This window comes from Pelobates fuscus, chromosome 2, assembly GCF_036172605.1.
Source record: "Pelobates fuscus isolate aPelFus1 chromosome 2, aPelFus1.pri, whole genome shotgun sequence".
Taxonomy (NCBI): domain Eukaryota; kingdom Metazoa; phylum Chordata; class Amphibia; order Anura; family Pelobatidae; genus Pelobates; species Pelobates fuscus.
Genome location: NC_086318.1, coordinates 406,572,451 through 406,716,629, shown reverse-complemented (window position 1 = coordinate 406,716,629; position 144,179 = coordinate 406,572,451). Strand labels below are relative to the sequence as shown.

At 41.1% G+C, this 144,179-nt stretch overlaps 1 protein-coding gene across 1 annotated transcript; it reads right to left on the bottom strand.

Annotated features, from left to right (window-relative positions):
* Positions 1-79,463: 79,463 nt before the first annotated feature.
* Positions 79,464-131,465, bottom strand: SOCS5 (suppressor of cytokine signaling 5). The gene is made up of 3 exons (XM_063443921.1): positions 131,273-131,465; positions 113,885-114,085; positions 79,464-82,592 (listed from the first exon to the last, which is right to left on the bottom strand). The coding sequence occupies exon 3, from the start codon at positions 82,578-82,580 to the stop codon at positions 80,967-80,969; it is 1,614 nt and encodes a 537-aa protein (XP_063299991.1). The 5' UTR covers positions 82,581-82,592; positions 113,885-114,085; positions 131,273-131,465; the 3' UTR covers positions 79,464-80,966.
* Between the last annotated feature and the right edge of the window lie 12,714 nt (positions 131,466-144,179).

Genomic DNA, 144,179 nt, shown 5'->3' with positions numbered 1-144,179 from the left:
GCTAAAAGCACACCACTTCACTAAAGGCTTACATGTCACTAGACTTGTGCATGGCGAGGAAGATTAAGCTCGCTCGAACCATTTCTTTAAAAAAACAGAAACCCTCTCCCGAGATGAACGAATGAGAGAATGACAGTTCGGGAGGCCCCCGGGCTGGGCGGACCGGGGCAGCGACGGGAGACAAGATAACTGACCACCAACCCTCAACCCCCTCACCCACCCCTCTCAGGACCCTTCCACACACTCTAACACACTCAAACAAACGACTACAGACACAAGAGAAGGCCACACTACCGGACAAAGAGAAGAAGACACATAACACAACCGCAATCACCCGCTAAGACGATACCCGCATGACATAACCAACCCCACACAACACAGACAACAGGGAACAATCCGAGAGACTAAAGCAGACAAGTTCAGACCGAACAAGACACGACAGCGCAACACAAACACCCTCCAAACATACTACACAACCATATGAGGTACGAGCCACTACAACGCCCCCCACCCAAACAATAAAAAAAAAAACACACACACACTAACACAACTGTCAAATACTTAGAACAAATGCAAGACCGAAGTAATGGAAACACCCCAACCCGAGGAACTACACAGCGACAACTCAAGGATGCAAAACCACTTGACACATCAGACATTAGTGCCACCCACTAGATCCCAGCAGACCCCGCAAAAACCACGACAACAAGTAATACAATAAGACAAGATGGCAGGGGCCACAGCGGGGGTGGGCGGGAAAGATGCCAAAGAAGAGACAGCAACCCAGACGCTCAAAACGCTACAAGTACTCACACCACACATCCACACAAGGATCAACCACACACAGCCTTAAGAACAATGCAAACGCAATCAACATGGGCAGACCCCCCATAGATGCATCAAGAAGCGCTACAACACACAACGAGACCCAAAACATGCACCAGAATACGCACCACAACCACCAAACAACACACACACACAGGCAAAACCACACACAACACGCTATATATGTCAGATGATAAAGCCGCAAATTATATGATCAAACCGCCTCTGCGCAGGCAACTAAATGTTACGATTGATGCAATGAGAAACACGCCTCTGTGAAGGCGACTAAACGTTATGGTAAAGTACAATTGTAAACCAAGCCTCTGACATGACACCAATAAAGATATTTAAAACGAAAAACAGAAACCTGTTGGGATGTCTGAACAGTTCCAGAGAATCAGGGCTTGCGGTCGGTCTAGTTCGGTAATTTAAAAACGAACAAACTACCGAACATAGTCAATAGTCTTACCTGGAGCTTGTTCCCCTTGTTTGTGGGAACGTTTCCACCAAACAGTGTCTTCCTAGGTGTTATAAAACCGAACACAGACGATCATAGAAGTCCAGCGGTGTTTGGGAGTTTCAGTGTCCGTAAATAGTTCCATGAACTTGACCACCAAAGGTTTCATGCGAACAAGACGACCGCCACCTCGTGGTCATCCATAGGAATTGCGTCCACCTAGACAAACACTTAGAACACAGCGGTGGGAATTGCTACAAAGTAGCAATTAGGCTTAACAAGTTACAGGGTGGTCTCCGGTTCATGCGGCTGTCCGGTTCCCGAACCAAATATAAAATCCCACGAACCAAGTCTGTTCCCACAGTTTTTAAAGGGCTCATAGACTTTTGGTATGATGCTGGCAAGCAGGCCCCTCCAAGAACACGTGACGAGCCTCAGTTCATCACAATGTAATTATCTTTTTTTATGAGATGCTGAATTATCTTTTCAATTTATATGAAAGATTCAGCAAATTACATCATAAACCCATGCAGACAAGGTAAAACTAAGGCACAGATAGAAACATTGTTTAATTTCTCCTCTTCCTCGTATACCTTCCCCATGCTGACTGCCAGATTCAAAGAAGAGAATTAATTGAGCCAAGATGGCGGCATCCGATGCAGAATAAAGAGGTGTAAATTTCTACATTTAATTTTTCACACTTCACAAATACATATTTATTTACTATAGTGATAAGTAAACACAATATTTACCACCTTTGGAAACAAAACTTCCCTTTTCCGCACTTATGTTGTAAATAATTACAGGTTTGCTCGTTATTTCATGTTCCGTTATGAGATTTTCCAAAGAAAATTGGTTTGTTGTCATTCTCTTCTGTAAATTTCTATCACGCTTGCTGTAGTATTATCTCAGAATTCTGCATCTGTTCAGCTGCATCTGCTGACTACAGAAATACTCCACACGCATGGAGCTGATGTGTAGTTTGGAAATTGTAAGTTACATAGTAGTGAGTGTGTCTGATACAACTGGATACTGCTCAATTGGAAACATGCCTTGGTATTTAATACCAGACCACAATCCCACAAATGAGCTATTTTTATGAAGTAAACAGTGTAAAGTATTTCCCTGAGAGATTTGACGGATTTGAATTTGGTATTTTTGGAAGATATATTTTTTTTAAAGTAGCGCATGTACCCTTTTGCACAGTTTTTACTTTTTGCTCTCCTTGAGTTACTTGTACGCAACATGCGAAAATATAACCTAAAAGAAAATATATGTCAGAAAACAAATTGTTTCTAGTTTATATAGAATTTCCAGGATGGCTCAAGCTTCTGAGGAATGCAGTGCTTACTTGTGATCTACCATTTAAGTTGTAAGGCAGTACTCTAGTGTCAGTATTCCTGAATTATCATATAACTATAATGGCCTGTTTGTGCTGTACACTTGAGTTGTGCATTCAGTTTTATTTGGAATTCGGTTGGACAATTGGCATTCAGTTGGACGATCGGCGAGTCGCCCGAATTTCCGTAACTCCAAAACCACATGTAGATGAATCACAAAGCAAATGAAAAGTTCCATCCATGACACCCGAAAAAAGATGATTTATTGAAAAAAGATGATTGATGGTTAGGAGACAATAATTGTTGTCAATAAACAAAGTAAAAACAACAGAAGGGGTAGCACCACAGAGTAATAATCCTTAAGGTACAGTGGAAAACAGCTTAAATAAGAAAAATATGGTAATAAATACAGAAATGTCCACATTTTTAGTCCAGAGGTAGAGAAAGTCCAAAATCAGTATACCAATATGAGTGTAAATATACAGTAGGTGTAGGTAATATACAGAGGTGGTATCCGGAGGTATGGGAAGGAGTTTTCTATGGGGATGTCATAGATGATCAGCGGTGGATCCGTATATGGGAAAAGAAAGGATATGATGGTGCAGTATATACTGGCAGGAGGAGTATAAAATATAAAATAGATATAGTCCTACTCACGTTTTAAGGAGCTAGAAGTAGCTCCAGTGCAGATAGCGTTCAGTGGTAAAATAAAGCTTCTCGGTTGGGTGAGGACCACAAAATATAAAAAGAAACGACAAATAGTGCTCACAGTATAAAAAAAACAGGAATATAAATAGCAAATATATTACTCACTTGTTCCAGAGCAGGCAAACTGCTCTATGGATAGGGCGTGGGTAAAGTCCTAATACGAGCACGGTGCCTGAGGAGCGGATGTGGGGGTGGATGTCTCTCAGCGTTGGAATCAGGTATGTGACAGGTTTTTTTTAACCCCTTCTGCACCACAGGGTGATCGGGAGGAGGCTGCAAGGGAGGTGGGCACTAAAGGGTGCCAGGACACTGACATTTCTAACATTTAATGTGGATAAGTGCAAAATAATGCGTCTTGGCTGTAAAAAAACAAGGGCAGAGTATAGAATATTTGATAGCGTCCTAACCTAATCTGAGGAAAGGGATCTAGGGGTAATTATTTCAAATGACTTAAAGGTAGGCAGACAATGTAATAGAGCAGCAGGAAATGCTAGCAGAATGCTTGGATGTATAGGGAGAGGTATTAGCAGTAGAAAGAGGGAAGTGCTCATGCCATTGTACAGAACACTGGTAAGACCTCACTTGGAGTACTGTACACAGTACTGGAGACCATATCTTCAGAAGGATATTGATACCTTAGAGAGAGTTCAAAGAAGGGCTACTAAACTGGTTCATGGATTGCAGGATAAAACTTACCAGGAAAGGTTAAAGGATCTTAACATGTATAGCTTGGAGGAAAGACGAGACAGGGGGGATATGATAGAAACATTTTAAATACATAAAGGGAATCAACACAGTAAAGTAAGACTATATTTAAAAGAAGAAAAACTACCACAACAAGAGGACATAGTCTTAAATTAGAGGGACAAAGGTTTAAAAATAATATCAGGAAGTATTACTTTACTGAGAGGGTAGTGGATGCATGGAATAGCCTTCCAGCTGAAGTGGTAGAGGTTAACACAGTAAAGGAGTTTAAGCATGCGTGGGATAGGCATAAGGCTATCCTAACTATAAGATAAGGCCAGGGACTAATGAAAGTATTTAGAAAATTGGGCAGACTAGATGGGCCGAATGGTTCTTATCTGCCGTCACATTCTATGTTTCTGTGTTTGTTTTCCTGGCATTATAGTTTCCCTTTAAATCTGTAGGTATATCTTCTTTATAATAGCAGCTACAGAGAAACTGAGCATTCGGTGCTGAGAGATTCCCATTTTTGGCAAACCCCTGAAAACGTTTTAATAAGACAAAAGACTCCTTGCACCATAAGCACTGCAATGTCTGATACATGTAAAATAACCAGTTAAAAATTAAATATTCTCCCAAATAATGCTTTGTTTTTAGATATGGCTAAAAGTCAGCTTTAACTCGATAGTTTTATTGCCACTTTTTGACGTCCTCCCTTTTCACCCAGCCTTACGGTTAATAGCATAAAATCAATGGAACGTTTATAACGGTTACTTAACTTCCATAAAAAAGGCTTTGCATTATCTCAGTAAAATGCCCAAGTAAATTAAACAGGCAATTTATTATCTCCCATGAAACTGTGCATTAATATGAGAACACAGTCGGTACTGATCATATTAGCTCAGGTGGTACTGTGCAATAAGATCATGCTGCAATGACCAATTGAGGATCAAATGTATCAGGGTATTTTAATGTACCAAGACTCACGATGAATTTCATTTTTAATTAATTTTAGGAAGATATATATACACATGGTTTGTTTGATTCAGATGGTCCTGTATCTATTCACAGCACATACATTCGTTCTCATAAATAATGAACATTAACGCAAGATCACAAAATCAACTTCTGAAATTATGGGAAAAAAAATTTCAACTAATAAACACAATTTACTGTGAATTCAGAATGTGCGAGAACCCATCCTCTCTCTCGCTGAGCTAATTCAGAGTTTTCAGGTTTTCCATTCATATTTAGTTTTATTATTTTAAAAACTTGCCCAGTCTGGCTACACTTGGTAGTGTGACTGGCAATAAGTCCCATTAGACTAATCTAATCATCGCTGATCTAATAATTAAGCAATAAAAGCGTGTTTGCAGTGAGAAATCATAAAGCAAATGATGTCGCGGTATCACAGTACCTCTGATTTTTTTCTTTATTGGTTTTAGTTGAGCCGGTTACTATTTTTTGTTACCAATTACCAATAGTGAACCTAGTAAATATCAAAGCACAAAACACAGTGAATAAAATGAGTATAGAAAATATCACTTGGAAGATGTTCAGGTCGATATTATTTTCCTTGTGTATTTAATCTCTAGGGACTTTCTAACAAGGATACATATCTACCCAATAAACTTAAAGTCATGAAGGAGACAGTTGTTGAATCAAATCCAGGTATTTTAACCAACATAGTTGGTGAGCGATGGGGAGTTGGGGGTATTGGCGTGTGGTTGGGGTAGTGGAAGGGGGTAGTTTTTGTCAGGAAAGGAAAAAGGGGATAGAGGACTTTTAGTCATTGGTTATTTATTTTTGTAGGGAAATATCTAAAGGGCAAAGCCCATAGAGTACTAGGGATTTTGAAATTGGGCTGGTCATGGTCCATCTCAAAGCAACTGGAGGATTGAGGAACATCAATGACTCAAAGAGTGACAGAGCCCATTAGTGGATATGCACTTACATTTCCTAGCATTTGAAGAACACTCCAGGCACCATATCCATTACAGCTCACTCACTGTAGTGGTTATGGTGCCAAGAGAGCTCCAGGGGCCCCCCTCCCCTCCATTGCAAGTAGTCAAACTGTTTTTGAATAGTTTGACGTCCTACTTGGGGGTCTGCAGGAATTACGAGACAGAATTTCCTAGGAAGAAATTTCCATTAGCTCTCATGAGCTAAGCCCTACTGATTGGCTGAGAGTGATCAGCTGATATTATCAGACAATGAGCTAAGCCCATTACTGCAGGGCTAAGCTCAGGATAGCTAATGGATGTTCCTGATTAGGAACTTCTGGCTCTCAGATGTAAGTAGCAGTCACAGGAAATGTCTCCTGGCAGACCCTAGATAAGAAATCAAACCATCCTAAAACCATTTCACTACTTACATTGGGGTCACCTGGACACTCCTGGCAGTATAACAACTATAGATCACTGTAGTGGTTATGGTTCCCCCCTTGAAAAGCCGTTTTACCGGCGAAACGCGCGTCGGGGTTTCTGGGAGATTTTCATCTCGATCTTTGACCACCTCAGCCTTAGCCTTAATTTAGAACCACTACATTATCTGTTGTCACTTATACAACAGTTTTGTGATTTTCTTCGATATTAGGTTAAGGTAGTTTGAGTATCCTTTATCTATTTATGCCTATAATTCTCGGCATTTGCGCATAGCGCATTAGGACTAGAGAACTATCACCCGCCTACCAGAGCTTCACTCTAGATCTCCTATTCTTATCTTATCAGGGCTTTTTCTTACTTTACAGTCAGCTAGTTCAGTCTTTTTCATTAGAGGCAGGTGCCCTCGAAGGCACAGTTAGATTTTTGATACATATCTCCTACCTCTTTCTTTCTCTGCTAAGTCTGCACTGATACTAGAGTTATTTTGTTTTGTTTTATTTTAGAGGTGCCCTTGTAGGCACATCTATTTATATCCATCTATTCCCACTGATTTATTTAATTACTCTAGGGCAGATTTTTGCTAACTACATTAGGCAAAAGATATTTGACTTGAACAGCTGTAAACTGACAGACTTCATATTTCTTTAACTTATATTCATTTATAAGAGAAAGACTAACTTAGGTCTAGTACATTTATTCATTTGTGTTTAAAGAAATGCCTATATCTACAGGCATATCACAGAATATAATGTCATAGCCTTTGTATCTATATTGACACCTCTCTGTACAGTGTTACAATCCAGAAAAGTGTCTAATTTGCAACCATTGATATATACATTGCAACATCAGTTTGTATCTTTTTTGTTGCAATATGATTGATGGTTCTAACTCAGCTTTATATTATACCTTATCTAGAGTTGGACAATCCACTACTATTCATTAGATCTGTCTATCTTATACTACCTCTCTGGTTTTAGCTCTCTATATATTCCCTATTTGTATATTGAGGTCTATTGAGAGTAATTAGATCTGTTTTTATATACCCAATCACTTGCTTTGATTCACTATTAAAAGTTATGTTTTAAAAAAAATTCTACCATTATTATTTTCCTTGGCAGTGTTTCTCTCTTTTTTCATCATATTGGTTCCCGGAGTGTTCATTTAAGCAGGCAGAAAGTGGTGTCTTTTATATGGCATTGTTTTTATGTTAAAATGTTGTTTACCAGTTTTTATGGCAACGGTTTCAAGGTAATCAGCCTGAATACATTATTTTATGGAACTCTTGCAAGTGACATTTTTAATTTTTTTTTTTTTATCCTGTTTAGTGCTTTTATATGCACTGTTTTGGTTTTATTTGTGGCAGTTCACGTGGAAATAAAATTGGGATAGTTACTATTGTGATTTTTGGCTGCTATCGTTCTTATTTCAGTTGGTTCACCATGGAGTTACTTTGTGAATAATTTACTTAGGAAATCTTTGCAATTATAAACAATTCTATTAAAAAGCAAATTAATTTATAGATCCATAAATCTGAACACTCAATATAACTCCATAGAACGCTGTATAATGTCTTCCAAATGACTCCAAATCTGGATTAAAGTATTAAAGACTGTGCATTGCAGCCGAGAGTCGTTAAAATGATGTTTTTGGCCTGCAGCGCGAGACATATTAATACAATTTTATGATAAATTATATCCTGTCTAAATGGAAAATTAAAAATGCTGAGGGCTCTGGGCCAATCTCTTCTTGCAGATATCGAGAAACATGAAAGTGCATTTTGTAGGATTTAACCAGCTCTTTTTGCTGAAGAATCACATTCAAGCGACACAAGCGGCTTCTTCAAGTTTGGGGCTCACTCTAGTTATGTTAACCCTTTGAATGTCAGAGCAATGAGTACACACACACTGCTCATATCCCTCAGATAAAGGAATAGGTGAGTAGTAAAACAAGCGTTTGATGGTTTGGACTTTTTCTTAATAAACGAAATATGATGAAAAGATCTCACATAAATAAAAGATGCATTTTACAGGTGGTTTTGCCTTTGATCTTCAGACCTCTTACCACCCACTTATAGATCATGAAGTCCTTGCAAAGGTTAAATAGGTTACCGGAGAGACTAATAGAGGTTAAATGTAATTAATTCCACCCTAGTGTGTGAGCCATGGACCATCCAGGCTTGCAGTAGTGGGTAACTTTTAAGGCCTGGCTACTTGGGATGGGCTTGACATTTTGTTTTTTAATACATCATATTTATTTTGCTTTTTCTGCAGTACAAACAGAATTATTAATAGCCACTGCAGTCATAAAACAATTCCCCATATATAGACAATATATGAATAAATCAACTATATAGTCAGTGTGGGAACGTAGGTTTTGAGTTAAACTGGATTTGGTGGTGAAGAAGGGAAATAGAAAAATGAGGGTCAAGAGGTACCCATGATGGTTAAAGGGGTACCCACGGAAGGGGCGGGTGGGGGGAAGGGTGGCATGCCCGGTATTGGTCTCATGTTTTCCATACTTTGTGTATGAAATTTGTGCAAGAAGCCTAAAATCCTGTGGGACATATCTTCTTAATCACAAATGGTTTGTAGAGAGTCTTGAATTGGTCGTGTTAGAGGAGTTTCTGGGGACTTCCAATGCTTGTCTAAATTGGATTTTTTTTGCAACTTAACTATGTAAGTTTATCATAGTAGGTGTTTATCCCATGTGTTTAAATCATTGTGGAACATATCTAGTAAACTTGAGGGAGGTGCGGAACTGTATGACCTGTGATTTCGGCAATGAGCCTTTGGACTGTCTTCCAATATATGGAGATTTTATTACAGCTCCAGGAGATATGCGGCAGTGTTTTGGTGGACGAGTTACATCTCCAGCAGGTTGGTGAGGTCTCTGAGTAGATATGAGGTAAGCAAGTGGGCACCATGTACTCCCGAAAAACACGTTTCTGTTTGAAGCACTTGGAGACTCTGCAATGTTAATCTCCAGATATAGGCTATGGTTATGTACATTAGAAACTCGAGATTTGAACTGACCCATTATTTTTTAATACATACTATGAATAATGCTTTGAAAAATATGCTACACATCTAATGAAAAAAAAAATATACTTTTAAAGTTCCTTTTTCTGTGTGCAAATCCTTACACCTTACATCTTCAGCCTTTCGCTATGTCCACTCCAGGATGTGGCTTAGCCATTTAGAATCCTCTCATTCCAGTCTCTGGAGTTTGAATTGTTTATAAATATGTAACCCAGTACTGCAAGTTTATGGTGGGGATGGTCAAAAGATTTCAAAGCTCCCTGTGGATATTTTTTATCTCTGGTTCTGTAAATTGAACTGTAACTGTAGACTATTAACAGAGCAGGAGATAAGGAATTTGGTAGACCCTTTACAGGAAGTGTTTATGAAAGCTGTGCAAGTCACATGCAGGGAGGTGTGACTAGATCTGCATAAACAAAGTGATTTAACTCCTAAATGGCAGCGAATTGAGCAGTGAGACTGTGGGGGCATGATCTACACACCAAAACTGCTTCATTACGCTAAAGTTGTTTTGGTGCCTATAGTGCCCCTTTAAGTAAAATCACAAGGCAATAGTGGATAAGGTATCTTGGGTGTTTAGCATGGAAATCTGCCAGAAACACTGCATCCTATGTGCATGCATCTCTGCGGGAGAGTGATACAGTGTATCTAGGATATTATCAGATACATATGTATCAGATCTGCTTGGTGCCAACTTGATTTGGCTGTGGACATAATGCCCAAAGCTAACAGAATTTTGTAGCACATCTCAGTCAGAAGCCAGTATTCCCAAACACTATTCAATACACCCAAGTTTAATTCATTATGATAATTCATAGCACTGTCAGTACATTTTAATTATTCCAGTTTCCCCGGGGAGTATAGAACTTTGTAAATAAATCAATTATAATTATTTCTCTGAAAAATCAATAGGATTGCAAAAAAAAAAAAAGGACTTCTTGAAAAGCAGGTCAATGGAATCATTGTGTATGTTCTCCGTAGACAAATGTGATGCTTCGAATGTTGGAATTGCTGACATTCCAGTGAAACACAATGTATCATATGCTCCTAACAAAACAAACAGTGCTAATGCTTAAACTGTCTAACTGTTGACTCCTGGTTTTAAATATGTTATCACAACCATGCCAAACTCAATCTGTTTAAATACATTTGGCCCAATGTCAGAAAAGAGGCAAAGTACAGCATACACAGCACAATTTTCAGGAAAGAAAAACAATATTGTGTTTGTTAAACTAGTGGTGACTCTTAGCTAGATATATTATTTGACAGTCCTCTGACATGTACCAAGAATTCAGAATGTATACAGTAAATTCCTTTCTAATATATATATGTCCAGTTTTATGTATATGTGTGTGCTCATATAGGTATGTGTGTTTGTGGATATATTCTGTACAGTTTATATATTGCATATATTGCAGATTTAAAAACAAATTACAAAAATTACCACTTCCAATTCAGATAATACCTTAAAGGGACTCTCCAGTGCCAGGAAAACAAATCCGTTTGCAGTGCCCCTCTCCCACCCCCATCCCATGTTGCTGAAGGGGTTAAAATCCTTTCAGTGACTTACCTGACTCCAGCGCCGATGTCCCTCGGCGCTGGGTCAGGCTCCGCCCATGCTCCTCCCCCACCGATGTCAGCTGGCGGGGGAGACCTAATGCACATGCACAGCAATGGCCGCTCGTATTAGACCTCCCCATAGGAAAGCATTAATCAATGCTTTCCTATGGGGATTCTGCCGACGCTGGAGGTCCTCATTATTAGTGTGAGGACATCCAGCGTTGTTTAAAACACTTTTTGTGTTCTAAGAAAAACTGCAATAATTACACTTGCAGGGTTAAGGGTGGTGGGAGTTGGCACCCAGACCACTCCAATGGGCAGAAGTGGTCTGGGTGCCTGGAGTATCCCTTTAAGGCTCTCACTCCAGTGGTAAGTGGGATTCAAAGAAGGTTCCCTAGATTCACAGTATTTTCATTAGAAGCTCTTGGCCCAAAAAGGATAGTTATATCCCTTTTTTTTTTTTTTTTTTTTTTTAAAGCACACACATAAAATATAAAGTTTCAAAAGTTACATCTATTTTTTTTGCATACATTTTAGTCTTTACAGCAGCACCACTACTAAGTTGGTTCTGATTGAGGTGTTTATATATTTACCATCTTGCTACTTTTGAAACTGCAGAGGTCAGAAGTCCAGAAAAGGACTTTAAATTGGGACTTTCAAACCTACCGGTAATTCTGATCAGTTGGGAAGAGGCAGGTGAAATAGTTCAGTGGGCTAATGCATCAGCAGAATCTGTTCTAACCCTTGGGTCACATGTTCAAATCCCGGCAGGGTTGACTCAGCCCTTCATCCTTCTGAGGTAGATAAAATGAGTACCATTATATTGGGTGATAGTAACAACCCCTGGATGTTGGGCTAAGGTAACATCTCCAGGACATACTTGGAAACCAGAATAATCTGGTTAAATACTTTGTTATTATTATTAAGTATAAAACTTGTGCAAAGTCCCTAACGCCAGCGAGTATTAATAAATTAATCCAGAACGTCGGCAGTAATATATTTTGAGAAAGAGCACTTGACTCTGAAAAGCTTTGCACCATGCAGGTTATTCTTTAAATCAGGAATTGTGGAATGTTGACAGGGATATAATATATACAGCTAAATTATAAATCCTAATTCCCTTTAATTCTTTATAATTTACAGTTTAGTGAATAAACCCACATATTTAATTTCTCATACTTTATTCGTATCCCCCTTCCAGGAAGACTTTCTGATAATGAGTACCCTTATTCATCCAATACAAAATAAACTAAGGTAAGACAATGTGCATGCGTCATTAATGTAATATGAAACATGATATTTGCAGCATTTTATTTATATTTCTTACTCCCAAACAACTGCTTGCTTTTCACATTTTTTACAATATACTACGATATACTAGTCTTGTGCATTCAGTTTCAAACAAATTGCAAACTGTTCGCAATCCCAAGCACATATACCCTGATCAGCCACAACATTAAAACCACTGATAGGTGAAGTGAATAACATTGATTATATCGTTAAAATGGCACCTGTCCAAGTGTGGGATATGTTAGGCAGCAAGTGAACAGTCGGTTCTTGAATCCATGTGTTGGAAGCACGACAGATGGGCAAGTGAAACGATCTGAGTGACTTTAACAGGGGCCTAATAGTGATGGTTAGATGGCTGGGTCAAAGCATGGCCAGAACAGCAAGTCTTTTGGGGTGTTCCGGGTATGTAGTGGTTAGTATCTACCAAAAGTGGTGCAAGAAAGGTGTGTTGTTTACATTGAGAAGAGATGACAGCCAGATGCACTATGGGAAAAAGTCCGGCTGACTGAGGCAGTGTTATGCTCTGCACAATGTTCTGCTGGGAAACCTTTGGATGTTAGTTTGACATGTGCCAACCTACCTATTATTATTATTATTATTATTATTATTATCACTGGTATTTATATAGCGCCTGCATATTCCGTAGCGCTTTACAATATTACCTAGAGATTGTTGCAGACCACATACACCCCTTCATTGCAATGGTGTTCCTTGATGTCAGTAGCCTCTTTCAGTAGGATAATTCACCCTGCCACACTACAAACATTGTTCAGGAATGGTTTGAGGAACATGACAAAGAGTTCAAGGTGTTGAATTGGCCTCCAAATGCCCCATGGATCCATGGAGACTCCACCTCCTAACTTGCAGGACTTAAAGGATCTGCTGCAGGACTTAAAGGATCTTGGTGCCAAATACCACAGGACACATTTAGAGGCCATGTGGAGTCTAGGCCTCAAAGTATCAGAGCTGTTTTGGCAGCACTAGGGAGACCTACATCATATTAGGCAGGTTGTTTTAATGTAGTGACTGATCAGTGTATCTCTCTCTCTCTCTCTCTCTCTCTCTCTCTGTGTATATATATATACATACAGAATTGTTTACTGTTCCTCCTTTTTTCCCCTCTGCTGATGACTTTTTTTCACTTTATCTGTAAAATGATTGGCAGGAATATGTACCAATCAGTGTACTGCAAAATATACATAGAAAATCCTTTATATGGCTCTTTATTGCTTGAAAGAATTGTACCTCCTTTAAAAAAAAAAAAAAAAAAAAAAACCATTATATAGATAGATAAAGAATTACAAATGCATAAAATAATGTCCTCCCCCCTGGCCCCCACCCCTGAGCGGTGGGTGGTGGCCCTAAACAAAAATAAGGGGGGGACCTAATGTCCTCCCCCCTGGCCCCCACCCCTGAGCGGTGGGTGGGGGCCCTAAATATAAATTGGGGGGGGGACCTAATGTCTTCCCCCCTGGCCCCCACCGCTGAGCGGTGGGTGGGGGCCCTAAACAAAAATAAGGGGGGACCTAATGTCCTCCTCCTGGCCCCCACCCCTGAGTGGTGGGTGGGGGGCCCTAAACACAAATTGGGGGGGGACCTAATGTCCTTCCCCCTGGCCCCCACCCCTGAGCAGTGGGTGGGGGCCCTAAATACAAATTGGGGGGGACCTAATGTCCTCCCCCCTGGCCCCCACCCCTGAGCGTCAGGAGGGGGCCCTAAATACATAATTAACCCCCCCTCCCCCCAGGTGACTAGGGGTCCAAAAAACCCTAGTCACCCCCTCCCCCAAAAAATAAACTCCTATCTACCCCCCTCACCCTAAAAATAATGAGGGGGGACCTTTAACTAAATACCTGTAAAAATAAATAAAAATAAACTTACCATTCGATGTTTTCTTTCTTCTAAAATCTTCTTTTTTCAGCCCCAAAAAAGGGCAAATAAAATTCCATAATAACCAACGCGATAAAAAAAAATGTAAAAAAATAATCTATCTTCACCCGTGGAGGACTCCGCGCAGACTGAGCTCTGCAGGGTGGGGGAAGGCTTATAAAGCCTTGCCCCGCCCTGCAATTAGGCCCAGAGCACTCTGATTGGTGGGTTTAAGCCATCCAATCAGAATGCTCTCACAGGTAAATGAAGAGACTGACAGGTAAGTCTCTACATTTACCTGTCACAGCACTCTGATTGGTTGGTTTGAAATCCACCAATCAGAGTGCTCTGTGTCATTTTACACAGCGTGGGAAAGTTCTTTGGAATTTTCCCACGCTGTGTAATTTGACTCATTACACTCTGATTGGTTACCGTTTAATAGACATGCCCCTACTCGCGGTATTGCGAGTAGGGGCACAATTTACTAATACTAAGTCATTTTTACTTAGTATTAGTAAATTTGGCTGAAAGCCCAATTTAGGTCTTTCAGCCTTTTGGTAGATAACTCCCTAATACCGTGGGAATTAGGGCGTTATCTACCAAGCGGCTGCAACAAAAGTCCCGAAATGCCGGAGTTCCGAAGTTGCCGAAGTTGCCGAAGTTCCGAAGTGTCTAAGATCCGAAGTGCCGAAGTTGCAGAAGTTCCAAAGTGGTGAAGTTCCGAAGTGTTCAAGTGTCGAAGTGCCGAATTGCCGAAGTCCTGAATTTCGGAATGCCGAACCGAGCCGAATATTTTCCCCATGCACATGCCTAATAGCTAGGTGCACAAAGAATGAGTGGAATGTCTGAATAGTCTGATAGCAGCCATATTGTTATGTGTGTAAATATATTGTGTCACAGCCCTTGCACGCGTGAAGCCACGTCTCAGAGCTACAATGAAGAGGAGATAGAAGTTTCAAAGGTTTCCATCGTTAGCTCTCCAGCGGTTTTATTGCATTTATTTAGAATTGTCTGCCAACAAATGGCAAATACAAAAATCACTCTTATTCATCACTGGCATATCTCACGTTGGGCTATGGCATACTTTTAGGGCATAGAAACCCAAGAAATGAGGTTTCCACAACTATCCCAGAGTTCCCTGCTTGACATGCAAATGAGCACAGACAGGCATTGTGTTTAGGGAATTCATATTTCTGCAAATACCCTTCACAACGAGACACTGTTTTAAATACAGTTTTTCTTTTTTTTTAAACCAAAGCATGGATTGTGATCCAAGGGGACCAGTGACCAGAAACTAGACGTGAACTACAAATTCCAAACACCACCGCCAAAACAAGAGCCAGAGATGCAGTGCTGCATACAGCCGCTGTAAAGGTATAATATGCCACACGGAGGGGTAGGCAACCTTCGGCACTCCATATGTTCTTACAACCATTATGCAAGTAAAGCATGGGGGGGGGGGGAGGGGAGAAGGTGAAAGTTCCAAACCTTGTCTACCCCAAGCTATAGTGTGCACAGGCAACTCAGAGCAGGAACCAAGATTCAAACTTTAGCTAAGTTTACCTCTGGCAATTTCGGTAGCACAAAGTATAAATTGACCAAAAGCAAGAAAAAAAAAAGCTCCCTTCTAGACTTTTAATAGAGAGCCTGGTTTGTCTATTCTCCTTATTGCATTTCAATCTCCCCAGTGACTAATGTGCAGCAATGAACACTTAGCAACATCCCTCTCCTTCCTTCCTAACAGCACTCCTACACTCTGCTCTGGAATCTGATTTAATCCGCTCCACTGAGTCTTTATCTAGAGAAAAAATAATATAACGGAAGCAAACACATAGAAATCATTTACATAGTTATTAAGTTACGGCTTTCTCTGACTATTCCCCTTTCAATATAATTTACTACATATTTTCTATTGTGAAAAAGGTCACATAGTTCATGATATAAATGCAAAATGATTGAACGTTTCTTTTGCATTTGAAAGATTGTCGTGGTCTTGCACTAAAGAGCTGATTGCGATTTACAAGTAAGTCATTGTTTTATAAATAATATATTTAACCATTTTGTGATTGACAATCTGGCTTATTGTGATAATTAGGAGTGTAATTACTAATTAGTAGACTTGTGCACAAATGCTTTACAGCGGGTGCAAACTAATAAAATTCCTTTTAATCTATGCCCGAACAAATCGGTCTCTCTGCCTGCGGAGTTCGATGGATCAGTTCATTTGGGCGTAAATAAAAAGGAATTTGATTCGTCTGCACCAACTGAAATGCATTTGTGCAACAAGTCTTCTAATTAATAATGAAATTCCTAACTATCACAAGGAGCCAGATGTCAGTTCCAAATTAATCTACTAATTAGCGAACTGTGAATTTCGAAATTTAGGCCAAATTAGTCAATTTGGAAAAAATTTCAAGCGCAAAGACTCAACACAGCCTATGTGGGCTCCTGTCTTACCATCCAAGGTTTACTTGCTGGTGCCATGCATTTCATGGCACCTAGGAAATAATCTGAAAAAAAAAATCATAGTAAAAATCTGTTCAATATTCAACTAAAAAACATAAAAAAAAACTATTTGCACATTAAATGAGAATTCCTATTGCTATTCCTCAGTGGGTGCAATATACGTACTCTCATGGAGTCTTCGTCTCAGATGTATGGCTGTGACAATGTGTACCCATAAAGATTATTTACTTTCCTATAGGTGTTCCGGTTTTATTTCACCTCCTCTCTTAGACAATTTACTGTGTTAGCTACTGGAGTAATTGGCAGGCGTTAAATTGACACTGGTTCCTGGCATGGGTCATACTGTAATTTAAAGCCGTGGATGAAATTCGGTGCCTGATAAAGCTCTATCCCATGTTGAATTTTCTTTCAGTTGAGAACTGACCGGAGAAGAAATCGACATGAACTTTCCATAGTTGGATTTCTCTGCATGGACTTTAGTTCATTAAGTAGGCCTCCTGGTAGGTGGACGGTGTCCGCCGCACCCACTACCCCAGATGCTCTGACCCGTTTTTCTTACTATAAACATATCATCATTGTTTTCTTGGGACCAGACAATGGGTCATACTCCGTTCCTGACATGGTGTAACCAGAGAAGGCTTAAGATCCCGTAGAGCCTTAGGTTACTGGTTTAAGGCCTCCATTAGTCTTCACATAGGGATGGTGAATCTGGCCAAGTAAATTTATATTTTCAGGCCTCTGTCCAACCACTGAGCTGTAGGCGGCTGCCTGAGGTCCTCGTATGGTTAATCATAAGGTGACTCTATATTCGGGCCAAAGGGCCATAGGGATGATCTGTCAAAGACAAAGAATGTCTTCATTTGCAGACAGATTCCACATGCATGGCAACCTTTGCTGAAACAGCAGTGAAAGAGCAGTGAAAGAGCATTTCATATATTTTATTTGGCTGAGAAATATTACAGCTATCCTTGTTTTTGTAGGTTAAAGGGACACTTTAGGCAACAGAACCATTAGTACCGTTTAATCTAGTGGTTCTGGGTCATGTAGCCTGTTCCAGAAGACTGAGCTATGTAAATGCTGTCTTTTTTTTAAAAAGAGTCAGTGTTTACACTACTCCCTAAGGCAGGGGTTGGCAACCTATGGTACTAGTGCCATGCACGCCACTCAAGGGGCCTTTACACAGCACTCAAGGCTGCTACAGCCAAACAGGCTCTGGCCTATCAGGAGTCCCAGTGAAACTGCAGATATCTGCTAATACGAAAAAGTGGTGAAGGACAATCCTCAATTTATGCATTGCAGCACGTAGAGTAAGTGATCTCAGATCACTTCCTCCCAGCACTTGTGAATGGGAATCCACACTGTAGTAGAGCAGCCTGCAGCTGCTGATGCAGCTCCTGTCCTTGACCTGTACCTGCCCAGCCTGGTTCCCACTGGAACCCAGGGAAGCCACCCACACTGCTAGATTTACTCATTCAAATAATACGAACAGCCAACAAACAAACATACATACAATCCACACAAACGTAACCCGCTAACAATCCACGTACATGCACACAACCCCACAGGCAGCCTCTCACATGCAATACCCCAAACAGCCCCCGAACATACACACACTACCAAATACACAATGGGACATATCCATCCACACACAATTCCACAAGCAGCCCCCATACACAGCCCACATTCATATGTATCATACACGATACCACAAACTACTCCTGAACATATACAATATAATAGATCATATACGCACAAATACAACGATACAAAGAAATTACAGTATAAATAACACAAGCAGAATACAGCAGCATACACACCTCAATTTAAAAAAATAAGACCGGCACGCCACAGGACATCACAATCCTATTTTGGCACAGTGCTGCTAAAAGGTTGCCTACCTCTGCCCTAAGGTCACCTCTAGTGTTTTTTACTTTGACAGCCACTAGAAGGGCTTCCTGGGTTCTGTCCTGCAAAGATTGCAGGACTGACGTTTAGTGTCTCCACGGTCTGCATGAAGACAATGAATGCGTTTGGCCAGGCATTGGATTGGCTGAGATCATCACACTGATGATCTCCGCAGGGGAGGCAGGGAAGCGCAATAATCTAAATAGTTACTAGAACACTAAAGTGTTATAAATACAGGTTTGTAATTCTAATGCTATAGTGTTGCAATAAATTGAATATTAGGAAATAATCAGTATTGTAATTATAGCCTGGGTTTTTATTGGAACCATTCGTCAATTTTAATCTGTCATCTCGTTATCAGAATATGGCTCTACTTCTACATAATTGCATTTCCCTAATATGTTTTGTGATGAAAATATATATCAAATTATAACTGAGTAATTATAGCAATTATTTCAATGCAATAACACAACTAACGTATTGTAGAATATCTTTCTATATAGGCTTTCATTGCTGTTTAATTTCCTGCCAAAATATAATTCTTTGAGGCATATCTGGTGTGACTTGCTGCTAGCTTGTGATCAATAATTTAAAGTAGCACGAGATATTTATATTAATATAATACACATCGGTATAAAAATATAAACAAATCCCAAAGTATAGGACAGAAAAGCTGAGTCAAAAAAATCAGCAGTTTCGCTACTTTGAAAATTGTTTGTCGTTTAACTACCCACTCTATGTTCAGTGAATAAATCTTGTAATAAATTATAGATCAATATTGTACGGGCAATTATAAATGGTACTTCTGGGCCCCATGGGAGTGGGACATAAAGTGTATGATGTAGTTCTCTACAATATTTTACATCTGTGATATTTGACTGACGTGTATATATTTTTGGCTTTTAGACTTTAGCTCTGAAGTAAAAAAGTATGAGGATGGCAGTTACGCGAAGAGAAACAAGATGAGAGAAAGAAGATGTAAATTGATAGATTGAGGTTAGAAGGCGTGCAGTAGAAATGAACTGGTGCTCTGCGTGCTAGTTTGTCTTCAAAGGGAAAACTTTATAGGGAGATACGAGGACACGGATGACAAATATGACCTAAAATAATCTGATCTCTACTTTTATCTTTTATTTTTAAGACGCTGGCATTATATGTAAAAAAAAAAAAAAAAATAAGTCTTAAAAAGTGTTGTTGAACATTTTATAGGATTTATGCACCAAAAGTCCACAAGTTAAATTCCTGCAAATTAGTAGTTTACAGTCAGTGTTCCGTGGCACACTGTGTCCTTCAAGCCTCCTCAGTGTGCCACGAAATGTATTAACTTCAGGGCTGCTTGCAGCTTTTAAATCTTATTTCTTTGTTGTGTCAGCATTAAAATTGGTGTTCACATTTGGCAATTGGCAGTTAAAGGGACACTGTCACCAGAACCACTACAACCTAATGTAGTGTTTCTGATGTCTGTAGCCAGTTTCTGCACTCTATTCAATGTAAACGCTGCCTTTTCAGAGAAATTGCATTGTTTATATTGTTTCCTAGTAACAACTCAGACAGACACTAGAGGCCCTTCCGCATTTCAATGCTGGAATCTTTGCAGGACCAGGGCCGGCCTTAGGTGATCAGATGCCCTGTGCAGGACCTATATTATAAGGAGACGAACATTCAGAGATGCACTGAATCAGCCGAGGAGGCAGGGCAGCAGCGTGGAGAGCAGTGCGGAGAGCAAGAAAAGGTAACAAAAAAATATCTTTTTAAAGCTTATAGGGTGAAGGGGGAGCGGGGGGTGGGGGTGAGGAGGGGCAGTAACCTAAGCTGTGACCCGGGCACTATATTAAGTTTACTTAAAGGAACACTATAATGTTATTCCTAACAGAAGAAGTCAGTTTGGCTATAAGTATGCATATCTCTGTAGTAAGGATTCAAGAAAATGTGACGTTAATAATGTGATGGATGAGGTAAAAATAAAAAAATAAAGTGCATTGTATATTTTTATCTTGCTTAATTGTGCCACGTTCCTAATAAGGGAGGGAACCCCACACACATTAAGCTTTTTTGATTCAAGCTTTTTTGATTGTCAGCTTTTTTGATTCTAGCACCATCCTTATAAATGAGTAGCACTGACGTAGCTTTTTTGATTCTAGCACCATCCTTATAAATGAGTAGCACTGACGGAGCTTTTTTGATTCTAGCACCATCCTTATAAATGAGTAGCACTGACGTATCTTTTTTGATTCTAGCACCATCCTTATAAATGAGTAGCACTGACGTCGTTTTTTTGATTCTAGCACCATCCTTATAAATGAGTAGCACTGACGGAGCTTTTTTGATTCTAGCACCATCCTTATAAATGAGTAGCACTGACGTAGCTTTTTTGATTCTAGCACCATCCTTATAAATGAGTAGCACTGACGTAGCTTTTTTGATTCTAGCACCATCCTTATAAATGAGTAGCACTGACGTAGCGATGGCATTTTATTAAGGTATGATGTTTTGGAGAGGAGAAATAATTTCTCGACTCATATTATATTGGGACCCTTATCTTCCATGTTAATGGTTTTTCACACTGCAATACATGGATAATCCTGGAATTGTGATGTTTATGGTTTTATTTTTCCATTGGGTGACTGTGCTTTGTATCTCATTTTATATCTGTAAAAAATAACCTACCTCACAACGTTTGACAAACCAATGAAAACATACCTCTTCCAAAATACCTTCCCTGGCCTCCCATAATTCAATATTCCACCAGTACTTCTCAACTCACCCAAACATACTCCCTTTTAACATTATCCCCACTATAAACCCAACATTCCTTTCTTCCAGTTCTAACCCCACTGTCTTTATTCCAATTGATGTTAAGTACTCACATCATATACACTGCGATTGCACAATATCCTGTTTCATGTACTCAATTATACTTGCTAATGACACTGTATTGTTAAATCAACCCAGTTTGTCTCCATCTTATGCAAAATGTTCTCAGTGACTAATGTGAGCTTGTTTGGGCTGGGCCCACTTCGCCTACTGTTTTGTTAGTATTAATTGTTTCCTATTGTACAGTGCTGCAGAATACTTTGGTGCTTTATAAATCGTTGTATTTATAGTTTACATCCAGTAATGGCTTGCCAGACATTGCCCCCGATATCTAATATCTAATAATTGTGGCACAATGCACTAGGCATCAAACGCCTATAGTACATCACTAAGACCTCCAGTTACCATAGCACATATCATTCATTATAACTCCGTAGCTCATATTAATAAACATTTAGGACCAGGGATCTCTGGGAATAAATATATTTAATTTGGAAAAATCATCCTTCCACATTCAGTCTACATATAAGAGCCAAGTTGAGTGCACTCACCTCAAGGACCTGATTTGACCTTAAAGAATGATATACAATATGTTATTAAATATATGGAATAATATTATTTAGACCAGTGGGATCTCGGGCATTGTATATATGTTTCATGGCAACGAATATACCACTCTTCAAATTACAAAATGTAATAGTGATCAATAATTTGTATCATTTCCACAATGTGCACCATATGATTTAGCTTCCTCCCCTCACCTCGAATAATCAGGATTATCCCATTAACAAAATGATCTGATTTCCTTTAACATGCTACAAGTCTCTGTGTAACTCACTAGCTAGCTGAATGGGGATAGGTACATTAGATGACATTGAACGTGGACACACAAACTGATAGTAAAACATGGTCACACCATATGTAGCAACCCAACAATCTCTATCTGTGTAACACATAAACCATGTTCCATTGTGTTTACTCCAAATATAAATCTGTATCAGTCAATCAATCAATTCAGATTAGCATTGGAAACTATATTCTGAAACCAGTATACTGCGTACCAGCAGTGACCAGCATCCTTTTCACATCTTATCATATTTAGTTAAATTCAGTGCCTCGTGCTTTGTGTACCTGACAAATAACATTGTATTCCTCATGTGATGATGATATGTATGCTGGGAATTAATATTAGGAGGAGATAGCCACGTACTGGAAATAGAGAATAAATGAATGGTGATATAGAGCAGTAATACGGTTGCATTTGATAATTGCCCACAGGTACCTATTCTGTGTAAAAACATAGATTTTTGTATTGTTATGGCTCTTATTACTTTGATTATATTTATGAAAAAATATTCATTAAAGGGTTAGTCCAACCACCATTACCACTTCATTATTTTGAAGTGGTCATGGTGGTAGGACTCCGGATGTACATGGGGGCTAGTTACACCCCCAGCACGCTTGATTTTGGCAGCCAAGAACTCTGTTCCGGACTACCAGATGTTAATTCTGTTCCAAATTTAAGAGTGTCGTCAGGGCACACTGTGCATTGGTGACAGATGTAACAATCTTATCCCTTGCAGGAAGCTTGCTCTCTCCTTCTTCCTATTGTGTTTCCCCCCTTCTATTAAATAAATAGTGGGGTTTTTTTAAGTTACAAATTCCTCCCTCCCACCCTGGCACAGAGCGCATGCATGCACTCTGAGCCAGTGAAAAAGTCCAATCAAGGGCTTCTCTGTGAAAAGCTTTTGATTGGACCAAGCTAAAGCTCCGAACATTGGATTTCACTTGAGTTTTAAAAGTTTTTTTGTTTTTTTTCAGGTTTCAAGGGGGGAAGGGATATATTAGTAACGCCCAAGAGTATTGTAAATCAAAAACAATCAGTAAAAAAAAAAAAAAGTTTTGGAGTAACCCTGTAATCACCATAAGAATCATAAACGTGCATGAGAAAGGAAGAAGCTGCCTTTAATTCTGTGTTAAAATATTTGCCTCTAAAAATTTAATATGTTAGAGCATGGGTCGTCAACCTGGTCCCTACCGCCCATTAGTGGGCGTTTAAGGATTCCAGGTGGGCGGCAGGGATTTCCTCATTTTGATAGACCTGCAACTGGGTACCGCCGTCACCATTTGCGGCCCCGGCCCGCGCGGTAAACCGCTGGGGCCGCCTTCCAAGGTGTCGATCGGGTGGCCCATGCTGTCAGGGCCACCTGATGGATGTGGATTGTAACGGGGCCCGGTCAGCGCACGTCACTCCTCCCAGCTAACACTGAGAGCCGCGCGGGAGGAAGACCAGGGAGTCAGAGTGGGAACTCTGACTCCCATCCACCTGAGCCACCACTGGAAAGTCACCCTCCTGCACCTTAAAGGTAGGAAACAGGAGGGTGGCTTAAATATAATGTATGTGTTTGTGTGTGTGTGTCTTTGTATGTATGTCTTGTGTGTGTGTCTCTGTATGTCTTTTGTGTGTCTGTCTGTATGTGTGTATTTGTCTTTGTATGTATGTCTTTTGTGTGTGTGTGTGTGTCTGTCTGTATATATGTGTGTATGTATGTGTGTCTTGTCTTTGTATGTATGTGTCTTTGTGTGTATGTGTCTATGTATGTCTTATGTGTGTGTGTGCATGTCTGTGTGTGTGTGTCTGTATGTATGTGTGCCTGTCTGTTTGTATGTATGTGTCTTGTGTGACTGTATGTGTGCGTGTGTCTGTGTGCCTGTCTGTGTGCCTGTGTGTGTGTCTTGTGTGTGTGTCTTGTGTGTGTGCCTGTATGTGTGTATGTATCTGTGCCTGTCTGTTATAGTGGACTATAGTAAGTGGGCTACCTAGCTCAGCCTTCCTACTGGGCATTGCTATAAGGAAGGTTAAAAAATAGAAAAAAGGGGAAAAAAAGGTGGGGAGGGGAATTGAGGAGGGAGAGGAGATGAGCTGACGCACAAATGAGAAATTATATTATGCGCAAACAGAGAAGTCGCCTGAATATCACCGAAAGAGACCTTAGTTTGTTCCTTACGAAAATCGAACCAGATATCAAATATTTAGTCTCGCAGCATCAACCTCAAGGATCTCATTAATCACTAGTATAGGTAATTTCAATTTACTTTATTGTTTTCTCATTAAACTTTATAAAGTTAAAAACCTTATAAACCTGCATTAAGTAGAAATAAAAAGATAAATGTACGTACATTTATTTTTTTAAAAACACCCTCCTTTCTAAAAAATATCCTGCGCTTGCGCGAAAACTGGTGGGCGGTAAGGAAATTCTTTCAACCAAAAATATGCATTAGTGGGCGGTAGGTAGAAAAAGGTTGACTACCCCTGTGTTAGAGACTGTTCACCAAAGTAAGTAAAGAAGATCTTACCAGATTAAAATATCCAAATGGTGTTCAATTAGGATGGGCTGACATGGAAAACATTGTCTTATCTAAGGAGGTACAAAGCACAGTCAGTACGGATGTCGCATAGTACAGGTCTTAAACAAAATAATTCACATCCTTTTATATAAATAATTTTTTTTATTCCAAAAGACTTTGTGAAATCACATGATGGATTACCACACTAAGAGCACATACTGCAGATAATCAACAAAACAAAATAACCCAAAGAAGAATTTATTTTACTCATCATAAAACTATAAATAATACTTCTAACAGTTCTTTAAAGGACCCCTATAGGTACCCAAACCACTTCAGCTCAATGAAGTGGTCTGGGTGCCAGGTCCATCGAGTGTTAACCCTGCAGCTGTAAATATAGCAGTTTCAGAGAAACTACGTTTAACTGAGAGTTAATCCAGCTTCTAGTGGCTGTCTCACTGACAGCCGCTAGAGGCGCTTCCACGATTCTCACTGTGAAAATTACAGTGAGAAGACGCTGGACGTCCATAGGAAAGCTTTGAGTAATGCTTTCCTATGGGCTGTTTGAATGCGCACACGGCTCTTGCCATGCATGCGCATTCAGGGCTGACATGGGCAGGAGAAGGAGAGATCACCAGCGCCGAGGGAGCCCTGCGCTGGCGAAAGGTAAGTGGCAGAAGGGGTTTTAACCCCTTCAGGCCAGCGCGAGGGGGGCCCTGAGGGTGGGGGGGGGAGGGGGGGGAGGGGGGGGAGGGGAGGGGGGGGAGGGTAGGGGGGCTAAGGACTACATAGTGCCAGGAAAACAAGTTTTTTTCCTGGCACTATAGTGGTCCTTTGAGAATCACAGGCGATCATTGTTATATACTAAAGAGAACATATTGGGGTTTAGTACTTTTTAATCTAATTATTCTTACTTTTCAATTATTTACAGGTCACTATCTTTTTCTACTATAATATAACAAAAGCAGGAGAAAAAAAAATAATTTGCACTAAAGGATGCATTTATGTGATTTTCGTGGATGACACCGTACTTTTTTCTGTACTCAAAATGCAATTTTTCTTTTAGTTTAAGTTTATATGTTTTTCATAAAGATTCTATACAGTATTTCTGTACTCTAAGGAATAACAGTACCACTTTAATATTATAGGAGCGAGCAGTGGGCTGTAACTTGGTGGATGGCTTTTGGTGTTAGGGTAATTTATTATTGTTGTTGTTGTTGTGCACTTTTATTTTATTATTTTGTCCAGTGGTACTTGGGATTTAATTTTTATTTTTTTTATATTTCTAAATGGAGTTTATATTTCTCAATATACGTAGAGATCAGTTGTCGGCTCTTTTCAGGATCTAATGATTCTTCCACTTTTCAAAGAATTTTTGGCAGATTTACTATTTGACCGATGTTAGTTCACAGTGATTTGTCAAATAAGAAGGGATCTTAGCATCCTGAAACCTTGCAGTTACTACCCACCTATCTATCTATTCTGTTCTATTCTATCTATTTTTCCCAGTGCTGGCTGGCTGGTATGATATAATTAAGTGTGCAAACCTAAATTTACTAATAACTGAAATGTACCAAAGAGAATAGTATGTTCCATTGCCGTTACATATACGGTGTAGTCTGTTTCTGTAATTTGATTGAATCATTTTCTGTTCATGGCTTCTTCTATGACTTTTCTATTGTGATTTCTTTTGGCAGACTGTGGTAATGGAAGATGGAGGCAAAGAATGATCATGAGTTTACTAAAATACAGCTTCATGTTTTGCTTCTTTTGTTGTGCAGTCCACTTGTTAGATATTGATGCGTGATGCTGTGAGTTTGTAAAATTCCACCAGTTCTTCAAATTTTCTTCATGAATTATATATCTTAAAATGACTACAGAAGGGAGTTCAGGAACTTTATCATGAATTTGAAAACCTTGAGAAACTGGGTTTGATGGTCATAAAGAACACAATGCCAAAGAGTATATATCTGTAAGGAAAAAGACTAGACATGTGCAATTCGTTTAGTTCCGAATGTAAATTCGTCCGAATTTCGGTCAATTCAGACATTCGGTTAGGGGTAGGGTTGGGTTAGGGGTAGGGTTAGGGAGCCCTACAGATGTTCTGAGTTTCGAATTCCCGAATTTCCGAAGTGCCGAACCGAATCGAATTGCTGAAGTGCCGAATTTTTTTACTTACCCGAATTACCGAACTAGATTTTTTTTGCCGATGCACATCCCTACAAACGACTAGACAACTGGACATAGATCTCAGACACTTGCTAAATATCTTGGATCCGTGGAATTGGCAACTACAAATTCTTAGAGGGCAATGCCCAACACAAAATGTTCACCCGAAAGGACCACTTAAGGCACTCAGACCACATCATCTCAGTGAAGTGGTCTGGGTGCAGTTGCCTGCTAGCTTTAACCCTAAAACGGACATATTGCAGTTTCTATAAAACTGTAATCTTTTACATTGCAGGGTGGAAACTACAGACCACTTCACTGAGATGTCCTCCAGACAGCCACTAGAGACGCTTCTGCATTGAGAACAGAGATGCTTAAAGTTCACATACGTCTGTAATTGCAACCAATTTGCAATAATATTTAAGTTCACATACAGTATCACACTGTGTTCTGTTAATTGTATCTCTTTAAGTATACAGCTGCATCCTGGTTGTTGTACCAGGGTATTCTTGGAACTGTCATAGTAACTGGACTCTGGGCAGATGAACCTGATAGGATATGGTGACTTTAGGTGGCCGACCTGTTAGATCGAAACTCCGAAAGCATGAATTAGCTTGACCTATTTACCTTCGTCAAATGAAGAATTAGAGGGGGGCACAAACCAATAATCTGCCTATGGTCTTTATCCTCTTCTGAGGAAAAGAGAAAGCAAGCATGGCATGTCTGAATTGTCCAGAAATTAGATCTAGCCAGAAAGCATGCAGCTGGTGAAACCGCACTCCTCGTGGCTGCACGTATTAGCTTTTGGACAGCTATGAGGATCCTTATATGTAGTGGGGGTCCAAGGCTTACTCAAGTGTCACTAAAAATCAAACAATCTATAGAATGTTTTTATCCTAATTTCCATTTATTTTATTAATGCAATGCTTTTATATTACTATAACATTTATTGGGGAAGAAAGAAAGGCATCACGTCTGAATATCTAGCAGCTTCAGCCTTACCAAACAAGCAAAAGAGGAACATTGTTTTCTGTCGTTTATTGTGTGTGTTTGTGAATGAACAATGAGTATAACAAAGTGTCCTTGATTAATACTGCTGATAAAATAAAACAACAGTGTGTATTGAAGCAGAATACATTTTGAAACCTTGTGTAATTTCGTAAGCAAAAAGTACAATAGAATGCTTTTTTTATGAACAGATGCATACAGTTCCTAAAAGATACACCCTTCCTATGTTTTGACATCTATAGTAATTATCCACAGAGCATGTTTATTAATTTAGCAGAATTAATTATTTAGGAAATTATTTAAACTTACTAGAATACTAATGCTAGGGAGCTTATTTTTCATCAGGTTGACAACTTGATAGAGATACTCATGACTTAGGGGTAAACAATCTTATCTCTCTGTCTGTCGTTGAATGGATTGCAATCATCAGATTTCCATGGCATGTAACAAAATGGAGCCAGTTATTATATAGTATAATATATGTAACTGAGCTTAGGTACTCAAGGCACTCCGCTATCTGTCTTCCTTCTATCCGAAGAGTACAGTAGTGTGAATATAGCCCTTATCCCCATACCCCAGTCGAGACTTTGTGTGGGTAAAACAAATACGGTTATTAACACAACACGCACTTATTTTGTATAAGGTAGAATCGATATATATTACATCTGCAGGCGCTGATTAATTAAACAATAGAACGAGTTCCCTCCTCAGTGCCACCAAGTCTGAGCTTATAACAGTTAATTAGTAGAGCTCAGGCTACAGATATTATCCTCTAGCTGTGTCCTCACCAGAAAGGGGAATCAATGAATCCAAATCCCCAAAAGACATCCCTAGATAGCGGCTCGTATTATTTGATTTACACCTAGAACTTTTCCCTTTCTTCCAGTATGCAATAGGAGAGACACCAGAGCTGAATTAGTTCTTATGACCACCGACCAGTTTACTTGATCCTTCACCATCGATTAGTTTCAATGTAACAGTTCAATGTTGCGCCTTAGAAATATGTAGCAACTTGATAACAGATTATTATACTTATGCTACTTAGATACAATACAGGAGATTTAGTATGGCCAGCCGGTATAGCCAATTTGTGTTACCGCTTATCTGCAGACTTATACACAGCTCGACTTCCCTGCTTCACAGGTTCATAGCTTCACGGCTACACGACTTCACGGCTTCCACTCTCCAGACCTCACTATCGTGTCTCCCCGCCGGTAACCGGTGCAAACAGAATGCCGAGTGCATCCTCCACAAGCCCAACATACAACCACCAAGTTTTGTATGGACAAACAAAGCTCGTTCATTCGACTTTGTCACTAGCTGCTTCTTTCAATAGTTACCGCGGCTGCTTCAGTAATTACTGTGGCGTCTGCATTTACCCCTTAGGCACGGCTTCTTGGAATCACCCCCTCCCTCCCATTACCTCGTGAAGGTGAGAGCGTGCGCATTCACGTGTCACGTCATCCCCCGCGCCCACGCATCTGAAATATTTTAAAGTTACATAGTTGTCTAGGTAGAAAAAATAGAATAAAGTTCATCAAGTTCAACTTTGAAACCCATTTTTTTATGCTGTTAATCCAATTACGGCACAAAAACGGGAAAAAAAAAAAAAGTATTGACTCCATAATGACAATCAGATTTCTCCTTGGATCAACAACCAGTTTCTATACATACTAATTACAGCCTTGAATATTATCTTTCTACAAAAAAAAGCATTCTGACCTTTTGAAAAAATATCTATAGAATCTGATAAGACAACCTCTTTAGGCAGAGAATTCCACATCTTTATTGCTCTTACTGTAAAGAACTCTTTTGTCTGCTATAACCGAAAATGACTTTCTACCAGTCTCAATGCATCTTGCCTGTTGTATACTCCTGCTAATGAACAACAGGTTATATTTATGTATAAATGTAGGCATTAGTGAACAACACCCTAGGTCAAATAAGGTCTAAGCTGTCCAGTTGTAATTTTCTAATATTGTGTATGTATCTGGATGTATAACTGTCTCTTTCTTGTTGCATATCTTGGAATTCTGAGAACTGGACTCCAAGAGTCCTGACCATATGTATCTAGACGTTGAATAGGAACATGGCACAAAATCAGCTGCATAACACAAAGAGTCTAGTAAGTTAATTAATTTCCTAAATTAAACTTACTACAATAATAAAACATTATGGGAGTGCTCTGCAGATAATTACTGGAGATATCAAAACATAGGACGGGTGTGTCTTTTCGGAAGTGTACACTTCCGTTCATGAAACATCACTCTATTGTACTTATTGATTATGAAATAGCACAGGGTTTCCAGATGTACTCTGCTTAAATACACACCGTTGTAGAGAGTGTGTGTCTGTGGTAGAATGTGAATTGTCTGTGAGAGCGTTTGCATGCTGGTCAGAATACACACAGTTCACATAGCATTTTGTTTTGTTGTTTTTTTAAACAAACGCAGTGAAGTCAAGTCAGTGCTCTCCCCACTTTGAAGAATTCTTAGTTTTACTTTTTTATTACCTGTATAACTATGCACTATGCTGGCGCAATGCATTACATGAACTAAGAGGGAAGGAGGCAAAAAAAAAAAAAGAACTAAACTCAAGAGGCAGCAATTGCCCAGAGCACCGGGACACGTTCACACATAAAGCATTTCAGCAAGCATTAGGGGTCTGGAGTGTCATTTTAAGCCACAAAGCTATTTAACCCCTTAAGGACCAGACTGTTTTTGCGATGTTGTACATTTGCGACCAGGCATCTTTTTACACTTTTGTGGTGTTTGTGTTTAGCTGTAATTTTCCGCTCTCTCATTTACTGTTCCCATACAAATTATATATTGTTTTTTTTCAGGACAAAAGGGGCTTTCTTTACATACCATTATTTATATAATCTCATGTAATTTAATTTTTAAAAAATGAAAAAATATGATGAAAAATTGAAAAAAATATATGTTTTTTGACTTTTATGTGAAAAATCTTTTTACTCATCTACAAAAGCGAATGAAAAAAACTGCTAAATATATTCAAAATTTTGTCCTGAGTTTAAAAATACCCAGTGTTTACATGCTTTTTGCTATTTTTTTGCATGTTATAGGGCTATAAGTACAAGTAGGATATTGCGGTTTCAAAACATACATTTTTAAAATGTATCAATAGTGACATTGTAACACTATTATCTGTCATAAATCTCTGAATAACACCCCACATGTACATATTTGTTTTAAAGTAGACAACCCAGGGTATTCAATATGGGGTATGTCCAGACTTTTTTAGTAGCCACTTAGTCCCAAACACTGGCCAAAGTTAGCGTTCATATTTGTTTGTGTGTGAAAAAAGTAAAAAACTAAATTGAACGCTAATTTTGGCCAGTGTTTGTGACTAAGTGGTTACTAAAAAAGACTGGACATACCCCATTTGCAATACCTTGGGTTGTCTTCTTTTGCAAATGGTATGCCATCATGGGGGTAATTCTCATTCCTGGGCTACCATACGCTCTCAAAGGCAACGTAACCAACCTGGCCATTTTCATATTTGACCCTGTAACTTTCAAAAACGCTATAAAACCTGTACATGGGGGGTACTGTTATACTCAGGAGACTTTGCTGAACACAAATATTAGTGTTTCAAAACTGGAAAATGTATCACAACAATTATATCATCAGTAAAAGTGCTGTTTGTGTGTGAAAAATGCAAAAAAAAAGTCACTTTCACTGACAATATCATCGCTGTGATATGTTTTACTGTTTTGAATCACTAATATTTGTGTTCAGCAAAGTCTCCCGAGTAAAACAATACCCCCCATGTACAGGTTTTAGGGTGTCGTAGAACGTTACAGGGTAAAATACAGTGATAGCAAATTAAATTCTCTGGACTTTCGGCCTGGGTTGGCAGGCAGGTCCCTTAAATTGCAATCAATAAAATAACTTAATTATGTAAAATATTACATAAATACGCACGTAGAATTTAAATATATATGCATATTTATATATTTGAAGTCTACGTGTATATTTATATAATTATTTATGTAATTTTGTATATGGACATATGAATAGTTCATATTCTTTTTATTTATTTATATATACATAGATATATATACAATTTCATTCTAAGTGTATTTTGATATAAATATATATATATTAATATCAAAATACAGTTAGAATAACATTTCGTATAGATATATAATTTTTTTTAAAATTATTATTATTATTTTTACATGTTTAATTTAAATTACTTATTATTTGTATTTTATAATAATATATATAGTTATTATATATATTATATATATATACACGTGTGTAATTTAATTATAAGTGTATTTTTATATTAATATATGTACATATTAATATAAAAATACACTTAGCATGACATTATATATATGATATATAGACGTATATTATATAGGTATAATATATGTCTATATATCATATATATATACACATATATAATAATAATTTTTTTTTATTCACTTTAACTTTAAATTTTTTTTATGATTTGACAGCAGCAGGGAGACTGCCTGTCAGCACAGACAGTCCCCCTGCAGGCAGACACTAGGACACCTATTGTGACCATGTGGTCGCCCTGTTGGGCGATCACATTGCCACAGGGGTCCTAATCCGCCATGGGGAGACTGTCTGGGCTGCAGGCAGTCTCCCCACAACGGGAGCACCGCGATCGCCGTCGGGGGAACGACGGCGATCGGGTAAGTACATCTTAATTTAGGACGGTTCAGGACCGTCGTCGGTCGGCAATGGAAAAATGCCGATGACGGTCCTGAACCGTCCGGCGTCCTTAAGGGGTTAAAAACATACATGTGATATTCGCTTTACACAAATATTGATATATTTTGCTCTTTCCTCCAAATTACATTCTACTGAATTAAATATTTCTCCATTTGCATTTTTTGGGAGTGTTGTCTACAAATTTGTGAATGCTTAGACTGAACAATTTACAGATGGGATGATTTAAATTGTTACTGTGTTCTTCTGCCTTCCATACTATATGGCACTATTGTAATACTGAATAACTGCTCTCCTTACATAATTGTGTTTTTTTGGACTTAAAAACCCAAGGGCAGAGTACAGAATATTTGATAGAGTCCTAGCTGCAACATCTGAGGAAAGGGATTTAGGGGTGATTATTTCTGATGACTTAAACGTAGGCAGACAATGTAGTAGAGCAGCAGGAAATGCTAGCAGAATGCTTGGTTGTATAGGGAGAGGTATTGGCAGTAGAAAGAGGGAAGTGCTCATGCCATTGTACAGAACACTGGTGAGACCTCACTTGGAGTATTGTACGCAGTACTGGAGACCGTATCTTCAGAAGGATATTGATACTTTAGAGAGTTCAGAGAAGGGCTACAAAACTTGTTCATGGATTGCAGGATAAAACTTACCAGGAAAGCTTAAAGGATCTTAACATGTATAGCTTGGAGGAAAGACTAGACAGGGGGGATATGATAGAAACATTTATACACATAAAGGGAATCAACACATTAAAGGAGGAGACTATATTTAAAAGAAGAAAACTACCATAACAAGAGAACAGAGTCTTAAATTAGAGGGGCAAAGGTTTAAAAATAATATCAGGAAATATTACTTTACTGAAAGGGTAGTGGATGCATGGCATAGCCTTCCAGCTGAAGTGGTAGAGGTTAACGCAGTAAAGGAGTTTAAGCATGTGTGGACTAATGAAAGTATTTAGAAAATTGGGCAGACTTGATGGGCCGAATGGTTCTTATCTGCCGTCACATTCTATGTCTATGTTTCTATGTGTATTATTTTGGTTGTACGTTGAGTGCAGAATATTCAAGATAAGAATTCAAGTTAAATAAAACATATTGGCTGAAACCATAGTGCTGCCTGTTAACCGAGGTGGTATTGCAACAGAGTCTGTAGACAAGTTAAAAGTGATCTCAATCCAATGAATCTGGGAGACAAAACTTATCTGTGAAGACAGTTTCTGGATCCTTCAAAAGGCACAATATCTACCATGAACAAGTAGGCCGAGCAGTTAATATGAGCTGAGGCTAAAGGAAGACCTTATCCTGAAATGTCTCTAAGTTCCAGATTGTCTCTGCTGGTATTCTGGATGGATCGATAAAAGCAGCAGGACGGATCTGGATCCTAAACTAGTCACCCCTGTTACTATTCCAGTAATATGCAGAAAAAAGTTGCAGTGCAGACCATATAGATACTTCTATTTATTTTTTTAAAGCCTGTGCGATAAAGTGTGTTTATTCGCCTCGATCTACCAGCTGGTGCCAGAATCATTGTATCACAAATATTTAAAACCAGAGTCTATTCGCGAAATGATTCATAATATGTGGAACCAGAAGAACAACATAAAATGTATATAGTTTTTGTTAGTTATGCACAAACAACATTTTAGACAGGAAATTGTGGTTTTACCCAATATGCAAGGTTTACATTACTTTCATCAGGCTTAAAAAAACTTAAATGGTTTTGGGGTTAATAATGAAACTGTGGCTTCCCCCATTAAATTAAGTTAAAAACAGCAGCGGCAGAAAGGGACAATTTCACACTGCACTTTATTTGGCACTTTGCTCATCCATGGTCTCTGTACAAAATACATTAAGAGAGGAACATGCAGAATTGGTTTACCTACTGTATACAATGTAGCAATGCTACTGAGTTCTATAAGGATTGTAGATATTTAGTGTACAAACAAATCTTATTTATTAAAATGTTGCTGTGCAATTTCATCGAAGCAGCAAACCATTTGGAGAGGTCGAGCAAGTTGCTGATAGCGAGCCATATAATGAAGGAGTAATCTGTTCATCGCAGAGCACTTCAGACAAAGCATGTGATACTAGCATGAAAAGCTATTATATAATTTGATCATCTGCTCTCTTGTAGGTCTCCTCGTTTTTCTTTAGTTTCTTATCATCGAGTCACGCAGAAATGATAACATCTTCCAATATTCTATTCTGTGTTCTAGCATACAAAAAAAAGTGAACGATACATGCACACAATAAAGATAAAAATCCTTTGCATGATATTTACATTGCATATCCTTGTACCTTTACATTTGTCTCACCACCTTCGAAACAAACGAAAAAGAGCTTTGGGGACGAGATTGTGCCTAGATAAAAATGTTCAAATTGTAACAATTGGTAAGATATCTCACAAAGAAAAAGCACATACAAAGTTTAATGTAATTACCCTATGTGGTAGCGCTAGTTATCCTAGAGTGAAGCTAGTAAAACAAAGTTGTTTTTCCAGCACTCTAGATCCCTAAAATGTTCCTCTCCGCCCATGGTGATAAAGAGGTTAAAACCACTTTATCAGTGCATTAGGACTCCCCCCATAGGAAAGCATTGTATACCAAGGTTTCTGTGCTGTACCTTCGAGGGCACCTATCCTAAAGCCCCCACCTCCTGTCCCTGAGATAAACTAAGCGCTAGGATTACCACTAATAAATAATATACAATGTTAAATAAAAATATAAATATAAATTTAAAAGAAAGAACTCTGTGTGTGATCAAGTACCCTTAATACAATCACATTAAACACTATCGAAGCTTCAAATTAGTATAATTATACAAGTGAACCCCTATAATCCTAGCAGAGATCACACACAGAGCTCTCGATGTCCCGACACACGTTTCGCCGCAACCGGGCTCTTCAAGGGTAAACGAATAATGCAGAAGGGGGGTTTAAATAAATTTATGTCCAAAATAGCTGAACTGGTCTGCTCCCAGTTTGGTTACTTCAAACGTAAAATTTGAAATTCACGTTGCATTCACCATTAATTCCAGACAATTCTCGTTTAGTAAACAACCCTGATGGTGTGAGATAACCCCCTAATAACACAGGTGTAAGATGCTGTGATAAAATGTCAGGGCCAGCTAGATGTTCATAATGACAAATCATACACTTAAAAGTCCATTATCATGATAGACATGTATCGACATTGTATCACAGAAAGTGAAAAGAATAACAATGGCAGGCTGTCACCCAAACCTCCAGATTAAATGTGAGCTTTGTGGGTGTGGGGTGGATCTCGCTAACATATCAAGGACTTACTAATCAATGCTGGCAAAATGTAACCAGTCTTACAATGCTTTGCTCCAGAATTTACTATCTAAGCTGTGCGGAACTTTTGTAATTGCTATTCATGTTAACCAGGTCTATTACCTCTTCCATAGTGGGGGCTCTGTATTACATATCTAGCCAGTAGGGTTAAGGCTGCCACTAAGATGTGGAATATCAAGTATTTTGTTGGTTTAAGGATTCCTAACGAGAACATAATTGGCCTGGATGATTTGCAAGCTTAATTTGGGTCCTGCTTTTAATAAATCTAATTGCCATTTCCCAATAATGTTTTAATCGATTACAATTCCGCCGTACGTGTAGCAATGGTCCCCTATCTTTAAAATAACAAGATTTGTCAGATTTAGAAGTGCACACTGCTTATGTCTACTGGATGCGAGAGACCAAACAGTAGCGTTTGATTTCCACATTATTGGAGGAGAACGTTAACTCTTTAAAACTATCAAACACCCATGCCAAAGATTAATCTGAGAATTGCCATCCCAAATCCCATTCCCAAGCTTTAATGAAGGGAAGTTCCTTCACAAGAGAAGGGTCATGCATGGTCGTCCGCAGTGGGGGCAATTGCCCCCCTGGATTTTTCTGCTTGTTCTGCTATTTTTCTATAGCCTATAGATCAGGGAGGTGAGGCATAGGGTGGCAGCCTATAGATCAGGGAAGTGAGGCATGGGTGGCAGCCTATAGATCAGGGAAGTGAGGCATGGGGGGCAGCCTATAGATCAGGGAAGTGAGGCATGGGGGGCAGCCTATAGATCAGGGAAGTGAGGCATGGGGGGCAGCCTATAGATCAGGGAAGTGAGGCATATTAGGCAGCCTATAGATCAAGGAAGTGAGGCATAGGGGGGCAACCTGTAGATCAGGGAAGTGAGGGATGGGGGGCAGCCTATAGATCAGGGAAGTGAGGGATGGGGGCAGCCTATAGATCAGGGAAGTAAGGCATGGGGGCAGCCTATAGATCAGGGAAGTGAGGAATGGGGGGCAGCTTATAGATCAGGGAAGTGAGGGATAAGGGGCAGCCTATAGATCAGGAAAGTGAGGAATGGGGGGCAGCCTATAGATCAGGGAAGTGAGGGATGGGGGGCAGCATATAGATTAGGGAAGTGAGGGATGGGGGGGACAGCCTATAGATCAGGTGAGGGATGGGGGGAGGCCTATAGATCAGGTAAGTGAGGGATGGGGGAGGCAGCCTACAGGAAGGGTCAGCAAGGACCAAGAAGGTAAAGTAAGAGAAGGAGCAGAATGGAGAAGGAACAAATGAGCAGGAAGGGACATCAAGAAGCTGGAAAGGACAGCAAGGAGCTGGAAGGGACAGCAAGGAGCACAAAAGGTAAAGTAGGAGAAGGAGCACAAAGGAACAGAAATGAGCAGCAAGGAGGAGGAAGGGTCAGCAAGGAGCTGGAAAGGGCAGCAAGGAGGAGGAAGGGACAGAAGGAGCAAAACAGTAAAGTAGGAGAAGGAACAAAAATGAGCATGAAGGGTCTGCAATGAGCTGTAAGGAACAGAAGGAGCATAAACGTAAAGAAGGAGAAGGAGCAGAAATTAGCAGGAAGGGTCTGCAAGGAACAGGAAGGGGCAGCAAGGAGCAGGAAGGGTTTGCAAGGGGCAGCAAATAACAGGAAGGGTCTGCAAGGAGAAGGAAGGGTCTGCAAAGAGCAGAAAGGGACAGCAGGAGCACAAAGGTAAAGTAGGAGAAGGAGCAGAAAAGGGTCTGCAAGGAGCAGAAAGGGATCAGAAAGAGAAAGGAGCAGAAGGGGGAGCAAAATAAGCAGAAAGGTAAAGGAGCAGAAGGAGCCAAGGAGGAGAGAAGACAGTGTCAGAAGAAAAAGAAGACTGTGTCAAATGAAGGAGAAGAAAAGGAGATTGGAGCAGGAAGGACAAGTGAAGTGAACCCTCCATTTTATTCTGGACACCACATCATAAGGCTTTGGTACCAGGGCCTGGCAGGGAAACTTTGGACCTTTTCATATCCCCAGGTAAAAAAAAAAAAAATCAATTATATGTTAATGTGTTCACTTTTATATACAGAGTGTCAGGAAGAGTGCTGCTGGGTAGGGGTGTCGCTGAGTGGCTACAGCGGTCAGCTGGCATTCTCAGCCAATCAGTAGCTCCTCATTCATAAAAAAAGTTAAACATTTTTATGAACCGGGAACTAGCGATTGGCTTAGAGAGTCAATTGACCACTCTATCCAATCTGCAGCACCCATGCCTGACGTTAATCTGCACTTCCTGACACTCAGTTTCAGAAGTCGAATACCACTGAGCGACCTGGAAATCTGGAGATGGAGGAAGCCTTTGGGGTTAAACCATTTGAGAGTGGTTTAACCCCTTAAAGAAAAGAGAGCACCCAGGAGCTTCCTGGCATCATAGCATTTTCATTTAGATGAAGTTGTTATGGTGACCAGAATGTTCCTTTAATTTGCTTAAAGGAACACTATAGTGTCAGGAATACAAGTATGTACTCCTGACACCATAATTGTCAAAACGCTATTCACCCTGGCTTTATGTGTCATGACACTGTCAAAAAGGGACCAAGCATGGATGTCATTACAATTATGCCCCCCTGGAAAAATTCCTGCGGACGCCCATGGGGCCATGTAATAGTTGGTATACCAGTGATATTGTTTTCCAGGGTCGAAGGATTCACAGATTGCTTTTCAAAACTATGTCAATTGTTCTCTTCTAACTGGTTCTAATTTAGAGGGAGTATAGTCTACGACTCGATATTTTAATTGTAAGCATGGGGTGGTTTTAATATCTAGTTAACCGAGGACATTGTGCATAAGAGCTGTTTTACATGGATAAAGGGTGGAGCATTTAACACAGTTTCTAGTATGACACACAGGATAATTAAGACGGACATCTGAGGGCTGAAGATCAGAGAAGACCACCGCTGACATCTGTCACTTTTTCTGGACTGTAAAAGTTTATTTTCAGTTTACAACTACCCCTGGATTATGTGCATTAGATCACCTGCAATCCACAAAACATAGGAGTAATGAACTCCGTACTATATCATGCAAAGCATAGTCCTGGCATTCCTGGCACTATAGTATCCCTTTATTTTTTTATTTTTTTTACACAAATAATTAAGTGTTCTTGCATAGCAAGACCACTTAATAACAATATTATATATGTGAGATAACATTAAGTGGTCTTGCTATGCAAGAACACTTAATAACAATAATATATGAGAGATAACATTAAGTGTTCTTGCATAGCAAGACCACTTAATGTTGTTATCTCACATATATATAATTATTATAGCCAAATTTGCCACCCTAACTCCTCCCATAGTTTTTACACTACATAGACAAAAATATACCAAAACGTGCAGATTGTTCCCGATCGGATTGCTATTACTTTGTGGAACGTTTCGGCGAATGGTTCTCGGAATATCGTCGTTCTTGTGGCGAAATTTGTCCCATAGGAATGAATGGCAAAGCTAGAGTGGGAGCTGGCAAAAGCTGAAAAATCAGGACATGATTTCTAAACTGCCACCACTCCCTCATTTTCAGGCCCACCTACACAAATCTTATATCAAAACGTTCAGCTATCCCTGCTGCCACTAAAAATATCCACGGCTAAGCCATATTCCTGATAGTTTTTACAATATGACCATTTGTTTGCAACTCGCGCCACCCATTGACATTCATTGAAACTCCACTCTGCAAAGCTCACATTTGAAGGGCAATTTCTAAACTGCGACTGTGCCTTCATTGTTAATATCTCAGAGACATACTATACATCAACATGTAGGTCTGGGTCTTGTGATTCTCACAAGATAAAGCTCTTCACTGTAGGATTTATTGTTTTTAAAATACGACCGTTTGAAGATGGCAACCGCAAAAATACTCTAACCTGTGCCAGGCTGCAGCAGCAAGTGATGTCATAGACAGGGCCTTTTGCACCTGCTAATGTTTTTATAACTGTATGTTTTAATGTAACTGTAAAGCACTGTGGGCAACAACGTTGCAATTAAATGTGCTATATAAATAAATAATAACAGTTACTCCGCCCACTCAAGTTGTAGACTACTGGTGGAGGCAAGAACACTTCACACAATTTCCCCAGAAATTGTAGCTTTTCTAGTTGTGTTCTTGCATAGCAAGACCACTTAATGTTATCTCACATATATATTATTATTAAGTGTTCTTGCATAGCAAGACCACTTAATGTTATCTCACATATATATTATTATTAAGTGTTCTTGCATAGCAAGACCACTTAATGTTATCTCACATATATATTATTAAGTGTTCTTGCATAGCAAGACCACTTAACCTCCCTGGCGGTATGATTATGTCAGGAATTTTGTACCAAAAGCGGTACCATTTTTTTGCATTTGAATTACCCGCCCAGTTCCGCCCCCATGTCAGGCATGTCAATCAAATTTTAATTAATCAAATCACATAATTACATTAAAAGATTATTTAAATATACATGTAGAATTTTAATATATATGCATTTATAGGTATTTAAATTCTACGTGTATACTAATGTAATCTTTTATGTAATTATATGTATTTATCTATATATATATATTTGCGCTTATTTGTATTTTATATATATATATATATAGATATATATAGAATGTCATTCTAAGTGTATTTTGTTACCGATATATATATATATTAATAACAAAATACAGTTAGAATGAAATTACATATGCATATATAATTTATATTAAATTTTGTTTCAATATTTTATTTATTTATTTTATTATTTTATTTATTTATTATTTTAATTATACGTATTTATATATAATATATATATGTACATCTATTATATATATAATATATATACATATTATATATATATATATATATAAAAATATATTTAATTTATTTTTACACTTGTCTTTTTTTATTTTTTTTATACTTCCCACCAGCAGGGGGACTGTCTGATATTTCAAACAGTCCCCCTGCTGGCAGATCCACAGCCAGCTATAGAGGGCCATGTGATCGATCACATGGCCCCCGGGGGCCTGATTTGCCGTGGGAGGGCTGCCTGGGCTGTGAGGCAGTCCTCCCGAAGCGGATCGCGGCGGAGGTAAGTAAATCTTATCTACCCCGAGCGTGACTCGGGGTTACCGCTTCTGGCGGCGAAAATTAACCCCGAGTCACGCTCGGGAATACCGCCAGGGAGGTTAATGTTATCTCACATATATATATTATTATTATTATTCTTATTATAGCCAAATTTGCCACCCTAACTCCTCCCACAGTTTTTACACTACATAGCCGAAAATTTACCAAAACGTGCAGATTGTTCCCGATCGGATTGCTATTACTTTGTAGAACATTTCGCCGAATGGTTCACGGAATATCGTCGTTCTTGTGGCAAAATTTGTCCCATAGGAATGAATGGCAAAGCTAGAGTGGGAGCTGGCAAAAGCTGAAAAATCAGGACATGATTTCTAAACTGCCACCACTCCCTCATTTTCAGGCCCACCTACACAAATCTTACATCAAAACGTTCAGCTATCCCTGCTGCCACTAAAAATGTCCACAGCTAAGTCGTATTCCTTATAGTTGTCACAATATGACCATTTGTTTGCAACTCACGCAGTCCATTGACATTCATTGAAACTCCACTCTGCAAAGCTCACATTTGAAGGGCAATTTCTAAACTGCGACTGTGCCTTCATTGTTAATATCTCAGAGACATACTATACATCAAAATGAAGGTCTGGGTCTTGTGATTCTCACAATATAAAGCTCTTCACTGTAGGATTTATAGTTTTCAAAATACGACCGTTTGAAGATGGCAACCGCAAAAATACTCTGACCTGTGCAAGGCTGCAGCAGCAAGTGATGTCATAGACATGCACCTGCTAATGGTTTCTATAACTGTATGTTTTAATGTAACCGTGAAGCACTTTGGGCAACAACGTTGCAATTAAATGTGCTATATAAATAAATAATAACAGTTACTCCGCCCACTCCAGTTGTATACTACTGTTGGAGGCAAGAACACTTCACAATTTCCCCAGAAATTGTAGCTTTTCTAGTTATTATTATTATTCTTATTATTCTTATTATAGCCAAATTTGCCACCCTAACTCCTCCCACAGTTTTTACACTACATAGACAAAAATATACCAAAACGTGCAGATTGTTCCCGATCGGATTGCTATTACTTTGTGGAACGTTTCGCCGAATGGTTCACGGAATATCGTCGTTCTTGTGGCGAAATTTGTCCCATAGGAATGAATGGCAAAGCTAGAGTGGGAGCTGGCAAAAGCTGAAAAATCAGGACATGATTTCTAAACTGCCACCACTCCCTCATTTTCAGGCCCACCTACACAAATCTTATATCAAAACGTTCAGCTATCCCTGCTGCCACTAAAAATGTCCACGGCTAAGCCATAGTCCTGATAGTTTTCACAATATGACCATTTGTTTGCAACTCACGCCTTCCATTGACATTCATTGAAACTCCACTCTGCAAAGCTCACATTTGAAGGGCAATTTCTAAACTGCGACTGTGCCTTCATTGTTAATATCTCAGAGACATACTATACATCAAAATGAAGGTCTGGGTCTTGTGACTCTCACAATATAAAGCTCTTCACTGTAGGATTTATAGTTTTTAAAATACGACCGTTTGAAGATGGCAACCGCCAAAATACTCTGACCTGTGCAAGGCTGCAGCAGCAAGTGATGTCATAGACAAAGCCTTTTCTACACCTGCTAATATTTTTATAAATGTATGTTTTAATGTAACTGTGCAACAACATTGCAATTAAATGTGCTATATAAATGATAACAGTTACTCCGCTCATTCCAGTTGTAGACTACTGGTGGAGGCAAGAACACTTCACACAATTTCTCCAGAAATTTTAGCTTTTCTAGTTATTATTATTATTATTATAGCCAAATTTGCCACCCTAACTCCTCCCACAGTTTTTATACTACATAGACAGAAATATACCAAAACGTGCAGATTGTTCCCGATCGGATTGCTATTACTTTGTGGAATGTTTCGCCGAATGGTTCTCGGAATATCGTCGTTCTTGTGGCGAAATTTGTCCCATAGGAATGAATGGCAAAGCTAGAGTGGGAGCTGGCAAAAGCTGAAAAATCAGGACATGATTTCTAAACTGCCACCACTCCCTCATTTTCAGGCCCACCTACAAAAATCTTATATCAAAACGTTCAGCTATCCTTGCTGCCACTAAAAATGTCCACAGCTAAGCCATAGTCCTGGTAGTTTTCACAATATGACCATTTGTTTGCAACTCACGCAGTCCATTGACATTCATTGAAACTCCACTCTGCAAAGCTCACATTTGAAGGGCAATTTCTAAACTGCGACTGTGCCTTCATTGTTAATATCTCAGAGACATTCTATACATCAAAATGTAGGGCTGGGTCTTGTGATTCTCACAATATAAAGCTCTTCACTGTAGGATTTATAGTTTTTAATATACGACCGTTTGAAGATGGCAACCGCAAAAATACTCTGACATGTGCAAGGCTGCAGCAACAAGTGATGTCATAGACAGGGCCTTTTGCACCTGCTAATGTTTTTATAACTGTATGTTTTAATGTAACTGTGAAGCACTTTGGGCCACAACGTTGCAATTAAATGTGCTATATAAATGATAACAGTTACTCCGCCCACTCCAGTTGTAGACTACTGGTGGAGGCAAGAACACTTCACACAATTTCCCCAGAAATTGTAGCTTTTCTAGTTATTCTTATTATAGCCAAATTTGCCACCCTAACTCCTCCCACAGTTTTTACACTACATAGACGAAAATTTACCAAAACGTGCAGATTGTTCCCGATCGGATTGCTATTACTTTGTGGAACGTTTCGCGGAATGGTTCACGGAATATCGTCGTTCTTGTGGCGAAATTTGTCCCATAGGAATGAATGGCAAAGCTAGAGTGGGAGCTGGCAAAAGCTGAAAAAGCAGGACATGATTTCTAAACTGCCACCACTCCCTCATTTTCAGGCCCACACAAAACTACACAAATCTTATATCAAAACGTTGAGCTATCCCTGCTGCCACTAAAAATGTCCACAGCTAAGCCATAGTCCTTATAGTTTTCACAATATGACCATTTGTTTGCAACTCAAGCAGTCCATTGACATTCATTGAAACTCCACTCTGCAAAGCTCACATTTGAAGGACAATTTCTAAACTGCAACTGTGCCTTCATTGTTAATATCTCAGAGACATACTATACATCAAAATGTAGGTCTGGGTCTTGTGATTTTCACAATATAAAGCTCTTCACTGTAGGATTTAGAATACGACCGTTTGAAGATGGCAACCGCAAAAATACTGTGCCAGGCTGCAGCAGCAAGTGATGTCATAGACAGGGCCTTTTGCACCTGCTAATGTTTTTATAACTGTATGGTTTAATGTAACTGTGAAGCACTTTGGGCAACAATGTTGCAATTAAATGTGCTATATAAATAAATAATAACAGTTACTCCGCCCACTCCAGTTGTAGACTATTGGTGGAGGCAAGAACACTTCACACAATTTCCCCAGAAATTGTAGCTTTTCTAGTTGATTATGCTCTTTAAATTTCACCAGAAATTAAAGTAATCCATATTAACAGATGATCACATGTAAAGACTTAATTAGAAGACACTATTCAGATCTGTATTGGGGTGTGCCTTGGCACATACCTATGCATATTAGTGCCAATTTTACCACATGACAGGAGGCTTCAGATTTGCATATCTTTCTTTACTGAAAACTCCAGCAGCATAGAAACAGTAACAACCAATCAGATAAAAGATATGCTGCCCATAAAAGGGCCTGTCTATGACATCACTTCCCCTTTCTTTGCTGCTCCAGCCATCAACAGGTCAGAGTAATTTTACCTACTGCTTACCTTTCTGTTTTTCTTGCTCTATGATTGTGTACTGAATTATATTTGAGTTATCCTAACCCAGACTACCTGTACCTGTCCCCCTCACTGTCTCTAAATATCCCTGTGTCACTGCTTCTGATATAATTTTACAGTTTTTCCGGCGATCCGCGGGCGGTGCAGCTGTCCGTGCCACGCGGACCTGCCTCTACCTCACACACAGGGGCTGGTGGGGACGGGTGGAGGGTAGCCGGGGTTCTTGTTGTTTAGCTTTGCCGCCGTGTTTGTTGTATCTCGCTCGCGGCGAGCGGGAACCTCTTCCCCGCGCGGCCAGCGGCCATCTTGGATCCCCGCGGCGGCCGTCTCTCCTTCACACGGCTCTACAGGTCGGGATACAACTCAGATCATGGAGGATGCACAAAATAGCACAGATTTTCAAGCCATGATCAATGCCGCCGTGGCGGCTTCTGTGGAGAAGGCCCTCTTGAGAGCCCTACCCCACAGTCAAGGCAACACTAGCCCTCCAGAACGCATGGAAGTGTCGGGCTCAGAGGTGTCTAAGGCCAAAAGGCACAGAAAGGCTTCGAGCCCCCCTCCGCCAAGGCGAAGGGCAAGATGCCCGTCAAACGGATTAAGAACACGGACCGACGGCCCGCACTCTTTGCACACCAATCCTCGGACGAGACCTATGGCCCACGCCCCCTAGAAGTGGTGGACGAGTGGCACGGGGACGGCTCACCCTCGGACGATGAGGAGTGGCAGGACCTACTGCCTACCTCTTCAGCTTACATCAAGGAGACCTTCCTAGGCAAGGAAGCCGATGACGACCGCCACACCGTTTTTTTTGTTTTTGGACGACCAGGGGATGATATTATTCGACCCGCGCACCATCCGACACCCAAGTTCCTCTGAATGGACGCTGCCAGATCATCTGGCAAAATTCATCCACTACTAGCTGCGCAAGCCATTGGAAAAGGAGGTACGGGTGCGCCTCCGGGCCGAATGCCCCAGACCGCTGATCCCCGATAAAGTGGCACTAACGCCAGAATTTGATGACACGATGGTGGTTTTCATGTCACGCACGGACAGAGACCCACGCAAAGGGGTAGAGAAGGGCATGAAAGCGGCACAGGACAAAGTGCTGGATCTGCTCTGCCCCATCGCTAAGATGCTGTATTTCGCTGACCTAGCCCTCAGCCAAGACTCACAACTGGACCGTCACGTCATACGCGAATGGGCCCAATGCGCAATATGCCTACTGGGCAACGCTAACGCCGCGATTTGCGTCGAGAGACGCAGATCGGTGCTGATACGGATCGATAGCAAGCTCCTGGAACTAGGGGCCAAGGAATTTGGACCGAAGGCCAAAGGCCTACTATTTGGTGATGCCTTCATCGCAGAACTCAAAAGACATGTGAACCTTTTCACGACCTTAAACAGAGCTCAAACCTCCCTCAAGCAGGTGTTGCACACTCCACCCACAAGAGGTGTTTTTGGAAGGGCTGGTCGACAGCGGAACCGTGCTGCCAGCCGATTTTGGACCTCAGGTTCCAGATCATACCCGCAAACCTCGAATTTCTTCCCGTCATCATCACAAAGGCCCTCAACATTCCAAGGAGCCGGGAGGACCAGAGGTTTCAGAGGCCGTGGACGCGGCCGCTTCAATAATGGTGAGTCCATCTGTACAGACCAATGTCCCAAAGTTTATTGCAGGCAACCTTTTTTCTTCCAGAACTGGGAGCGGATTACCAAGGACGCCTGGGTCCTCCAGACGGTACGCGGCTTCGTAATAGACTTTGCCACGCAACCCGTCTAGACCACTCCCCCCCCCGATCCACATGTCGTCAGAACAAAACAGACTGGTGGACGAAGAGATCCACGCACTCTTCGAGAAGGGCGCGATTCAATACGCGCCAGACGGGGGAGGCTTTATAAGCAATATCTTCTTGGTCAAAAAAAAGACGGGCGAGTATCGGCCGGTTATCAATCTCCGACAGCTAAACTCTTTCGTGATCTACAGACACTTCAAGATGGAAGGAATCCATCTTCTACAAGACCTTCTCGTCAAGAACGACTGGTTTACAGGCCTGGACCTCAAGGACGCGTATCTCACGGTCCCCGTGGACAGACGCTACCATCGATTCCTCCGTTTCAGATGGAGAGGACGGGTATTCCAATTTACATGCCTGCCGTTCGGTCTCAGCTCGGCCCCGTGGTGCTTCACGAAGCTGTTGAGACCAGTGATGGCTCGCCTCCGTACAAAGGGCATACGGTGTCTCGTATACTTGGACGATTTGCTGATGTTTTGCGAATCCGCGTCCAGGCTACGATCGCAGACGAGATTTGTAGTTCACTTGCTGGAATCTCTGGGATTCGTGGTGAACAGACAGAAGTCGTCTCTCTCTCCATCCCAGTCGGTACAATTCCTGGGCTTCGACATCGATTCGAGGGAATGCGTACTGCGCCTCCCCTCGAAAAAGATTGCCTCGATAAGGAAGGAAATCAGACGAGTCTTGAGGATGGACTCGATACCGCTCAGGATGCTCGCTCGGATTGTGGGACTCCTATCCTCATCCATACAAGCGATATTCCCGGGCCCTCTACACTACAGGGCCATGCAACGGCTGAAAGCGGGATATCTGCGTACTGGACATTCCTACGACCACTGGATTCCACTCACTCAGGAGGTGAGATCGGAACTGCGATGGTGGTTGCTACACATACAAGCCTGGAACGGCAAGGCGATCTTCGGCCCCTCCCCGGACTTCATCGTGGAATCGGACGCCAGTTTGTGGGGATGGGGAGCTCACTGCTCGGAGGCCTCCATGGGGGGCCCATGGCAGGGAGAGGAGACCGACCTACACATCAACTGCCTGGAGTTGATTGCGGGTTCCTTCGCCATCCGCAGCCTGGCCAAGGACAAGTCGAATTGCTGTATCCTACTCCGTATGGACAACGTCTCGGCGGTACAATACATCAACCGCCTGGGCGGAGCGAGGTCCAAAGACCTGGCCGAAGCCACGAAGGACATGTACAGTTTCTGTCTACGGAGGAACATCACAATACAGGCGGAATACCTCCCAGGAGTCTCCAACCTGACGGCGAACTGGTTCTCCCGACACTGGAGAGACACCAGCGATTGGAAACTCAACAGGGAGATATTTCAGACACTACGACAGTGGATGGGCCCGGCTATCAATAGATTTGTTCGCCTCAAGGACCAACCACCAACTGCGAAGATACTACAGCTGGCTTCCAGACCCGATGGGCAAAGCGGCGGACGCTTTCCTTCAGGACTGGCCCTCTCACGGGGCCTACGCCTTCCCTCCGTTCTCTATGATCCCACGGTACACACGCACCCACAGGATATCGCTCCTGCTCATAACGCCTCTCTGGCAGAGTCAACCGTGGTTCCCGGATCTCCTGGAGATGTCCCACGACCATCCCATTCTGCTTCCAACCTTTCCACTCCTCCTGTCGGGACCTCGAGGGGAACCTCACCCCCTCGTCCTGGAAGGACAACTGGAACTGGTGGCCTGGACGATTTCAGGGGCTCCTAGTCAGTCCACGGCCTATCGCAATCTACTAAAGCTCTCCTGTGGGACTCATGGGCTCCGGGCACCAGGAGATGTTACATCTCCGCCTGGTCAGCCTGGAGTGATTGGTGCATGGAAAGGGATTCCGATCCCTTTACTGCCCCTGTCCCACTGATACTCAATTACCTTGCTCATCTTTTCTTGACGGGTCGATCGTATAGATCCCTTAACGTGATCAGATCGGCCATTTCAGCAGCGCATATCCCAGTACAAGGCAGGCCGGTGGGTCAAGACCCGCTGGTATGTCGTCTACTGCGGGGTGCCAGACTTACGAGACCCCCAGCACCCAAATACTCCAGCCTCTGGCAAGTGAATGGAGTGCTGGATTTCCTTCGGGGCTGGCCGGACAACCCTTTTCTATCGCTGAAGCAGCTCTCAGCCAAACTGGCCCTTTTGTTATGCCTCGTCTCTTTCCGACGAGTGTCAGACATTAGGGCTTTTGACGTGGACGGTTTCTCTCTCACTCCAGAGGGAGTCACCTTTTCCATTGCAAGACGGACTAAATCAGATTCGTCCTCTGTGTCTTATCCATATTTCGAATCAGACTCCAAACTGTGCGTCGTCAAGACACGTATGAGATATATAGAAATCACAGCCACCCTCCGGCACTCCTCGACGGGCCAGCTGCTGATTTCCTATGTAAGACCTCACGGCCCAGTGTCTGCGACGACCCTGGCCAGATGGGTTCGCTGGTTACTACAGCTGGCAGGAATCGAGTCTAGCTTTGGAGCGCATTCGGTCAGAGGGGCGGCAGCATCCCAAGCATTCTTGGCAGGCGCCTCCCTAGCCGACATTATGCGTTGTGCAGACTGGTCTCGGGAAAGTACGTTTCGGACTTTCTATTTCCACCAAATTTCGCATGCTTCCTTCACACTAGTTAGGCCCAAGCTTTAAAAATGCAAATATGAAGCCTCCTGTCATGTGGTAAAATTGAAGATTATATTAGCTTTAGTGTACTAATAATCTTAATTTTAGTAATGACAGGAGGCGAATATTTCCCGCCCTATAGAATTCCCCCCCAGGTTTATTTCGGGTTATACAGAACTGTGTATTAGTGCTCAGGTAAGCATGCAGGCTCTTGTTGTATAGGTTTTTTCTGATTGGGTACGTTGTTTATCATCATGTATGGATTGTATAGTTTATCTGTTGCCTTAATCTTGGTTGTGGTTTGTCATGCTCTCTCATGTTATGTTTGAAGTCTTATGTTTAGCTATAGATTTCGCATCTTAATATCCATTAGTGTTCAGGTTTTTAATGTTTATGATATGCGGACATATTGCCACGCCAGAAACCTTTCACCTTTTTCTTTCAGCGTGAACATCTCTTCTGCGGGACGAAGACTCGTCTTCCAAAACGTCACACCAGGGACCTACCAAAAGTTTATTTTCCTAATATGTTGTTAAAATTGTTAATTTGAATTGGTTATGTTTTGACTGTTAATTATTTTCGCCTCAAAGAAAGAGGAAGTGATGTCATACACAGGCCCTTTTATGGGCACCATATCTTTTCTCTGATTGGTTGTTACTGTTTCTATGCTGCTCGAGTTTTCAGTAAAGAAAGATATGCAAATATTTGCCTCCTGTCATTACTAAAATTAAGATAATTAGTACACTAAAGCTAATAAAATCTTCAATTACTACATACTATTTAACAAAGAAACATGGTTCATTTTTAACTTTTGCCTGCTTTGTCACCCAGAATAACCCAACTAGAGAGATTTCATCAAAATGTAGTCTCTATAAGCCTCTTAAGCATTACATTCTTAGTCTGTATTTGCATTCCTCTTAGAGAATTACCAGATGGAGGATTTTAAAACATGCTTAGTCTTTAAATGTTTCTTTAAAAGGAATTTACACTACATATATACACATGTCACATATGATGCCTGTGTCATGTATTCTGCATTCTTCTACATCAGCCATAGCAGGCTTCTATTTTTGAGGAAGCAAAACCTATTACCCATAAGAAAACATCGATGTAGGTAACTAAAATGGAAACCACTTTCCTGTCAAACGCAATGTGTCAACGAATGCAAAAAACATTAACACAATACAACTTTGCAAAAAATGGAGGCCTCACACTTAAAGGTTTAGGAAGTAGCCACCACTCTGGAAGGATCGGCAGCAATTCAGTTAGGCAATGGCATTTGCTCCCTACAAAAGTAACCGAAGATGAATGAATTTCACTGTAAACTAAAAGAAAAGGGGAGTGTCTGTAGCAGAACGGCCCCAGGAAGAATGTCTTATTTTAGTCACCACAATTCTGTAAGTCAACATGGGTCCCTGAGATGGAGCATTTGGAGTGAAGGGAGGGCCAGTGCTCCACTCCACAGTTTACACACAGCACAGCAGGTGAGGAATCCAGTCCAGGAGTTCTGGCTCACCCAGGTAGTTCATCACCTGTTCGCAAAGAACAGCACAAGACTGCTATATACTTGCTCTGTCAGGTATTCAGGGAGAAGGACAAGCAGTGAGTGAGAATGCATTTTTTCTCCAAAAACAGCCTGCTGAGAAAAAGCCAAGTTAGAGAAAAATAAATGCTTCGTTGTATATGTTTTGTTGGCAGTGGGTAAGCCGCCAACTGTAGTTAGTTGCAAATGTCAGCTATTGTTCAAAAGAGCAAGGCTTTTCTTTTTGTTTATTTTATTTAAAATAGTTTGTTTGCCAGACCTATTAATAAAAGGACTGACTTCTAAAGAAATACAAACGTGTGTGGTATTTAAAACCTTATTACAGTGTTATATGGTCCTAGGTCACTACACACACAACTATATATATGTGTAAGCATTACTGATAGAGGTCTGCAGTGAGGTCAGACAGAAGCTTTGTATATAGCAAAGGTTAAAGGACCACTATAGGTACCCAGATCACTCCAGCTCAATGAAGTGGTCTGGGTGCCAGGTCCCTCTAGTTTTAACCCTGCAGCTGTAAACATAGCAGTTTCAGAGAAACTAAATGGGTTAATGCAGTCTCTAGTGGCTGTCTCGCTGACAGCCGCTAGAGGCGTTTCCGCAATTCTCACTGTGAAAATCACAGTGAGAAGACGCTGGACGTTCATTGGAAAGCATTGAGTAATGCTTTAACCCCTTAAGGACCAAACTTCTGGAATAAAAGGGAATCATGACATGTCACACATGTCATGTGTCCTTAAGGGGTTAATGCTTTCGCGAGTTTGTTTTCCTGGCACTATGGTGCTCCTTTAACTTTCACCAATACAGAATAATGTGTAAGTAAAAAAAAAAAAATCACTCATCCAATACAAATGAACAACAGCTTCCTCTCAGGATACTCCAGACAGTATCCTATGCATCAAATGTCACCAAACAGAATACAGAGGATGCAGCTGATAACCTACAGCAAAGTAAAATATAATGATGTAATACAGTTTGAAATTGGTTACCATGCGCTAAATTCAATTGCACTTACCAAATGGAGACTTGAAAATATCCTTAGGGTGCTGTGAACGCTGTGAACACGAGTATGAGTTTAACTTTTTTTTTTCTGGTTGATCGAAATATATATAAATTTTTAGTATAGTAATAGCAAGCTCAGTAAAGTTCGTATATTCAATTACAGCTGCACCAAGTGGTTTTCAGCCAGGGATCCCCACACCTGTCTCTCCACTTTATGGGTTTTAACAAACTGTTTTACTTTTATAAAGATGTTGAGCTCTTTATACTTTATATACAGTTAGAGCCAAGGCTTGTGCTCGTGAGTTTTCTCTGGGCATTGAAACAAATAAAACAGGAGATTTTTAATAGCATTAAAGATCTTCAAAAAAACATGAAAAAAGAAAATGTTCTCATGTTCCAGATATAAAAACCTGGAACAAAAATAACATATTTGTAAAAAAAACACTTCCTCTAACAAATCAGCTTAAATTATCCAATAACCAGAGAAATACACCCTGTTCCAAATTATTATGCAAATTCTATTTAAGTGTCACAAAGATTAAATATTTTGTTTTTCAGTTTAACTCATGGATGGCATTGTGTCTCAGGGCTCTTTTGATCACTGAAAACAATCTCGGACACCTGTGATAATTAGATTGCCAGGTTAGCCCAATTTAAGGAAAAACTACTAAAGGAGGGTGTTCCACATTATTAAGCAGAGCACCATTTTCATGCAATATGGGGAAGAAAAAGGATCTCTCTCCTGCCGAAAAGAGGGAAATAGTTCAATGCTTTGGACGAGGTATGAAAACATTAGATATTTCACAAAAACTTAAGCGTGATCATCACAAGAGATTTGTGGCTGATTCAGAGCACAGACTGGTTCGTGCAGATAAAGGCACATTGAGGAAGATTTCTGCCAGATCCATGCATCGGATCAAGAGAGCAGCTGCTAAAATACCATTACATAGCAGCAAACAGATATTGGAAGCTGCTGGTGCCTCTGGAGTCCCACGGACATCAAGATGTAGAGTCCTCCAGAGTCTTGCAACTGTGCATACACGGCCACCACTAACCAATGCTCACAAGCAGAAACGGCTGCATTGGGCAGAAAAAGACACGAAGACTAATTTTCAAACAGTTCTGTTCACTGATGAGTGCCATGCAACCCTGCATGGTCCAGATGGATTGAGTAGTGGATGGTTGGTGGACGGCCACCCTGTTCCAACTAGGCTGCGACGTCAGCAAGGCGGTGGTGGAGTCATGTTTTGGGCCGGAATCATGGGAAGAGAGCTGGTCAGCCCCTTCCTGGTTCCTGAAGGTGTAAAGATGACCTCTGCAAAGTATGTGGAATTTCTGACTGACCACTTTCTTCCCTGGTACAGAAGGAAGAACTATGCTTTCCATAATAAAATCATCTTCATGCATGACAATGCACCATACCTCTGCATCAATGGCTGCTATGGGGATAAAAGGAGAGAAAGTCATGGTGTGGCCTCCATCCTCCCCTGACCTCAATCCTATTGAGAACCTTTGGCGCATCCTCAAGCAAAAGATCTATGAGGGTGGGAGGCAGCTTACATCCAAACAACAGCTCTGGGAGGCTATTCTGACATCTTGCAAACAAATTCAAGCAGAAAATGTCCAAACACTCAGAAGTTCACTGGATGCAAGACTTGTGAAGCTGCTATCAAATAATGGGTCCTATGTTAAAATGTAACGTGACCTGTTAAAATGTTTAAAAAGTTAAAATGTTGTTATAAGTTTGATTGAAATAGCTTTTGATTTCAGTAAATATGCTGCAAACACAACAATTGACAATTTTCAGTTCTTTACAGCCTATAAAGTGTTTTGAAACTTACTGTGTGTAATAATTTGGAACAGTGCATTATAAGTTTATGTTTAAAAAAAAAATACTGTTATCATTAGGAGGTTTGTTCAATAAAATTTGAATTGTACTCTTAATAGTTGATAACATGAGAATTATGCTGACTGTTATTTACATCAATAATTTGGAACAGGGTGTACTGCCAGACATAAGCTTTGGGCTCTAGTTAATTCAATGGGACTTAGCTGATGATTCAGTTACATGCTGCTGTTTTTTGCTGAAACCTTTTGAGCCGTGTAGGCTTCCTTACTATCCACTAAAGATAGAACCTTTCTGTATATTGTAATCCTGGCTACAAATCACAATTCAAGCGTGGAACGCATGATGGCTGCAGATTGCAATGCACACGTCATACAGACGCGATTACCGGAAGTGACACATCGGAAATGACGTCACACTAACAAGGAACACCCGACAAAATTTTATTATGGATGTGGCGGAACCAACCTCGCCACTGTGAACTGGAGAAGCCTGGTTGCTAGCCTCCTGCCCTGCGACTATGGCCCTGGGGTGTATTAACCCTGTAAGAAGTGTATTTGGGCATTATGGACTTCTGTTATGCTGTTTCTGGCCCTTTAACTGTTTTGTGCAAAGGATTGGTACTTCGATACGTTAATCCAGTTGAACGCGGTGACCTGTACCTTCCCCTACCCTCTGGAGGAGTCTACGGTGGTTATGGTGTCTGCTGCAGTGCTTGGAGTCCTCAGGAAGCGCTAGGAGCATCTTTCAATGGAGGTACCCAGTCGGGGTGCCAGGCGATCCGTTACAATGGACAAGCCAAAACAGCTGAATATCGCGGGAAACACTCACATGCAGGGATGTGTCTACCACGAGGCAAACAAGGCATTTGCATTGGGTGGCAATGCCCAGGCAAATACCTTGTTTGCCTCGTTTTATGGGAGCCCAAGAGCTGGCCAGCTGGCCACCTTTGGGCTCCCCCGGGACAGGCGGACAGTTGTTTCCCGGGAGGGCGGCGAGGGAGCACTTTCCCCTGAACTCTCTCTGCTAACATCATATTCCGGCTCCCAGCATCACTCAGGGGCGAGCTAAGGGGAAAGTGCTCCCTCGCCGCCCGCCCGCCTGCACGTCACTGCTTCCTGCCCAGCAGCCCCACTGGATCCCAGGTGAAAAATCCACCCAGCTATCCCAAACAAAGGGAGGCTGGGTGGATTTAAATTTTAAACAATTATAATAATAATTGTGAGTGTGGGGAAATGTGTGTGAGTGTGTGTCAGTGAATTTGAGTGATTGTGTTTCACTGAATGTGTGTGTGTCTGTCTATCATTGAGTGTGTGTATCTGAATGATTGTATGCGTCTGTCAGTGAGTGTATGCGTCTGTCAGCAAGTATGCGTCTGTCAGCATGTGTCTAAATGATTGTATGTGTGTCAAATCAGTGAGTGTATGTGTGTCAGTGTATCTGAGAGTGTGTGCTGGTCCGTGAGTGTGTGTCAGTCAAAATGTGTGTAAGTTAACAGGAAGGGGCAGGTACATTTAAAGTAAGGGGTGCCTGAGATCTGTCATGCCTAGGGCAGCACCATATTAAAATACACCACTGCCCACAGGACCTCTCAGGAGGCAGACAGGCAAGCAGACTGATTAGTCGGGCTCTCGATCCATGCCCGCCGGTCCGATACCAAGAGGCCTGTAGGCCGCCGGGCCCTCCATCAGTCTGCCTGAGAGAGTGCCCACAGTGTGCCAATTGTATGCCTCTAAAGCTGATTGCCATGGTGTGCCAGTTGTATCTTTTAAAACGGATTGCCATGGTGTGCCAATTTTATGCATCTAAGATTGTTTACTATGGTGTGCCAATTGTATGCCTCTAAAGCGGATTGCCCTGCTGTGCCAATTGTATGCATCTAAAGCTGGTTGCCATGGTGTGCCAATTTTATGCACCTACTTTTGCCATGATATGACAAGTTTATACATCTAAATCTGATTGCCATGGTGTGCTAGTTATATGCTTCTAAAACGGATTGCCATGGTGTGCCAATTGTATGCATCTAAAGCGGATTGCCATGGTGTGCCAATTTTATGCATCTAAGATTGTTTACTATGGTGTGCCAATTGTATGCCTCTAAAGCGGATTGCCCTGCTGTGCCAATTGTATGCATCTAAAGCTGGTTGCCATGGTGTGCCAATTTTATGCACCTACTTTTGCCATGATATGACAAGTTTATGCATCTAAATCTGATTGCCATAGTGTGCTAGTTATATGCTTCTAAAACGGATTGCCATGGTGTGCCAATTGTATGCATCTAAAGCTGATTGCCCTGCTGTGCCAATTGTATGCATCTAAAGCTGGTTGCCATGGTGTGCCAATTTTATGCACCTACTTTTGCCATGATATGACAAGTTTATGCATCTAAATCTGATTGCCATGGTGTGCTAGTTATATGCTTCTAAAACGGATTGCCATGGTGTGCCAATTGTATGCATTTAAAGCTGATTGCCATGGTGTGCCAATTGTATGCATTTAAAGCTGATTGCCATGGTGTGCCAATTGTATGTCTCTAAAACGGATTGCCATGGTGTTCATTTTTAAAATATGCATTAAAAGCAAGTGGTTCTCAAAAAATTACAGTTTTCAAAAGTGGGTCTCGGCCCATAAAAGTTTGGAAAGCCCTTCTCTAATAAATCTTCATCTTTCGGACCACAGTTGTAAAAACTGTTTCAGACAGACAACCTTTATAAAGGCAAGTCCTTCTACCTTTTATCAACCCATATATTTCTCTAGGTTTTACCCAATGCCTTTTTTCTTTCACATTGTATATTGTATAACCCCTAGCTATATCAATACCTTAGCCGTTTACACTAGAAACATAACGGCAGATAAGAACCATTCGGCCCACCTAGCCTGCCCAATATTTTGAAATACTTTCATTAATCCCTGGCCTTATCTTAAGTCTAGGATAGCCTTATGCCTATCACACACATGCTTAAACTCCTTTACTGTGTTAACCTCTACCACTTCAGCTGGAAGGCTATTCCATACATCCACTACCCTCCCAGTAAAGTAATACTTCCTGATATTTTTAAACCTTTGTCCCTCTAATTTAAGACTATGTCCTCTGGTTGTTGAAGTTTTTCTTCTTTTAAATATAGTTTCCTCCTTTACTGTGTTGATTCCCTTTATGTATTTAAATGTGTTTTTTTTTTTGTTTTTTTTACCATATCCCCACTGGCTCGTCTTTCCTCCAAGCTATACAAGTCAGTTCCCCCAAGGGTGATCCCTTTTGATCTGTTTATATGCTTTTCCCTATAATTACCTGTGGTAATTTTAATTCACTTGTCTTTGTCAGCTTATTTTGGGTGACGCCCACTTTACTGTTATTGCCTCTTCATTGTGGGTAACCCCCTCTTTTGTCTGCATATATACAAGTGCCAAAGAGGCACACAGATCAGTGAACTTCACATTTGTTTTAGAGTAAACTGGTTAGTATGGTCATTACATCTCTAGTATCAAAATATCTAGATAATTGTATGATCTCTGTCGTTACCTGCCAGGTAGGGGTGTGGGGGGGGCAAGAGTGTATGAATATTCATCTTTTTTGCGTATTTGCATGGGTCGCAGAATGGAGATAGCAAAATCAGATGTTATAAGGGTGTCGCCCGGTGTAATGGTAGCATTTGTAGCGTGATTTAGGTGGTCGCTGTATCATAGGGTCATAGATATGTGAATATGTAACTAGGGCCTGTATATGTGCTGATCTTGCTTGTTTTGAAGAAATTTCAACCATGGAGGGTATGTGTATTTATGTACTACAGAGGCGTTCAGTTATTCCATTACACGTATGTTTTCCACTTTTTGAATCCGGTCTCGTATTGTGGGTGCTACTTGTTTTTACCAGAACAGTGGAATTAATAGATTGGCTGCTGTGAGTAGCAGTATAGTTAACTTGTGAATTGGTTTGCATCGTGGGGTTGTGATGAGGCCAAAGAGAATCACTTTGGGCTCTAGGTGAATTAGAATGGATGTAATGGATTGTATAATTTTTGCAAGTTTGGCCCAAAAGAAATGGATAATAGGGCATATCCACCAAATATGGGCTAGTGTGCCTCGTGGTTGTAGGCATCTCCAGCATGGTTCAGATGTAGTAGGTGAAGGTGGATGGTGGTTGGTTGGAGAGCTTGTGGAATGCGCAGTATGTCTCGAATTTCGATTGTTAACGAGCTTTGACTATCAGGTCTGGTTTAGATTTGAGGAAGTTGATAAGCTGGTTGAATCTAAATGTTTGCAGAGCGGATGGTGTGTCCGTATGTATGAGATCTTTGAGAGGAGTGAATCCCGATGTTTGGTGGATGGTTCCTTGTGTAAGTTTATGGGATGGGCAGAAAAAGTGGTAAGCCTCGGGTGACATGCCTGGTTTGAAGAATGGGTTCAGAGTCAATGGGTATAGTGGAAATTGATGTGCAGAAAGGAATGTTTGCATTCCCTGCCAGCATTTTAATGTCGGTACTATGATCGGGTGTGTGCTATGTTGGGGTAGTAAGGATGCTTTCCCCGAATTATGCCATGGTATGGATAGAGATTTGGAACATGGTCGCCTTGATGTGAACCCACTGTTTCATCGAGTTTGGGTTCAACCACTCACTCATAGATCCATGACAGGCAAGTTGCTTTTTTTATATATATATTTCTAGATCTGGTAATCCCAAATCTCCCACAGCCTTGGGTCTAGCTAGGATGTCATATGGTACTCTGGGGTGCTTAGAGAGTCCCTTAGTAGAGTCGGTAGATTTAGGCCATATAGCCAGGCTAAGGAGTGTGGGAGTATTACTCCTAGATATATTTGATGGCCTCAGAGGCCCTTGTGAAGGAAAACTGCTGTGTGAGGAGGTGTTGTTCATTGGGGTGTACATTGAGCGCCAGGATCTCGCTTTTAGTAAAGTTAACTTTAAAATTGGACAGTTCACTCTAGAGCCTGATTTTATCTAGAAGGTGAGGCATAGCGCTCAGTGGATCTGTGATTGCGAAGAGCAAGTCATCCGCAAATGCAGCTAGTTTGTGTTCTTCCTGTGCTGCTTCTATCCCTCGTATTTGGGGGTTCTCTCTTATGCCCTGGAGAAAGGTGTGACGGAACGCTGGCACGCTGACCGAGTACCTCCGCCAATCGATGCTCCTAGTGCTTGCCGAGGACTCCAACCGACACCATCAGCACTGCAGACCCCAATTTCAACGATGCAGCTGCGCCGGGGTCTCTTTCACCCACCCTGGTCCCAAGGCCAGGATCCAGCTTCCAGTGGGCAGGCCTCTCTTCTTCCAGAGAGCGTAGCAGGAACAAGAACAGCTTACCCTGGGGAGTATAGTGTGAATATAGCAATCCCCAAGAGTGTAGTTATCCCATCCCCCAAGTATGAGCCAAGGCTTCAAGAAAGGGTCAAGCAGGTCTCTTTATTAAGCACCTAGGGGCTTTCTTTTATGCAGGTTTTACACACATAGTACCACTTACATGGGTTTGTAGAACAGCCAATCAAACATGTACAATACAGTAAAACACTCCCATTCATTCCCACAAAATCCTCCCCTCTGCCTGTGATATAATTACTGTACACAATGGATTAATGTAATTCTCACTGGCAGGAAAAATATACTTTTTACACATTTACTATAACTTTAAAACTATGCATCCAATCTCCATAAAAACACACATATTATTACTCAGCATACTTCAAATACGAACACTCTCAAAATTCAGGCAATTCCTTCCAGGGATTAAAAAGTTAGCTGGAAGTCCTTTGTGACCGACCGCAAGCATGCTTTCCTGCCCAAAAGAGTTCCATAGATTTGGGCTGTGCAGTCGGTCAATTTAACTCAGAAAAATGACTAAGTCCCATTTGCATGCACGAACGGGGCACCGTTCGTGCAAATAGCTTAGTTTCACTGTGGAAACGGGACTTAGACGATGCGGCTGAAAACTAAGTGGAGGAGAACGTAAGGGTCAGCGGTGTCCGTGCCGTTTTGTAGCCGATTTTAGTTCCAGAGATTTGACTGCACACACCGCTGACCGCGTTCGCCTGAATAAAGATGGCTGCTGGCACGTGCTCGTCTGTACGAACGGAGGCCACCCAGCGGTCGGCAATTAACCTACAGCAACCCCTCAGCCTGGGAGTTAAATTAGTCGCACACTTCCACTTCTGTGTGGTCCGCCTGTGTAATACTTGGTTCAGTAAGCCCCATTTACCAAACCAAGTGGGGAGAAGCCATGAATAAAGTATTTTAAGGGTCTGGGGACACCGTCTTAAAGTGGCACTGTTCACAATAATCACAATGTGCCCACAGACTGTTTAAAGGGCCATACACCCCAGGGCCATAGTCACATGGCAGGAGGCTGGCAAATAGTCCTCTCCAGGCCCAAGTGGCGAAGGGCACTTTGTCACAAAAGGGTTCCATGATTAATACGAATAGCAGTGGGGAGAGAGGGTACCCCTGTCTTGTGCCATTTCTGATACGCACTGCATCAGATAGCCATTGATTTTGAGTTTGGCTGTTGGTTTTGAGTATATTGCCCTAAGCTATTTTATCCAATTTGGTCCAAACCCCATTGCCTGTAATGTAGTGAAAAGTATTGACCAGTCCACCCTGTTAAAAGCCTTCTTGTCAGGATTACTAGTTGATCCAGCACGCACAACTGTATCACACCTAGGACTAAGGGTAAAGTCTTACCAGACCTTAGAATGGCCGGACTTAAAGTACCAGAGAATATAGTCAGAATACTTGCCAAGGTCGGGGATACAGAATGAAACACAATGATAATGGAAAGCCAAAAGTCAAGGATACCAGAATACAGGGAAGTCAAAACGAAGCCAAAGACAATAACCAGAAATAAAGGCTCAGGAACACAATCTCGGACAACCACTAAGGGAAACCACGACAGGGCAATGAGGAAAAGGCAAAAGGAGTTTAACTAAGCTTCCTTCAGATCCGATTGGCCGTACTCTGCCATTGACCCCAGAACGTGCGTGCGCGTCCTTGACGTGACATCACACGCACGCCGACATAGTCAATACCGTGGACGGAGGTGGGGCTACAAATTGGTATAGATCCGCAGCGGCCGGGGTCCACCAGCATGCTGCAGGAGTCAGATACATTGACGCATGGTCGCTGAACGGATTTGTTAGGAAGGCAATTACTGCAGATACCGCAAGGTGAGGATGAATATGTTACACTTCTCTGCATCAATTGAAAGCAATAGGCTCTGTTCAGTCGATAGTTTTGATACATAAATTAGGTTGAGCAGTTTAGTGGTATTATTTTTCGCTTCTCTTCCAGGTATGAAACCTGCTTGATCAGGGTAGACCAGTGTCTGCTTCAGTGGGCATAAGCGATTGGCTAATATTTTAGTGAATAATTTGAAGAGATAGGGCGATAGCAGGATAGAGGTAAATACTTAAAATTATTTGGTTGTGAACACATCAGGTCCAGGACTTTTACCTCTGGGCAATTGTTTGATCGCTGCTTTATATTCATCAGGGGAGATAGGGTCATCTAGGACCAGCATAATAGTTGTAGAGTGTGTATGTTTAGTTATGATCTCTAGGTATTAGACAACGTTTTGGCATTATATAACAATTATTTTTTTTAAATTCTTTATTTTTGTTTGCAAAAGACTACAGGCGAGTTTTTATTGCCACAACAGCATTAACAATCAACACATTGTTATATAGTTTGAGACAGTAATATGGCAATTGTAGGTACTGCACATTTTTAAATTATGACATGAGAGAACTATTTAATAGACATGTGGTGTGAGTAGTACTTAAATCAGAGTGTGCAAACTAACATGTCTGCAGCTAAAGATGAATTGAAACCATAATGGTAGCATACTTTGAATTGGTAACAGACTTATCTCAACAGGCTAACTAATGGCATGCTGCCCCCAGGAGACTTCAAGCACGTTACTTGGTTAGATAGGGAGTAAGTGTGGAGGTGTAAGTGGGTAAGTGCCTAGTAGGTGAGTGGGTATCAGCCAGAAAATGGGCACTGGGACTTAGGCTGTATGTATGAGAAGCAGCCAGAGTTATGGGGAATAAACCCACAGTCACCCGATGCCAGCAGTTGGTAGATCAGAGTGCATGAATATACAGGAGCACTTCAGGCTCTGGTAACCAGGTGAGAGGCAGTAGATCTGATCAGAGACCGGGAGCAGGGCTCTCCTCTCCCCAGGCACACTATTCCAGATCATGTTCGTGTTAGACGTTTATCCCATCACGTTTTTCTATTGTTTTGTTGAGTAATGGACTTGTGATATCGCAGTTTAAAGAGAAAAAAAGAGAAAGCTCTTCAGTGAGATATGCCTCTTATAAACTATGCTTGTTTGTGATTGGTTCTCAGTTCTCATTACTTTTTCTTTACTGCTAAAGAAAGATTATGCAAAATACTCGCTTCCAGTCATTATTAAAATTAAGATTATTAGTACACTAAAGCCAAATAATCTTCAATTGTTCCCTAGTGCTGCAGATATATTAGATCTCTGCAGGCCGCTATGTGAATCATCTAGGGGGAAGTCGTAATTCATCTCATGAAAGACCTCAATCAGTTCAGACTGGACAGAAATCTTTCTATTAGAGCAGCATACCTACCAGGCCCATACAATCTGGTTACAGATGGAGTTTCCAGTCACTGGAGGGATGCAAGTGATTGGCAGCTAGATCCTTAACGATGTTACAACATTCATCTCCTATGAGGGCCCCTCACACTGAATCTATTTGCATCTCGGCTGAAACGTCAAACAGGTGCCTTCTTCAGCTGGTTGCCAGACCCTCTCTCCTTGGCAACCAATGCACTCCTTCAGCAGTGGCCATCAACAGTAGAATATGCTTTCCCTCTCTTCTCCATGATCCAATTTACATAGGCTGTGAATGTGTCTGGGCCTGGACTTTTGCCTAGGGGTAAGTTTTTCCCCACCATCTCAAAATCCTCTCTCAATAGATGCATTGAATGCTTGTAATGTGTTTCGTGGAATAGTTTGTTTTATACTTGTGGAGAGAAATTGGCATATGTCCTCTTGTGAGGGGGGTTCTTTACGCAGATTGTATAGATCAGAGTAAAAATCATAGAAGGCAGCTAAAATGTCACATAGTTAAGGGGAGGTGTCAAAATTTCACGTTTTAATTTTGCTAATAAGTGTGGTGTCTAACCGCTCTTCGTGATTATGTCAGTAGGCGGCCGCATTTTCCTCCTTGAGATTAATAGTTATGTTAGTCAACATCATTTCGCGCTTTGTTTGTGCAAATAAAAATTTGTTGCAGTTTGGTTGTCTTCTGTATTAACGGTTTCTAGTGGTCCAAGGTGTGTGCACTTTTGTGCTTCATTTCTTGGTTTCTAATGTCCGTCAAATGTGAGGTGGTTAGTTTATTCCGGTCTTTTTTTTTTTTTTTTTTGAGGCTTTGAGTTGGCCTCTTATAACACATTTGTGCGCTTCTCATAGGATCATTGGGGATACTGATGGATGCGTGTTTTCCGCAAAGTAATGTCCCAAGGACTTTGGTATTTGTGAAACGGTCTCTGGCTTATTAAGTAGCCTGTCCCTTAATTTCAGTTAAAATGAGGGAAGGGATTTGAATAAAAGGGGTGCATGGTCCATCCACGTAATTGACCCATATTTGCAAGAAGCAATTAGATGGAGGGACGAATGTGGTAAGAACAGCATGTCAAGTCTGGCGTAGGTTTTGGATGCATGTTAATAAAAGGAATTCCACACTACACTGGAGTTACAAACCTCACAATTATCCACCATGCATAGAATGATGGACGATATTGGTAATAGGAGAAGATGCAATAACCTTCGCATTAAGGGGCTTTCCGAACTCTATCAGGAAGATGCGGATTGGTTATTCGCCAGGCATCAAAAAGATGTGCCGCGTCTAAGAGGGAAGTGATCCTCTTTCTAGCTGTAGATTGGTATGTAGCGGTGCCTGAGCTAGTGTCCATGTCTGCATCTATTGATATGTTTAGATCACCCCCAATGAGAAGGATGCCTTCAGTGAATTGGTCTATGGTGTTAAGCCTGTTCCTAAAGGATGTCCCTAGTTTCCGATTGGGGAGGTAAAAGGTATGCAAAAGTGTGGTAGCTCTTTGGCCTTTAACCATCAATAACCGACCATTGGCAACAGATTTGTGCGCTTCATATACAAATGGTATCTGTGCTGTAATCAGTATGGCTACCCCTCATGCCTTAGCGGCGGCATAATTGCTAAAGTAACCAATAGGGAAGCGATGATTGTAGATTATGCTAGCTTTAGTGTACCTATAATCTTAATTTTATTAATGACAGGAGGCGAGTATTTGCTTAAGTCTCTCTTTACTAGAACTCCACAGCAGCACAGAAAACAACCAATCAGAAAAAAGTTAGGTACTATAAAACTCCCCTCCCCATGCATCATTTCCTCTTTCAAGCTGCGACAAAACAGAATAAAAGGCAGAGAACATCATGGGGAAGAAACGAAGTCCTAGGTACGATGAATATAACGATGTCCACCATCCAAGTGTAACCGTCAATCTAGATAGTGTTGATGGACTGTAAACTGAAACGAGAGAAAAACAGAATCGAACAGGTTGATTATCCAATGAAATGTACTCTGAATAAACATGTAGGTACCCAAAGTAGCAACCAAATTAACCTAATATGTAAATATCCCAACCCTACTTATGGAAAAAAACAGACATAAGGAACAAGCGACAGGTAGCAGAGACAACAAACAGAGTTGTATACTTACCTGATAATCTAAACCGTAACATTAAACAAGGGAGGGACAAGAATGGGTGGGAAATACTCGCCTCCTGTCATTAATAAAATTAAGATTATAGGTACACTAAAGCTAGCATAATCTACAATTTTATAACATGACAGGAGGCTTCGTATTTGCTGTTTCAACGCTCAGTTCACCAATCCAACGCTGTTTGTGTCGCTGGTAATTATTCCAGGAAATATCAGAGTAATCCTAATCGGACATTCCAAATACGATAAATGACAGCCGACGGGTCAAAGAAGATGTCAACCGACGAAGTATCTCAAATACGGAAAAAAGCACCCTCCGCCGGTAAATCCATTGTACGTGGTGTAGCAACCTGTTTCCTAGAAGTCGGTCCATGAGCTGGTAAGCTGACCTATTAGCTACCTTCCTGTAGTAGTATAACTTCGAAATCCGATCTAGGACTTAGGGTCGCGAGAAGAAAACTGACACCAAGTCACAACTCATGATCCGTAAGGCGGTTCCTCCGATCGTGCCAGGGCCATTCGGCGATGCGGCCTTGCAGGGAGATCTCCAATCTCCAGGAACGCACCGAAGACCACCACCAAAATCGCAATAGTAACCGAGGAGGAACTTTCGTACCTTCCTGTCCTACCCGGTGGGGTGTCTCAACCAAGCATAAATTCATAATGCAGGCGAGAGTGTGGCCAAACCAGCCGTATACTAAGTGATTCCAACATTCCAAACGGACTGTGTAAACTTCGGACGTCGTAGAGAAAAGGCTCCAAAGGACGTCCATTCAGGGTTCCGAACTGAACTTGAGTGGAGGAACGGTGGTCGACTATTCTGGGGATAGGGAATCCCGGAAATCTTCAAAGGAATGGGAAGTGCAAACAGGAACGCAGATTCCCATCCAGAAATGCCCCCGTCCAAGAGTGAAAGATGTCTGTGTAGGAGTCGGGGTATACCAGGTACCACCATAAGGTCTCGTAGGTCTCCTCGACGATAGTTGAAAAGTAGGGAAGCGCGAATCCAACAAAAACGGCTCCCGTGAGGAATAACTAGAGTATAGACGGGGTTCCTCCATCTCCGAACCCTGATCACCAGGATTCTTATTCGAGAAGCCGGGGCAGTCCTGCCAACTTATCCCAAGATCTGATGACCGTGAAGGTCAAGACAAACCGGGTTATCCGGTCTTACCATGTGAACATACGTACGATTTTTACCCTCAGAGCGGGTAATGGGCCCTCCTAATCCGGTTATCCGAGTTGGGCAGAGCCCGTTTGCTCCATGAAGGTCCCCGTATCTCCTGCCACTCAATTATGGGAGAAACTGCCTGAGCAGTTGTTCACAATGGACTGGATATCCAAAAACAGAAAGCAATCCTCTTTTTTTTTTTTTTTTTTTTGGTGCAGAATATTCCCAAAACCTGCACTCACATAATACCTGAGTTCCATCCGATAGCCGTACCATCTCCAGGAATGTGTATAAATAAGAGGGAGTCACCCCTCGTTATACCTCTGTGAGAATATCCCTCCATTACAGTAGATAGACTAGAGGAATCCAGTCTAAATATGGATATCTCGCATGACCAGGCAGTCCTCTATATCGAAATCAGGAGCACGGACGTCAGATCTACTGGAATGCAGGAGGGACGCCCCTCCATGTAGTCATCGACCTCTGGCACAGGTACAAGTCTGTGTGCTGAACAAATGGATGGCACCGTAGAGCGTCGAGTGTATGAGAGAGCCGCGCTCTCTACTAATGTGATCAAATAACGTGCCAACGTCCGGCTGATAGCCTGAGCGGGCCGCACCCGTAAATAACCAAACAGTAGAGTCTGCATCAGTGACCGTTCCTCTCTATGAAAATGTTTCCTCCAAACATGACCCCTGTATCCAGCTCAGTCTCTGGCTGAGGTTGAGGGAGGGCTGCGCCCTCCAATAACAAATCAGTGTCCGGTTCCGTATCTGAGAGGGTTCGCTCTCTGCTCCAGAAGATAAAATATTCTCGGATCGAAGAGATGGAGGGCCGCACCCTCCTGTGATCCAAGCTAGAGTCCCTAGAGACTCAGGGTGACCAACTATAGGGTACACCAAATACGAGTATCAGCATAAGGCTGAGGGAAATCTAAGGGAAAAACACTGGAAAAACTATCAACTGACCGTCCAGATCCCGTGCGCGCGCGCGGGGTCCAGGCGGACCGTTGGTAGTCTGGGGAAAGCTGGAGACGTTCTCCGCAATCCACGAGTACCCAGGAGGTCGAGTCCGGCCTCTCGACGACCCGAGCGAAAGGAAAAAGAAGTCACGAAAACAAAAAAGACAACAAAAGCGTAGATACGAGAAAAAACGCAAATTCTATCTCAGCTAGAAGGCAAAAAGGCAGGCCAGAAGGCAAGACAAGTAAGCCCCACTGAACAGGGCCAGGAGCTAACCTCGCGCAGGGATAACTACCGATAGCTATCCGGATACCGGGAGGCAGATACGAAGTTAGTTGATAAAGACAAGGACAAAACACTGCGTTCTCCTGTAGGTGTCTGAGTACCGGTCCTTGCCTTTGCAAAGTTCTCCTTGGAGATGTGCCGTCGCCGGATTGGCGCAATCCGCGGATGTGTGTCCGGGGTCTTCATAGGAAAAAACTTGCCCTTCAGGTCTGAGGTTTAGGGCCTTCACCCTACCTGTCATATCCAGATGGCCGTATATTGGTGTCCTCTTGGATAGTATGGCAATGGTGCCTGTCCGGACACCTGCCTATTTCCATGTCACTGGTGGGCACTGGTTTCTCCTCAGTGGTATTCCCCCAGGCCTGCGGCCAAAAGGGGATAGAGCAGGCCCAGCGGGCCAACTAATGGACACAGAGTAGTTGGCCAAGGAAATAGGCACCGACATAGTAGGCCATAGAAATAGGCACCGACATAGGAGGCCAATAATTGGGGCACCGGCATAGCAGGCCGTACTTATGGGCACAGAGGCCGTACTTATGGGCACAGACCTAGCAGGTCGTTCTTATGGGCACAGACATAGCAGGCCGTTCTTATGGGCACAGACATAGCAGGCCATTCTTATGGGCACAGACATAGTAGGCCGTTCTTATGGGCACAGACATAGTAGGCCGTTCTTATGGGCACAGACATAGTAGGCCGTTCTTATGGGTATAGACATAGCAGGCCATTCTCATGGGCACAGACATAGCAGGCCGTTCTTGTGGGCACAGACATAGCAGGCCATTCTTGTGGGGCACAGACATAGCAGGCCATTCTTGTGGGCACAGACATGGCAGGCCATTCTTATGGGCACAGACATAGCAGGCCAATCTTATGGGCACAGACAAAGCAGGCCAATCTTATGGGCACAGACAAAGCAGGCCAATCTTATGGGCACAGACAAAGCAGGCCAATCTTATGGGCACAGACAAAGCAGGCCAATCTTATGGGCACAGACATAGCAGGCCAATCAATGGGGCACAGACATAGCAGGCCAATCAATGGGCTGAGTGATACCAATATTATTAATAACATGCATTTATATACAGCGTCTTCCAATTCCGTAGCGCTTTACGGTTGGGTATCGAATGAGTAACGAGGACCTCTGAGTTCGGGTAGAGGTCCCCAAAATTGTAGATCCTCAGGGCATCTTGTGACATAGGGCCCTTAGGCAATCAACCCTTTAGGCAGCGTAATGCTGTCTGAGTAACTTGAACCGGGACTGGCAGTCCCTAAATGCCCAGCAGGCAAACAGCGGTATCCCAGCTGTATTGGTATAAGCGGAAGTTGTCACAGTGATTACCATGTCCCTGAAAGTAAGATACATAGAGCGATACTCACCTTAAACTGTGAATTGGTATGCACAAGCTCACACAGAACTGTTTGATGACTCAATCGTAAATATAGATAACATCATCATCATCTCTGAAAATATTGAATAGAATCAGTGTAGACTGGTCTTCCAGATCCAGGTCTGTTAACACTATATGTATGCCATGGGCAGTGAGTTCATACCAGAGTAGTCTCCTCAGAGACCCCATAGCTGGACCCGAAAGGCTATATACTGCGAGGCACACTAATCCAAGCTCACAATACCTGTAACTCACAGGAAACCGCGATATACACTGTCAGCAAAACTACAGTATCCTGAGATATACACAGCAGTCAAACTCACCGCAATATGTGATATACACTGTCCGCAAAAACACGCAGCAATCTGCGATATACACTGTCAGTAAAAAACACCCAGCAATCTGAGATATACACTGTCAGAAAACACCTAGTAATCTGACATACACTGACAGAAAAACATATAATAATCTCACATACCCAGTCAGAAAAACACACAGTAGTCACATATATACTGTCAGAAAACACTTAATAATCTCATATACCCAGTCAGAAAAACACACAGAAATCTCGTATACACAGTCAGAAAAACACCTAGCAACCTCATATACACAGTGAGAAAAACACATAATAATCTGATAAACATAATCAGAAAAACACACAGCTATCATATATACACTGTCAGAAAAACACATAGTAATCTGATATATATAGTCAAAAAAACACACAGCTATCTCATATACACTGTCAGACAAACACATAGTAATCTGATATACACTGTCAGACAAACACATAGTAATCTCACATACACTGATAGAAAAACGCATAGTAATCTCATATACACTGTGAGAAAAACGCATAGCAATCTCATATACACTGTGAGACAAATACGCAGCCAGAAAATAAGAACTGTCATAGAAAATCAGAAGTCTGACCTATAAAAAGCCCTAAAGCTCACAGCAAGCTGTGAGATCTACACTAAATAACTATAGTGATATATGTGGAAATGTGGAAAACCTGCTGAGACCCGCCGGGGAATCTCAGCAGGGCAACAAACGCAGAGATCCGACCGTGGAAGGAGGAGGGGCCGTGAGCAGGCACCCCTTTCTCCAGCCGGTCGGATCCACGAGGCTGAGGGAAAACCCGGCCGCGGCGAGGCGGCCACGTGCGTGAGCAGACCCGGTCGCGGGGTGCTCGCGTCTGACCGCGAGGAACCCCGGGCGCCGGCAGTCTCACACCAGAGCTCGGGGAGTCAGAGGAGGCAGACAAACGGCTAGTCTCCTGACACCCCGAGCAGAGCGCCCGCATCCCCACAGGGGAGGGAAACTAGTAGAATGGCGCCAGGGAGTGGAGAGGAGGGGAAAACAAACAACAGGGATCCCCAGGGGCTCCCCCGATACCACAAACATCCCCAATGACACAGGGGAAACGAGCAAAAAGAACATGCAGAAATCATGAAGCAGAAATAAAAGCAAAAACGGAAAATAATATAAAAACAATATGTATAATCAATAAAATATGGATTCAAAATAATTATATGACCAAAAAATGTACATAACATAGGTATAACTAAATGCTATAACATAAAAATATATATATGAAAATACAATATATATATATAAGCAAAACAACATGACTAAAATAACAAATATACACCCTAAATAAATCATAATAAACCCAAAGCCACCAACTAATATTAGCAGGAGGCAGAGGTACTCTGACCTGTACTGGTGCGGAGCAGCAAAGAAAGAGGAAATGATGCATGGGGAGGGGAGTTTTATAGTACCTAACTTTTTTCTGATTGGTTGTTTTCTGTGCTGCTGTGGAGTTCTAGTAAAGAGAGACTTAAGCAAATACGAAGCCTCCTGTCATGTTATAAAATTACGTAGGGTGGGTGCAGAGTCTGCCCTAAAGTGGGTTTCCTGGAGGAAAGTGACGTCTGCCTTTAATTTATCAAGAATGTTTAGTGCCAATGTGCGTCTTTCTGGCTGATTAAGACATTCAGGGTGACCACACGAAGGGTACCCATATCGACACAGTGAGTAGTGGGGGGGGAAATCAGGTCGTTCCCAGACGACTTCTAGTCCATGTAGTAAAATAAAATTGAACATAAAAACATTTATTTACAGATAAATCATTACGTGTATGGAAGTTTCATCCAGTACCCGCAGTGACCAACCCCGTTTGGAGTAGCACCCTCGGGGACCAGTACAAGTACAAGTGGATTTCGTCAAGGAGTAGCAGGGGAAGCAGCACCTGGTGCGGTCAGGGATCCTTTGTGTGGTTTGATTAGTTAAATGGGCTAATTAACAGTGTAATATGTACATATCGTTCGGTATAGACTTTAAATAAGGATACCTCATGAAAGTTTGTGGGATAACATGAGTTGGAGGATGGGAGTGGGCTATACATTCTAACTAGCTGACTTTTGGGTTAGATTTAAGTGTTGAACCTGGCAGAGTGAGGACTGAGGCAGGCTGATAAGCTGCTGGGGAGGGGATACACTTAGCTACCGCTGTAAGTTGGGGTGAATCAGACCCATCCCTTAGTTATCCAAATCTATTGTACATGTAATCCATGAAAGAGGGATGGGTAATAGAAACTGTGGGGGTAAAAAAGTATAAAAGTGAAAAGGACTGTTCTTAAAGGGGATTGCATATAGGGATGTGATCATGTCGGCGTGGTAGAGGTCCAATTAATCCCCAGCACAGCAGATTCAATCATAATTTAGGAACAGACAGTCCCAGTCCAGCCGGGCATTTAGTGTCGCTTAGGTGATCTCCACCCAGTGGGCATGTCACCTTCACTTTTTTTTTCCAGGTATACTTTGCCACCACTGGCACTATGGCAGGTGGGTTGACGTTGGAGCCGGTGTAAGGCTGTACCAGTCTTGGATCTGGACCTCTGGTAACTCCAAAGCTTGGATGAAAGTGGCTACATCTCATGTTTGCCAGAGTGGGTTTTGCTTCTGTGGATTATCAGTGTGAAAGGAAATCCCCAACTGCAGCGAATATTCCTGGCCCGGAGAAAGTCAGTGATCGGTCTTAAGGCCCTTCGTGCCTGCAGCGTGGTCTAAGACAGATCAGGGTAGACTTGTACAGTAGTGGTGGTGTGGTTTGTCAGAGGGCCCTCAATATTTCTTCTTCTTCTTTAATGATGTAAAAGTGGATTCGACAGATAACGTTTCGTGGCTGGTCTGAGGAGCGCCTGTTGGGCGCAGTGCTCTATGAGCCCTGTCAATCAAGATCGGATTGTCAGCAGGTGTATTTAAATTGAAGAGTTCTGTGAGTGTGGAAAGTACATCTTCCTGATAGTGTTCGGGAAGCCCCTTAATGCGAAGGTTATTGCACCTTCTCCTATTACCAATATCGTCCATCATTCTATGCATGGTGGATAATTGTGAGGTTTGTAACTCCAGTGTAGTGTGGAGTTGTTGGACGTGAGAGATCGCTTTCATTTTTCAAGGGTACTTACCCTGTCACCAACATGGCGGATGTCTGCACCTATGGCTTACAGTTTGCGTTTGAAAGGATACTTCAAGATTGTTGAGCATGGCTGCCAAGTCACCTTTTGAAGGTAAGTTTCAGACCACTTCCCTCAGGTCAGTATCTATGTGGAAAAGAGAGCTATCCAAACCCTCTGGGCTCGATGGGGCTGATCCGTCATGGGATGACTCTGGCGCCATGTTTGGGTCTACCGCGGCGACACGGTGATCCGCATTGTCACGGAGGAACTTAGGAGAGCCCCCAATTTCCCAGCCAGGTGTTTGTTGGAGGTTTGATGTGATGCCAGGGAGCGTTTGGGGTGTCCCATTTTGATTGAATAAGCCCGATGGTTACGGATCCACTTCAGCAGCTGGAGCTCTCTCAGAATGCTGCCATTAGATCCGCCCCCTCCAATTTACGGTTTTAGGTTTTGCATTTTTACCAATACATAGTCCTATGGCTAGTCTAGTTTTTTGAACACATGTTGATTTGAAAAAGTTTATTTAAACCACTTACACTGGAGCTAGCTCAGAGTTAGAGTGTCTTAAATTCCACATCAAAATGATATTAAGTTGTGTTTCTCCTGTCCTAGAGAGACCATACTTTTACAGTTTCTTTGTTTCTAGTGGAGCTACTGGTTTACATGGTTGGCTACTGCTGATCTGCTAACTCAAAGAAATAGAATGTGGGAGGAATCTGATTGCACTACATGTTGATATAAATTGGTTGATTTTATTTTTTTATCCACATTAACGGTTTCTTTGCTGCTTGGAGGTTTCAGTAAAGGATAAGCAAAAATCACTTTGTGTCTAATAAAATTTTGATTATTCAGTCACTGAGCTAGAATAATACCTAATTTAGCGCACAGCAACCAATTTCAAACTGTATTACATTATTATATTTTTACTTTTCCGTAATATTATCAGCTCCATCCTCTGTATTCTGTTTGGCAGACAAAAGCTTTTACTGCCCACACTGAACCTGGTTGTTTAGGCAGAAATTTAAGAGATTGGACAGACTAACTGATTTCTCTACGAAGTCCATGTCTTGGAGCTGGTGAATTACAATGGGAGGTGTGAGCCTGCAGAGTCTCTGGATCATTTGCTACAGGATATCATCCAGATTTATGATGAAGCTTATTCCTAAAGGAAAAAAAAAAAGGAAGGCCATTACCAATATCAGAAGTTTTTTGAAGCACAAAAGGTACCAAAAAAGGAGTAGGCAGATGGAGTGCCAAAGGTCAGTCTCCTAGAAACTGGAGGTATTAACTGTAGCCCCTGATGAACGGAAATCGTTAGATAGGCGTTCTTTACGTCCAGACGAGAGATGCCTTCCACATTTAAGTGGCAACGAAGGCAGAATCGGATAGTAGTCTCCATTTTGTTCTGGACCAAGAAGATGCTGGTGAGGAAACAGAGGGAGTCCAAAGCCCGTTGGATTACTATTTCTCTCGGAGATTGCAAAGTTCCTGTTAGTGCCTCTTGTCGCTGGCTGACCTGAAGCGGAGGAGAAAGCCAATGTTGACAGTTGTAGAAACAAAATGTGAAAGCCCAAGACCACCTGAAGGATCCATGGACCACTGAGAAAGGATAAAGGTTATCCTACCTGCAATAGGTACATAAGAAAAGGTGTGAACACCTACCTGTACCAGATCTTCTACAAGAGGCGATGGAATGGAACAATTCCCTAGTGAACCAATGGAAGTGCTGGAACCTGGAACCAGATGCCTGGAAGGATTCAGGAGATTAGGGCCTTTGCCCTTTAAAAGGTTGAACTGCTGGTAACTGGGACTCACCCACATAAACATCCTGAACGAAGTGTGATTTGACCACTAGTGGTTTCTCCTTGACAGGAGGCAAAATCTTCAGCTAAATAGCTGGCATAATCCGGTAGCGGCAGATCTTCTGGAAGGTCCACAGAATCGTGGAATTTGGACATTTATGCAGACCCCTTGCTTTTAACTGCAGGAGTGCTGATGTTTACATAGTGCCATCCCTCTCAGAGCAATAGGAGCCCTCAGGAAGAGCAGCAGAGGACTGCATAGCAGGGAATGCAGTCAATGCCTTTGGCAGAGAGTCCAGTATGCCCTCAGCCAGCCATAATTTTCAGCCCATCAGGGATAATAAATTCCTGCTCCTCCGAACGAGGCTATGCATGGTTGAAGTAGACAGCTTACTGGGAGAACAAGGTGGTGTGGGAAGACGGGATTGAGGCACGGGCCGATGCAATACATTATATGCACCCAAACAAAAGGGCCAAGGAACGTCACATGTAGCGAGGAAGAGCTAAAATAATTAACAACTCCCTGGAGCAGCATGGTGGGTAAGGGAAGCGGAGACACCAAAAACCTCAGCAGGGGAAGGGCAAAAAAAAATATATATATATCTCCTGTGGGATAAAAACACAAGTAGCAGAACGAGACAGGTAGAGTCAGCGAACCTCAAATGACCACAAAGAAATGGAGGCAGAGGGAAAAAAAAAAAAAAGTTAAAATCACAGAAGAATAATAGACTGTATCAAGGAGAAAAGAATCAAGATATGTAATTACAAAAAATTAATTATATATATATACACATGCAAAGAAGACATGCAAGGGCCTTTAGTCGGAGTTCATTAAAGAAAGTAATGCAAACTTAGTTATGATTCAGATGTTAAAAAAAACCACACACACGTCTGTAATTCAAGCATGAAGTATGTTTTAAAAGAATGGAGAAGTAGTAACCATTGGCAATTCTGAGGTTCTCACAGCCAACATCTTTTCAACGCGAACCTGGAACTCTTTATTATAAAGTTTCATTTCTCAATTTTGAGGATTTTACAGTAGGTAGTAAGCATTTACTATGAATATAACCCAATCCTCCACATTTGTCTTCTTAAAGTCCTTTTCTTAAAAGACAAATGTCCTTAGGTACATTAATTTGGATTCAGTTAATCAGAGCCATAGGTATTGCCGTGGCAGGCTATGCGAGCTTAAAGGACCACTCTAGTGCCAGGAAAACATACTCGTTTTCCTGGCACTAGAGTACCCTGAGGGTGCCCCCACCCTCAGGGACCCCCTCCCGCCGGGCTCTGGAGAGAGGAAGGGGTTAAACTTACCTCTTTTTCCAGCGCCGGGCGGGGAGCTTTCCTCCTCCTCTCCATCTTGATCGCGACGTCATCGGCTGAATGAGCATGCGCGGCAGGCGCCGCGCTCGCATTCAGCCGGTCGCATAGGAAAGCATTTACAATGCTTTCCTATGGACGCTTGCGTGCTCTCACTGTGATTTTCACAGTGAGAATCACGCAAGCGCCTCTAGCGGCTGTCAATGAGACAGCCACTAGAGGATTTGGAGGCTGGATTAACCCTCATTATAAACATAGCAGTTTCTCTGAAACTGCTATGTTTATTAAAAAAAAGGGTTAATCCTAGAGGTACCTGGCACCCAGACCACTTCATTAAGCTGAAGTCGTCTGGGTGCCTAGAGTGGTCCTTTAAGCGTTTTATTTTGGTAGAATGGCAGAGTTGATATTAGTCTTTGTTGCTTTATAAAAAAAAAAAAAAAAAAAAAAAAGTATATATGTATATATATATATATATGAAATCAGGTGGCTTCTTGTTAATGAGGAAGGGGTGGTAGTGGGGCAGGATTGCATTGAGTTACTGTACAGCATGTGCTTTCATTGAGATTGTGGAGAGCATCAGAAGCATTACTGTTCACGGGTTTAGAAGACAGGACACAAAACATGGAGAAATGTCCTGGCATAGTTCCACTTGTCAGTGTAGGGGTCATCAAGCCTTTGGGCTCAAGCCATAGGTGTTTCAGGAACCTAGAAACACCCCCAATTGAAGACACTCATTAACTTACTTGGGTAGTTTGATTTCCTGTCTGCAGAATCTACATACAGGGAAGCACTTTTCATGCGTTGCCCAACATTTATTAAAAACAGCATTGTTTAAATTTTGCAATCCCCATGTCCCAAGCGGTGGTAATTCTTCAGAAAGCCACTAGGCAGTTCAGTTCTCAAGTAGGTTTCATGCTGACTCTGGACAAAGAAAATAAACAAATTTTGAAAAAAAATATGCTGGGGGGCGGGGCATGACCGCCATGCATTCAAGTCGCACATAGAGAGCTCCTGACAAAACCCACTAAAACCACAAAAATAACGACTCTCCACTCGAGAGACCAAACAAAGACTCTGCCGGAGTAACAGCTTTTTAAAAGGCAACTCGCTAATCTACTGGAGGTCGCACCCTGAAGTCTCTTTGGGCCTACTCGCGGGCGCAGCAGAGAAGATACGGCCGGTCTCCCGGCTGCCTATACTGCTGGGGCACATAGAGGTGAAAGGGGCCCCTGTTCTCCCCCCCCCCTCCCCCAACCTACCGCGAACCCTCTAATGGAACTCGACCGGCTCTGCGCGAGCCTCTGGGCAGTGTTGTGTGACCGCGGAATGGCTCACAGACTGGCAGTCAAGCTAGTGGCCACGTGGATTCGACCAATAACCCGTTGCCGCCACTACAGGCACCCCCGCAAGCACCCAGAAAGGCTGCCATGACACGCAAACACCAGCGAGCCCACGGACGAGAAGTGACACCCGGCTACCTGGGCAAACACATGGGCCCACACACCCACACACACACACGACAGTGAAACCACCAAACCTGGCCTCCACACAAGCCACTCACCCGATCTGGGAACAGGTGCACGGTGCAGCTTGTATCAACCCCTCCACGCCACAGCTGCAAATCGAGGAGCCGCAAAGCTGCTACTGAATGCAGAGGGAGCTGAGTCCCGGTCCAGAGGCGCCCCAGCAGCGACAAACACCGCAGGCAAGAAACAAGTCACTGCACTGGGCATAGGCTAAAGGGACTACCTCTGTGCCTCATAAGCGGGCATACCTCAATGGGGACAGTCAGCAGTCACTAGTCTATCCTGTCAGCCCCCATCCTAATGGACAGTAGGGGACTTACGTTATTTTATCAAACGCACTTATTAACAAGCATAATCGTTACCAAGCCTACTTGTTCCCAAGCATGTTCATTATCAAGAGTAGCTGTTACCAAGCATATTCAGAATCAAGCGTAGTTGTGACCAAGCATATTCTTTATCACACGTATTTGTTACCTAGCATTTTCAATTTTAAGCATAGTTGTTACCAAGCATATTCATTATCACGCGTATTTGTTACCACGCACATTCATCATCAAGCGTAGTTGTTACACGCATATTCATTATCAAGCGTAGCTGTTACCAAGCATATTCAATATCAAGCCTATTCATTATTAAGCATAGTTGTTACCAAGCATATTCCTTATCACGCGTATTTGTTACCAAGCATATTCATTAACAAGTGTATGTATCACCAAGAACGTCTATCATCCAGCATATATGTTATCAATTGTATGCATTATCAAATCCTACCATTACAAAAACAAAATGTGCTGGAAAAAAAATAAAAAATATGCTGAGGCTGAACACTGCGTGTACCATCCAATACATTTATTTGAAGCATTGGTTTAAACATTTCTTAAAGAAAAGCACTGGAATGGAGGGTTGTGGAGAAGCCCACAAATGCGCTGTATGTCTGAAGTGCACCTCTACGAGAAGCATTTCATTGGATAAATGTCATCAATCTTGACTCTAGAGTACAGCTGATAGGGACCAGACTAGAAGTGTTCCTTTAAGTTCTAAGTTCTGGAAACTGCAATTGGGAAGGGAGTGACCAACTTATGCAGAGGTCACAGGGTTGTGTTTTCAAACAAGCTTAAGTAAGGCTTTTGCACACCAACATGTAATCATGTCAGTATGTGGTTACCACAAACGAAAAGAACTAAAAGGAAAAAAATAAATAAATACAAGTATACAGATGTGGTTCGATTTCATGCTGGTGATTTTTTTTTTTTTTATTTAATTTTAAAACATATATGGTAGTTCTGCTTTATACTTTGAAATAAAAGGTTTCTATGTACTGTACAATCACAATGGCTGGACATAAAAATGAGATACTAGATCTTAACCATTGCATATAAGGGGGGATGCAGAGCAGTGTACCCCACCCCTTTGGAACACAGAGGTTAAAAACGTTACATGTTCACATACACATTTTTACAGATAGATACTGGAATCTCTAGAGACATTTAGCCTTATTCTTTCTGCTGGGGTGGACAGAAAAGTCCTGTAGCAGAGCATTCATTTGAAATACTCATATCAAAAGGTTAGTGAATGGGTTAGTAAACAAAAAGGATTACATATTTGTAAATGCATGAAAACAAAAAAAATGTTTCCCTATAAAACCTTATGATCCATGACAGCATTTCCGATTTTACAATAAAGCAATTAAAGTGCACACGTAAATATAGAATTGTTCCTGCACAATTGCATATAAACGCATTAATAAATCTGATAAGCTTTGGTATATGTATGAATGGTTGAAATACCCTCTTGGCATTGACAGGCGCTATAAATTACATAGACATTCAACCAATACAATATTAGTGATAAAATTCATGGATTTTTGTTTCTATTTAAAAAAAAAAAAAAAAAAATATTTGGTCATGGTGACTTTTTAAACCCTTTACTGCAATATAACAGGATTGTGAGGTCATCACCACAGATCCTCATTCAATTAAGGGTAAGCATGACGGGGACACTTGTAGAAATATCCACATCAGGCTAGATCAAACCAGCTCCAAATATTTAGCTCATAGCAAATTGCCAAGTGTACCATTATACTAGGGCTGGCAAATCCAGTTCAATATAAAGTAATTGGAGGGGCTTCTTTATGGACTGCTCTAAATAGATAAATCTAAAAATGCTTTTATTTGTATTTATTTTTTAAAGGTAGAAATAAGTAAAAAAAAAAAAAAATCTGCATTATAAAAGAAAAGATTTAAAAAATAAAAATAAAATTTAAAATCAAGCAAAGCCAACTTTTTTTTTTTTTTTTTTTTTTTTTTTTTTAAATTTACACTTGGAACCAATTTTCTTTCACTTCACATTAAATGTTGCCAGATATATGGGAATACAATGACACATACACTCCAGAACAAAAAGAGAAGACGAGACCATATTCAGACATTTTCCGATGATAAAAACAAAGAAAGAAAATATTGTGAGCAATTAAAGCAAATGACCACCCCGCCCCCACACAACAAAAAAGTAAATTGTTGGTTACAAAACATGTCCTGCCAAGTTTGTTTGTTTTTTTTCCCCATGCTATTTCTGCATTAGTTATGCAAGTCGTCTTATATTTCAATTAAAAGGAGGTCAACTATAACAACTGTGCATACATAATCGCAAAAAGCTTAAAAAACAAACAGTAGGTTGTAGCCATGAACAAAAACAGGGGGAAAAAAAAATTCGAGCTAATACAAAAAGGCACAGGAAGCAGGGGAACAAAAGCCTCTAGATTTGCGTATAGATGTGCCAACTCAGAAATGCAGTTCAAGGTATCTAGTTCAAGGTATCTAAAATCCATAGGTTACATAATATGTAGCAGTTTGCTTAAGGACTTGGGATATAATATAAGCTCTGAGAAACTAGCGAATAATAAGTAAAAAATAAAAATAGCATTTTAGAATGCGCTGCTAGAGAACATTGTCAATACTACACAGTGCTACTCCTGTTAGTATACCTTGTTTGTTTTACATACAGGTACGTAGCAGAGAACATTAATAGCCCCATATTTAACAAGAGGCTTAAAGTGCCGATGCAGTCTTACAAAATACTTAAGTTCGCACAAAAAAAAAAAAAAATTACAGTACCGTAAACATCTACAGAAACAAAAGCTCTAGATTTTATGGATGAGAATATTTATCAAATACAAAAAAAAGTGCGCTTTTTTTTTTAAATGGCATTTGAACGATAAGTACAAATGTGAAGTATTGCAAGACGCCTGGTATGTGAGGATATTTACAGCACATAATATGCTCTAATATAGTATATGCGGGATACTGTAGTAACTAGTAATCTGGAACATTTTTACAGGTTGCAATCACGTTTTGTTTACACAAATTAAAGATCCTTGCACGGACATCTTACAGACGATCATATGATGAAAAGTAATAAGGGGAGGGGGGGGAGAGAAAGGGGAGAGGAGGTGGGGATCCCATGGTAGCCACGCTGTCTTGCATTTTTTTTTTATTGCACCATAAAAATAAAAATCTGTTATGCAGTAACTGCTTAAACAAAGTGTTGTGGCACAAGTCATACATACAAATCATTAAATCCACAATTAAAATACTCTCCTCCAAACAGGTATTACACCTGAACTTAAGCACCACCTATGACTACCTTGATTTTTTGGGAATCTAAGGATACATATTGCTGATAACATAATTGTGTGAGCGCACATATGCCGGTAACATGACTGTACACTTATGTAGAATACATGACACTTTGATGTATAACCTAAAAACAATTTTGCTGCCAATTAAAAAAAATCATTCAAATCATAGTCCGAATACAACGGCAGCTAGGCAGATTGGCCATCTACTGCACGTTTCTTAAGGGACCTAGGGATTTCCACAATAATCTATAGACTACGCGTGTTAGAACTGGGGATGTTCTTTAAAAGAAAAGAAACTTAAAAAAGGGAATCAATCACCAGCATTTTTATATCAAATCCAATCTCAGCTTTTTCAGAGCATAAAGCAAAAGTTGGGCATACAAGTTTGTGTTTAATTAATACAAGTGCATAATATATGCATAAGTATTTCTATTCCTCTGAACCAACGTCTCTCTATGTGGCAAAGTTAAGATTTCAGATCTACAAAGCCCTAAATTATGTTAAGTGAATTTCACTTTACCTTCAGTTGCACAACCTGTTAGGTTCCACCCATAGCTTACCAGGCCAGGTAAGCAACCTTTTTAAAAACGATTTTTTATTCCAGACCATTACATTGTTAGTAGACATGTTTTCCCATGATCGATCCCATTTGCAACTACAGCACCTTTGTGTAGAATAATATTGGTGGGGAACAGAAAGAGAGAGGGGGAAAGAAAAAAATATATATATATAAAAAAACAAACAAAAACAAAAACTTTTAGGCACCTCACATCCCAAGGGTGCTACAAAGGAAGGAAATGTAAGCGGTTACTCTAAGCATTCATGAGAACATGCAGTTTAATACGCTGCTTCATAGTTCACAAGAATGCACAAGCTTTTTTTTTTGCAAGCAGGATATAGATTACTTCAAAACACTTAAAGCTCAGTGTGTGATACTGAATTAACTCTAAATACAGGTAACACGTTCTCTACCAAGTCATACACAAAGCATATGCAAAGTCTATAGGGTGAGATCTTGGCAGGGAAGAGACTGGAGAACATAAAACGCTGCTTTCATTTTGATTTAAAGGGCTCCCTTTCCAGCCATCGTACTCTGACTTTTTGCTTATAGTGATATTCTTTAAGGAAGTCTTGTAACATGGATGGCAGAGGAAGTGCATCAATTCCGTCATACGTGGTAGACCTGCAGATCACTGCCCGGCAGATATACTGCAGACTGAAAGGAAAAGTCCTGTTTAAAGGTACAGTGAGCAAGGGTTCAAAAAACATGCAGGAGCTAGGATCCTTGTAATGTTCTAAAAGCCCAGTGACTGTGGAGGAGTGAAACACACAGGGGTCGTGAGCGTCAAAGCTGAAATTATGATTCCACTGCTCAATGCGAGCATGCAAAGATCGATTGTAGCGGCGGAAGCTCACAGAGAATAGGTAGTCCTCTTGTGCAGAGTCCCTGAGCAAAAACGTGCCTTCGGGCTTGCCTTCTAACAGGGCTTCGGCCTCATAACGATCCATAACTCCCCAGTAACAAGGATTGCTTGTTATTTCAATTAAATCAGGAACAAGGCAGTGAATGTAATCAATCTGTGTATGAACTTTCCAAGCACCCTGTCTATTCACTTGAGTATGGCTGTCTCCTGAAACCTGACGCTGTTTTGGTCTACGGGATTGCAAACAGAGCGTTGTAGTATCTTCTTCAGATTCACACCCTCCTTGTGACAATGTACTACTGTCCCCAGACAAATCTGCCATGCCAGCTGCTAATTTTGGTCCAAGCTTATATACAGGATTAACTTGTGCTGTTGCTTCAAATGTATGAATCTGAGCATTCGGAGGTGGATCTACACCTTCTTCTATACTAAGTCTACGTCTTTCACGTAATCGATCTTCTTCGTCCTCAGTAGAAACCACAGACTGCTCAAATGTGTCCAAAATATTTGTGTGCGGATTGATAGGTGCTGTATGTTGCTTAATCAGATGCCATTTTTGGGCTAGGTCTGATCCAGCGGGGAAGGGACATTTTTCAAGCATTAGCTCAGACAGATGAATTTTTCTCTTGTTTGTAAAAAGGGGTTTTGATGGCCTATTGTAAGTCCTAATTGGAAAGCACAATCCTACAGTTTCATTTAGCCTCTGTCGTAAACTACGGCTTCCTATTGCCCTGATCGAAACTGCCTCCACATCGTGAACGGAATTTACGCAGTGTCTTCTCTCTCTCCTTTGTAAACTGCTTCTTGTTCTATTTATTTTTTTATCCGGATCAAAAGAACTTTGAGTTTTGGTGGAGCACGAGTGTTTTTTCTTTCCACCCCATGGAGCATGGCGGGTGTACGAGTCTCTGCGCGCTAGACGTGTTCCCACACTCAGCCCTAACTCGTTCTCTTTTTCAATGCTAATCTCAACCAGCTGAGGCATTTCAGTCACACAGTTCTGATTTCTCCTGCTGATGCTACTGAATGAACTGAAGCTCACTTCAGAAGCAGCGTTCTCCTGAAAAGGTACGATTGACTGTAGGTGACCCTGACTGGCAGGGATATCGTTTTTAGAGCTTCCACTCAAACACCTGTTTGCATTAACATCTACAATGTCGGTTTGGCTCCCATCCTCATCATGGCTAAAGAGATTCTGGCATCTATATTTAAAATTGTTCCACATCTTCCCAACTTTATCCATTGATTAACTTATCTGGAAGAAAAGGGAGAAGAAAAAACATAGTTAAACATGTGGACAGAGTGATGATTGCATTTTTTTTTAACAATAAAAGTAACTGATTGCATGCCCCATCTGGCTCATTTTTTATTAAAGTGTCAATTTTAAGAGAATTCAGCATTTTTATAAATCCCCTTAGTAACACTGCCAGACAGCCGGGAGGGTTTTCTGCTTCACTTGCTTTGAACTGTAGCGGAAGTCCTTCTCACAGTGTTTCCCTTTCCAAATCTGCCCAACTGAAAAGAAAATGCTGCAATGTATGCCACAGCAAGGGGCATTGGAGGGGTACAAAATACCACTACCCAGAATGTGCTTCTAATGACACATACAGCAAGGAGAAAATATATATTTTTGATACAATTGGGGCTCTGCTCTAACTGACAATAGTGCAAATCGTTATTGCAGATCAGGAGTTTGTTTTTAAACTATGCAGCCAGATACCATCCCACCTGCATGGAAAATAGTTTACTAAACAGAGAAACTAATATAGAAAAAAAATATAATAGCAGGGCTTGATAAATTTGCTTGAAATCTAGAAGCCCACCCCCACAAAAAAAAAAAAAATTAGGAGCAATTATTTAACCCCTTCCCGACTAGTGACTGTTCAGGACCGTCATCGGAAAAATCCTCTTGAGGGTCCTGAACAGTCATATGTACTTCCCTGATCGCCGTCGTTCCCCCGGCAGCGATCAGCATTGCTCCTAGTGTGGGGAAACTGCCTGACAGGCAGTCTACCTGCGGCCACGTGATCGCTCACAATAGGTGTCCAAGTGTCTGCCTGCGCTGATAGGCAGTCTCCCTTCATTTGTAAAATAAAAAAAAATATATACAATTATATCTTTATTCATTAACTATAAGAATATATATATATATATATATATATATATATATATATATATATATATATATATATATATATATTATACTAAGTGGATTTTTATATTAATACAAAAATACTTAAATTACACACAATAACTATATATTGTATATATATTTATAAAATACAAATAATTAAAATATATTAAAAATGTAAAAAATTACATTTTATTCTAACTGTACTTTGATATTAATATATATCAAAATACACTTAGAATGAAATTATATATACATCTATGTATATATAAATCAAAATACAAAATATATATCCATATACATAATTACAAGAATTTCATAAATATACACTTAGAATAAATATATTTAAATTCTAGATGCATAGTGTAAATATTTTTACATAATTAAGTAATTTCATTGATTGCAATTTGAGGGACCTGCCTGACAACGCAGGCGGAAAGTCCAGAGAATTGATTTTGCTAGCACTGTATTTAACCCTGTAACTTTCTATGACACCCTAAAACTTGTACAGGGGGGGTACTGTTTTACACAAATATTAGTGTTTAAAAACAGTAAAACATATCACAGCGATGATATTGTCAGTGACTTTTTTGCATTTTTCACACACAAACAGCACTTTCACTGATAATTGTTGTGATACTTTTTACTGTTTTGAAACACTAATATTTGTGTTCAGCAAAGTCTCCCAAGTACAACAGTACCCCCCATGTACAGGTTTTAAACGGTTTTTGAAAGTTACAGGGTCAAATGTTTTTACATTGAAAATTGCCAGGTTGATAATGTTGCCTTTGAGAGCGTATGGTAACCCAGGAATGAGAATTACTCCCATGATGGCATACTATTTGCAAAAGAAGACAACCCAAGGTATTAGCGTTCATAATTGTTTTTTGAATTTTTAACACACAAATATAAATGTTAACTTTGGCCAGTGTTTGCGACTAAGTGGCTACTAGAAGACTGGACATACCCCTACTTTAAAAAAAGAAATACATAAAAATATATATATATGTACATGTGCGGCGTTTTTCAGAGATTTATGACAGATAACAGTGTTACAATGTTACTAATGATACATTTTAAAAATGTATGTTTTGAAACAGCAATATCCTACTTGTACCTATAGCTCTATAACTTGCACAAAAGGAAAAAAGGGGGGGGGGGGGGAAGCATGTAAATACTGGGTGTTTTTAAACTCAGGACAAAATTTTGAATCTATTTAGCAGTTTTCTTCATTAGCTTTTGTAGATCAGTAAAAGATTTTTCAAGTAAAAAAAATAAATAAAAAATTTAGTCTTTAAAAATGTTTCACCATATAGATTAATTTTTAAATTAAATATGACATGGTAGAAATAATGGTATGTAAAGAAATCCCTTTTTGTCCTGTACAGTAAATGACAGAGGAAAATTACAGCTAACCACAAAACACAAAAAAGTGTTAAAACAGCGCTGGTCCTTAACGTACAACATGGCCAAAACAGTTGTGTCCTGAAGGGGGTTAATTTTATTTTATTTTTTTTAAATTAACAAAGCTTCATTTTCAGCAACAAAAAATAAAAAAATTCTTTAAAGGAAAATTATCGTCACCAGAACCACTGCAGCTTAGTGGTTCTGGTGTCACTCAGACGGCCACTAGAGGTGCTTCTTATTCCAGTACTGCACAGTGTGCAGCACCTATTTTCAGCGTCTCCACACTCGGCGCTTAATGTTGCCCATAGAGATGCATTGATTAAAGGGACACTCCAGGCACCCAGACCACTTCAGCTCAATGAATTGGTCTTGGTGCCAGGTCCATCTAGGATTAACCCTGCCTGCTGTAAACTTAGCAGTTTCAGAGATACTGCTATGTTTACATATGGGTTAATCCAGCCTCTAGTGGCTGTCTCATTGACAGCCACTAGAGGCGCTTCCGCGCTTCTCACTGTGATTTTCACAGTGAGAAGACGCCAGCGTCCATAGGAAAGCATTGAGAATACTTTCCTATGGCCTGGCTGAATGCGCGCGCGGCTCTAGCTGTGCATGCGCATTCAGCCGGTGATGTCAGAAGATGGAGGAGAGTCCCCAGCACCCAGGGAGCCCGGCGCTGGAGAAAGGTGAGTGTTTAAGCCCCGTCCTCCCTGCGGGAGGGGGACCCTGAGGGTGGGGGCACCTTCAGGGCACTACAGTGCCAGTTTGTTTTCCTGGCACTATAGTGGTCTTTTAAGGGATTAAAGGATGAAAACCAAAGATAGGCATCTAGTGCTATATGGCTCTGAAACCACAGACTACTTGCTTTGAATGGACTTGCATTTCCTGCAATATTTAATATAAAATGTAAAAAAAACAAAAAAAAACAGGAGTTTTGCAGCATGACTCATAAGTTATCCAACACTAAAATAAAGCAGATTTACTCACTTATGATCTTCACCAGGAGAAGGGAAAGAGGCGTGGGATAAAAACATGTAGGCCTATCGCGTATCTGCAGCAATCTGGAACTGCTCACAGAGATGCAAACATACAGTTGCAATGGGTGAGTGTTCAGTGTCATGCCAAGTGTAAGGAAGCTAAAACATGGGCCATATAAATATTGCAAGACCATAATAGGAGCACCTCTAGTGGCTGTATACGTGACAGCCATTGAGGGGTTTTGAGGGATAAGTGTAAACACTGCCTTTTCACAGACTGATTTTTACAAAAGCTGCAGTCTCCTGTTAACCCCTTCAGGACGGGTGACGGACAAGGTCCGTCATCCTGGGGATACCCTTAACGACGGGTGACGGACCTTGTCAGTCACGCGGTAAAATTAACCCCAGATCGCTGCGATCGCGGGGTTAATGGTGCTCCGGTCTGCCTCTGTATTAGAAAAAAAAAAAAAAAAAACGGAGAGGCCAAGGTGGCGTCATGACGTGTGGGCGTGAGTGCGTGCGTTCACCGTGATGACGGAGTAGGAGGGGAGCCCGCCATGCCTCGCCGAGGTAGCCGCGCCTGAAACTCTCCCGCGCTGTGCAAGAGATCGATCATACAACCTGTTTATTTTCCCCTCAAGGAGTGTCCCCATGCTGACCTTTGGTGCCGGAACGGAAGCAGAACCGAACAACAGTGCCAACGATAACCACCGAAAACTGTGTGTCAACAGCCGCAGCTCAAGACTCGGAGTGCTGTCTCTCTAAAACATACTTCGCTTTGTGTCCACTTGGTTGACGTTTTGAAGCCCTGCTGGAAGTGTACCATGCATCCCTATTGTACATACGCAGGGAATAATACGGTGAAGTAGAACTTTATATACTTGAAACCTTTAAAAAAATTTCTGCACTCCGTAGCAGCGAGTACAAACGCATACCTTAATTGCCTGATATTGAGTGTAAACCCAAAAGTGCTGACATTTATACCCTGAACTCTCTATACTCTGAGCTTAATTCAGCTCAACAAGTGAAAAAGGCAAAAGGAAAAATACGGGAAAAAAAAAAAAAAAAAACACCAAGAGAGACACGATATCGCTATAAGCACACAGGTTTGGTATTTGTTTTTTCTTTTTTTTTTTTTCTTTCTGGCCATGGCTGAGGCATCAATTACCGTGCAATAAGGGGCAAAGGCTGAAAGAACCTTGATCACAGTATAGATATCAGGCAAATTCGACAATACATTTAAAAAAAAAAAAAAAAAGAGAGGACGAGAGGAGGGGAGCAGTGCTGGAAAAGGGGGGGAAAAAAGGAAAAAAAAAAAAAAAGTTCACAGAAGGTTGTAGGTAGCAGGGAGAAAGAGAAAGTAAGAGAAAGTAAAAGACAAGCAAAAGAAAAACTAAAAGAAAACGGAAAAGACTTAAGGAAGATCTAAGCAAGTCGGACCAAAGACTGAATAAAGATTGATTGGTGGGCTTGTTCTCTCCATAAGCTGTGAATTGCTATAACATGGCTACGAAAAAAACACATGAAACCAAACTCTCTTCTAGGAAAGACAAAAAAGACCTCTCCCAAGATAAATCTCAGGATAAATCACTCACAACATATTTTTCCCCCCAGCAACATAAGAACTCCAAACATAGATTAAATGAGATGGATGTGACCTTGGAAACTTTGGATCCAGGACCAATAAGTAATCCTGATAAAGAGTTAATAACCATTTCCTTGCTCCAAACTAGTTTTAAGACCAACCTGGATGAGTTCAAAGCAGAATTGGCTTCAACTGCCGCAGAAATCAAACTGGATATTAAATCTGAAATAAAAGTTCTCGCTGCAAGAATGGAAACTTTTGAAGACCATCTCAAACAACTAGACTCCCAAGTAAAAAATTTAACAGAAGATCACGATAAAACTCAGCGGGACATTCTAAATCTTCAAAACAAATTATCTGATTTAGAAGATCGCTCTAGACGGAAAAATCTACGCTTTAGAGATATTCCAGAAAAAGGCAGTCAAAAGGATGTTAAGCAATCCGTGTCGGAGTACTTAATCATATTGGGTGTCCCCTTTAAATCTCCAGATTTGATAATAGAAAGATGCCATAGGACATTCAAACCACAAGCTATTCAAAATGATTCTCCTCGAGACATTATAGCATGTTTTTTTTCATTTGACTTCAAAGAAACCATCCTGAAACTTGCAAGAACCAACCCAGTCTCTGAAGGTCCTTTTCAGAAAGTCAAAGTATTTCAGGACTTATCCTTCGAAACTAGAACAAAACGAAAAACATTCAGCTTTGCCACTCGATCTCTGAGAAGCCACAATATAAAATACAAGTGGCTTTTCCCTCTAAAACTCAGCCTTTCCTTTGAAGGCAAGAGAGAAATATTTGAGACCAATGCATCTCTAATAGATTGGCTCAAAAACAATAAATTATTGCTGTAGATTTATAATCGTATAATATAGGGGGAAAAACGCCCTTAAGGGTGGTCAGATAGTGGAATAAGAGAAATGTGATGAGAGAGAGAGAGGGAGGGGAGGGTATTTGAAAATTATATTAAGGCAAATTTTTTTTTTTTTTTTTTTTTTTTTTTTAACAATTTAACATAGGAAAAAGCAACATTCACTTGTTTTCATTGGGTCTCTATAATTATACTAATTATCTTACTCTTTGATAATGTAGACACTGCCTGGGTGTCCCCCACTAGATGGATATCCATGTGTAAATAACTCCAATATTATTCTACATGTACTAAAGTAAATCCTATTTGATTTAATTAATATGTCAATAAGGGGGTAACAAAAAGCAAAAAAAAAAAAGACAGGTATTGCTGTTCTCAATGCCCTAGGCGGCGGTATATAATATATTACATATTTGTGAATGTATATACAAATGTAACGTATTATATAGCAATTGCAAGAACAAATTAGATATATATTATAGGCATTAAAACTAAGGTATTGATAGACAAAAGAATGCTCTGCCTTTTTTTTTTTTTCCTTGACAATTTGTCCCTATTCTATATTCGTGGGTAAAACCACCCGGAAGGGGGAAGGAAGAGAAAAGGGGAAGAAAAAGGGAAAGAAAAGGGGGAAATAACATAGGATATCACTTTTTGCGCTCACATATTGTATAATGTATTAAAAATATAAATTAGTCACCATAGGTATCCTATAGGTGTTGTATTATAAGAAGGATACCCATGTCTAAGTAAATTCACTATCACTTTATAGGTCTTAGGTAAAACTGCTGCTAATCAATTAACACTTTAAAAGCTAACATTAGGGAGTTGTCCCAAGTGAGATAATTCACCACAAATTCACCAATTTTTTCACAAGCTTAAGTCACTAGCAATTAACGTTTACACACAAAATATTTTTATTGTGTGCACTATGTATAAATAATGATAGACTAATTAAGATATTTATAAATTAAATAAAAATTTGGGGATTTTTTTTTTTTTTTTTTCTCTCTCTTTCCCTCTCATTGTCTCTCTCCCCCTGCTATATAATGGGAGAGAAGCAGCACAACAAAGGGAGGGTAATTCAGGGGCGGGTTTCTAACTCAGGCATGGTTCAGGGTTCCCCTCTTGTGTAGCTATGCTACTCGATTTTCATTGTACCTATATGGCTTTCAATGACTACAATAGCATTAGGTTTTTACCTAAATGGTTGAATGTAGATGGGGGGCTTATTCAGTGCCCTCCATCAGACGGTATACATGTTGGGTGTCGCATTCCTTTTTTTTATTTAAATGATAGCGTGCCAAGCTATCTTTGGTTTTGTTTTTTTCAGGAAGTCAAAAAATATTGTCTAAATGTATTTCTATGTTGAACTTTTTATCCCTGAATGTCCAGGGGCTTAATACAAATAAGAAAAGGCACAGACTGTATGATTCGTTGATGAAACTAAACATACAGGTAGCGTTTCTACAAGAAACGCACTGGCTTAAAGACACTAAACAAACTTGGGGTGGAGAAAATTTTGCAATGGTGATTCAGGCCTCACTAACAGAAAAAAAAAAAAAAGAGGTGTGGCAATTATATTCAGAAAAGATATTAACTTGGATATTCTCCATATTGAATTGGATTTAGAAGCGAGGTTCATTATTCTATTATGTAAGATTGAAGATAGAGTTTTTACTCTGGTTAATGTTTATCTACCTAATGTCGATCCAATGACCAAGTTCTCCCTGATAATGGATAAAGTCGATAAAATCTGCAGGGGACATTTGATCATTGCCGGGGACTTTAACTGTGTTAGTGATCCAGTTATGGATAGAACTTTTTTATCTTCCTTATCAAACAACAAAGGAGCTATCAAACAAGCAAAAAAATTGAATAATATTTGTAAACAATATAATCTATACGATATGTGGAGACTATTACACCCTTCTGAAAAAGATTTTTCCCATCTATCCGGGGTATATGGTACTTACTCCCGGATAGATTTTTGCTTAACAAATGCCAACACCATTCCGCTCTTTAACCATATTAATCTAAGGGAAAACACTTGGTCAGATCACAGTTTCGTCCTATTTGATCTTGGGGATTCTCCCCCTCTACATCGTAATACTTGGAGACTAAATGATAACATTTTAAAAGACCCTAGTAATAGGGAGGACCTTACCAAATTATTGAAATATTTTTGGGCAGAAAACGACCCGGGAGATACCTCTCCGTTAATAAATTGGTGCACTCATAAATCGGTAATGAGGGGCTATCTAATTAAAATAGACCACTTTAAGAAAAAGAACGGCACAATACTGCCTGACTTATATATCGAATTCTACTCATGTTCTAAAAAGAATAAATTAAAATCTTCTCCGGAGTTGAGAACCCAATTAAAAGTTTTACAAACTCAAATTAACTTAAAAGAAGAGGAAAAAATTAAGCAAAATATATATATAAACTAAAATTAAATCATTATGTCTCGGGTAATAGAGCGAGTAAAGGTTTAACTAGGAGATTACGCAATCAACAAGCAAAAAACAGGGTAGAAAAGCTGGTGGTTGACCATATTGTATACTCCACTCCATTTGAGATTGGACAAAAGTTTAACCAGTTTTACCAAGACCTTTACAATCTAAGGCTATCCCCAGAAACCAAAGACATCAAGGAATATTTATTAAATTCCCAATTGCCGAGAATTTCTTCCCAGGATTTGACCAATTTAAATAGAAAGATTTCAACCGAAGAAGTACAATTTCAAATTGAGAGATTAGCTACAAATAAAACCCCTGGTCCTGATGGTTTTTCAAACTTATATTACAAATATATGAAATCCTATCTTTTAAAACCTCTTATGGAAATGTTTAATCAACTCGCAGAAAATGAGGCCATACCTAAGGAATTATTACAATCAAATATCGTCCCAGTTTTAAAATCTGGAAAAGATAGTAGGGACCCAAGAAACTACAGACCGATCGCATTAATCAATGTAGATATGAAAATATATTCCGCCATTATTGCTGAGAGATTGAAAACGGTCATTACAAAACTGATCCACCCAGATCAAATAGGGTTCATCCCCGGAAGATGGGTATCAAATAATACTCGAAAGCTTATAGACATTATCGGTTCAGCAAAAGACCATAAGGAGCCCCTCCTGGCCCTGTCCCTGGACGCAGAAAAAGCGTTTGACAGGGTCGGGTGGGACTACCTTAGAGAACTCCTTAAGGCATACGGCTTTAAAGGTTGGATATATACTGCAATTATGGTACTGTACTCTTCCCCCTCGGCCAGAACTGTAGGTCCCAATATTACTTCGTCCTGGTTCGATCTTAAAAACGGAACAAGACAGGGGTGTCCCCTGTCACCGATTTTATATATTCTTTCTCTCGAACCTTTCGCGGTTAACATTAGAAACAACCATTTAATTAAGGGGGTCCCCACTAAAACTCAGGAGATAAAGATTGCACTATACGCTGACGATGCCTTGGTTATTCTCATATCTCCGGAGGAATCATTAGCCGCACTCATGAAAGAAATAGATACATTTTCTAATATTTCTAATTTCAAGTTAAATGTATCTAAATCCACAGCTTTAACCATCAATTTATCTTCGACACAGGTTGAAAGACTATCCCAAAAATACCAATTTATTTGGACTGACACAGAAATTAATTATCTGGGTCTCAGTTTTCCAGCAAATGCCTCTCATATAATGGAGAGGAATGTAATGCACTTAATGAAAGATATGAATCAAAATTTAAAAAAATGGAAAAACCTCGAGACCTTATGGACAGGTAGAATCAATATTATTAATTCCTATATTTTACCGAAATGGCTGTATCTGTTTTCAATGGTCCCTCTCAAAATCCCTAAAGGCTGGCTTTTAATGATCCAATCGGCTATCAATAAATTCATCTGGAATAATAAAAAGCCTAGAATAAGTCAAAAAAATATCTCAAGAAAACTGTCCCAGGGAGGGCTAAACTTCCCAAATATCATAAATCTTTATCATGCGAACATTATACGACATATTTACATTTTACAAGAACCACAATTTTTTACTGAACCCTGGTATAAAATGGAATCTGAAGCTATACACGCTTCTAGCCTTTATTCCTATATCTGGTCAGATACTGGTAAGCTCTCGAGAGTGCTACCGTACTCCCCCAATATCGCTGGCCCACACTTTGGAAATATGGACAGAAATTAAGAAAATCTTGGGTTTAACCAATCGAATCCTTAGAACCTGCAAATTAAATATATTAGAAGCTAATGTAGAAGATTTATCATTGAGACACTGGCCTAATAAGGACACTTTAACTATAGCGGATATTATGCAGGGTGATAATATTTTACCCTTTCAACAGTTAGTAGATAATTTGCATATTCCATCTAAAGAAATATTTACTTACTTTCGTATCAAACACTATATTCAGAAACATGTTGTTCAATCTACATTTCCATGCGCTAAAGAGCTGCAAACTCTATTCTCTTTTCAAACTGTACCCAAGATTATCTCGGTTGCCAACTCGCTACTTAAAGGCTTAGATCCCTTCCCGCATAGACTGGTTAAAACATGGGAAAAGGAACTTAATCTAGTGATCTCCCCAAACGACTGGTTTTCCTCCTTAATTTGGGTAAACAAATTTGTTCATGGATTGAACCTGACTGAGTGCCACTTTAAGCTTTTATATAGGTGGTATTATACTCCAACAAGGTTGGCTAAAATGTACACTTCTCAAGACTCAACTTGCTGGAGATGTGGCACCTATTCAGGCACATATATTCATATTTGGTGGAATTGCCCAGCACTTAAGCCATTATGGGCCTGGACCTTCAATATCTTTTCGGAAATATCAATGAATGAGGCTTCGTTTAATGATACAAACAAAAATCCAGCCTCGGCCCTCCTTCATCTGAATTGGCCTTTCAAATCAAGTAAATACAGATGTTTAGCTACTCACTGCTTTATTGCAGCCAAAGTTACCATTGCAAGACAATGGAAATCTTCCGAGCCTTTTCAGAAGGCCTCTCTAATTAAACAAGTTAAACTTCAATTAACAATGGAAAATGATATTCTTAATACCTGGTCACTGGCCTCAAAAAAAAAGAGACTGGTATTTACTTTGGTTAAACACCTGTTCCCTACTATATGGCAATTTATAAATTTTTCATGTGACGGGAGAGGGGACGGGGGTCTGACCACTCAGTAGATATACCTCTATGGACAATAGCTTTCTTAGCTTGTGGTTATCTTCTAGGGATATACTCCCTATCATATTTCCACAGACTCTGGGTATATAATATAATAACGACTTCCTCAGTTAATTTTTTTTTCTTCTTTTTTTTTTTTTCTTATTGGCATGTTTTCTCTTTGTGTTTGCGTGGGGGATGGCCTGTTGCACCTTAATTAACGCATTCTCTCTATACAGTAGGAACTATTTATATCATTTGGTGTAATATGCAATATGTATGTTTGTAATGTATGTATTTTTCGAATTGTACTGTAATATAAAATATGAAAAAAAATTTTGAATAAAGAAGTATTGGAAAAAAAACAAAACAAAAAAAAACAGGAGTTTTGCAGCATGACTCATAAGTTATCCAACACTAAAATAAAGCAGATTTACTCACTTATGATCTTCACCAGGAGAAGGGAAAGAGGCGTGGGATAAAAACATGTAGGCCTATCGCGTATCTGCAGCAATCTGGAACTGCTCACAGAGATGCAAACATACAGTTGCAATGGGTGAGTGTTCAGTGTCATGCCAAGTGTAAGGAAGCTAAAACATGGGCCATATAAATATTGCAAGACCATAATAGGAGCACCTCTAGTGGCTGTATACGTGACAGCCATTGAGGGGTTTTGAGGGATAAGTGTAAACACTGCCTTTTCACAGACTGATTTTTACAAAAGCTGCAGTCTCCTGTTAACCCCTTCAGGACGGGTGACGGACAAGGTCCGTCATCCTGGGGATACCCTTAACGACGGGTGACGGACCTTGTCAGTCACGCGGTAAAATTAACCCCAGATCGCTGCGATCGCGGGGTTAATGGTGCTCCGGTCTGCCTCTGTATTAGAGGCAGACCGGGAGCACCGGATCGGGCTGTCCCAGCACATGTGCCCGCTCTGACAGCATGTCAGAGCGGGCACATGTGCTGTGTATACTCACCTTCCGCCTCCCTGCACTTCCGGATTCAGTGTGAAGTGCAGGGAGATGGATCAGTGCTGATCCTGCCCACTGTGTAAAAAAAAAACCAAAAAAAAAAAACCACAGTTTTAATGAAATCCCACCCCCCTTTACCCATTTTAATAAAAGATTAACACATTCCCTGCCAATTGATCACTGACTACAGTGATCACATTTTACGGTCATCTGATTTTATTTTTTAACCCCTGAGGGTTATTATTTTTTTAACCCTCAGGGGTTAAATTTATTTTATTAATTAATTGAAATATTTTAAAATTATATATTTAGCTAACTGGGATGGGTGGAAGTTAGTGGGGAATTTGGGGATTTTGAGTTAGGCTAACTAGGTGTTAACGTTGAAAAAAGTTTTAAAATAAGCTTTAAAAAGTTAAAAATTACTTTAAAAAAAAGTTTTAATAACGTTTAAGTAAAAAAAAATTAAAAAAGACACCCGCCTTTACCCAGTCCAAATAAAAATTAACCCCTTCCCTGCCAGTCGATCACGGCCTACAGTGATCAAAATACAGATCACAGTATTATACTGTGATCCAATTTGTTTTAACCCCTGAGGATTAACTTGTATTTATTATTAACTCTCAGGGGTTCAATTTATTTAATTAATTAATTTAAATATTTTATAATTATATATTTTGCTAGCTGGGTTGGGTGGGAGTTATGGGCAAATGGGGAATTTACGGTTAGTGCTGCTTACTGCTAGGTAGGCGATAACTGTAAAAAAAAAAAAAAAAAAAAAAAAAAAAAAAAGCTTAGAAAAATGTTAAATCTGTAAAAAAAAAAAAAAAAGTTTTAAGAAAGTTTAGAAAGTTTTTTAAAAATAATAAGCAAAACAAAAAGTTTAAAAACTAGTTTTAAAAAGTTAAAAAAAAAAAGTTAAAAAAATACTGATTACCACTACACCTGGAACAAACTAGAGAAAAAATGATCCCACGCTAAGGTTCAAAATATGCCTTTTGAATTACCCCAAGGTGTATTCTTTAATAAATAGTATGTGTTTGGGGGGAAGTTTCAATAACCAACCATATAACCATCTAAAAGTTAGAAAAAAACTGAATGGCTGCGTCTCAAATGTGCCCCTTCAACATTCCCATATACCTGGCAAAGGTACATACGGGGGTATTGCTGTACTCAGCCAACATAGCTGAGCAACATATGAAGTATTTTACAGTCGCAGCACACATAAGGTTTGCAAAATATACTGTGCAAACTCACTTTGTGTGTCAAAAAGGCAGAAAAAACGCTTATTACCACTACACTTGGTACAAGCTAGCGGAAAAATTATCCCACGCTAAGGTTCAAAATATGCCTTTTGAAATACCGTGGGATGTGTTCTTTAAGAAATGGTATGCCTTTATGGTGTAGTTTTAATATGTAGCCTGCTCAAGTGCTCCAAAGTGGAACACTGACACATCAAAACCCTCCATGAGGGGCGGGGCCGGACCGCCGAGCTGAACGGTCGCAGGCAAAAGGAGCTCCTGCAAAACTACGACAAAAAACGGGCCTTTTGAACGAAAAGCAGACCGACAGCAACGGAGCCTAAAGCAGGGAGACTGAGGGAACCAGGGTGAGGCTGGCCCACCGGGCTTCAGTCCCCTGGAGGAGAAATCTTTGGTACCACAACTGAGACCTTCTCTGGCGGTGAGTGGGGCAGACGGCCGCTGCCCCACTATCCTGCACCACGGTACCCGGCATGGGGCACTAATCCGGACGGACCCGGCCCCGTTCCCCCCCCCCCCCCCCATAGACCGGGGGGGTGATCCCGGTCCTCACCCTGTGGCCCTGACAGAGACGCCACGGAAGCAGGGGGACCGACCGTTCCGTCCAAGATGGCGGGCGCCATGTGCGTGGGAGTCGGAGGGAGGACCTGCACCCTCTCCGTGCCCACGGCTGAAACTGCGGCAACTAACTCCTGCTATGGCAGGCAGCGTGATGACAGATACTTACCCCCGCAACCATCTGAACCAGCGACGACGACAGCGGTACAGGGGAAATACCCAGCGCACCATCTTTTCCCGGCAGAACGGACTAAACATGTTAAGTGGGGTTAATACTGTGCGGAGACAGACCTCTTACCTGCCTCCCACCCAGCCTGCAACAAACTGACCCACAAACCAACGACCACAAGCAAATGACACCGAGCTCACCCCTATGGCTGACTCAGACCCTCAGAGTACCAAGAGGAACAAATTTATTGAAACGCGCTTTCTCAAGATAGCGGCGGCCTGCAACGCAAAGTATCCCACAAACAACGCGACCTCACACACCAGGGAAGCCAACAACTAAGCGACTGGCAGGACAGGTCAGTGGCAGTAACCCCACAGTGGACGTAGAGACCCTACCCACTCCCTCAGGCACCAAACGAAGGCACGCAGATTGTAATGGAAGCCACGTGACCCGGCAACATCCAGCTCTGGTCCCTTCTTAGCCACGACCTCAGAGTAACAGAGACAACCACAATAATGTCGAAGACTCACCCTCTCAGCTCCTTAACCAGCCGTTTTTCACCTCTGCTCTGACCGCCTGAAACCACCTAGCAGCTGAACCAGACCAACGAGGTATCCTGGGCATCACCATCTGAAACCTCCAGCGCAGGCAACGGCTAACCACACAGGGACTGACTGGCTCTACCACACACAGCCTGAGCCGGGTATGCTTCATGGGGACTCTCCATATGTATTAAGCTATACAATGCATACTCACTAATCTATTTAAGCAAACGTCTAGTAACACTGCCAAGGCTCACTCCAAAGGTTTTCTCCACAACACACACCATAAAGTTATAAACGCCAAAAGTTTAGACTAACCTTGTTTTACAAAACTACTAACCTGAGCAACCACTTATCCCCTGCTTACAGTTTCTCTTGTTAATAACTAATATCATTGGCCCTGTGCAGGGCATCTATGTAACTACGCTGTAAGAACGAAACTAAAATATAAAAATGTGCAGGGCTTTTACATGTTACACGTATGACTTGCCTAACATGCACTACACACATAGACCAATACCTAAAGTGACCATCACAGACAGGAAAGCTTAAATTTTATTTTATACGTTATGTCTACCCACTATCTATACATCTTCTTAACATAATCAAAAAATTGTGCTGTCTATTCATATGCCATGTTTTGAATGTCATACCTGTTACTGCTTACGACTACTATCGTGGCTGATTAAGCCTATTGTTAAACCATGCACAACTAAAATAAGGAATTAAAAAAAAAAAAAAAAAAAAAAAAAACCTCCATGAAAATTCACACTTAAAAACGTAAAACTTGTCACGTCTCTTTTACAGCACTGTAACTTCACAAAATATTGCCAAAAACATACAATGGGGGTGTCATTTTACTCAGAAGACTTAGCTGAGCATAATTTGGGAGGTTTGTGGCACATATGAAATATACAAAAGGCCCAGCAAAAATTTAATCCGTATGTAAAAAATGCCCAAAATAATTTACCACATACTTTGGCATATATTGGTGAAAAAACGGGGGCATGTTAAGGCACAATATGCACCATATGAGATACCCTGGAGTGTCTACTTTTACAAATGGTATGCCTTTGTGTGTTTTTTTTTTTTAAACAGTCAAACTGTTATAATACCCCAAATGGAAGCATTGGCTCATTAAATCCGTCTCTCAAAAATCTACTGTGAATACTGAAAAGGACAGGTCTCATATGACACTGTAGCTTCACGAAATAGTGCCAAAGACATACAATGGGGGTACCGTTGTACTCAACAGAAGTAACTGAACACATAATAAAACCTTGTACAGGAATAGCACACACCAACTTTACGAAATACACATGAGAAGTTCTTTGTTATAAGTTTGTGTGCCAAAAAACAAAAAAAACAAAATTTTTCTCCAATAGTTAGAGGTTGGCGGTGAAATGACTACGTAGAAAGTGTCAAAACAACCTTAGGTAAATCGCCTGTGATGTCTACTTTATATAAATATATACTTTTGTGTGGCAATTTTGTTTTCTTTTATGCCTATTAAGCTTACAAGACAAACATACCAAATTCTAAAATCGCTCCACATTAAAAGTTTATTTTACTCCTTGTGCTTTGTGACCTGTAACTACCAAAAAAACATGATATAAGTCATCGACGTTTCAGCCATCTATTGTGGCTTTCATCAGGATCAGTTTAGCACCTAGTGCTAAACTGATCCTGATGAAAGCCACAATAGATGGCTGAAACGTCAATGACTTATATCATGTTTTAAAAATTTTGGAATAAAGATGATATTTCATTATACAGACCGTGAGTGCAAGCCTTCCTTTTGTATATTCTATTATTATTTTTGGCTATGGCTTTGATGCACCCGGCATTATATCAATAAATATACTTGAAAGTGTGTGTGCAGGGCACCAATGGATTTATATATATATATATATTTTACATCAAATTAAAGCCCTTTCTGTCCTTTAAAAAACAGTATATAATATGTGTCGGTGCAATAAACGAGAGAGATGCAAAAATTGCTTGCGTCATTAAGCGTAAGACAAGCTTCTGAAGCTGTGTCGTTAAGGGGTTAATTTGGCGCTTTACAATGGGTGGACGAACAGACATGTAGTTGTAACCAGACATGTTTGACACACAGGAACAGAGGGGTTGAGGGCCCTGCACAATGAGCTTACATGCTAGAGGGAGTGGCGTAAAGTGACACAAAAAGGTAAGGGAAGTAGATTGGTAGAATAGTATTCACTGAAGACTTTTTGTTGTGGTTTGATTTAAAAAAAATAAAAATAAAGTTGCAGCAGAGGAATCAGTTGGGAGACATTAATTGATACGCTTTTGTGAAAAAGTTTAATGATTTTTTTTTTTAATTTTTGAGTGCAGACTGGGTGAGCGTCGAATGGAAAAAGGAAGGGAGTTCCACAGTAACATCACAGCTCTAGAGAAGTTAATCAGTATTTATCACCAGCAAAGTTTCACTTTAAGAAGTCGGAATTGGATAAGACCCAAATATTTTGCACTAAAAATACATTATCAGGAAAGATTAATATTTGTTGTATATTCATGAATTAAATATGGGGGAGAACCAAACCGTAGTAAGTAGAAATGTAAAACAAATCTATATATGGGGAAGGTCTAAACACACACACACACACACACACACACACACACACACACTTTCCACAGTCCTTAAATTGACTGTTTGACATTGTAGTTAAATACATTGCGGTTGATTTATCAGTGTTCCGTTCTAAAATGTGGGATGATTTTTCCCTGGAATGTTCCTGCTAAAGCAAAGGTTTCCAATATGGTTGCCTCCCTTATATCATTTTTTTCTTACTTTTTTGAAATCTCATGCATTATGAATGAAGGGACATAAATGGCCATAAACCTTTAGTATGAAGTAAAAAAAAAAAAAAAAAAGTAAAAAAAAATTTGTTATCCTCTTACCATATAAATGAAAAAAGAAAAAAAAAAAAGACAAAGAAAACCCACAAAATATGAACAAAGGAAAATAGATTTTTATTAAAAATATACTGACTACAATACCTGGGAACACACCAACATGTGCCAAGAAGCAGATGTTTGAAAGCAGAGATTGATCCGATTACATAACCTTGCAATCCAATGAACTCAATGTTATGGATTACTACAACAAAACAAAATCTAACCATCTTACACAATCTAATACTCTCAATTCAAAACAGCTTTTGGGTTTCGACTAGCGCAAGACAAACATCTGACAAAAGTTTTCTTTTTAAGGCTGAAACATTTAAACAGAAGAACATTCTACATACCACTCAAACATGCAATTTGTTTATCAAAACTTTGTCTTGAAAGCCAAAAAACCCTAACACTTCTATCCAGTATAGTGCAGGGCTCGACATATTTCCTTGCAATCGAGGAGCCAGATAAAAAAAAAAACAAAAAAAAAAACCACGAACAAAAACAAAATAAACCTTATAAAGCTTTATTTTCTACGACAAAAATAACATCTTAAATTAACATATAAAGAAGACTAGAACCAAACACCATGGCCATTAACAAGATAATGAAAATATTATGATGTGACACACCAGAGAAGTTTTATGAAATATATTTTTTCACTTGGCTTTTTGTGACCATGAACATGCCTTGTATTTTTAGAAATAGTATGGTCGACAGCCTTTGCAGGATCAAACTCCTTCACAGATGGTCCATTCATGTTGATTATCATGTTGATTATCTTGCTGCATTGATGATATGAGTTTTTTTTTTTTTACACACAAAGTTCATTAAAATGAACCCTCTTTCGCAACATGCGGTTGAGACAGGCAACGCATACACTATAGACAAGTTTCCCAAAATTAGAACTCTCTCTCTTCTCTCTTCTCCCCCCCTCCCCCTCCCCCTCCCCCTCCCCCTCCCCCCCTCCCCCCTCCCCCCCTCCCCCCTCTGAAACAGCTATGTTTATAAAAAAAAAATGGGTTAACCCTAGCTGGACCTGGCACCCAGACCACTTCATTAAGCTGAAGTGGTCTGTCTGGGTGCCTAGAGTGCCTAGAGAGTCTTTCTGCAGCAACACCGTCAAGGTGTACGGTCACACATTTCCAGCCTTTGACAAGTGCAGAGAGAGCACTGACTTTGCTTGATACCCATCTTATGTCATGCAAGTACTGAAATTTCAGGATTCTTGTCTGAAAACTACCTGCTTCAGCTGACACATTCTCTAAGGTGAATACTGGTAAAATTGGTACAGCCGCTTTAAAACAGAGTCTAGGTCATCAATGCATTTTCCGTCTTTCACAGAGCTGTGTTGTGGACAAAAATATTAACCCAATTTGTGTTAGTAAAATGCCTATTTACTCAGCATTATTCAACTTTATATGTGATTTACTTAAAATGGCCCCTAGGGAGTTTCTCCCTTTCCCCCCCTCATTAACAAGATGGCGCTGGAATCTGAGGGAGACCTCCAAGATGAAAGTGACATCACACCCGGTAGGAAAAGCAATAAATGAACCACTTAACCCCTAACCAATTATTGATGTATTATTCCATGTTATCTCTGACAAGGCATATGATGTAATTTTGCTTTATAAGGGGCATGTCGTCCCCCCCCGAATAAACATTCCTCAAGTTTTTCCATTAACCCGAAACCTGTGTCTGGTGTGAATTACTTTAGGAGCGTGAACGCATTACTTCTTTAATTTGGCCGGGGGCAGATACACGAGATAATCAATTAATTGTATTGAATACACAAATGTAATCTGTGTGCAACACAGTGATTGCCAATTACGTGTGTGAGATTTTGCCGTACTTTCTGTACCAGTCCATTTTCAGCTCCAATCATGCTGGCAGCACCATCTGTACCAAATCCAGTCAGCTTGCTTGAAGAAAGCGGCCATGTGTCTTCAATTCTTTAGTGGTGGTTTCTAAGTACCCATCTGCAGTAACCATTTCAAGAGTTAGGACTGATAGAAATGCTTTACTCTTATGGTTGGCATATTAACTCTTCGACGCATCCTTTATCAGTTGATCAGTCAAGCATCAAACTGACATATTTTGCCTTCTTTAGCTCGGAGTTCTTTCCTCATTACATTTGCAGTATGAGATGAATTCCTTGCATCTCTGGTCACTTGCATACTCTGCTCTCACAGCAATCCATAGTTTCCCAGTCAGCTCTAGGAAATCTTCAAAATCTGTATATGGCCTGTTTTTTGCAGTATAATAAGCCACATTAAATATAACTTTCATGTGGTTGAACATCCCTTGATCCATTTTCTTAACACATGCAGCCAATAGCGTAGCTTCTGAAGCCAACACAGCATGTTTTGCCGTTACATATATTTTTAATGCTGGAGAGACTTTCCATGTTTTTGAAGGTCTCCAGTTTAAATGGCCCTGAAAACCCTTTCACACACTTTGATGCTTAGTCAGCAATCCCAGGGAAGGAAGCACATATCACATATGACTATAAACCCATGTTATGGTCACATTTTAGCCACGTGAGTTCCTTGCACCACTCTTTTCCCTTTTCCAGCCTTTTGAGACTGACTTGTTGAAGGGGACTCCTCTGCTGGTTGTTCTTCTCTTGTGCAGGTTGGTTCTGCAGTAACAAGTTCCACTTCACTTTCCAAACAAGAAATTTGTCATCCACAGTTGCTTTGCATCTGACGTTGCAGCTTTTGCTGTACGCTTCATTTTTTCTGGAGTCCCAAACAAAGATATTTGTATTTTAGTACGTTATTACTTCTGTAATGGTATAGTCTCCAAAAAGGTAAATTTTTTTTTTTTTGGTAAAAGCACAGCACCCGTTCTTGTTAGTAACCCTGATGTGTATCTTTACAGATGCACGCAGGTTTGCCGCTCAGCTTTTGCCCATTAACTTTTAAGGACACCGAAGTAGATTAAAAAACGTAAAATCATTGAATCAACCTGCATGTGTCACATATCTCGTACTTCTGGACAACAGCAGTAAATTACTGTGCATTTTGGGAGAAAAACTGATCCATGATCTTTGAGGAAAAAAGGTTTGAGGATGGCTATTTTGGAGAAAATTATAATGAAGATGGATAAAAGGAATTAATAAGGGAATAGGCTAGTAAGAAGAACATTCTCACTTTATTTCAAGTTAACGAAAAATATATTAAAAAACAAATTAAAATATTGTCTTTCACTTTGGCTTAACTCTGGTCAGAGAAGTGTGCGTTTTTTAGATAAACAATAGTAGGGAAATCGTGACATCAGGCACTATACAGTGTCAGGTGGCAGATTCCATGAGGAGAGAACAATAACTTCACAAATAAATACAATTTAAAAAAAATATATATATATATATATATATATATATATATATATATATATTTATATATTTTACTTAATTTACGTTAATTTCTTTTTCAAGAAGATTAGAGGCAGTGCTTTACGACGGGGATTTCATCTGGAGGGAAAAAAGAGGCAGACAATCTCCAAAACTTTTCAAGGACCTCCCCCAATTAACCTTTGGCCTTATAAATTGCTTCCTATCCAAGACATCCCCAGAAATTACAAAAGCCGAATAACCGTACCACTCAGACTATGAACAAATTTGGGGGGGGAGTAAGCACTGCCTCTAATCTTCTGGAAAAAGAAATTAACGGTAAGTAAAAATTTGTTTTTCCCTTCAGATTAGAGGCAGTGCTTTACGACTGGGATCTCCAAAAGCAATCCCTTAGGGTGGGACTCAAGTCTCACTGCAAAAAAATCTGCAACCAAAGTTGTATCTTCCAAGATCAACAGACCAAAGTGAGTGAAGGGATCACCTCGTGGCTGTTATGAAATCGAGAGAATGTATAGCAGAAGCCCTCAGGCAACCGATCTGAACATAACTGATCGAAGGAGCTTCAATGAAGATAGGTGTTAGATGAGAAAACTCTAACGAATGCAGACCTTTAAGGTAACGTAGACTAAAACTAAACGCCCAGGCAGTGGAATTAGAATTCCAAGACCCTAGAACGCTGTTGGGAAAAGTTAGAAAAATAATGTTAGATGGAAGATTGAGAAGAATTAAAGAATCCAACTTAACTCCACTTTCTCCTGCTGAAAACAGAAACTTGAAGTCCTTTCCAAAAATATTTTGGGCGACTACCCCCAAAGACCTAGACTGAAGACTCAAATCAGCAGAGTAAAAAACCCCAAAAAGAATATCCCTTGCGGAAAAGATTCCCTGAAGATAGGAACTAACCACGAAAGAGCCTGGCAGATACTGGTGATTTGGAGACCAACCAAAAAAAGAACACCTTCCATACTTGGAATACATTTTGGAACAAGATCCATTTATAGTAAAATAAATTGTCAATAATTTCCTGAGACAAAATCTTATCCTTCAGTATCTGGTATACATAAACCAGGTCGTCAGCTTGAATTACAACAAATTTGAGAAGCGGTACCCTTGAGAATTCCAGGATGCCTACTTACAGTTAAGGTCCCCAAAGATTCCTCCGGAAAATTTTTGATGAATGGTGAAACAGCTACTTGCCACCAAGGGAGGAAGACTATCATTCTCACCTTTCCCATCCTATAGGATCTTGGGGAATAGGGAACCAGGAGGAAACTATAGGTTAGACTGGAATTCCCAAGAAAGAAAAGGAAACCAAAGCTTACGGCTCTGTCCAAGCTTGTCCAATGAAATACTTCATGCTGTTTGATCTATAAGTCCCAGTTCCATAACTGGAAAATCAAATTCTTACTATCGTTTGAGTGAAGATCAAGGAGTATGAACCAATCTGCTTTGTATTAAATGTTGACTACTCAATGCTACAGCTAAACAGAGGAATATTAAGTTCTATGCATAAGTGAAAAGATCTAAGAAAAACTAACCCAAGCAAATCCTGGAACAAGATTTTTCAAACAAGATGACCTTGTTTGTACATAATTGCTACCGATGTAGAACTATCTGACCAGATCTGGATAAGATAATACCTGGTCTTTATCTGAAAGGCAAAGAGCTATCCAGATAGTCTTCGGTCCTATGTAGTCGGATACGTTTTTACAAATTCTCAGCTAATCTCCCTTCATCCCTATGAGAACCTAGCTGAGACCTGAAGCATCAGTCGTAAAATTTTGAACGATCGATTTGAGAACTAGAACAAAAAAATAAGAACAGTCTGGCATCCTTTATTTCTGCCTGGTTCAGAAAGGAATGACCGAAGTATAGGATTTTACTGCAAAATCTTAGCAACTGTATCTGGCCACTGAAGGACCTGTAAACAGTGCTATACCTAAAGAAACTGAAGAGACCAAGCAGGTTCTTACAAGACGGGAACCAATATTATTTCCCAAGTATCTGTCTACTGAAGTAGCAGAGAGATTTCAGGTGATAATGAGAGAACCACACTTTCTTCAGGGAATTACCATTCTCTGAGAGTCAAAAACCCTTGTCAAAATATTTACACCTGAAATGTTCCTTGACAAACACCAGAACTGCACACTTCCTGAAAAGGGAATTATTTATCAGAAGATTGATTAGCATCCACCTGTATGCTGTAGAAACACCCTAACCTTTAGGGGCTGGTGTACAAAAATTAATTAGATGCCCCTGAGGAAGCAGAATTGTAGAGATTCAACAAATTTATGGATGGCAATATTTTGCCTAGTGAGAGAATCTCAAGCGGCAATTGCCATAAACATTTTCTTAAAAGAAAACTGCAGACAAACCTAGGCAGAAAACCATCTCAGTCAGATCGTATCTATTTGCAGGGAACAAATTGAACCTGGTGGAACTACACCATGATCAATAGGCTTGCAGCTGTACTAGAATTTGCTTCAAGCCCAGTAACATGAGGAAGAAATAATTTTCCATGAAGACTAGTTCATACAGGTTACCATCTTTATTGGCGGAAGCGAGACTGATTACATAGATATACAGTCAGCATAAGACAATACCCATGATCCAGGCCTTCCTTAGCCGTAATTGGGAAGCAGAGGCTAGAGCAGAAAGAATATCCACAGTGAGAAGATACCAGCGTCCATAGGAAAGCATTGAAAATGCTTTCCTATGGACCGATTGAATGCGCGCGGCTCTTGCCACGCATGCGGCGAAAGAGGGAGGAGAGCCTTTAACCCCTTCCACCCCCTAGAGTTTGTTTTTCTGGCATTATAGTGGTCCTTTAAAATCTGAGGAACTGGAGCCGCTTGCCCACTGAATTTATGGAAGTGAAAATCAGCAGTATTCTTGTTTTCATTGGAGGCCATGAGATCTATCACTGGAAGACCGAATTGCTCTATAATTTCCTGAAAAATCAGGGGAGAAAGAGACCAATCTCCTTGTTTCAGATGATTCCTGCAAGAGAGTGTTTCTCCCTTTATGTGAACTGCAGATACTGATAACAGGTGAATTTCTGGCCAACGCATTATGTTGGGAGCATAACTGTTCCAGAGGAATCTAACAAGTCCTCCCTTGATGGTTCACATAGGATACTGCGGTAGAATGGTCTGACCTTATCCAAGTGGGATGGCCCATCAGATGCCTTTTTAAAGCGAGAAGCGCCAACCAGATTGCTGTCAGTTCCCTGAAGTTAGAAGATATCCTTGCATCTTGCAGGTTCCAAATACCTTTTGTCAGCTTTGAACCAGTGTGAGCACCCTATCCGATATTTGATGCATCTATTACCAGAACGAAAATCTTGAGTGGGAAAGAAAGACCTTTTGAAAGGAAATGTGAAGTCATCTGCCAATGCTTAGTCAAGTAAAAGAGCTCAAATTCATTCAGTCTAGAGATTTAGTTTTCCTCTGCAATTGTCTCAGATGTGCCTTGGCCCAGATTACGGCTGGAATTGTGGCAGCGAACAGACGCAGAAGTCTCATAGCGCAACACTTTGTTTTGCAAGCTGATAATTGTGACTTATCTTGTATATCTTCTCCTCTGCAAGGAGAATCTCAATTTCAATAGTCTAAAATGAAATCCAGAAAACGGATAGAATGAGATGGGGTTAACTGACTTGTTTTTGTTTATAATCCAGCCATGATTTCAAAGGGTCATGGTTGCCCTTTTGACGTCTTATTTGTTGCTCCGAAGACGCTACGAGTAACCAGTCCAGGTACGGAGACCTTTTTTCCGTAATTCTGCCGTGATAACCACGAGTAACTTGGAAAAGACTCCTGGAGCCGGAAGATAGGCCTGGAGCCTGGAGCTGGAAGATAGGCCAAAGGGCAAGGCTCTGATTTGGAAATACAGAAGCTGATGTTAAATGGCAAATTTTAAAAAAAACTTTCTGCTGTTTGCTGATATTGGTATGTGCAGATATGCATCTTGCAAATCAATGGAATATAACCATGAACCTGGTTGAATTATGTGAGCTGCTGAGAAGATGTTTTCCATGCAAAATGTTATCTGAATCGATGAACTTGTTCACGAATGTTAAATCCAGAATTTGACGGAATGAACCATCTGGCTTTTTTTACCAAAAATATTCTTGAATAAGAACATTTAAATTCTTCTTCTTTTGGAAGAATTTCTGTACCATTTTCCTGCCATAAGACCCCAACCTGTTGGAGAAGAACTGCCACAATGTCTGGTGAATGTATAGTTTAACAGAGGAATTTTCTTAGAGGAAAATTTTATAAGTTCTATACTGTAACCTATGAACTACTGACCGGACCCAACTGTCTGTTGTAGTCTTCTTCCATACGTCTTGAATAACAGAAGTCTGCCCCCTACAGGAATGGCATCATAATCTTTGCTTTTGCTCTGGAAAGTTCCTTTTTCCCTTATCCCGAAAGGAAAATTGCCTTCTTTGATTCTGCTTATATGAGAAGCTACAAAAGGAATCTCGGTAAGAGTATCTGTTTTTGTGGAAGAAGGGTTTTTGTTCCAATCTTTCTTCAGGCAAGGCTCTTACCTTCCACCATACGTTTTAGCAGGTCGTCCAGTTGCGAACCAAAGTCTACCTTGTTTAAAGGGGAGATCACACAATTTTTAGAAGCAGAGCCAGCTGACCAACTTCTGAGCCATACTTTGGAGCTTTAAAAAGGGTGCCATGACAGGAACAAAAGGACAGTCTTAGGCTCCTGTCTAATTAGGGGAGAAGGAGGAGCAACCCATTATTGACCCGCCATGGATATGTCCAGCAAATAAATAAATATATAATATACACGCACTCTAAAAACTTTACAAGGCTACTTAAAAGGAGCACTGTAGTGCCAGGAAACCAAACTTGTTTTCCTGGTACTATAGGGTCATTAGGTCCCCCCCCTCCCTCAGGGACCCCTCCCGCTAAGGGTTAAAATCCCTTCAGCCACTTCCCTTTCTCCAGCGCCGGTGACCTCTCCTCCTTCTGCAGACGTCAGATCTGAATGCGCGGCAAGAGCCGCGCGCGCAAACAGCCCATGCTTTCCTATGGACGTCCAGAGTCTTCTCGCTGATTTTCACAGTGAGAATCGCGGAAGCGCCTCTAGCGGCTGTCAGTGAGAGCAACTAGAGGCTGGATTAACCCTCCGTGAAACATAGCAGTTTCACTGAAACTGCTAGGTTTTCAGCTGCAGGGTTAAAACAAGAGGGACCTGGAACCCAGACCACTTTGTGGAGCTGAAGTGGTGCTTTAAAATCATCTTAGCAAACTAATACATTGTGATTTTTAAGTAGCCTTGTAAATTTTATGAAACTATATTTTTGGGCGCGCGCAGTTCCTTAGTCTATATATATTTTGATCTTTAAGGCATCACCACTACTGAGAAATGGATGTTCCAGGTGTACCCACCAATTCCACTTATCTTTGTACAAGTTACCTGAATTTGCGGTTCTCTGGGCACAGTGTCACCTCTGCCAATGAACAATAAACATCAGAACTGGAAGAGTGAGTATGAACAAGGAACATAAGTTGTTTTATGTATGGGTACTTTATAAGGCCATTTAACTTTTTTTTTTTTAAAATATGCTTATGTCATAACAATAGCAACTAAAAACAAACATACCTTTACAGTGGATCTGTCCATTTTTAAGATAGCAGATCTACACCACATACACCTTTTTAGGAGGGGGGGGGGTGAGAAAAAAAAAAAAAACTCTGACTCTAAACCATCAACTATAATTTTTGTGGCAAGACTACATGAAGTAAAAATTAAATTATTTACCGTATATACTCGAGTATAAGCCGACCCGAATATAAGCCGAGGCCCCTAATTTTATCCCAAAAAACTGGGAAAACTTATTGACTCGAGTATAAGACTAGGGTGGGAAATGCAGCAGCTACTGGTAAATTTCTAAATAAAATTAGATCCTAAAAAAAATTTATTAATTGAATATTTATTTACAGTGTGTGTATAATGAATGCAGTGTGTGCGTATGTGTGTGTGTATGAGTGCAGCGTGTGTGTATGAGTGCAGTGTGTGTGTGCATGAATGCAGTGTGTGTGCATGAATGCAGTGTGTGTGCATGAATGCAGTGTGTGAATGCAGTGTGTGCAGGGCCGGTGCAAGGATATTTGCCGCCGTAGGCAAAAAAATTTTTGCCGCCCCCTCCCCCCCCCATATGTCCTGACTTCCCCTCCTCCTCCCTCAGTGGTCCTTACCTCCCCACCCCCGTGTTCCTTCACTCCCCCCCCCAGTGGTCCTGACTCACCCCTCCCCCAGTGGTCCTTACCCTCCCCTCCCCTAGTGGTCCTTACTTCCCCCTCCCCTCCCATAGTGGTCCTTATCCCACCCCCTCCCTCTCATAGTGGTCCTTATCCCCCTTCTCCCTCCCATAGTGTTCCTTATCCCCCCCATCCCTCCCATAGTGGTCCATATACCCCCCCCTCCCTCCCATAATGGTCCTTATACCCCCCTCCCTCCCATAGTGGTCCTTATCCCACCCCCTCCCATAGTGGTCCTTATACCCCCCCCTCCCTCCCATAGTGGTCCTTATACCCCCCTCCCTCCAATAGTGGTCCTTATACCCCCCCTCCCTCCCATAGTGGTCCTTATACCCCCCCTCCCTCCCATAGTGGTCCTTATACCCCCCCTCCCTCCCATAGTGGTCCTTATACCCCCCCTCCCTCCCATAGTGGTCCTTATACCCCCCCTCCCTCCCATAGTGGTCCTTATACCCCCCCTCCCTCCCATAGTGGTCCTTATACCCCCCCTCCCTCCCATAGTGGTCCTTATACCCCCCTCCACCCCATAGTGGTCCTTATACCCCCCCTCCCTCCCATAGTGGTCCTTATCCCCCCCTCCCTCCCATAGTGGTCCTTACCCCCCCCCTCCCTCCCATAGTGGTCCTTATACCCCCCCCTCCCTCCCATAGCGGTCATTATACCCCCCTCCCTCCCATAGTGGTCCTTAACCCACCCCCTCCCTCCCATAGTGGTCCTTATACCCCCCCCCCCCTCCCATAGTGGTCCTTATACCCCCCCCCCTCCCATAGTGGTCCTTATACCCTCCCCCTTCCATAGTGGTCCTTATACCCCCCCCTCCCATAGTGGTCCTTATACCCCCCCCCCCCCCTTATACCCCTTTTTTTTTTTATTATTATTATTTTTTTTATTATTTTATTTTCGTCCCCCCTCCCTGCTTGATATATGGCAGGGAGGGGGGCTCTCCTTCCCTGGTGGTCCAGTGGCAGTTCAGTGGGGGGAGAGGGGGGCTGGCAGAGCTGTACTTACCTGTTCTGCAGCTCCTGTCAGCTCTCTCCTCCTCTGCGCCGTCCGTGCAGCTCCTTCTGTCAGCTCACAGTGTAAGTCTCGCGAGAGCCGCGGCTCTCGCGAGACTTACACTGGGAGCTGACCGAGGTGCTGAACGGACGGCGCGGAGGAGGAGAGAGCTGACAGGAGCTGCAGGAGAGGTAAGTACAGCTCTGCCAGCCCCCCTCTCCCCCCAGTCTGTATTATGGCAATGCAAATTGCCATAATACAGACCTTGACTCGAGTATAAGCCGAGTTGGGGTTTTTCAGCCCAAAAAATGGGCTGAAAAACTCGGCTTATACTCGAGTATATACGGTAGATATGAATAGAAAATTAGCAGCTATTCATGTTGATGAAAGACATGTCATTTGTATAAAACAATGAGACTAAATGGTTTAAAAAGGCATCCAATAGGCACCAAGACCTCTCCATCCTAATTAAGTGGTAAGGGTGCCAAGTCATCCTGCAAGAGAAGGTGTTTGTTACAGTTTATTTTAATGAAAAATAAACACACACAATAATCATTCAAGTGTGACTCAAAGTTTTCCCCAATAGGGAAGCTTGTGTTTGGTCTATTTTGGTGGGAAGGTTATAATATATATATATATATATATTTCTGCAACAGACGTAGGGACCGCACACGATGGGATGGAGAGGAGAGATAGCTTGACAGAGCGCCTGCAAGGGAGAAGATCTTTAAATCTGTTGTTGACACGCTGTACGTGCCAACGATTGACATTAGGCACCTAGAACAGAGTTCTGGGCTGCCCAAGTTGCATGTGCCAGGGGTGTAACTATCCCTCCGCACACAAGTGCAGATTTCTCACTATGTGCAGTGTTTCAAGCTGAAACACCGCATACACATACTCCTACCACCATGACCACTTCAAATCAATGAAATGGCTACTGTTGGTATAAGAAGCCCTTTAACCCCTTAAGGACCAAACTTCTGAAATAAAAGGGAATCATGACATGTCACGTGTCCTTAAGGGGTTAAAGCCTCTATCCTATACAATATACCCACCCCCGTAACCACATTCCTTACGTACACCTAAACCCCCAATACAATCCCCCACTAAAGCCCCCAGCCATACATAGTACACCACAAACATACCTGTTTACACACAAACAGCCTCCTCTAAATAGATACAATCTCACAAGCAGCCTTCAAAAACACAAAATGTACAACACCCGGTCCCACTTTTGACCTCTGGTATCCCACTATTGGTGACACAAATGATAATTCACTAGCAAATGCAGGCACGCATGTCATTAAGTTTGCTTGCACAGAAACAAAAACATACATTTTCCCCTTCAAAGATGACTTTAGCAGAACTCTGCATAAGAGATTCCGTGGAGGGGCATTTTATTTTTATTTAATAGGTGTGGGGGGGGGGAGGGGTTCTTGTTATTGGGGATGACCTAACATCTACTTTCTGGCCCCTGTCCATCCTACTGAGCTGCTTGTCTATTAATTATTATTATTATTATTAAATTTAAAATTAAATTAAAAAATACAAATAAAAATAAAAAATATAAAAAAAAAAAAACACACCACACGACAGGCTGGGTTTAGTTTTAATTCAATGTGCTCTCCTTTAATAAAAGGCCCTATATACAAAAACTTACATGCTCAAATCATCTTAGTCTGAAAGACTGACTGGCCTGTGCCCAACAGATGGTAGAAGACTCCCTGCTGCTTAAAAACCTCTGAATCCAAATTAATTTGTATTTTATTTTTTGTCAGTCACATTTCCTGTGAAGTTAATAAACATACATTATCGGAGTTGGGATAGATTTGCTGCTGCAAGACAGTGTTCATTTTGCCAAATTTTAGTCAACTAAAATTGGAGATTTAGTAGACAAAACAATTCAGATGACTAAAATGTTTTTTTTTTTGTCAAAAGACTCACTAGAACTAAACTGAAATTTTCTGGCAAAACAAACACTGCACGGAGGAGCTGGGGAAGGGGCAAAAGAAACAGACCAGGGCTTGGGAGAGAGAGAGAGACACCTACTGGTGCTGGGAGGACACAGAGAAGCTGGGGAAAAGAGGGCGGAAGAGGCAGATCAAGGCTTTAACCAAACCCATTTTTAGTTGGGCCGACTAATATCTACTGGAGATTTAGTCTACTAAAACAATTCAGATGAATAAAAATTATAAATTTGCTGCAAGAAGATGCCAAATCAATAAAGAGCCTACCTGGTGTAGGTTTTAAAACTTATGTCCAGGCGTGCGTTGAGATTTATAAAACATGAGAAATAAATAAATTAAAAAAAACTAACTTCATTTGTGTTGCAAAGATGTTGAGGTGCAGAGACGGACCTTTTAAGATCAATGTCTGTACTTAAAAAAAAAAAAAAAAAAAAAAAAGTCTAAAAATGTGCCAACAAAGGAAAGGATGCTATTTGGATCCCCTATGCACACATACACACTTTTTAAATTCTTTAAAGAGGCACTCTATGCACGATAACCACTACAACGCATTGTAATTGTTATGGTGTTTTGAGCCTCCGGGTGCAGTCTCCTGGTTTTCTGTCAAACTGTTTGAGAGCAGTCTGCATTCTCCTGTAAGGTTTTGCAGGGATTTGAACAAAGATCTAACCTATTATAGCCGGTTGAATCATACCCTCGAGGTACAAATTAGTGTGTCGTCGTTTGGACTATCCAGGCTATAAGCTTCTCATTAGTAGTCAAACACATGATTCCCGTTAATCAGTCAGGCATACAACCTAACCCTTTCTTGACCTCCGTCATTCCTTAATCCAGTCTTGTTCCAGAGTGACCTTTTTGCACAGTAGATAAGTACCCATCCACTTGCTCAAAAGTTCTCAAAATTACAATTGTACTTAATGTCCCAAAAAAGGAAAAAAAGCTTGCCCTTAAATACCTTACCCTCCCAATAAATCCCCGATCAGGTCTCAACAAGTTTCTGCTCACTTACCTATACAATTTGCATATCAGACAGATCCCCACCAATAAGGACAGTCCAAAGCCGAAATATAGGCAAGTTCTCTCTACATGACTGATACAGTAACACAGACAATTGTCTTGGCCTTCTTTGGGCCTGGTCAGCGAGATGTGGCTGATACCCATCTAGGCACAGTGAGCACTGGGTCCACGTCTGGATTACCCTTTAAGATTAGGGAGCTTGAGTGAGCAGAAATTATTTTGAGCCCTGAATTTCCTTAAGACATTCTCTTTACATTAAAATAGATAAAAACTGACAGATGTTTTGATTATCCTGAAACTTTTCATATTAAATATATTAAACTATTGAATTTAAAGGATGCAACGGTTACCTTATTTATTTACTCCATCCTTTTGTTTGGAATTCTTTCAATAGGTATTCAGAATAGTAGATGTTAATACATTGTTTATTCGTCCTTTTCCCTTGCATTGATTAAAAATCCAAAACAGATCTTCCCGCTGTCAGGAAGAACAAGATTAGCACTTCCTTCTGTTCTTGTATAAAACTTTATTGTCCAGCAATAATGTGTGATCTGTAATAAAAACAGACTGTTACTGAACTTTATGGATTAGGAGCATTCAAGTGTCACAAGAAATATATAAATCTCTATACCAAACTCGACCAGTAATCCCCAGCGCAATATCACATTCTTAATTGTGTTCTGATAACTTAAGATCCTAAAACACAAAATGTAAGATGTCCTGCGGTTATGGAACTAGAAATTCCATGATGCAGTTTGGAAGCTTTCTGAATACATGTTACTCCCCCTGTCTTCTCAAAAAAAAAAAAAAAAAATAATGCCAGAATTCAGCTTTGTTTAATATAAAACTGACCAAGCTCATGGACTGTGCCTCACATTATAAGCACTAGATTTTTCAGTGAGTTTTTTTTTTTTGGTGGAGCTGTAGCATATGTGCTTCATTATGGAATAAAGCACAGTTTGTCATAGATCTGAAAACCTCTAAATTACATGTTTATTTGTATTCTAAAGTGAAAATAAAACTTGACAAAGTGCAAAAAAGGAGCCTGTGGTGGCAAGGCAGAGAAAGGTAGTTATTGTACAGTCAAAGTAGATATTCACTCTGACAATTTAAGGGAGTGCTTTGCAAACCGTGTGCTGGATAGAGAGTCCAGAACAGCAACCGATCTGCAGCTCCATCCGATGCAGAGCTGCACATTGAAGTAGCGGTCAGCGAGCTCCGGCAGTCAGCGTGTTACCAGGGCAACGCTCTGACATTTCCAGTGCCGGAGCTTGCGAGACATCTACCACATAGTCTGCAGCCCAGACCAAAGAGTTTGCCCATGGGACCACTAGGGAATTACTTCAAGACAAAAAAAAATAAAATAAAAATAAAATGTAAGCTTGTTAGCTAAAGCGATTTTAGCTCTGCTACTACTGGAAAATAGACTGCATTTTGGCAGGGCTTAAGTTTGTACTTAAACTGTACTGAATGCATAAGTAACTACGTCATAGTTATTGGTCATACCTTCACCTTCCACATACGATCACCCCTCCACCATGCAACCCTCAAATTAACCCCCCAATCATGTCACACTCACCTGCCATTGCTCTGCTAATTTCCCTTATCACACAATTTAAGTTGATCAGAGTCAAACAAAACATTAGTGCATCTCTCTAGCCAGTCAGCTGCGTTTACAGACTTATGATACAATGCCAAATGAGACAGTGTTGTATGCTAGCTCTCCCAAAGTCTGTGTATAAAGAGTAAATAATGCCTTAAGTCATTTCTAAAAGTATGAGACAAGTGAAAGTGTACTGTGGATCAATAAAGCGTTGGGCCATATTTGAGTTTTTTTTTTTTATTCTAAAATATTACCTTCTACAGTAAACTGTAAAACAGAAATATTGCATATTAATAAAATACAAGGAGTCAAGAGTCACAGGTTTTGTAAACCGACTCCACAGCCCTGGAACGTGCTTAGTCTTTACAGTTCTGTGTTTAGAATTAGAGATGCATACAACAATCTGAATTGAAACCTATTGCATTAATTGAAGTAGATGTTTAGGCAAGAATACCAGTGTTAAAGATTTATTCAAACTTTGATATTAGGGCCTAGGTTTTGCAACTTAATTCACAATAATCCACTTGAGTGATTAAAAGGTTTCTCACCCACTGATCTGCAAAGAAAATCGATACGAAGGGGTTTGTGCTGCATACAACTCCAGTAAGACAGATTAGTCTTTACAGAGAGACTTGTGTTTGAAGACATGTTCATAATGCTAGTTGTTTAGTATATTTAAAGAGCAGTCAAACACATTCCTACTTTGACCCAAGTTTGGTTTTAGCCATCAGACATTTTAGATCATTTTTTTTTTTTTTTTTTTTTTAAATAAAGAAAACACAAAATAAAAAACAAACAAAAACCTAATTAACCCCTTCAGGACGGAGTCAATAGTACACGTTCTGATCAAAACAAAAACTGGAATTTGCGCTATATGTCTGTTCAACCGTAATTCACCTCTTTCATATTAAATGCACCCACACTTATTATATATCATTTTGATCAGGAGAAACAGGGCTTTCATTTCATATCAAATATTTATATATGAAACAATTTAATATGAATAAAATTTAAAAAAAAAACTGAGAAATAAAAAAAATTGTAGTTCCGCCTCACATTTTAACTGTGTTTTAGTGCCCAAAAATTAGTGCACATATTTGTAATCAGCGATGTCTCACGAGTACAACAGTACCCCCCCGTTAACAGGTTTCATGGTGTTTTAGAAAGTTACAGGGTCAAATATAGAACGTTCCATTTTCAAATTGAAATTTGCCAGATTAGTAATGTTACCTTTGAGACGGTGTGGTACCCCAGGAATGAGAATTACCCCGATAATGGAATAGCATTTGAAAAAGTAGACAACCCAAGGTATTGCACGTGGGGTATGTTTTGTCTTTTTTAGTAGCCACTTAGTCACAAACACTGGCCAAAGTTAGCGTTCATATTTGTTTTTGTGTGAAAGCAAAAAAACTAATATTTGGCCAGTGTTTGTGACTAAGTGGCTACTAAAAATGACTGGACATACCCTATTTGCAATACCTTGGGTTGTCTACGTTTGCAAATGGTATGCCATCATGGGGGTAATTCTTATTCCTGGGCTACCATACTTTCTCAAAGGCAACATAACTAATCTGGCAAATTTCAATGTCAAAAAAATGAAATGCAAGCCTTATATGTGACTCTCTAACTTTCCAAAACACCATAAAACCTGTACATGGGAGGTAGTGTTATTCTCGGGAGACTTCAGTAAACACAAATAGTTAAAACAGTAAAACATATTACAACAATAATATAGTCCATAAAAGTGCCGTTTGTTTGTAAAAAAATGCAAAAAACTTCACTTTTACTTAAAATATCATCGTTGTAATACAATTTACCTCACTTGCCGGAGGAGGGCTGCCTGGGCTGTCAGGCAGCCCTCCAGAAGAGGATCGCGGCGGTGGTAAGTACCTCCGAGGTCCTGTGGGCTTAAAGGACCACTCTAGGCACCCAGACCACTTCAGCTTAATGAAGTGGTCTGGGTGCCAGGTCCAGCTAGGGTTAACTAATTGTTTTATAAACATAGCAGTTTCAGAGAAACTGCTATGTTTATCAATTAGTTAAGCCTTCCCCCTAATCCTCTAGTGGCTGTCTCACTGACAGCCGCTAGAGGCGCTTGCGTGATTCTCACTGTGAAAATCACAGTGAGAGCACGCAAGCGTCCATAGGAAAGCATTATGAATGCTTTCCTATGTGACCGGCTGAATGCGCGCGCAGCTCTTGCCGCGCGTGCGCATTCAGCCGACGGGGAGGAACGGAGGTGGAGAGGAGGAGGAGAGCTCCCCGCCCAGCGCTGGAAAAAGGTAAGTTTTTACCCCTTTCCCCTTTCCAGAGCCGGGCGGGAGTGGGTCCCTGAGGGTGGGGGCACCCTCAGGGCACTCTAGTGCCAGGAAAACGAGTATGCTTTCCTGGCACTAGAGTGGTCCTTTAAGCCGTTACGGCGTTCTATGCCGCCGCAACGGCATAGAACGCCGTTATGGGTTTAATCCTCCTGAAAGAGTGAGTGAGTGAGTGTCCCACACCATTTTTATTCGCTTAATTTGACACAGGCATCATATCAATCCCTCCGAAGCTTCAAACAACCAACATCTCTGAAAATAATACATGTTGCAGGGACAAGGACATTGTGAAAGTACAAGGAGGGGAAAAAAAAGGAAAACTTAAAAAGGCCAGTTGGGGGGGGGGGGGGGGGAAATATATATAATTCTTTATTTTACTTTTTTTTTTTTTGCAATGTTAAAACCGAAATCTGCACCCCAGTAAAACCATAAGACTTTCTTTTCCCACAGGAATCACAAATTTGCAGTGATGTTAGTACCGCAAAGGATATAGATCATACAAAATACACAATCCAGCACACTCTGTTATTCACTAAACAATTATTTCAAATCTCCAGATTGTAGTAGTTTTATTTAAAACCATCTCACCTGGACAAAAAATAATGGGAGTTTAGTTACATTATATGATCATATATTGCATAAGCCTGCCACAATGTCAATGTACCCCAACTCATTGGTTTTGCACCCCTCCATGTCACAGGTGCCTCATTCCAGAATCCTATTTAGCCTTGACCTGCAGAGAGTCCCAGGAGGAAGTACTTCCTAAATAAGTGGATTAATCTCATAAAGTAGGACCTGCCAAGAATGGGGTACATTGACATTGTGGCAGGTTTATGCAATATATGATCATATAATGTAACTAAACTCCCATTATTTTTTGCCTAGGTGAGGTGTGATATATATATATATATATATATATATATATATATATATATATATATATATATATATATATATATATATATATATATATATATATATATATATATATATTTTTCTCTCAATTTTTTTTTTTTTTTTTTTTAAATCCAAACTTAAAAGATAACCGAATATCGGCCGATTATATCGGCAAAACCGATAATCGGTCGATCCCTACTAAAATTGCGTAGAGATAGCACTCCCAGGACTACAAAGGTGCAAAAATAAAATGTTTACTTTTATTTTCCAAATTAAAAGTTTAACGTTTCAGTTTGTCACCCAAACTTTCATCAGGAAAGGACTCATCAGGACTTGCATCATTCCTGATGAAAGTTTGGGTGACAAACTGAAACGTTAAACTTTTAATTTGGAAAATAAAAGTAAACATTTTATTTTTGCACCTTTGTAGTCCTGGGAGTGCTATCTCTACGCAATTTTAGTAGGGATCGACCGATTATCGGTTTTACCAATATAATCGGCCGATATTCGGTATTTTCGGCAATATCGGTATCGGCCAATAGGGATAATACCTCCCAGGACCGCCAGGCTCATTACAAGCCCGGCGGTCCTGGGGGGGGCGGGCAGCAAGCGTTTACTCACCTCCCAGCAACTCCTCCAGCTCCCCAGTGTAAATCTCGCGAGACCCGCGGCCGTCAGAGCTGGCCGCGGGTCTCGCGAGATTTACACTGGGGAGCTGGAGGAGCTGCTGGGAGGTGAGTAAACGCTTGCTGCCCGCGCTCCCCCCCCCCCCCCCCCCCCGCATTATACACACACTACATTATATAAACACTACACACACTCTGTTTATATAATGCACACTACACACTCTGCATTATATACATACACTATACAAACACACACACTCTGCATTATATAAACACACTACATTCACTATACACACACACACACACACACTTTGCATTTAGTATATACAGCATTCACTTTACACACACACTGCATTCACTTTACGCACACTACCCACACACTACACAAACACACTGCATCCCCTACACACACACACTACACAAACATACACAGCTCCCCTGTCTAAACACACTGCATCCACTACACGTGGCATGTATATTTTGTGCATTTACCTTTAGAAATAGTTTTTATTTTCCAAAATGGTAAATGTACAGAATATCGGCAAATTATATCGGCTATCGGCCTGAAAGTTCACAGAATATCGGTATCGGCTCTAAAAAAAAAAAAATCAATATCGGTCGATCCCTAAATTTTAGACATATACACACAAAAACACTTTTTAAACTCGTGTCTGTGAAATTGCTAGCTAAATGTAAGTGCACAATACAAGTCTTTGCCTAATTATAACAAGCAATGAGCAATTACATCAGTAATGTGATCACAGTAATTTAGTTTAAAGCAAGCAATAGGAATTATTCGCCAAAATGATAATTATGGAGAAATGGCAACAGAATTAAAACTATTTGATGTTTTCCAGTTTTGCCATTTTTTATTTTTTTTTTTTAAAGATATATTTGTAGCTAGAAACTTACAATGTTCTAGACTAGAGAATAATCCACAATTTTCAGCTTTGTGACCAACCCAAATTAGTGCTTTTGGTAGTGGCCTGTTTTACCACACTGAATTACAGCATAAAGACAACAGCTGGCCCGAATGACTGCTTTCAGCACTGGCAGCAGCCTGATCACTGGCGAGAGGACCGCCAGCAGCAGTTCACAGAAATCTATTTATTCAGTGATGTCATCACGAGAAGCTGGAAGAGAGTTGATTGAATCTGCCACTTCACAAGCTTTTTTTAAAAAAAAAAAAATGAAAAATAGTTTTTCCCCCTATGTTTCACAATATTATGTTTTTGTGAAATCTGAAAAAGGACACCTAAATGTAGAAGTCCAGATCACTTTATTTACCCACTGTGGTGGTTATGATGGTTGGAGTACCCTGGCACCATTCCTCGGTAATAGGGCAAACCATTTTACAACAGTTTTCCCCCTTATGTAGTCTTGCCGGGTCTCCAAAGAATCCTGATTTAGAACATCTGGCTTGTTCAGAACTGCAGAAGCTGAATGCGGATCCGGCCACTCATTCGTTGGCCGAGAGAGTCAGCTGACTGCACTCAGCCAATTAATTTGATTCTGGGCACTGAAATTTGCACATGATTGACATTAGCCAGTCCAGAAATCTAGATCCAGGCCGGCTGATGACACCCCAATGGTGTTACTAGAAGTGTTGGAAACAAACTGTCTTATTCCTTACCCTGAGACACAAAGGAAGACGGACGTAAATTTACTAAGCTGCTTATATCCATTCTGAAACAAACAAGCCAACAAATAATAAAAAAGTTAATTATTCACAATAGCCCAGCTTTACAAATGAGTATTAGGGAAAATTCAGTTTGAACCATGATATGCATGGCATTTAATAAGGCTCTCCATCTCTTCATGTGCAGTCAACATACAGAAACGATCTTTACATTTGCTTGGAATACTGCCAGCACAAAGTATATATAGATTGTAATCACGCCATTTTAAATAACTGACCAGCTCATAGTGAATTTTACCAACGGGACAAATAGAACAGTTAAATGCCAAGGAAGTGAAATGGTGGACAAATTGAATTATAGGGCAGTAAGCAATATTTTATTGTTACTGGTTTAACAAGTTCATTTTAATTCATCTGAACCATGCGAGGTTACCCCTGATAGCAATGTTTTCAAACTTACCCTGCTAACACGGTTAAGAAAACACCAGGCATCTAAAGCAATTTAGCTTGTTCCACTTACGGCTGTCTATGAGAGTGTCTTGCCTTGCCTCAATTGCTTTGGACTACAGTTGAACGGCTGCACCAATCACAGCACAGCTATTCACACACTTCTCAATGAGATGTAATACAGCTAATTAATAAGTGTATTACGTGCATTATTGGCTAACCGCATGCAAGGCTTCTCAATGAGAGCTCTTCCTGAAATCTCTAGAACTGAATAAAACCAGCTGATAAACACCCATGTTGTGAAGGCTTCCAGCTTTGTAACCATAATGCAGCTTAGGGTACTACTATAAATCCTCTTCGATTATCTGTGACCCACAGCACACTTATTTTACATGGTGCGTTTCAGTTTCTTTTTTAAATTTAAAGATTATTGATTTTCGTCTTGTCAATGCCATAAACATAAAACATGAAACAGGGGAGGGGGTCCATAAGAAGCTTTTTACATCAAAGTTCACATTCACAGTTATTGAGATCTCTAGTTGTGCCTTATACCTACATACATTTTTCTATATTCGTAAGTCTGCCTATTCCTTTGTTTTGTCTCTAACGTGTTGTATTGTTACTCATCTGTCCATCATTATCTGGTGATTGACCCTGGGAGCTTAGCACATCTAGTGGCCAAGTCATCAGGGGGTCTCCTGTACCTCTCGCTTCCCACAGCCTCCAAGCCGCAGCTGCTGTGTCTGTCAAGGGGAGGACCCCTCAATAGCAGGTTTCATATAGGTGTTGTGTATCAATGTATTTGCAGACCTCTGCCACTTGTGGTGGTCTCTGATATTTCCATAACCTTGCTATTACCCTCTGGGCTGTCAAAAGAATGTGGAAGGCTAGTTTCTGTATCTCTTTAGGTGTGTTTGGCATGTGTAGTAGAAGGCTCGTTATAGGTTTGAAGGGGAGCTTGGTGCGTGTAGCGTCTCGGATCAGGGGGTTTATGTCTCGCCAGAAGCTGGTAATTTGTTTGCATTGCCACCAGATGTGAAGTACTGTACCCTCTACCTTTCCACACCTCCAGCACTCCGGAGATGAACCTGGGTACAGCTTATGTAAGCGAACTGGTACCATGTACCACCTATATAGGGTCTTCCTATATTGCTCCAGTAGGGTCTCTGACTTAGTTTTTTTGGTCGTCACTATAGCACGCTCCCAATGGTCTTTACTTATGTGACACTGTAGGTCCTTAGCCCAGTGCTTGGCTGGGTTGGAATCTGCAAAGTGTTGTGCGGGTCGGATAAGTTGATAACACCAGGATAGTGGCTTAAATGTTGGTGCCCATGAACCACTAGTGGTCGTCTGTTCCCATTTCGTCATACCGAGGGGGTTTGCACCTGGGGTGGAAGTCTTCTCTGTGTGTTTATGCATGAATGAGCTTAATTGCATGTGAGAGAAATAGGAGGCCACTGGTATATGGAATTCTTCCTGTAGAGCTGGAAAAGTTTTTAGTTTGTTATGCGCGAGTATTTGGTGTAGGTGTGTGACCCCGTTAGCTATCCACGGCTTGGCATTAAAGGTTGGGATGCAGTATGTGATAGTATTGAGCGGGGTGGCTGGTGACAGGGGGGTATGGGTTACTAGTTTATGTCTAAGCTTGTCCCAAGCCTTGACTGCTATTTTCAGCTGCGATGGCATCTGTGGAATCACCGGTCTAAATATTTTTAGGAAGCCACAGTATGGTGGGTACATCAAAGGGCTTTATGGCTTGTTTTTCCATTTGCACCCATTGCGGTAAAGCCGTGTTTGTAAAGTGGGGAAGGATTGCTGCCAATAGTGCTGCGTGGTAGTATGTCTTGATGTCTGGTAAGGCGAGGCCGCCCTGCCTCACCGGTGTTCGTAGCAATGTTCCCTGCACTCAAGCTTTTTGGCCCCCCCACACAAATCTGTTGACATCTTTTTGCGTGTCTCTGAGGTAGGACATGGGTACCTGAATTGGTAAGTTTCGAAACAAGTATTGAAGCCTAGGGAGTATGGACATCTTGATGGTTGCTACTCTCTCGGGCCAGGTCAGAAACAGGGTGCTCCATTTTTTCATTAGTTGGCGGCAGTCCCCCCCCCCCCCCACCCTGACAGTTAGCAGGAAAAGTTCCTGTAGGGTTTTTTGTGAAAGTCAGTCCCAAGTATTTTATTGAATCTGTTCACCATTCAAAATTATGGTCTTTTTTGCGTGCGGTGAGTGTTTGTTGGTTGAGCCGCACTCCCAGTGCCTGTGTCTTACTGGCATTAAGGGAATAGTAGGAAAACGACCCTTATTCCTTTATGAGGTCTAAGATAAGTGGAAGCGACTGCTCTGGTAACACAGAGGAGGATGTCATCTGCAAATGCGCCAATTTTAATTTCCCTGCCATGTAGCTCAATTCCCTGGATACCCTCTCGATGCCTAATTTGGACCAGTAGTGGTTCCAGAGCCAGGACGTATAATAGCGGCGATAAAGGGCATCCCTGCCTCGTACCATTTGTTAGAGGGAACGGGTCTGAGAGAAAGCCGGCTTGTAGTACCCGGGCGGTGGGACCTATGTATAAGGCAAAGATCTGTTTGCTAAATACTGCGGGGATGTCATACTTTAGGAGCGTATGTTCAAGAAATGCCCAGTTCAGTCTGTCAAACGCCTTTTCAGCATCAAGGGCTAGTAAAAGCCCGTCCTGACCCGATCCCCCTCATCCTCTCTAGCACCAAGGAGAGCTTTCGGGTATTGTCTCTGCCCTGCCTACTTTTAACAAAGCCGGTTTGGTCGTCTTCTATGATAGTTGGAAGGATGTGTGCCAGTCTGTTGGCCTGCACCTTAGCATCGGTATTAAGGAGGGAGATGGGTTTGAAATTTTTACAATTGTCCGTAGGCTTGTCAGGTTTCGGAAGCGTCACTATCGTGGCCACCAGCATTTCAGGGGGAAGGGATCCTGTCTCTGTCGCTTTGTGGTATACTTTTAGCAGGTGTGGAGTTAGTATGTCCGTGAATGTCTTAGAATAGATGTTTGAGAGTCAGTCTGCGCCCGGGGATTTTCCCGGGGGCAGGCTCTTAATTACTTCTCGGATCTCCTGCATAGTAATCGGTTCGAGCAAGGCTCTCCTTGAGTTTTGGTCAAGCTTGGGGAGGTCTATACCACGTAAATAGTTACAGATAGCTTGTGTGTCTGGGGTGTTAGCGCCGCCGCTTGAGTCTAGATTGTATAGTTGTTTGTAGAAGTGTGCAAATTCCTGTACTATGTCTATGGGGTTCATGAGTTTGTCTCCTGTGTGCCCCATAAAAGTATGGAATTCTATTAGAGGCCTGCTTTGTCCTGAGTCTGTTGGCCAAGTATTTGGATGCTTTACCACTGTGGTGGTATGTGGTGGCCTTTAGTCTGTGTAGAAAGTATTTGGTCATTAAGCTTGGTAAGGTCCTGGTATAGGTCTCTTAATTTGTCCGCTAGGGCTGACGTGGGTGTCTTTTTGTTCTGGGCCGTGGCTATCGCTATTTGTTTGTGGCAGTCTAGGAGGGTGGTTTGGTGGCGTCTTTTTACGTACGCAGATTGTTTAATGAACTGTCCCCTCATCACCGTTTTATGTGCGGGCCACACAGTGTAGTCCGAGACTTCGCCCGTTGTGTTAGTGAGGAAGTACTCTCTGAGTTCTGTTTATCTAGGAGGAGAGACTCGATTAGTCTCCACGTGCCCCTGCCACGGGTTTGGTATGTGTCTTCCAAGTCAAGATATATTGGGCTATGGTCGGACCACGTTATCTCCCCTATTTTTCAGTCAGTTGTGGTAGGGTCTTGTTATCTATGAAGAATGTATCTATACGTGTGTAAGTGTTGTGGACCCTAGAGTGAAAGGAGTAATCCCGGTCAGTGGGGTGTAGTATTCTCCAGCTATCGTATAGGTTATACAAGGCCAAGGAAGTGGTATGGAGGCAAGAGGGGGATGAGGGAAGGTCAACCTTTGGCCTTTATCTTTGGATCGGTTTCCATAGGTAGGAGGGAAGGGGGTAGGAGAGGGCATAGCCCTGTCAGGCTCCTTTGGGTCGAGCCTTGTTGCGGCGCCTGGGGGATCGTGGTGTTAGGACACTCCGTTAAGCATGCATCGGGGCACTATGGGTGCTGGTACCATTAACCGTTGTTGCGTGGTCAGGTTGTTTTTTTTTTTGTCTGTGTTGGGCTCTAAAGTCTCCGGTGCCCCGACTCCCCAACCTATTGTAATTGGGCAGTGTCAGAATCTAACCGAGAGTATGTCTCGTTGGCTACTGTTAGAGTTGGTGTGGGAGGAGGTCGGGGGGCCTCAGTAGTCTCTCCTACATATGTTGAGTGTGTGACAGTAAGATAACAAAACACAAAATAACAATAACCTGTACAACAAAATAGTTGGTAACTTGGATACGCGTCTTACTTATACCGCTTGGGTATGGAGTCCCTTTATCTGGACGCCCAGTCCTGAGCCAGGGGAGGAACTTTCGCTGGACCCGTTTTTGTTATCTCTGCCAGCGGGATACCCCAGTCTTCCAGCAGCTGTATGCCTTATGGCGCCGACGTGATGGAGTGAAGGGAATCTTGGTGGTGCACTAGCAGCTTAGCCAGGTAACCCCATCTGTAACTCAGTCCCTGTGTGCGTAGCAACAGCGTAATTTGCGCCACAGATTTGCGGAACTGTAGTGTTTCTGCTGAGAGGTCAGAGAATATTTTTAGATTGTTGAATTTTTCAGGCATCCCTTTGTTTCTGCTTGCCTTGATTATCCGTTCCTTGGCATGGAAGAAATGCACTCTTGCTATGACGTCCCTCGCTGCAGTGGTAGGTAAGTGGCTAGGTCTTCGAAGACGGTGCACCCTGTCTAGTAGTAGTTTATCTGGATGCAGTTCAGGGGTCATCTGTTGGAACATATCTTGTAAATAATTATCCAGGTCAGTATTTGTTACTGACTCCGGTATTCCCCTAAATCAGAGGTTATTCCTCCTGGACCTGTCTTCTAGATCTGCCAGCTTGAGTTTTTGGGCTGTGATAGTGTCTTCTAGTTCTTGCATTTTGTCAGCCACACTATTATGGGCCACGGAGAAGTCGTCCATTTTGGACTCTAGATGCGCTGTACGGTTCCCTATGTCCTGCAGGTCTTTCCTAAGCTCAGCTGTCAGTGTGAGCATTTGAGCCCTGAGGCTCCTCTGAACTGAATCAGTGAGTTCAGCCATCATGCTCCTCATGGTTGCCACCGAGAGAGGCTGGTCGTCAGCACTCATTCCAGGGGAGGCGGGCAAGCCCTCCCGCGATCGTGGCGGGCCGCCATCTTGCTCATGGTTTTCCTGCGTTTTTAGCGGTGCGGCTTTTGCCAGAAAAAAAAAAAAAAAAAAAAAAAGACGCTTTGTCCGCTTTCGCGGGTTTGCTTTTCAGCCTCTGGGACATGGTGAGCACTTGCGTTTGTGCGTGCGGTAGAGAATGCTCGGTAGTCCGGTTTTTTATTGCCCCGTGCAGCTTGATCGGCGGGAGCTACTCCGACCGTGCAGCTCGAGCGCCAAACCACGCCCCCGCGTTTTAGTTTTAGAGCTATAGCTTTTAGGACATTTGATTTTTAAGAGATCTTAAGGATTTATGCACCAAACTCACTTCATTAAAAGTGACACTATAGTGTCAGGAATACAAACATGTATACCTGACACTATAGCTCTAAGTGCTGTTTAGGTTCTAGACCCCTTGCCTAAAATAAAAATAAATGAAACTAGCCTTATTTCCCTCCTCATACAAGTCTCGTCACAGCTGGCCCAGCCTTTTGCCCTTGACTGAAATAAAATTTGAGTATCTTTGCCAACCCAATGCTTTTCCACAGGAAAACTGTGAGGCTATTGTGCGTGTGCAGCAAAATGCTGGGCCAATCAGCATCTCCTCATAAAGATACATTGACGAATAGCATCTATGGCTAGTTCAGCAGCTCCTTGCAGAGCAGGGAAACTCGAAAAGCCAGTGTTGCAGCACTGACACAGGAAGCACCTCTAGTAACCATCTGAGTGACTCACTAGAAGTGTCCCTGGGCAGTAAACACTGCCTTTCATTAAAAGCCTGCAGGGACAGACTGCCGACACCGGAACAACTACATTAAGCTGTAGTGGTTTTGGTGACTACAGTGTCCCTTCAAGATATGGTAGCTTTTGTGCTCAACGTATTGCCCTTAATTAATCCATTCATTATACGTTTCCAATATACATGGTGTTGATTAAGAGGGCGTTTTGTTTGGAAACCCATGGATAACCAACAGGAATGGCAATTTTTAACTCCAGGATAAAATAGGTATAAATTCACTCTCAGCCACCTCCCATGTTTAGTGTCTAGAAGGTTAAATACCTGCTCATACTAAGAAGAGCCCAGTGTCAAATAGATACCTGGAGACCCCAGACTGCTAGAGGAGCCGTATGCAGTGCTCAAGACAGCATTGCATACTAGGTATCGACCGTTAATAGGCAGATATTCAGCAATATCTGTATCGGCCCTTAAAAGAAAATTACATTGGTCAATCCCTACTTCATACAGTCCTTTAAAACGAGATTTAAATCTGCTTCTGCTGAAATTAAGGGTATGGTAGTTTACAATTGGGGGGGGGGGGGGGGGGGGAGGTGTTCGATGGGGCCAATTTATACAACATGCACAATTCAGCACACACGCTCATTCACTAAACCGCTATTTCAAGTCTCACAGATTGTAATAGTTTTCTTTAAAAACACTTCACATAGGCAAAAAAAATTATGGGGTTTAGTTACAGTATATGATCATACATTGCATAAGCCTGTAACAACGTCAATGTACCCCATTCTTGGCAGGTCCTACTCTTGCTCCCCAATGCCTGCTCTTATGTTGGATAGAGAACACACACACACACACACACTATATCTTTTTATTTCTCTCTGGTGCTCTTTCGATAAGTCACACTTTTAAAATAAGTTTGTTTACTATTTGAAGTCCAGTAGATCTCTGGATCCTCCTGTCTTCTGCCTGCCAGAGCAGACCCAGTATGGGGTCTGACCACAGACAACCTCAGGGGTTACTGCAGGCGCGTTCAGTTCCTGCAGTGTCCTGATACTACGTTTGAAGTCTTCCGCTAAATGTAAAGATGTCAAATGTGAGTAGTGCACGTCAGTCTGGACTTAACCAGAAAATGCCTCTAGTGGCTGTCTAAGTGACTGCCACTGAAGGTGTTCCTAGGCTCTAAGGTAAACACTGTATTTTCTCTGAAAATACAGTGTTTACATGAAAAAGCCTGCAGGTATCTCCTATACTCACCCGAACAACCTCATTAAGCTGAAGTTGTTCAGGTGACTATAGTGTCCATTTAATGTTAACTCATTTTCAGGTGAGTGCAGCCCTAGCTATACTTTGTTACACACTAAATAAATAACACACGGTGAGTGAATGGAAGGAGTTTGCAGCACAAACAAATACTACAGGGCACCTATGTACCATTAGCAGGCGCTCTACATTATACATACACAGAACGGCGTACCCATGAAACATACCAATCCGAATTTCGTTAGAACACAAAAATGGCAGCGATGACTCAAACTGACTCCATAATTAGATTAAGATGCAAATATGAACATTTATGACAGCCATACATTTATTGTATTAAGAACTACACCTATTCATTAACAGGACAAGGCCACAACCCCAAATGAACTCTGTTTCTACCACAGTGCGCAGAATTGCAATGCAGGGATTTGAAGAATAAAAATTACACTTTACTAGAAAGGTTTTCAAGATACATAAACTGATAGAAAACAGAGGATTAAAGACACTGAAAGCTTGCACAAAAGGTCACTCTACTAGATCAGTGTGTATCAAACCAAGTTTTGATGTACTGTACTCTTTACCATGTCTAAATAGGTTTATACACAAGGACATACCAGATTTTTTTTTTTTTTTTTTATATTGTGCAGGCAACAACTGATCTTTGGTTTCAGAGAACTGTAATGTAATTGTGTGAAGACTAGAGGTTTATGGCAAACTGAATTACCAATGTCTGGATTAATTTTTTTTTTTTTTTAATTTACAATAAAAAAAAAAAAAAAAAAAAACGCAAACCACACACGCAACCTAGGGGAGTTTTATTAAATTTTCTAGATCAGCTATTTTAAGACCAAATTATTAAATCCTATTTTAAATTACTACAATACGGTGTTTAGTGAATAAGCATGTAGGAATCCCACATTATTTGGCTAGCCACACTGAGAAAGTTGGTCTACAACAGATGCAGTGCCAAGAAGAATTAGCCATTTACGAAGAATGAATCAGTTTTACACGACTCTGCATTGTCACTAAACACCTCGCGCCAGCCATCACTGCATATCAAAATATAACAGGAATCCTTCGCTACATGCAAGAACAGCCATGTAAATGTTCATTTTGCACAATTCTCGATTTGTAGAGCAATAAATAAAGACTTGTAGACAGTTTACTTTACACATGGATTGTATTTGGCAATGAATGAAAGGGGGAGGTGCACCAAGAATTTTGCAGGCAATCCATATTATGTAACCAGCATAAATACACTGCTTACAATCATTACATTCAAAAAGCAAATTCACCCTGTAAAATATGTAATATTCAGCTACACAGAACAAATGGAGCAAAAAATTAAAGTTTTACAAAAATAAGTCACTTTTCGACATAAATATCTACACGTGATCCCTTAAGCACCAATGAATTTTATGATGTGCAAAAACAGAAAATTAAAAAGGATACAATAATTATTATGGATTGAGCATTTGTGAGCTTTACTATATGCATGCAAGTACAGTAACAAAGCATCATTTAAGCATATTTCTGTTAAATGGCAACATAAGCCGATCATATAGTTAATGAAAAAGAACAGAAAAATCTAAGCATTTATAGGTTTTAAGTTAACGGTAGAATCACCCAGCATTTGCAGAGAGTGAAATCATTAAAAAAAAAATAATAATAAAAACAGGAGGACAATAGCAATTCTTTACTGTATAATAAAATGTGCTCAGTGATTAATTGGATTACAATGGCAAAATGGGTCAGAAAATATATTCAACTAAATCCTCTATTATAAAATTCATAAACCTAATCTGTAAAAAGATGCAAACCATGGGATTTCCAAAAATCCATTTGATGTGGTTTCATTTTAAAACGGTGAAGATATTTAGATTTTCATTCTCTTGGAATGCTCTGCACCAAGACAGGATAAATCTATAAAATGCACAGGTAGCGAACCTCTGATGTAATTGGTAATCTGAACAAAGGAGAAGAAAAAAAAGCGATAAACCGGTTCTGCCTCAGTTTGCTATGCACCTCCAAGAAAAGTACATGACAAAAATTAGATATAAAAAAGGCATTGCTCAAGATGTCATATGCAGGTTGTTTTCTTAAAGAATTGTAAATTTTAAGAAAAGCAGAAGAAGGGGGGGGGGGGGGAAGGGGGCGTGAAGAAGGCATCAGTCATAAAACACTGCAAGATGAGAGAACATTTATAAAAACAAAAAAGCAGTAAAAAAATAAGCCTGAATTTTTTGGGAGGCATGTAATATTAGAAGGCAGAAAACCGAGCTATAGGAGAGAAGACAATAGAATCTAAACTTGGACATTGGGTTGGCTCTAGTGAACTAGAGTTGGGTGACTCCACTGGTGCTCCAGTAGTTGCAGACTTCAGTTCCCATGATGCTCAGCGAAAAAAAGGATCAGAAGAATATATATTCCACAGCAGTTGGGAAAAAAATATCAGTGGTTAGGTGAGCATCATAGGTGTTACAGTCCAACAAAAGCTGTAGCACCCAAGGCTATTAATCACAGGATTAGACTGGTTTGATTTTTCTATAACCCTTTATAAAAAGTCCTAGAATAGTAATTCAGTGTTAAATAAAAAGTCACATTATATAGTAAATATTTATACAGTACTAATTTCAATGCCACTGCAAAAATGGTACTTCCATACACAGTTGGCACCGAGAATGACCTAAACAAGGTAGATTTCACAGTTACTGTAGAACAACAACTCCCAGCAGGCTGTGGCATTGGTCAGGCTGGCAGAGCATCATGGGAGTTGTAGTTCTGAAAGCCGGGGAGGGGAATGCTCCTTTGGGCCTCTCCTGGTATGAAGGGATCTGGCAGCCCATGACATGCAGCTGGTGGGGTTAGCACAGGGGGTTTATAAGAGGGTTAGTGGGGGTATTTTGGTCCCTCCTACTTACCGTAGATGTGCCCAGGACCGAGCTGCCCGGTCTCTCAGTCTGAAGGCGCACTGGGGCGGCCTGACCATACCGAGCACAGACACTTCGATCCCTCGAACACCCAGCGCGCGGCTCCCAGGCCCCGGGCTGTCCCTCACGGCTGCCAGTGACGGGCCCTGAGCTCCAGTGAGAGGCAGCGCAGCATCGCTCCCCCCGCCTCCTCCTCTCACTGCCCGATCGCGACGGAAAATAACGAGAGGGAGGATGAGACAAGCCGAGTGACAGCGCGCCTCCTCCAATCACAAGTGCCGGCAGATCCCAACAGCCAATGAGAAGGCGAGAAGCCCAAGACAGCGTGGCTCAAGTTACAGGAGACAGCCAATGGGCTGCCTGTTGGCTGCCAACCATGCGCAGGATGGGCGGGGCTAGGTCTGTGCTCAGTGGGAGGGGGAGGGGAGCTCCAGTAACCCGGTAGTATTAAAGGCCAGGGTTGCCATGGACAGGGCTATTCACTAAAGTGAGAATTCACAGCTATTCACAGTGTAGGCCTGTATAGACAGCCTGCAAACATGGCTGACTCACAGATCTCTTAGCAATTTTATATTTCTCCAGTTTGTGGCCCAAAGTGTGAATTTTCACAGATTTTCTGACAGTGAGCAATCCTGGCTTACAGTGTACACCAGGGGTCCTTAAACTATGGCCCCTCCAGATGTAGCTGAACTACAACTCCCATGATTCTCTGGCTATCTATGTAATTCAAAGAATCATGGGAGTTGGAGTTCACCAACATCTGGGGGGGGGGGGGGCGGAGATGGAGGATCCCTGGTGTACACCTTCCAAAGCAGAATAAAAACCTTATTCCTTAATTCGCCATGTTTACATAGTAACCAAGTGTACACACAATGCCGGCTCAATTCTTTTTTTTTTTTTATCAAAGTGTCTTTATATTTACAGTTACAGTTTGCGGTATTTTTTTAGTACTTTTTATAACTTTACTAGTGTAACATTTAAAGCAGGGCTGCCCTAAAGGTAGATTCCCCCCTCAGATGTTGCAGAACTTCAACTCCCATGATGCTTTGCATGCATTGGGAATGCTTTTAGAATGACTAAGCATCATGGAAGCTGTAGTTTTAAAACCGCTGGGAAATCTACCTTTTGGGTACCACTGTCTTAAAAGATCACTATAGTGTCAGGAAAACAAACTAGTTTTCCTGACACTATATAACCCTTACGGTCCCCCCACCTTCAGGGTCCCCCCTCCTGCTGGGCTGAAGGGGTCAAAACCCCTTCAGCCACTTACCTTTATCCAGCACCGGGCTCCTTCGGCGCTGGTGACCTCTCCTCCCCCGCCGACGTCAGCTCCCGAGTGGAGCCGAATGCGCAGGCGCGGCAAGCATTCAAACAGTCCATAGGAAAGCATTTCTCAATGCTTTCCTATGGACGTTCTGCACGCTGGATGCGATTTTCGCATCCAGTGTTGCAGAAGCGCCTCTAGCGGCTATCAGGAAGACAGCCACTAGAGGCTGGATTAACCCTGCAATGTAAACATAGCAGTTTCTCTGAAGGGTTAAAACTTGGGGACCTGGCACCCAGACCACTTCATTGAGCTGAAGTGGTCTGGATGACTATAGTGTCCCTTTAACCCCTTAAGGACACATGACATGTGTGACATGTCATGATTGCCTTCTATTCCAGAAGTTTGGTACTTAAAGGGTTAAAGGAACACTAGTGTTAGGAATACTCCTAGCACTAAAGTGTTCCTCTGCCACAACACACACACTCTATGTCAATGAAAGGGTTAAAAAAAACTGTTTACACTTACCTCATTCCAGCTCTGAGGTCCCTGATACTTGTCAGTTGATGGGGGAAAAGGTGAGGAGGGGGCTAATGCACATGCGCGGCAAGTGCCACATGCGCATTTGGCCTTCCCCGTAGTAAAGCATTGAATCCGTTCTTTCCTATGGGGTTTTGCTTGATGCTGAATGTTCTCAAGCAAAGCATGAGGGCATCCATCGTCTCTTTATAGAGTCAAACTCTGTGAAACAGCAGGAAGCGCCTCTACTGGGTGTTTGGTAGAAAGCCACTAGACTCGCAGGGGTAGGCAACCTTTGTCATTCCCTATGTTGTAGACTACACCGCCCATGATGCTTTGCTAGCATTATGACTAAAGAGCATTGTGGGAGATGTAGTGCACAACATCTGGTTTGTAGGTGTTCTACCCCTACACTAGAGGCAGTCTTAGCACAGTTTCTCTAAAACTGCAACGAGTTAGTGATCTGCCTACAGTGTCCCTTTAAATAAACAGAAAATCATGTATCTGAAAAACAGGCTTGGTTCAATTAGAAGATCAGAAATGACAATAAAGAGACAGGCCCTGGCAGCTTTATCCAGTACAAAAATAAAAAGGCAAATGGAAATATCCTAACAATGATCTCACTTTTAATGTGTTTATTCAGTGCAATTCATTGTCTACAAATGTATCAGAATACAAGGGCAAAGACATATGGGCAACCGAAACATGGTTTTATAGCATAGTTTATATTATATTATATTATATTATTTCTTTTTGAAGTTTTGTTTCACAACAGATGGAATGCAATAAAATAAGCTCATTGATCCTGAATAATAAAAAATAAATTAATTTGTTTCTCTGCTCCCCACATGATCTTGCCCTATAACATGGTTCTCTAGTTCTGGTCCCCAGATGTTGGTGGCCTGCAGCAAGCAGAACTCCTTGAGTACATTAGTTGGCCAGAGAATCGTGGGAGTTGTAGTTCAGCATCATTTAGGGACTGGAGTTTGAGATGCCTACTCTATAATGTTGAGCAGAGGTAGGGAAGTGTGGGCACGTGGGAGGAATCTAGGGGATCAAATCTATTTAGGTCTCGCTGGCCATTATATTAGTCATCAGCACCAGGTCCTCAGGCTCTTAATCCAGCACTGCAAGATGGTAGATCATGTGGATGGATTGATGGACAGATGGACCAATTGACAGATAGCTAGAGCATAGGGTATATTCACTATACAATGCATTGTAGTGAAATGGAACACTCCAGACTTAGAAATAATTAGGTACATTTCTCACATTGTTCTATTGTAGGAAAACTAGGGGTAACTACCCACCTATGGTTTTTTTTGTTTGTTTTTTTACATTCTTTATTATTTGTAGTGCATGGTTTAACATACGAGATAATATGGACATTGTACAAGACTATACACGATAAGTTTTAGATCTAGGATGACATAGAACGTCTGAGGCACTGCACTTTTTATATTCATAACATGCTAAACAAACATGTCTAGAGGCCTTAGGAAAGCATGACAGAATTATAAGAAGTTTTATACATTGTGAATAGAAAAGTAAAATATCAGTTTAGTAAAATAAAATAAAAGATAGTGAACATGCAACGGTATGAAACAGCTGTGATGCTACAGTGTACTAGCCACAATACAGAGATAGAAAGGAGAGAGATAACTAAACAATAAAGTGAATCTCTGCATAATAAACAAGAGCATAACTGTAGATAGGCAAGGTCTCCGCCGGCCAGGGGCTCATCTAATGCTGCATGTGAGCCATAATAGATAGTCAGTCTCTATATCTGCCGACCTTGACCTATTGTTTCCATAGAGCCCCATGAAAACAGCCATGTGTCGTGCTTGACATACGCGTGAGGTCTGCTTTGCTTTGGCTCTTCACTCCCGTGAGCCCAGGCCTTAAATGGAGTCGGCATCTAACTATCTGGGATCACTCCTCTTCCTTCATCATGCGGTCGAGCCTGAGTGCTTCGGAATAAGGAGAGCCCCTTGGGCAACCGGGTGGCTGATTGGAGGAATCTCTACTCAGGCCTCCAGCTCAGAGTGCAGTCAGTATGTTGACGCAGCAACTTGAGGGACAGTCTGCTCAGGCAAGCCAAAAGAGGGATGTCGGCTATGGATGTGCTCCCAAAAGTCCTGGCAGATCTTGTAGAATTTAGCATTAAAACACTCTCTCCATGTCTGGACAGCCAGGACCTCATGGGATCGTGAAGACTGTGATGTGGCAGCCATCTTAGGTTAGCCATGCGGATGTGGCTTCACAAGAGATTCCGCTAAGGTGGAGAGACAAGTTTCCCCAATGGGACTTGGATGGTCCTCACTGGTCCAAAAGGGAGGGGGTTTGAGGGGCCGCAGAGCTTTATCTATAGAGAGCATGCTCAGTGTACGGAGATCAGCCACATCCCTCGGGCACTAGGCCGTATGTCTTGTTAGGCTACATGGCCGGACTGATTGGCCCAACGGTGCAACGACACAGGTCCGGTATCAACGTGTTCCTGCTCGGTTAAAGGATAGTCCAGCGCTCTTACAAAGCTTCTTCCGAAGCAGTTTGAGGCTAAATAAGCTTCTTTTGTGCTGGGACATGCCTAAGCTGCTAGAAAGCACGTCCGGTCATTTTTGTTTTAATGCATTGTATAGATAGTATATTCCAGTTGCATGAGTGACAGTTCTTCGAAGCTGTATTAGAGCTGCAGTGATTTTTATGAATAATTTATGGAAGAAAAGTGATGTTTGTTGTAGTTGATATTACTGTTTACTTTGCTCTTCAACATTCAAAATTGTATGATTTGATTCTATAATAAAAACATAACAAGTGTAGGCAGTTTATAAAGTTATACAGTTAAAGTTTTGCTAGTTTGCATAAATGTATCTATATGTTTAACCTTTTATGATGATTGTGCCAGACGATGCATCTTTGAGGTTTGTATATGGGCCGTGTCTTGGGAGAGAAACATTGCGTATTACCAATACACTTGCATGTTTTCGAACAGTGTGATTTTTCACTGGCGATTTTATATTATTGGATACTCAAATAAATGTCAGTGTATCCGTTTCACTATACACCAGCTAAAATCTGACTCCATCTCGATGGGCTGTCCATTTGAATTATTGTTTAAAGATAAATAAACATGTCTAGGTCAATAAAGAGTGATCTTATCACAAAACAGGTTGCACAAAGACACAGTATAAACCACAATATTTCACCTTCAGTATCAGAAATTATTATCTACAATTAGAAGCAATTAAATTAATCACATTGATCATTTTGACAGCTTTCCAATATAAAGACTTGGTATCTTTACAGTAAAATAGGATACTCATCACTTCAAAAATGACAGAACACTCAAATTTTAAAAAATACACATCTTGTTAAGTTACAGTAGTTTGTTTATTGGTTTACATTCAGGGCCCTCCTTGTTTTAAATTAGAAGGCAAAAAAAGCAAATAAACTTACCTGTCATCAGTCTACTTGCAGTAGTCACTAGACTTGTGCAATAATGCTTTTCGGCTATGACGAACAAATCACATGTTTTTTTTATCTGTACCCGAACAGATTGGTCAGTCTTAGATTTACCTATGGAGTCTTAAAGGGATACTCTAAGAAACATAACAACATTAACATAATAAAGTTGTTTTGATGTATACACCTTTCCCATGCAGCCTCACTGTTCAGTTCTGTTCATTTGCAATCTTTGGTTTGGTTTTGTCTTGTGTGAACTGGATTATATTATTCTCTTAATCGTTATATGAATTTAAAAAAGAAAGAATGGAACATTACATAAAAAAAAAAATGATTAACGCAATTCAATTATTCAGTTATTTGGACAGCCACTAGAAGCACTTCCTCTTTTTAACCCCTTAAGGACACATGACATGTGTGACATGTCATGATTCCCTTTTATTTCAGAAGTTTGGTCCTTAAAGGGTTAAAGGGAACTGTTACTTCTCTGGAAATCACACCATAGGATAAAACATTGACAGTATTATTCACTAAGTGAGAATTCAAAGTGAATCTCACATCTAAGGCCAAAATAGCTCGTATGTAAGCACGGCTGAATTAGATCATTTTTCCAGTTCGGCTATTTTGACCTTAAATTTGAAATTCACTTTGAATTCACTTTGAATTCTCACTACAGTAAATAATACTGTCACTTTTTATTCTGTGGTGTGATTTACAGAGAAGTGACAGTTCCCCTTTAAGGAGGAAATGCTTAGTGACTTGCTTCACGTTTTTTTTTCACCTAACCATGAGTAAAAGTATGGCATTCATGCCCCCAAACTACTACATTAACATGAAGTGGTTTTGGTGCTTACAGTGCCTTTTTTATTTTACCCACAATAAATAGAATTGCCATACTGGTGTGAAAAAGAAACGTAATCTCCTTTAAAGGGGAACTTTTCTATATTTAACATATAAATACAATATAAGTTTAGAAGAAAACAGAGCATCTCATGAAATAAAGAGTTACCCAAGTTATAGGTGATTTTCAATAGTGGCAGTTTTAACCAAATAGGAAGGGGTTTCTCTGGAGACAGTTGAGAAATGGTCTGGTTTCAACTTCTATGAGTTACTTGTTACTTTTTAACCTCCTAATATTTAATGTCCTACAGCCCTAGAGCTTATTGTCCATTAGGGTATTAGGTCACTCCCAAGTGTTTTGAGGATCAATAAAGCTATTTATGCAGCTCCATGAAACCTTCATTCTAGGGATCCCCTGTGTACTTTGTATTGCAGAAGGCAATGGGAAATAGAATGTTGGGAAAAAAAAACAAAGTTATTAATGTATCATTTTCCTTTTAATTTTGGGGATTCCTAAAGGATGGCTTTTAGAAAGTCCCTTCAGGCAGTCTGTGTAGTTTGTAAAGCCTCGCTAAGCAAGTGTAACAGCCATGTCAAACTCGCAGCCCACAACTAATATTTATGCGGCCCGCAGACCGCGGCAAGGGAGTGCTGAGTGTAAGCTCTCCCTGCTCAGCTCCCCGCAGTGATGCCGGGAGCCGGAATATGACGTCACATCACTGCGGCGCGCGAGGGAGCTGAGCAGGGAGAGCTTACACCCGGCGCTCCCTCACTGCCTGTCCGCCCCCTGCCTGCCTGCCTGCCCAGCAGCCCCACTAGACCCCAGGTAAGAAACCAACCCAGTCTGTGTGTATGGCTGTGTGTGTGTGTGTGTATGGCTGTTTGTGTATATAGGTGTATGGCTGTCTGTTTTTATGACTGTGTATGTGTCTGGCTGTGTGTGTGTGTGTGTCTGGCTGTCTGTGTGTCTGGCTGTCTGTTTTTATGACTGTGTATGTGTATGGCTGTGTGTGTGTGTGTCTGTCTGTATGTGTAGGTGTATGGCTGTCTGCATGGCCGGGTGTCTGTGTGTGTTTGGCTGTCTGTGTGTGTGTGTTTGGCTGTAAGTGTGTGTGTGTCTGGCTGACTGTCAGTGTGTATGTCTGTCAGTGAGCCTGTGTGTGTCTGTGTGTGTGTCTGTGAGGGAGCCTGTGTGTTTCTGTCAGTGAATGTATGTGTCTGTGAGTGTATGTGTGTGTTGCAGTGATTCTGTGTGTCTGTCAGTGTGTGTGTATGTCTGTCAGTGAGTGTGTCTCAGTGAGTGTGTGTGAGGGTTTCAAGGAGTAACGGGAGGATCCGCTTTTTTAAGGTGCAGATGGGGCCATTGGGTGTATGCCAGAGGCTGGACACTGCTTGTTAGCTGTTTGTTTGTTTTTTTTAAACGGGGCAGGGGTTTCGAAGACCGGGGGACTGGGATATAGTAGACGAGGGGGGGGGGCTAGGATTTAGCAGATGAGAGGGGGAGCTGGGGTTTAGTAGAGGGGGTGAAAATGTAAGTTTTTTTTTTGCGGCCCACTTAAACTTAAACCTTGTTTATTTGGCCCTTGCTAGCCTTTGAGTTTCACATGTTTGATCTAACTTTTAGAGGACCACCACTTATAGTTTCTGGGCAGGGTCATTGTATTGTCTCCATCGTTTAAGAGCCAATATTTATTTAGAAAACAACTGTCCTTCAGAAATGTTAGCAGGTACAGATGTTTGTTGTGTATTTAAAAAAAATAATAATAAAAAAAAAATATATATATATATATATATATATATATATATATATATATATATATATATACAGAACATTGTAATTTGTCAAAGGGTTACTCAAAAAGAATTGGTTATGGGCTATTTGGTGTAATATGCCCTATTGCCTCACCCTGCCAGCACAAATTTGCATCTAAAAATATCCAATAATGAAAAATATCAAATAACTCCTATTTAGTCTATTGGCTTCTGAGTCAGTGTGAGGCCAGAGGGGCAACCCATGATGACAAGATTTTCCGTACAAAATCAGGACTGTGATAACAATACCTTTAAATAAAATTCCAATTATGCAAAGTCTACATTCCGTATACAGAGAGAGACAGAGAGACACCTACTCTTTATTTACACAAATATTAAATCTCACATGATCAATCCAGTTTGGTTTAGAATCAAACTGAACAGTAACTTATAATAGAACTGAAATATATATAGAATGTTCGGAATGTAAACTTTCAAGTACAGGAGTTTTGGCTAGTGAGCCAATCTGCACACTAAAACAGGTTAGTTGTACAACCTGAGGACTTGCACTGAAATGCATAGAGGTTTCCATGGCAATCACTTTGACAATAATTGGTCTTAGGCAACATTTATTGAATGTTAGGTGTAAATTAGACAGTTTCTTTAGGATTTGGGGTGTTTAAGGGGTTAACACATAGCTTGCTGTCCGACTCCGAAGTAAATGCATTTGTATTGCTGTTATAGGACTGAATTTGTTTTCTTTTTACGGTTTTGTCATTTCTAATGCTAACATTTTAGATATTTGATAATTTGAAACGATCTATCTGCTATCTGTAGTGACAACTGGTATATAACTGAGTTTTTTGCAAGAAGATTCTTCCTAATATACCCTTACATGCTGTAATCTAAATGCATAAATTCAAGCTTTAGTTGATCTGTCACAGACGTTTCACTGTAATATGTATTTACTAAATTGGGAATTGTGGAGAATTAATTAGAAAAAGTGCAGAATTCAGACCAGAAATATTTTCTCGATTTTTTGGGCTAGGTAATTTTTCCATGCAGTTTTCAATCCCCATGTACATTCTCTTTAATTGAATGGATAACGCCCTGTGTACATTTGTACGGCTTATTTACAATACAGCAAGTAGTAAAGATTAAACAATCAATACCTGGCATGGTACACACAAGTTTTCCTTTTTTTTTGTTTTTTAATTCTTTATTTTATTTGTGCAAATAAGTAACAGGCAAGTTTGTTCTGCCACAATAGCTGAAGCAAACCAGATGATACACAGAAAGGAGTAACACTATGGCATGGGAAGCATTGCACATTTTAAGGGTTAAGTGAACAAGATAGACATATAGACATATGATATAGCTTAACATTGTAATCTGCATGGCTTTTGATTGGATCCGTTAGTGATTATACATGCATGGCAGACATCGTGAAATAACACAGCTTTGCTATCGACTTTGTTGTCGTCTCTTAACGTAAGTGAAGGCACCGTATGTGATATTATGCTACTATAGAGATAATACAATTTTTTAACAGTTAACACTATACGTGTGCTATAAGTGTAGCTGTCAACATGGCAACTCTCATGTTTAAATGTCGCTAAACAAGCCACCTATATATAAAAGGTGTGGTGAGATGTCCCGGTGATAATCTGCGAGCCATGTATTAAATAACAAATGGTTATATCATAAAAAAACGGTATGTTAGCAGGCTGATTGAACATTATGTGCATTTCAAATTAACAACCTAACTGAGTAAAACAGGCTAGGGTATATTGTGATATAAGGTTAGTTAAGTTTGGTTAATTCAAGCTATAAAACATATACACTGTTATAGCTTTGATACCGCTGGGTTAGCAGTCTTGAGTCAGAGTCCCTGTCCGGTGACTGATCTCGGCCTGCAGCCATCTCCCAGAGTTATGAGGCTAGCCGATTCCCTGGTTGGGCACCTGTTTAACATACATACGTGCAATGTCCCCTGCAGCAATCCACGCTGTTGGTTGAGAGCGAGGTACTCCCCAGGCCCCAGGCCTGTTCCAGAGCCTGCACCTTGTTGCCACTAACTTGGGTCTTCTTTGAGTCCAAGTTGTTCCCATCCGGGAAGTTACAGGGAGCTGTACCATGTTGGCTTTGGCTCGTTGTTCTCTCCTGCATGCGTGGTCTGTGCTTTGGGGGTATTCCCCGGGTGACTCTAGGCCCAGGAAGGCATAACGTAGCGTGGTGTGTCGTTAGTGCGGTCGGGATGCCTTTGGAGGGTCTCTCTTGCCTCTTCTCTTTTAATGTCTGCTTTCTCACCCGTGGCGGTGCCGCAGGAGGCACTCGGTGCATCAGCTCCAGTAGGTTGGCCCATAGTTTTCCAAAGGCTGCATCCAGTCGTGCTTCAAATTGACCTAGTGCTACAGTAAGGTCGGCTGGATTTTGCACCCATGTTTGAGACATAGGCGCATCCGCCATCTTAGGTGTCTCTGCACAGTATTTCGTTTGTCGTGTAGGCGGCTCACAGCGACCCGGGAGGACCTTAGCATGTGGCCCAGCGGGGACCGGGATAACCCCCACCGGCCCAGAGGGGGGGGAAAGCGAGATCCAAGCTGCCTGCGAGTCGAGTAGTGGACAGGAGACCGGCCGCGTCTCCCGCCCGGTGCCTATTAGTAGGCCGCAAGGCGCTCTCTTCACCACGGGTGTGTTTCGCCATCGGGTTTTCACACCAATGCTGCCTGTTTGCTTCTGAGTCAAGGTAGATCCTTGCTGGGTGATGTTGTGGGGTAGATTGCCGTTTTTCTTGCATATATATGCTTTAGGGTTGAGGAGCTCTCTCACCCTGCGTCCTGTTCAGGCAGCAGCCCCCCTTTCCTTGTTTTTTTTTACAGCATAAAGTTCCATCGATATATTGTGCTAGCAAAGTTGGTAGCAAATATAAAGCTTTTAGATATTCCTAACTATTCAGCCCCACTTTAGAATCAATCTTTGACATCTTGTGCTCTGCTGGGGAAACATAGAAAGCGAGTGAGTAATATCTCTGTTCTGATGCTTAATCCCTTCAATACCCAGAGTATAAATGTTATTATTTTCATGTATTTTGTCTGATGATATATAGTCCATAAAGCCTCACTAACCCTCATTTATACTCTAGTTATGGTTACCAATCTGTAGAGAAACACATGTATCTGCCAGAAGCCACTAGTCACTGATATAATGCCTACACTATAGGGCTCAGGAATACATGTTTGTGTTCTTGGCCCAATAGAGTTCCTTTAAAATTGCAAACTCACCATTTTAAACATAACTATAATAGTTGGTACATTTGCTGACACTCACACAGCACACACAAAAAAATATTTATACAAAGAGTATTAAACATTAAATAGAAATAGAGTGCAGAGTACTAAAAGATAAGGATCGCTCCTCCAAGATAAAGGCAAACTCGTTTTCCTGGCACTATAGATTTCCCCTCTGTCAAGGCCCCCTCCCGCGGCACTGGATGGGTTTAATAACGCCTTCAGTCATTTACCTGGGTCCAGCGCCGATGTCCCTTGGCGCTGGCTCAGCTCCGCCCACACTCCTCCCCCGCCAAAGCCTGCTGGGGGGGGAGACCAAATGCGCATGCGCGGCAATGTCCCCGCCCGCAATAGGATTTCCCCATAGGAAATCAATGCTTTCCTATGGGGAAAATCTGACGCTGGAGGTCCTCATGCAGAGTGTGAGGACGTCCAGTGTCAGATAAAGGACCAAAGGCCCGTTTGAATTTCCGGAAGTCCCTCTAGTGTCTGGTAGACAGCCTCTAGAGGAGGAGTTAACCCTCAGAGGTAATTATTCCAGTTTATAAAAACTGCAATAATTACCACTGCAGGGTCAAGGGTAATGGGAGTTTGCACCCAGACCACTTCAATGAGCTGGTCTGGGTACCTACAGTGTCCCTTTAATTTCTTAATAGCAAACTCCATCAACTGTGATTCATCAATACCTGATCAGTGTTAGCTGTGTTTGTTTTTGTTGTTTAAATATGTGACACAGGCATGTGCAAAGAATGTGCTAGGTCCTCCCAAGTACCCCTTAATGTGAGTCTGATTGGCCGTCCCACTAAGTCTATACCTTTACATTTCTACAATTTGTCTTTTACCAACAATTTTTAAATGTTAAAATTGATTTACTTTAATCAAAATATATATCTACGTATATTGTGAATAATATCTACGTATATTGTGAATAATATGTACGTCAATTGTGAATAAATAATCAGTAAATCTAAACCTTCTAAAATATTAACAGAAAGAAACCAAATGTCTCTGTTAACCCTAATGAAATGTGCTGTACATGCTTCTAATTACTGGAAGCTTAGAAGAAAGAGTTCCATTGACTTTGATATATTTAAATGTTGCAATATACAGAACGTCACAAGAGAATATTTTAAGAATTAAATGACTTGGGGCTAATGAAAGATATTTATACCTATGCGTGTCTGCTAAAAACATATTCACTGATTGTATCCCTTTATAACAGTGGACAAGTACAATCTTTAACCCCTTAAGGACCAAACTTCTGGAATAAAAGGGAATCATGACATGTCACGCATGTCATGTGTCCTTAAGGGGTTAAAAAGTTAGATAGCCAAAGGCAACAAACATTCTTCTATTATTTGGAGATGTAACTTATCTGTAAAACATCAAAACAGATCCACTGGTTTTGGTGAAGGAATTAGTTGAAGATGCAGTGCATTAAGTTAGTATTTACCCAGGGGCGTATTAGCCGCGAGGCAAACAAGGCATTTGCCTTGGGCGGCATTTTTCAGGGGGCGGCAAAAAAAGCCGCCCCCAAATGCCCAAGGCAAATGTCTTGTTAGCCTTGCGGCTAACAAGGCATGCTGGGCGGCCGGCGGGCTGCTGGGCAGTGCGGGTGGGTGGGCGGGCGGCGAGGGAGCACTTCCTCTGAGCTGTCTGCTCAGCTCCCTCGCGCGCCGCAGAGTGAGGCTGGGAGCCGGAATATGACGTCATATTCCGGCTCCGCCTCCCAGCATCACTCTGCGGCGCGCGAGGGAGCTGAGCAGACAGC

What these genes read in the sequence shown, in the direction of transcription:
- SOCS5 (XM_063443921.1), bottom strand. Translation starts at nt 82,580, where the DNA reads ATGGATAAAGTTGGGAAGATGTGGAACAATTTTAAATATAGATGCCAG.